The sequence below is a fragment of the Artemia sp. Qi Xiang Cuo genome, chromosome 4 (assembly GCF_049724085.1).
Source record: "Artemia sp. Qi Xiang Cuo chromosome 4, ASM4972408v1, whole genome shotgun sequence".
NCBI classification, from domain to species: domain Eukaryota; kingdom Metazoa; phylum Arthropoda; class Branchiopoda; order Anostraca; family Artemiidae; genus Artemia; species Artemia sp. Qi Xiang Cuo.
In genome coordinates, this window is record NC_142797.1 from 24,966,549 (window position 1) to 25,099,926 (window position 133,378).

Genomic DNA, 133,378 nt, shown 5'->3' on the forward strand with positions numbered 1-133,378 from the left:
CACATTACCTACTGGTACATCCTATCGTCAGCTTTTGGGTATTAGCATTCAACGGAAGGTCAAAAGAAGAAAGGCCTACTCTTCTACTAATATCATAAATCATATCTTGTCTACGTTCCGGAACTGTTACCTGTGTAAAAATAATGTAGTAATAGACAGTGAAATTGCCGGGAAAATAAAAAGAGTATTGGTAGAAAATATCACTAAGGAATATAAAGATGAATTGATGGAAAGTGAAATACAAGTGAACGTTACTACCATCATTGATCAAATAGTCAATGAACCAGTAATATCAAAGACGAAGCTCATATTGAACTTGTCGGTGACACACCAGTAAAATTTGTATATGACTCAAAATGGATTAATGATTATTCTACTGATTACGAACTAAGAGAAGAGAGTAAGTATAGTATAAAGAGAGAACATGATGAATTATTCTATGGAAAAGATTTAAAATGTCCAAAGTTGTCCAATGATATTAATAATGTATAATAATATATTTTTGTACTAATATACTACATGACATTATTTCATTAAAAATATATTATGCATTAAAGTGCTATGTTTTCTTTACTTTTAGAGTGTACTAGCAAACCAAACGTTTAGAATGTCTATTAAACAATCGGGGGTGTAAGAAAAGGAATTTGCATACATCAAATTTTGAATAGATAGGTTAACATGGAGAAAATCGAAGCATCAGAATGAATAAATTCTTTATCAACACCTTTTGTTGGATAGGTTAGGATAAAATTGATAAAATCTAAGAATCAGAATGAATAAATTCTATATCAACATCCTTTGTCGGATATGTCGGTTAACATTATCAAAACCAAAGGTTCAGAGTGATGAAGTTCTGTGTCAACATCAATTATCAGATACATGGGATAACATTGAGAAAATCTAAGTATCTGAGTGAATAAATTTTTTCTATCAGCATCTTTATCTGATACAACGAATAAAATTGAGAAAATCTAAGCGTCAGAGTGAATAAGTTCTTTATCAATGTATTTTGACAGATACGTTTGATAACACTGACCAAATCTAAGTATCATAGTGAATAAATTCTTTTTCAACTTCCTTTGTCGGATACATCAGATAACATTCACAAAATCTAAGTATCAGAGCCAATAAATTCCTTAATTTTTTTTTTATCAACATCATTTGTCGGATACGTCAGAAAACATTGACAAAATCTATGCATCGGAATGAATAAATTCTTTATCATTATCCATTGTCGGATATGTCATTATGAACAAATTGTAAGTAAGTAGCAAACTCTTATTGAATCCACCTCTTGCATACACAATACGGAAATTTCATTCAAGAAATTATGAAAAAATTGTAAGTAAGTAACAAACTCTTTCTTGAATTCACCTCTTGGATATACAATACGGAAATTTCATTCAAAAAATTATGAAAAAATTGTAAGTAAGTGACAAACTCTTTCTTGAATTCATCTCCTGAATACACAATGCAGAAATTTCATTCAATAAATTATGAAAAAATTGTAAGTAAGTAACAAACTCATTCTTGAATTCACCTCTTGGATACACAATATGGAAATTTCATTCAAGAAATTATGAAAAATTGTAAGTAAGTAATAAACTCTTTCTTGAATTCACCTCTTGAATACACAATACAGATATTTCATTCAAGAAATTATTAAAAAATTGTAAGTAAGTAACAAGCTCGTTCTTGAATTCTCCTCTTGGATACACAATACGGAAATTTCACTCAAGAAATTATGAAAATGTTGTAAATAGGTAACAAACTCTTTCTTGAATTCACCTCTTGGATACACAATGCAGAAATTTTCATTCAAGAAATTATGAAAAAATAGTAAGTAAGTAACAAGCTCGTTCTTGATTTCACCTCTTGGATACACAATATGGAAATTTCATTCAAGAAATTATGATAAAATCGTAAGTAAGTACCAAAATGCAGAAATTTTCTTCAAGAAATTATGAAAAGATTGTAAGTAGGTAACAAACTCTTTCTTGAATTCACTTCTTGGAGACACAATATAGAAATTTCATTCATGAAATTATGAAAAAATTGTAAGTAAGTTACAAGCTCTTTCTTGAATTCACCTCTTGGATACGCAATACAGAAATTTCATTCATGATATTATGTAAAAATTGTAAGTAAGTAACAAACTCTTTCTTGAATTCGCCTCCTGGCTACACAATACAGATATTTCATTCAAGAAATTATGAAAAAATTGTAAGTAAGTAACAAGCTCGTTCTTGAATTCTCCTCTTGGATACACAATACGGAAATCTCATTCAAGAAATTATGAAAATATTGTAAATAAGTACCAAACTCTTTCTTGAATTCACCTCTTGAATACATAATACAGAAATTTCCATCATGAAATTATGAAAAAGTTGAAAGTAAGTAACAAACTCATTCTTGAATTTAGCTCTTGAACGCACAATACAGACATTTCATTCAAGAAATTATGAGAAAATTGTAAGTAAGTACCAAACTCTGTTTTGAATTCACCTCTTGAATACACAATACAGAAATTTCATTCATGAAATTATGAAAAAATTGTAAGTAAGAACCAAAATGCAGAAATTTCATTCAAGAAATTACAAAAAAATTGTAAGTAAGTAACAAACTCTTTCTTGAACTCACCTCTTGGATACACAATACAGACATTTTATTCATGAAATTATGAAAAAATTGTAATTGGCTTCCAATCTCTTTCTTGAGTTCAACTCTTGAAGGCACAATACATACGTGTCATTAAATAATTTATGAAAAATTTTAAGTAAGTACCTAGCTTCTTTCTTGAACTCATCTCTTGAATGCGCAATACAGAAATTTCATTCGTGAAATTATGAAAAAATTGTAAGTAAGAACCAAATGCAGAAATTTCATTCAAGAAATTATGAAAAAATTGTAAGTAAGGAACAAACTCTTTCTTGAATTCCACTCTTGGATACACAATACAGAAATTTCATTCAAGAAACTATGAAAAAAAAAATTGTAAGTAAGTAAGTAACAAACTCTTTCTTAAATTCGCCTCTTGGATACACAATACAGAAATTTCATTCAAGAAATTATGAAAAAATTGTCTGTTGAATTTAGTTTAGAGTGGTTATAGATGGTAGCACACCCACTCAGACACACAGTGATAGTGAGAGAGACATGCAAAAAGTTAGGTTAATTTAGGTTCAGTTAGAGTTGCCTTAATAAAATCCAAGTTCTATTAATTTTGACTTTATGCATCGTTACGTTGAATTTAGGTTAGACCGGTTATGGTTGGCAGCACACCCGCTCAGACACACAGTCATAGTGAGAGAGACATGCAAAAGTTGCGTTAATTTAGGTTGGGTTAATCTTTAACCGGTCTAACCTAAATTCAACGTAACGATGCATAAAGTAAAAATGAATAGAACTTGGATTTTATGAAGGCCACTCTAAGTGAACATAAATTAACCCAACTTTTTGCATGTCTCTCTCTCACTATGACTGTGTGTCTGAGCGGGTGTGCTGTCATTTATAACCGGTCTAACCTAAATTCAACGTAACGATGCATAAAGTCAAAATGAATAGAACTTGGATTTTATAAAGGCCACTCTAAGTGAACTTAAATTAACCTAACTTTTAGCATGTCTCCCTCACTATGACTGTGTGTCTGAGCGGGTGTGCTACCATCTATAATTACTCTAAACTACATTCAAAAGACAATTTTCTCATAATTTCTTGAATGAAATTTCTGTATTGTGTATCCAAGAGGCGAATTCAAGAAAGAGTTTGTTACTTACTTACTTACATTTCTTTTTTCATAGTTTCTTGAATGAAATTTCTGTATTATGTATTCAAGAGGTGAATTAAAAAAGAGTTCGTTACTTACAATTTTTTCATAATTTCTTGAATAAAATTTCCATATTGTGTATCCATGAGGTGAATTCAAGAACGTGCTTGTTACTTACTTCAATTTTTTCATAATTTTCTTGAATGAAATTTCTGCATCGTGTATTCAGGAGGTGGATTCAAGAAAAAGTTTGTTACCTACTTACAATTATTTCATAACTTCTTGAATGAAATTTTGTATTGTGTATCCAAGAGGAGCCGTTAAACCTCTATACCCACTAGTTTTCTGATGTCTTCCCTATTTCTTGGCTTAGGCGTTCTCATGGGGTTCCGGGTTTAACGGCTGAGATGCATAGGTGTTCTTTTTTGTTTCCCCGTGTTCTTCTCTTGGATTTTCTGTAATTACGAGTCAACATTGGTGCCTCTTATTCGCCTTTCGAATAAGGTAATTAGATGCAGGATTCCAAGCTTGCCCGCGTAGATTCCAGTTGATGCTTGGCAAAGAATATAAGCGTAATGAAGAACTGACATCAATATCTTTTTAGAAGGCTATTGTTTGAGCAAATCCTTCAGAACTAAATGAATAAATTGATATTAAAGTCTTATTAGAATCCGTTAAGCGAGAAACACCTTCCATTAAAAGGGAATTCCTTGTGGGTTTTACTTAGTCGCCATTGGACATACACAGGGTTTCAATCTATGTATCTTAACCGATCAAATGGTTTTGAAATTTTACGTATTATTATTGAGATATAATTTCACATCCACCGTGAAGTTCTACATATAAACGTACCAATAGGTTGTTTGGTTATAGTTACCAATAGTTGGCTATTTGTACATATTACTCGAGTAAGAAACATTATATTTCTCGAGTAAGAAACACATGAATAAGCAAACTTGCGGCACATAATTACACTGGTAGGCCTAAAATAATTATAATCTGCACTAACACAAAATATTTCATATAATTAGACGCTTCTGTACTGATAATTTCTTGTTTTGGATACTATCCATCTTGGTTAGGACATTGGTCGATTTTTCATAGAAAATCTGAGGGAAACTTGAATTAGTATAGGTAAGATATAACGTGAATGACTTGCAAAAATATTTCACAAAAATTAGAGCACAAGATATTTCAGGGTTAAACAGATAAAATTAAATGACGTTTTTGTCACCGAACTATAGAACGGTGATCTCTCTGTTATTGTATAAGCCATAGATATAAACTAATGAAATTAAATTTTTTTCGCCAAGGAGCTGAAGACGTTAATGACTTTGTTTCTCTTTGAAAGTAATGTTTAACACAGCTGTAGGACAGCATACGTCATAGATATAATATAATGAAATTAAAAAGCTTTTCTCTCATTTTTTTGCCTCGGAGCTATAAGAAAGTAAACTCTCTGTTTCTCTTTCAAAGCATTCAGATCAAAAAAAAAAACGAAAACTTAACTAGTTCACAGAAGTTTCCATTCAACCTTTAAGTATTGTTTTGATTGGCCCTGATTGGCATAAAAATACTAATTTCTTACACTTGAAGGAATGATAAATATCCCTTCCTACGATCGTTTACACAAAAAAAACTACAAAAAAACAATCATGGACCTTGAGGTCCTCCCCGGGCTTCCCACAAGACGTGGTCCAGCACCACTTGTCGTTCTCAGTCGACCCCAAGCTTCCTACCTTTGGTTATTTTCTGTTCCCATTTTTCTCTCTGATCACCAATGTTTTGAGATATCTTGTATTATTATTATATTTTTTTTTCATTAATATTGACTTGGTTAACTTTACTTGCACACTGTTAAATTTATTATGGTGTTAAATTTGTTATCTTTGAAATTTGTCTTTACATTAGTTAGGGATATTTCCATCTGTCAGGTTTTTTAACCGTTCTACCTGACTGTGTCGTTATTTTCTACTCTGTTTGTTTCGGTTTTTTCTTTTTCGGTTTGTGTAGCGAAATAAGGTCAAACTTTTTGTGCTGTTTTTTCAAAAATTCTTGCCCTTTTAATTTCGTTTGTTTCCCGTGTGCGGCTGCTGAGGTCGGTCTTGATTTTCCTATTTCTTTAGCTACTATTTGGTCTGATTCGACTTCAGACTCTTCAGAACTTGTTTCCGACGAATCCGGATTGGAACTTGTAGAGGTGGCACTTTTTGTGGTATCACCTGCCATTCCTTCGTAAATTTCTACTCCCCTGGAAGTAGAAGGTTTATTCCCTAATTCCTCGTTTTGAGTCCTCAACCCGGAGGATTTGAAAGATTCTTGAGAGCTTTGGGAGGAATCAAAAGTTTTTTCGGGGTTCCTCCATTGTTTGAAGGCCATGTCTTTAGGGGGATGGGGCATTCTTTGCACGAAGGCGTCCCTCCATGAAGTCCAATTTTTAGGATTGACCTGGGAATCAGTTATATCTTGATGTTGACCTTGCTGGTCATCCTAGGGAGTTTTATTCTCGAGCAATGTAGTTTGACTCTTTGTCATGGGGATATTAATTAAATCATTAGTTTCTCGCAGGTTTGTTTTCATTAACTCTTTGAGAGGAGTTTTACAGCAATGCCGAGGGTTTTTACAGCTCTGTTTAATTCTTCCTGTAAAGACAGGGGCCTTTCTATTGGTGTTGCAGGGGAAACCACTTCGTCTGGAATTCTTTTGGGTGGCATGTGGTCGAAAGTCCATCGGGGAAAAATTGGGTATTTGGAGATATTGTATAATCTAAACCTCCTGCACACGCTGATAAATAACTTTTTGGGCTTTTTGGTGTTATTATTCTTACTGGTGTTAGGGATTTTTTCTTAGGTACAACTAGATTTTCCATTGTTAAAAATTCTTCAAAATTTTGTTCATAACTTTCATTTTCAAAATAATCTGGTTTAAAACTGAAAGGTTTTAGCTCTGCTAATCTGGACCTAGGTGGCTCATTTTCCGAATCTGACGAATCAGCCGAAGAGGGATGGGGTGCCCATCTCTCTGGAAATTTGGCTCTTTTTATTTGGCTAACATGCGCCTTGTAAGTTCTTCCACTATCAGGATTTTCCAATTTATAAGTACCTTCGTTATAGTAATTTTTGACTAGTTTGTACGGTCCAAAATATTTACTTGAAAGTTTTTTTCCTTCTGTTTTCGCCTAGTTCCTTAGGTAAACAGAGTCTCATATTTTGAAATTTGTATTACTCTTAATTTTGGGTTGGTTTCTTAGTTCTTGGTTTATTTTACATTTTTCCAAGTCTTGGCTAACTATTTTCTAATTTTTCCTCATCCTATTTATGAATTCTTATTTGTAATCTTCCGAGTCGTTATAATAATTCTGAGACTCAATAATATCATAATTCGGGATTCTAAAATCGAGACCAAAAAGTAAATAAAATGGATTGTCTCTGGTTGTTTAAGAATAAGCCGTGCTGATTACGTTTGTTAAATAGTGTAAGAATTTATCCCAGTCGCTCCTATTGTCTTTCGCATAAAGACTTATTACGTTCGAAAATATTTTATGCCTGTTTTCTATTTTGCCATTAGCTTGTGGATGGTACGGCGCTGTCACCATTTTCTCTATATTAAGAAAACTCATTAAATCTTTTGTTACTTTTGCAACAAAATTGCTCCCGTTGTCACTCAAAATTTTATTAGGAATGCCAAATTGTAAAAATAATTTTGCTAACGCCTTACTTGTGGCATAAGCACCTTGATTTTTCAAAGCTTTTGCGTAAGTAAATCCGGAAAAATGATCTATAACCGAAAGAATACAAGTATTACCTCTGCTAGAAACAGATAAGCCTCCACTTGTCCTTGTTATGTCTTGTTCCCTCATTGTAGTACTGTTTGCGTAAAACCGTATGGTTATGACGCTGCAACATGCGTTTCTTATACAGCACAGACTTGCGTGAACAATGCAGGCATGAAAAATATTGTAAAAGTAGACCTCAAACTTAATAATGTAGGGTAGATTATATTTATTTAATATCGATATTTCCGTTCTCAAAACAAATTTGAAGACATCTCTATTTTAAATTTTTAGATTTTCTTTGTGAGTGCTAATATTAGTGTATTTATTTAACTCTGTCTCATAACTTAGAAATTAATATACCCAATTAATACGTGACTTATTTGTACTATGAGTGCTTACATTAAAGAAATTTTGATTCTGCTTGGCTATTTTTGTTACAGGAAGTAAATGGCAAATTGGTTATTGAGCATTACAATGAGCTTCCCAGTACAGATACGACCCAGTAGCATCTATTTTCATCATATCTCAACCAACGAAGAGTAGTCACCATAACTCCAGGCAGTTTTCATCCCAGCTTCGTCTACGAAAACCACAGTTACCTTCGATCGTCATTTCTTCGACTATGAACCATATTATGTATCAGGTAACACTATATTTGAACCTCAGTATCAAGTGCTTTAACGAACTATATAATCGCATAAACGCTGAGAAACCCATAGGTCAGTAAAAGATATAAATACGTAAATATCGCTGTTGATACTCACTATGGACCCCAGAATAATTTGACAGTATAGTGATGATATTTGAAGCTAAACGATATTAAACGATGTTTGAAGTTAAATGACACTTAAAGACATTTGAAGATATTTGAAGCAGAAATTAAAGACAATTTGAACTTTAACTCCGAGAACACCATCGAGAAGTACAAGATAAACGATATTTAACGATATTTGAAGTTAAAAGATACTTAAAGACATTTGAAGATATTTGAAGCAGAAATTAAAGACAATTTGAACTTTAACTCTGAGAACCCCATTGATCAACACACGATATTTAACGATGGTTAAATTTAAATGATATTTGAAGATGTTTGAAGTTGAATTTAAAGACAATATATTAAAAGAGTCACCATAGTATGACGACAACCCGTTTCAAAAGGCACAAATGAACAATTTTACGCGAGAATACATTCTCTATGTGCCTCAAAAATCCTAAAAATTATATGCTGAGAAGAAAAACACCAACACCTGTAGTGGGAAGAATCATTTCCCAGTTGACTATTAGAACGATATTTAACGGTCATTTCCCAGTTGACCGTTGGGGAAAACTTGTCGTGTAAAGACAACTAGACTCGAACTGTTCCACGAAGAAACCATATCGTAAATGCTTCAAAATTTTTGCCAAGACAAAAAGAGTGAAGGACAATTATTTACAAAAGGAGGGTGTAGTACACTAAGGACACGAAAGGTGATGAATAGATGTGAATCTACATGTGTTACTTCCTAATAACTTAGAAAATTCAAAAATCCCAATAGTGAAAGTGTTTTAAGGTCATCAATGAATATGATGAACCCAATACTGTATGTTATAAATCATTCATGTATGTACAACAAGTAGGATTAGGTGTAATATTATCATGTTATTCATTTAACGTTGTGTAGATAGTATGTAGTATGTAATATAGACAGCAAAATCAAAAAAAAACTAATGTAAAAGTATAATAGTCTCAACCTTATTGGAAATGTATAAGTAATCAGTGTTAGATATAGAAAAATAAAATCTTTAATATAGTAGCTATCCTAGAACCATAAATAATCTTAGTCCGGTAGATGAATCTTAGATAGGGATGTAGAATAAAATAAGAAAAATAATTGAAAAATTTTAAGCACTCCTAATGGGCAGTTACTAATGACGGGACGTCATTATTTCATGGGAAGGGTGATGTGCACCATCAGTAGAATACCATATAGTTAAAATACAAGATTCTTTCCTTCTAAAGATGATTCGGGCAGAAATTAAACGTTCCCTAATTGAGTTCAAATACCGCTTACAAAAATCTAAATTTTTAATGAGCAAAAAGATAAACTACGTTATATCTTCAGTAAGACAATGGCGCTAGTCGTTCGAATTTCGCTAATATAATGGTAGCAAAAAAAAATGCAATGCACAACATTTCTAAGGAATTTTAAAAGGCAAAAAAATAGTGTGAACGCCTGAGTCATCAGAAAAATTTTAAAGAATTCATTGTACGAAATATTTACATCCTTGGTCCTCTTGGGCCAATGGCGCGCAGTCCTTACAGCGCAGGACAAAAGAATTGTGTTTGGGAGTGGGGTAAATGTGTTTTTTAATTTTAATATGAAGTGAGATCTGAAACGATTGGTAGGAAATTATTTTGGTCACCGTTATTGTCATAGAAGTGACCTGTTCCTGTGCAACTAAGCATGTAAGTTCAACAAATCTATTGTCTTTTTTATCTGTGTTTATTTCATTTATGTGTCTGCGTCTAGTCCAATAATAGGTAACTAGTTCGTAAGCCTCCAAGGTAAATGCTCCCAAAGGAATCTGATCTCCAGATAGCCTGAGAAGAAGAGGCCACGCTTTTGCATCCCTACAAGCACCAAAAGTCGTCATCGCCACAGCTTAGAAAGAGTTTTTAACCCCTGCTAGCCTATAAGAATTCGTATCTCTTAAGCAAGATCTAATTGCGCCGCGGAAACAAAGCTATGAGACGTCAGTATTTCTAGTTCAGTAATTCTTAATTCCTTGTAACTTTTAATGGATTAAATTAAATTAAATAATTCAAAGATATTCAAAATTAGCACTGAAATACAATTTTATTATTGTGTATATTAGAGAAATTACGTCGTCTGGCTCGAATGCAAGAAATAAGAAATAGGGAAGTAAACCCTTGCCCTTTATATCTAACTTATTGAGAAAGGCAGGTTTTGTTTTTTATTCACAAGGATATGTTTGATTCAAATATTAATTTTTCTATCACAACCCATAACAAATATTATCTTCAATATTGCTTCTATTGCTACAAATTCAAGAACGAGCTTGCTACTTACTTACAATTTTTTCTAATTTCTCGAATGAAATTTCTGTATTGTGTATTCAAGAGGTGAATTCAAGAAAGAGTTTGTTACCTACTTACAGTTTTTTCATAATTTCATGAACGAAATTTCCGCATTATTTATCAAGTAGATGATTTCAAGAAAGAGTTTTCTAATAACTTACAATTTTTTCATGGTTTCTGGAAGGGAATCTCCGTACTGTGTATAACGGGTTTGAAGCTAAAAACAAGTTTATCAACAATTTACACTTGTTTCATGGTTTCATGAATGAAATTTCTGCATTGTGTATTCTGGAGGTGAATTCAAGAAAGAGTTTGTTAGTTACTTGCAATTTTTTCATAATTTCTTGAATGAAATTTCCGTATTGTGTATCCAAGAGGTGAATTCAAGAAATAGTTTGTTACTTACTTATAATTTTTTCATAATTTCTTGAATGAAATTTCTCTATTGTGTATGCAAGAGGTGGATTCAATAAGAGTTCGCTACTTACTTACAATTTTTTCATAATGAAATATCCGACAATGGATAATGATAAAGAATTTATTCATTCTAATACATAGATTTTGTCAATGTTATCCGACGTATCTGACAAAAGATGTTGATAAAAAAAATGTTAATGAAAACAAATGCTAATGCATTTATTGGCTCTGATACTTAGATTTTGTGAATGTTATCTGATGTATCCGAGAAAGGAAATTGATAAAGAATTTATTCACTATGATACTTAGATTTGGTCAGTGTTATCAAACGTATCTGTCAAAATATATTGATAAAGAATTTATTCACTCTGTCGCTTAGATTTTCTCAATTTTATTCGTTGTATCCGATAAAGATGCTGATAGAAAACATTTATTCACTCTGATACTTAGATTTTGTCGATGTTATCCCATGTATCTGACAATTGATGTTGATACAGAACTTCATCACTCCAACACTTAGGTTTTGATAATGTTAAACGACATATCCGACAAAGGATGTTGATATAGAATTTATTCACTCTGATACATAGATTTTATCTATTTTATCCTGACCTATCCAACAAAAGCTGTTGATAATGAATTTATTCATTCTGATACTTAGATTTTCTCCATGTTAACCTATCTATCCAACATATGATGTATGTAAATTCCTTTTCTTACATCTCCGATGTTTTAATAGACATTCTAAACGTTTGATTTGCTAGCATACTCTAAAAATAATGAACACATAACAATTTAATGCATAATATATTTTTAATGAAATAATATCATGTAGGATATTAATACAAAAATATATTATTATACATTATTAATATCATTGAACAATTTTGGACATTTTGAATCTGTTCCATAAAATAATTCATCATATTGTCTCTTGATACTATAGTTACTCTCTTCTCTTAGTTCTTAATCAGTAGAATAATCATTAAACCATTTTGAGTCATACACAATTTTACTCGTGTGTCACCAACAGGTTCAATATGCGCTTCGTCTTTGATATTATTTGGTTCATTGACTGTTTGATCAATGATGGTAGTAACGTTTACTTGCGCATCATTTTCCATCAATTCATCTTTATATTCCTTGGTGATATTTTCTACCAATGCTCTTTTTATTTTCCCGGCAATTTCACTGTCTATTACTACATTATTTTTACACAGATAACCATTCCTGCACGTGGACAAGATATGGTTTATGATATTAGTAGAAGAGTAAGCCTGTCATCTTTTGACCTTCAGTAGAATGCTAAAACCCGAAAGCTGACAATAGGATGTAGTAAGGAGTTGTCCTATATCATCGACAACTATTTTTATGTTGGCATTCTCTTTGAGTGCAATCATTTCTGGAAATGGTACTTTCATAAATAATTTCTGAGACCACACTGGCTAATCATGATAAAACAAAAAATCGCGAAGAAAGGAAGAAAACGAGGACAATTAACAGCCAGTCAAAAAATTGAAAAATTATGCACGGTCAAGTGCATACACTGAGGACGGTCAAGCGGAGGTCTTAACCGAAATATTTGCATAATTTTTCAATTTTTTCACTGGCTGTTAATTGTCCTCGTTTTCTTCCTTTCTTCGCGATTTTTTGTTTTATAATGGTACTTTCGCATTTCCACCAACATAAGAGTTGAATTTTTTTGGTACTCCAAAGGAATTTAATTCCTTACTGTCATGACAATGCACGCATACATTCCCAATAAGATCTCCACTTATACTGGTTTCAGAGTTCAAATACTTCTCCTTGTCAGCATTCAATGCTGCAATAACAGTATCATGTGAACACATTTTTACTGGGGGGTCATCCACATGTACAATATGAATTTCATCTTTGCTATTATTTGGTTCATTGACTGTTTGATCAATGTTAGTAACGTTTGCTGGCACTGTGTTTTTCATCGATTCATCTTTATATTCCTTAGTGATATTTTCTAGCAATGCCCTTTTCATTTTTCCGGCAATTTCGCTGTGTATCATCACCTTATTTTTACATAGGTATCAGTTCCGCTCCGTTGACAAGATATGGTTTATGATATTAGTAGAAGAGTACGCCTGTCTTCTTTTGACCTTCCGTTGAATACTAATACCCGAAAGCTGACGATAGTGTTTAACACTGGGTAACATGTTACCACATGCACTAGCAAGAAGATACCCCTCTTCATCAACTATTATTTTTATGTTGGCATTCTTTTCGAGTGCGATCATCTCCTGAGATCAAAATCTCGCATATATACCTTGATATGAGTTGAATCTTTTTGGTACTCCAAAGAAATTTAATTCCTCACTGTCATGACAATGCATGCATACGTTTCCGATAGTGCTACCACTTGTACTTCTTTCATAGTTCAAATATTTCTCCTTGTCAGCATTCAATGCTACGGTAACACTATCATGTGAACACGCTTTCTTAAAATGCTTCATCATCACTTTTTTAATCAGGACAAGGGCTGTAAGTTAGACAATTCGTTCATTGTTTACATATAGTAAATGTTATTGAGAAAGGTATGCATGTTTGACCTTTACTTTCCAAAACTACGAAGAGTATTCACGTGAAGTAAAAGAATGTTGAGGGGAATGTTGAACTAGATCAAAACATGTTGTGTGTATACGGGTTGTCAAAAGGTTCTAACTCAGGAATGGCTGAGTATATTAATATGAAAATTTCAAGAAATGATAAGAGAGATGATCGATTGATTGAAAATCTTAAATAAATAGTCAGATCTCGCCCAAAATTTTATTTAGAATCCAATATTTGAATTTTGAAGTAGAATAATGAAAATGCGGGAAGCTACCAACCAATTTATAAAAAGCTACCACTTAAATTTAATTATATTTTCTCGGTAAATCTGTCAATCAAGACGGATGACAGCACAGGAATTCCCAAAGCGGCCAGATCAACTAAATGATAAATCCTTTGAACTGATTTTCAGTATTTTTGAGCAGGTAGACTAAAGTATTTTTATGGACTGACCTTTCCTGAACTTAAAGTAGAAAATTCTGCTCAGATTAATAGAAAAAACTAAATTCGCACTTCCCGATGATGTAAGTCTCATCTAAACTGAATATCTCTATATCAGGCCAAAAATTGAAAGAAATTAAATGGTTTTCCTAAGATATCTGGGAAATTTGAAGTTGGCTTTTAGTTTTCTCTCATTTATTATCGTATTAAATTTATTATCGTTTATTTAAATTTTGCCACCAGAGCAAAAAATTTCCTAGCGTCCAAACTCTTACAAACGTAACTTTTGACAGGAAAGTCTCTTTTCAAGGCAGGATTCCTTCTATTTGCAATTAATAGCGGCATTTAGAGGGGGGTAGAGGGGGTGCAAGCCCCGCTGGCCGAATGACGTTGCCTTATATTTTTTTCTAGATTTCAATTATACAAATAGACCCAGCACCATGCTAATAAGAGAAGCATGGTGCTTTACCAGCAAGCTTTACCAGATCCTGAAAGAGTCCGTTGGTAAGAAAGCTGCTGTCTCAGAAATAGTCAAAGACAGATCAGGAAAAATCATCAGCTGTCAGAAGGAGCGTTTAGCAAGATGGAAGGATCACTTTCAGATCCTCTTAAACCCATCCCCATCATCCGCCCCTGATGCTTTCCCACCTGCCGTTTCTAGAGAACCCTACGACGTCGAGCTGGACACACCGACCAGAGCCGAAATACTAAAAGCGATCAAGACCCTGAAGAACCACAAAGCCCCAGGTGAAGACGGCCTCCCCCCCGAAGTGTACAAACAATGCCCTGAGGTCACTTGCTGAACAGCTCCATGGCATTCTCGAAGAAGTGTGGAGGACAAATTCTTTCCCAAAAGATTGGAAGACATCAGTCATTCTCCCTTTCTATAAGAAAGGAGATAAAACCCAATGCAAAAATTACCGCGGAATAAGTCTTATAGACATTGCCGTCAAAATATTCCGTATCATACTCTTGAACCGCTTCAAAGGGGCAAGGGAGGAAAGAACCCGAGGAAATCAAGCCGGTTTTCGGCCAGGTAGAGGCTGTAATGATAATATCTTCGTTTTTCGCCTCATTTTCCAGCAGTTTGAAAGGTACAATCTACCCCTGATCTTGATGTTCCTGGACTTCATTGCCGCCTTCGACTCTGTCACTCGCCAGAAACTTTGGAAGATCCTAGAGAATGACGGAATGCCGCTGAAGTTTGTTGAACTGATGAAGGCATACTATGACGCGTCAGTGAGCCGAGTTCGAGTCTATGGTGAAGAAACTGAAGAATTCCTGGTTGATTTCGGAGTAAAACAAGGGTGTGTCCTCTATCCGACTCTGTTCAATTATTGCGTCGATTGGGTGCTTGAAAATGCACTGTCGTCCTATCCAGGAGTTCAGATCGGACAGAATATTTCACTGACTGACCTCGATTATGCGGATGATGTTGACCTCCTGTCAGAACCCGTAGAAGCTCAAAACATGCTTGACAACGTGGTGGCCTGGGCAGACCTGATCGGCTTGAAAGTCAGCACAGAGAAAACGAAATTCATGGCTAATAACCACGACACAGGACCATTCACACTAACTGTCAATCACGTTCAGCTTGAAAAAGTCAACCGTTTTACATACTTAGGCTCCCAAATATGTATTGACGGATCCTCCGACGCTGATATCCAACAGAGAATACAGAAAGCGCAGACAGTCTTTGCCTCCCTTCAGAAACCTTTATGGAATTGCCGCAAAGTTAGTGTCCGAACAAAAGTGCGAATTTTCATGGCACTAGTCCGCACCGTTCTCCTTTACGGATGCGAAACATGGTCGGTAAAACTACAGCATGAGAATACGCAGAAGGTGCTTGAGCATACCTGTCTGCGAAGAATTCTCAGAATACAGCTGCGTGACCGTATCTCCAGCGCGAATCTACGTCGAATGTGCAATATTCAGAGAGATGTTGCGCTCACTATTAAAGAACGCCGTTTGAAATGGTTGGGCCATGTTTTACGGAAGCCGCCAGAATACTTGCCTCTCCAAATACTTCTAGTCGAGCCTATTAGCTCCTGGAAGAGACGCCAAGGAGGACAGAGGAAAAACTGGTGGAACCTGGCCAAATCAGACCTTGAACCTATCGGGGGATTCAGAAAGTTCGGACACAGATGGTCAACTCAGTGGCTTACTTTTGCAGAGCAGCTGGCAGAAGATCGCTCAACATGGTCCAAGAAGGTCTCCAAGATCATCGATGCCGGGCGAGGTGGAAACGCCTGATTCCCGCCACAAGTACAAGTAAGTACCGTGGCATGATCATTGTTGACCACACAAATTTTTGTTTTGATAAGTATTTCTCAAATCTCAGCTTGAATTTACATCTGATTTCGGCCTATTCACGAGTTAGAAACTTTGCGAGTCGCTGTCTGGACGCTGGTCTTCTTTGTTGTTCATCAAGAGAAGTAGATTTCTGGTAGAAACCAAATGGCTGTGGCATTTCAGAAATCTTGTATAATAGTTGAAATATCTAACAGTTATGTATTCCTAACAAAGTTAATTATCAAAATTAGTAATATTTTTTCATCGAGTAGCCGTCACCATCGAGAAAAACTGTCACCATTTACATAACAGCTGGTTTGGTAGGAAAATCTTTCCCCTTAGCTTTCATACTATCAAACATCCAGAAGGGATTTGTAAAGTATATGTATATCCCCTTTCAATCTAGGTGGTTTTGATAATGAAGATCTGTGCCCTTAAATACAGACCAACCAAATGTTTTTTAGCCCATGAGGCTGGTGGCAAATTGCTAAGGTCACTAGAGGTTCTAACCCAAGCCCCATCTTTACCTGCACTTGCATCCTTTCACCCAATGCTTTCAGTAAGCCCTTTGTTTTTGTAGCCACTGTGAAGTAGGATAGTCACACCTGAGCAGGTACAACCACATCCCAGCACCCCCAAGAAAACAAAATACTTCAAGGAAGAAAGGAGGGCAGAACACTATATACATCAGTGTTAGTTTCACTAATACATCAGTGAAAGAGAAGATTGAAGCTGACTTTGCTACAAGAAAGGCAAGGAAGAGGTGGAAAAGAAGCAACAAAAGCAAGGAATTGAATCAACAAAATCAAGAAAGACAAAGAAACCGGCTGTGAAGAGATTTGGTGAGAAGACAGCACTGAGGGAGAAAATGAAACTGGAAAGGTTCAGACAGTGACTGTTGATTAAAAAAAAATACAACAAGCACTAATATAAATGAATAAAAAAATCTTAAAATGAGTAAAGCTTAAGTTGAATATGCGAGTCACGCTTAGAACGAACAGAAATTAAATAAACAATCATAGCAAACAAACAAACAATAGTTACTAATATAAATGAGTAAAAACGAGTAAAACATAAATTGAATATACAAATCCAGCTTGAACCAAACAAAAATCTCTGCAAAGATGAATTTGGGTTTTGCCTCCTTCTTTCACTGTAAAAGTCTAAAACGTACTGCGTCATTGGCACTTTACAGAAAATGAATTTTTTTGCAAATTTTTTTTTTTGTGCTTATTACAACATTGAAAATAAACATAAAAATTACTATAAAATTCAGTCATGATCTAATGAGCTTTCAGCAATTAATACCATTATATGCCAAATATTCAGTTTAATTTTATGAGTTCTTTCCAAGACTGTTCAAGACAAATATAGCTTCACAACAAACAAGAGTTTGGATACTGCCCCTCCCCTAGCTATAAAAGCCTAAAGCCTACTACGACATTGGTGCTTCACTGAAAACGAATTATATTCCAAATATTTTCTTTTCCAGTTATTGCAGCATTGAAAATGAAAATAAAATTACAGTGAAATAAAATATTGAACTGATGATATTTCAACAATTAATAGCATTATATATCAAACATTCTGTTTAATTTTATTTGTACTTTTAAAGGCTGTTCAAGACACACATAGTTTTCAGTAAAGCGCCAATGACGCAGTAGGTTTTAGTCTTTTACAGTGAAAAAAGGAGACAAAACCCACACTCTTCTTTGTAGAGATTTTTGTTCGTTTCAAGCTGGATTTGCATATTCAATTTAACTTTCACTCGTTTTAAGATTTATTTATTCATTTATATTAGTAACTATTGATTGTTTATTTAATTTCTGTTCATTTTGGGTTTCATTTATGCCTTAATAGCAAAATATTTTTATTCGTTTTAAGCTTGATTCGCATAGTCAGCTTAAGCTTTACGCATTTTGAGATTTATTTATTTATTTATATTAGGACCTGTTGTATTTTTTTTGCTATGATTTGTTTATTTAATTTCTGTTCGTTTTGAGATTTCATTTATTCGTTAATAGTAATTTGTGGTTGTTTTGAGTTTGAGTTATTGTAGGTTTCAATTTCTTCTGATCTTGAGTTTAATATGTTCTTTTTCGGAAAGTTGTTTTTTTTAATTAATTAATAAAAATAAAGAAAGCCAGTTGAAACAAATAAATCACATGACTATTTATTAAGAAAAAAGGCAACAAAAACAAACGGTGTCAATGCTCAGGCTCAGCTACCATGGACTATTCTTCATATATTACAAATCATAATTCATATAGAATACAATGGACTCCAAGGCCTGGGTATGAGCCCATGTGTTAAGACGGGTCTGAGTGCTTTCGAGTTTGGAATATTGTTCAAACGGCAAGGACTGTATTTCCTGGTTACTGTTGTATCAATGTACGTATTTGAATGTTCAACTCGTAAGCCTCACACTAAAACAAAATGAGAAAAGGCTAGACCTAACTAACATTCCATTCTCAATGGCTATCTTGCAACACTATCAACTTTTAAAGAGAAAGTATGAAACCACTAAAAAACTAAGCACATTTTTATGATTTGGTGTTAATTTACTTTCCTTTATTTCTGAAATTAAATACTAAAATAATATTTACTTCATCTATTTATGAACTGCACTTTCTGAAGATATCAACTATGAACAGACCAACTTTGTAGGAGCACAAGACGTTTATTACTTCTACATAATTATACAACACAGGAAGGAGTTGAAATTTAAAACGCACAAATATCCAACAGACTTTTTTCAATAAATGAACATGTCATTTTTTCAAAAGCCAACTTCGTGAACCATAGAAACTCCTCCACCTATATCTGACAAGTTTTCAAACATGATGATCTGTAAATCTCATAAGAAATATTTAAACCCCTGGAGTAATCTGTGGTTTTGACGGATGTGTAATCGCTCTAGGGATTTTCCTTTTTGCCCAAATCCAAGTAAAAACTAAAAAAAGAAATTCAATCTTAGGTAAAAAGAGACTCAATAATGCAAAAAGCTGATAATAGCATTATAGGTTTTCTAAATTTTACAGTAACCTTGACATAAATGTTATTTGAATGGATCGAAATAGTCATTATCGTATTTTTTCATTTACAATATCTCACCCCACAAATTACCAGAGTTGCAGAACAACTTTTTTTTCTACATCTGTCATCTCCAAAAATATTGACTCACAGATTAATACCTGGGGTAGCATCCTTAATACGAAATGTATTCCATTACAATAACAACCAGTGCTTATTAAACTTGCATTTTATTAAAATAGACAGGAAAATAATTATTGTCCTGTAGAGACAAACACATTTGCTTTTTAATGCTACCATTAGAAGCTTAAGTCATGGGTTCGCATAGCCTAATTTGCAACTAAAAGTAGCAAAAAAATACAGCAAATATCCTGCATGTATACAACAAGCAATTAGAACTCATACTATTTCAAGAATAAGTGCAGTAAGGACTTTGGGAAAGCGAAGTTGGAGTAAAAGAATGACGTATGAAATACATAAGGAACATTTCATGGCGCTGAGTTTAATGGATACTTAATTGCTATTTTTCCGCCAGTCATAGCTAGTTTGGAAATATTTGAAATATATGTAAGAAAGGTATGATCAATTTAAGAGATTGTAAGCCAACAAAAATTCAGCTAGAAAAAAACTACAAACCTGTCCTTGAAAGTCAGTGAACCAATTAAAATTCAATCCGATTCACTACTTGGATCGTTATTCCAGCTTAGGCATTTATCCAAGATAACAATTTCCAGAAACAAACGCCGAATGTCAACCATTTAACAGCTTTTGTCTTTTTTTAAATAGGAAAGTGTTACAAAGGTTAAAATAATTAACTATAAATAATTTCTTATTCTCATCAGAATAAGAAGTTGTAATCGCAGTGCAATTTTCGCACTAAAAAAACACACAATCTTTGCGAAACTTTATTGGGCGCACTGCGAATTTTACACATGTGATTATAATTAGATTTTCAACTTTAATCAAAGTCGATTTGCAAAATACAGAATCCCTTTTTCGCATACAAGCATCTCACTCTGAGAACGAAAATCAAAATAATAGCCTAGCGTCATTCGAAGGCAAATTTACCTCAAATATGGAGTGAACTTGAAAATTGAGTTATAGCAACATAAAGGGAAGACCATCTGAGGTTCAAATTTCCCCCTTCTACTTACCCCCCCAGATAAAATGTTATTGGGGCGTAGACCAATCCGAATTTCCCTCATTATTCCTCCCCTCCCTATCCAAGAAATTTGCTCTCTCCCCCTTCCAAGAATATAAAATTCCCCCCCCCCCCTAACAAAAAAAAGAACTCAACAACTTGTCCAGCAATTAAAGAAGGAAATACAGATATTACCAAAGATTCGACATTCAAACACCTCACTATACTGGATTATATATACCATACTGGATATCAAGATCCCGTACTTCAAATAATGAAGGTTAAGAGAGAAAAGTAACATCCAAGCATTTTCACTATAATCTAAGGATCTTTTTTGCAAAACAAAAAAGTAATATATTAATAATTTACAAACTAAATGTATTACAAACTCAGCTTACTGAAAGTGAATGTTACTTACTCTTCTTCTACAGAGGTACTCACAAGTACTTGGATCAGGACACGAGCTATGTAGTTCTCTACAGAGGTAGAGAAAATATGAGGTAGCCTACATGAAATTTGCAGTGTTTGAGATTTTTTTTTTTTTTGAAGCAAAATATATTGTTGAAAATAAAGAAAATTAAAAACTACTTTTCCTCTACTAGGGCATCCACTTTGGGTCGGTGCAAAGGTCTTTCTTATTATAATAAGAATTTATAATTTAATAATAATTAATAATATAATTTAATAATAAGAATTTATTATAATAAGAATTTATTATAATAATTTGGGTCGGTGCAATAGGTCTGTCTTTCTTATAAAGGTCTTTCTTATTCTGGGTCTTCTTATTGGTTTGGGACTAGACGAATGTGGCTGATGTGAACGCTCAAGGCAATTGTAGGATTCAGTCTCCATCAGTTCTGCTTCCATTTCATCTTTCCTGCAAGAAAAACAAATTTCTTTTAATTCATTATAAGTGGCGTATACGATGCAATTTTTAAAGTCATTTTTGTATTTAAGTTCATTGTGTATAAATTGCGTAGCCTTGTAGTATAAATGTAGTAAAGTAGTATAATGCATTAATCTATTAAAAGGGTCCTTCGACAGCGATACCATGCCACTCCCCTCGGGCTCCTACTGACCTACAGTTCCGTACATTGCACTGATTCCACCTCAATACACTCTGACAGTGCCCACCGGGATAGGTATTAGAGAGCTTTCTGAAATACCCTTTTACGCAATTGCAATCACCTTATTCTTTTACGGTAACCTTAAATGATGATAGTGATGAAAATAAGGTAATAATCTTCCGTTTAGATTTTTGGTCTCTGATCTTTTACGGTATTCTGTGTACTCACGTTATATTGCTCTGGTGTATGTTAATATTTAAAAAGCTCTGCGTTTTTGCGTAATTTATAAAACTGCAAGAATTTTAGGATTCTAAAGATAATTTTTATTTCCAAATAAAGCTATTAAGTCGATTAAATAAAACTATTTAATGGATTAGTAAGACTTGCAAGGTTTGGACTGCATGTTCAGGATTTACGTGTGCAATGGAACATATTTCAAATAACCATGGGAATTATTTCAAGGTGGGGCTTAAATCAGTTTCTAAGTTGATGAGGTTCAATATTCTGTTTAGCTACATATAGTAAAGCCTATCATGCAGAATTTGTTCGTGAATAATTTTGCTCTTTCAGACTTAACCTAATTCTGACAGTAGAGATTTTGTTAATATTCTTTGACTTTCTGGGGATGTTTCCCTTCTTTTTCAAAAATCAAAAAAAAATTTCTCTGGCTCGTAGTATTTGATGGGTAACGTTAACTTTAATAAATCTTATATATTTGGAATGACAATACAAAGCTAAATTATTTGATAAATTTACTACTACTACTACTAACAACAAACCGCAGCACCAAGCCGCCTGAGGCCAACACAGCTACGCATGCTCCTCCTCAATCCCAATCCATTCTGAGCCTCGCTCTTTACAATCTCCCAGGAAGTTCCCATTTCCTTTAAATCTTTCTTTTTGACGTCTTTCCTCCCCAGACGAGGACTACCTCCTTTCTGTTTAGCCCTAGACGGTTGGCCGAACAGGATAATCTTCGGCAATCTGTCATCGTTCATCCGCACAAAGTGCCCCAGCCACCTCAACCTTTCTTTCATTTTAGCCCTAGAAAGCGGTATTGAGCCACATTTTCCGTACAGCCTACTGTTTGAAATACGGTCAGTCAGCCGGCTACCCAGAACAATCCTTAAACCATTTCCCTGGAAAACATCTAGCCAATCTTCATCCGCTTTTCGGAGCGCCCGTGCTTCATAGCCATATTTGACCATTGTCATCACTGTAGCTTCTAATATTCTAATCTTGTTTAGACTTATCTTCCAATTCTTCCAAACTTCATTTAACTGTGAAAAAACGCACTGAGCCTTGGCTATTCTACTTTTAACATCTTCACTGCTCCCAACGTCTTTACTAATAATGCTACCAAGGTAAGTGAAGCTGCCCACCTGATCAATCTTTTCGTTACCCAACGTCACCTTTTATCTTCACTTGTTCCTAGCCATAGTGACTTAGTCTTCTTAACATCAATTTTCAAACATATTCTTGGACCCTGAACTCGCAAAACCTCTAAACGTTCATTCATTTTGCTCACATTTCCATCTAGGATGCTTAAATCTTCAGCATAATCTAAGTCCAGAAGTCCAGGAGATCTTCACCATAATCTAAGTCCAGGAGACTGATATAAAATTTGTATTAAACTTGATTTAATACAAAACCAGCTGCTAACCTCATTTCCTATCACCGCAGCAGTGTTAATCTCGTACATAGCCCTAATAACTTTAATGTATTTGTCTGGTATACCATACAAGGATAAGACGTTTGCTAAAGCTCTTCTATCAACAGAATCGAACGCTTTCTCATAATCTATAAAACTGAGAACCAAAGGTGTTTGACAACTCAGGCACTTCTCAATTATTAACCTAAGTGATTTGATGAATTTATTGTTATCTAAATTCCGTTTTTTAGAGTTGATTGGGCCGAGTCACTCCTTATCTAAAGTTCGTTATTACAAACTGTTTGATAAATAGTCAAACAGTTTGACCAAAAATATCGGTATGTTTCCCAATAACAATTACGCTATAACAATAACTTTAACTTTTGCATGTTTTTAGAAGCCGTTTTTTTGCCTGATTTTAGAAGCCGGAAGTGACACAAAAAGGGTGTCTGGTTTTTATGCTTATTAATCATTGCTATTGGGACAGTGTCTAGTCAACATACTTTTTTTTTCAAGCGGAGATATGGGGTGGGGTACACACAAATGAGAAATGAGAAGGGGGTACCCACAGTCCCAGACACATTATAATTATATTTTGGTCCAAGACTCGAAAGAAGGTAAATGACCAAACAGATAAAACAGGATACTTTTCTCATTCGAAAGAAATTCAAGCCCAAAAGTTGCGAGATTTGAATAATCATAGCCCAAAAAACCGCCCCGCGAGTTTTGTCACTTGTCCCGCAGAACTGAAAATTTAATAGACCAGTTGGCGGGAAATAGCTCAACCTGGCAACACAGATTACAGAGGGGAGTAAGGCTTCCCCTCCTTCTCCCTAGGGGCCTTACTCATTATTATAAACCATACTTGTATTTAAAAAAGAACTAGTTTAATTCTCTTAAATTACCACTGAAAAAACAGTTCACTACTCTGTCAGTTTAATGCTTATATAATACACTTTGCCCTTAAATATTTTAATAAAATATAACTTTCCTTAAAAAACTTGACACATTTCTATTCATATTCTGATCAAAGCCAGTGTAACTCAACATTTAGCATAATGGAAGCGCAAAAAGACCTTTTGTATAATCAGCGGATGACAGATCAAGTATGAAAATAGATTGCATCTGTAATCTCACAGTAGACAGAATATATGCAGTATCGACAAAGGCTATACTCTCCATTAAAAACATGTGACATAGATTTAAAGCAACACAAGATTCATATTCCGCCTTTACGCACGCGCACTGACAATAGTTTCCGATCTACACATCACGATGAGCTAAGGGCAACTAAACTAAGATTCTGACGTATATGTCCAGGGTCGATACGCGCGGTATCAAATATGTGTCATATTTAGAAAAAGAAGTCACTACAGTCTACAGTACTATAATCCATTAATAAGGATTCTACAAAGACTGGTTTCCTTCTGTCGATCTATTATGGATATATTACCATGGCATGCTCTGACGAGTATGTTTTTGTCTGATAGTTAGATGCCAGTAACACTTTTACTAGGAACTAACTATTATTTTAAAAAGTACATAAATAAGTATCTTAAATCATTTGTCAAAGGTTCTATATATATATATATATATATATATATATATATATATATATATATATATATATATATATATATATATATATATATATATATATATATATATATATATATATATATATATATATATATATATGAGAGAGAGAGAGAGAGAGAGAGAATGAGGGAGGGAGGAGGATGGTGATATATGAAAGAATATTAATTTGAATGGACATGAATAATTGAAAAGGGAAAATTGTATAGATTTCACCGAACCACCGTTCCTCATATAAGTTTAATTAATAATATTAAATACTTAGCTGATCAAAGCGACTAGTCATATTTGACTTTAACATGGTAAAGTGTTTACTCAGCTCTATTTGAAACCGTACAGAGGATAAATAAATTCCACTCAAGGATTTTATACTTAAAAGAGAAATCACTCGTTAGTTATTATGCCCCTAGGCCGGGCACCATCGTAGTTAGAGAGGCACTAGACAGAACACCATAGTACCTGTAATAGCTTCAGATATGAGCGACCATCAGGACGTATTATGACTATAGATAAGATCAATGTAGGTATGGGTAGGTTCGTAGCATCAATGCCTAGCCCGGTGGGCACTGTCACAGCGCATTGAGGTGCAATGTACGGAACTGTAGAAGCCCGAAGGGAGTGGCGCGGTATCGCTGTCGGAGGGCCTCCTAATAGATTGATGGATTATACTACCCACTTACCAACAGGTAGATATGACTACATGAAGGTTTGGAAACGACTGGCTCAACTTAACTTTAAAAAACGGTATTTTTAGAAACCAGCTGCTATAATGATTGAATATTTCAGGGTCTATTAAAAAATTGGCTATTAGTAGTGATGTCAATCACTTTCTATCACTGTTAATCAGGGCCGAGCCTAGCTTATCACTTGGCTTGTTTAAAAATCATATCTTAGCTGAAGGAACTGAGAACCACCTGTTATTGCACATAACTTCAATACGATTTATCAATCAAGAATCATGGCAATACATAATTTAACTCACATTAAAAAGCCGCAATATCCCTTTTTCCTTTTTCAAGGTAATCACAAAAAAGTATTTTCGATTCCTTATTATGAAACAACCCTCTATTTTCAACTTCTAAATAACTTGATCAAGTTCAGATTTGTCGATGAGTTCAGATTTTGATCATCTCTTCGCCATTTTGCAGCCTAGTTGAAAGGGCAGCATATTCGATATTTGATCAGTTCTCTATAAACTGGAGATTACAGCTATTAATCTCAATCGATCCAAACAATAAAATATTGCCAAATGGAAATACTGTAAATAGTAAACACCTTCCAAAGTCAGACTACTCGGGAAAGGTCAAGGATCGGTGGAATTGCCAAACACAACGAGCGAAGAACATTACACAAGTTAAGATTAATCGGAAATGATATCCCCTTTAACATCAACAGTAAAGATAAAAATTTCACATAAAAATCTAAAATTTGGCAGTGGTTTTAACAGATATTTTATTCTTTCCAGCAGAGAAAAACCCCCCTTGTTGTTCTCATTTATGGGATGTCTGTAGATGGTGCTATTTTCTAATTTCAGAGGTACGATTCATGAAATATGGCAGGCAGGTGTTCGAAGAAAGGAGCACTCTGAATATTTTACATTCTACCCAGTAATTTTCACAATATGCCTTTTTTGCTATTTTGATGAATATGCCTAGCCCCTTCTACCACTGACAGCACTTTCTTTAATACTTTATCAACTTCATGTAGCAAACCAAAGATAACAAAAAGGGAAATTTTTGACATACCATTTAGAAATATTGCCTGTAATATTCGCTATATTAACGCAATGTTCAACTCCAAGACTTTATGCCAATTAAACCACCCTTGAAATTATCAACACTTGGCAAATGCTTTAGCGGCTCCTATCGACTAAATAGAATGCAACCAAAAGTCGATACAATCATAGTGCAATAGCGCGGCTTAAGTAAAGAGTGATGGGGGCACAATGTATTATTTATTTATTTGTTTCGAGGGCACTTAGTATAGAAGTTGTCGTATAAACTTCGAAAGGGGCTCATTCAGTTGGGAAATGAGTGCACTTTTTAATATTCGAATGTGATTGGGGGGCAACCAGCCGCCCCCACGCCTATCATTTCTCCAAACAAATCCAATCAAAATTTTGAGATATCCATTTTTTTCAGCGTAGTTGAAAGGTCCGGAAATTATGTCTTTCAGGATGACAACCACCCCCCCCCCCCAAAGCCTTCAAGACTAGGGTTGTAAGTTGTGCCCTAGGGAGATTTAAGGTTTTTATGAAAAATGGTGGTCGTTTCGAAAGGCACTTATTCGATTAGATATTGAAAGTTCTAGAGCCCTTTTTCGAAAGGACTTTAAATCCTATTTTTGAGGATGACCTCCCCACCAACAGCCCTCAGGGCAAGGGTTGAAAGTTATACCCCGGGAGCACATAAGGAATTTACGAAAAGTGTGGATGTATAGACTTCAAAGGGAGATAACTGGATTGTAAATCAGAAGTATTAAAAGGCGTTATAAGAGCCAAAGTGATCAGAGGCCAACTAGGCCCCCCCCCTCCCGCACGTCCTCTTTTCCCCAAATACACCCGTTATATATTTTGAGATAGCCATTTTATTCAAAATAGTCTCAAGATCATATAACAAGACCTTCAGGGTCGAAACAATCCCTCAGAACCTGTGGTAAAGGGTTGTCAGTTATACCCCTGGGGCATAATTTTTTTTTTTTGGAAGGGTGGTTGTATACAGTTTAGAGGAAGCTCTTTTACTTGGAAATTGAAACTTCTACCTCCCTCTTAAGGCAAAATTATGGGAGAGGGCGATTAGCCCCCCCCCAGAAACCCTCTTTTCCACAAAAACATCTGATCAAAATTTTGACAAAACCATCTCGTTCAAAATAGTCCAAAAGACATACTATTGATATACTGTCATACTGGTTAATGCATTTAAAATTTTTTAACCTTTTTTACTTTGATAAATATAACATTATTAGAACTTCAAGGAATAAAATATCAGTTAATGAATATCAGACTGACAATCCATGGTCATTTGATTTTTTCAGTAAATTTCATATCATGTTCTGGTCCTGAGATGGCGTGGGGGTTGTCATCCCTACTCATTGTAATTTTTACTCATTTTGAGTTTGACGTAGTGAATATTGTAATTTTTGTTCGTGCTTCAGTTTGACTTATTCAATGATGGGGAATTCTTGGTAGTTTTACACTTAGAACGCTATTTGAGTTTATTTTTGCTCATTTTTGGCTTAGTGAAGCTCTTTACTTTCCTTTGAGAAACTTGTCTTGAGGTTTTTTTTTTTTAATTAATCCTAAAAATATCGATGCTCAACAGTATTATATCAGTGGAAGGATACTCTTGAAGTGAATCGATACTTCTTATATATAAATTTTCTCCTTTGTCTGCTATTGCATGAACTGCGATCACATCAATAAGCAAAGCCATCTAAATTCAAGTTTATGATCATACCAGCTTTTGGAATGACGCCACGTCCAAAATGCAAATATTTACTCTAAGAGGCAGAAGTCTAAGGAAGCTTGGATAGAAAAGACATTAAGAACATTATAGTCGAGAAATATCAGTAAATGCGTGCAGATCAAATTATAAGAACATATTTGTAACCCACTGTCAAGGCCGAAACCAAAATTTTTTTCGGGAAGGGGGGGGGGACACAAAAAGAACTCAAAAACGCATAAAGAATTTGTTTATATCCATTTTTATTACGTTTTTACATGTCAGAAAAACCTCTGGGTACAGCCTTGCCCACTGTACAATGTACATAAACAGTGGAGTGAAATAATGTGTTACAAAATCTTGAGAATGGTTGTAGATAGCCGTTGTTTTTTTTTTTTTTCTCTCTTTTGTTTTACTAAGTAATATACCATTATATACTACTATTATTATTACATACTATTTTTTTTAGTAAGGCATAATATACTATGTACTATACCTTTGCTTTTCTTTTGGCTCTAATAAAGTACTATGTAGGACTTTGTCACCATGCCTTTCTTGTGCAGATTCTACAAGCGATTTTTTAGAAGCCCCATCATTCTGTATATTTAATGTTTTACTTGGTCCAGGAATATTTTTTTGACTCGAGAGATTTTTAATAGGTATATTTTCATCAATTATCTGGATATCGTCACTCTTCACTGTGGTTTGGTTCATCGATTTGGGACTCAGTTCATCCATTGAAAGTGGTGGTAGATGTGACTCAACTGCAGCTGTTTCATGAGGTAATTCTTGATTATCTAAAGTTGCTTTTATAATATAGGGTTTAAAGTGTTCATCAAGACCAAGAACATATTTTATTCGTTTCTGGGAATAGATTGACTGTACCAGAAAAAAATTTGAACATGCTTTCTTTCCAATAGTCAGCATTTCAGCTTTCAGTTCAAGCCAAACAGGTTGGTTGTCAATAATAAAATGAGCTTTTGCAATTTTGTCACTCACAAGTACAAAACCAAGTGAATAAAAGGAATTTTTTGCATAAACGGAATTTGCAAAAAAAGGAATTTTTTGCAATCTGGTAGATGTCAGCGTCTGGGGTTTTTTACCAATCCAAGCAAACTGAACGGTTTCTATGACTTCGTTTCCATTTTTACATGAAAGCAACATGCAATGAATATTCCCAATTGCTTGCGTTGGGAATGACAACCATTGCATGCAATAGACTTTATCAACTGGTAACAGCAACGTTTTTCTGCATTGGCCAATCTTGCCAAATATTTGGAATTCTGTATTGGATAGGATCTTGTATTTAAAATTTTGTAATAAAACTATTGTCTGCTGATTTCTTGTTGCTGCATTGCGTTCTACCTGGAATTGACGCCGGTCATGCTTATTCCACCTAAACTTCTTTCCTCTTCTTTCCGCTTCTTCAACTGAAAGGTCATTTGCTTTCCTTTTCATTGTTTTGACGAAATTATCCGCATTTTCACCTGCAGGCGGATTTCCATTAGTTTTTACCATTTTGACAGCCTTCTCTGATTCCTTAGTGGTAGTCTCATTTGCTTTGTTTTCTACAATTTTGAGAACAATCTCCGGTTTCGCAGCTGTGAGTTCATTGACTTTTCTATCAAGCAGTTTGCCAATCCTTTCGGATGGCGCCTCTGCAGTTCTCTCAGGCAGCTCCTCTTGTGCTCCCATGCTTTCTTTAGAAAAGTTGTTTGCATCGTTGACTAACGGTTTTTCTCTCCACCGCTTGCTCTCATCAAAGTAGCTTTCAATACGTGCAATTTTTTTTGAAAAAGTTTCCTCAATTTCCTTCAAGTAAATTGAAAACCTTTCAGGAGAAGTTGAACTTTTTGTACAGTGGTCAACTGTAGAGAGCTTAGTCATTCTTTTCTCCAATTCGTAAAATGCTTCAAGCTTTTTATCGAGAGATTCCCGAAACGAATAGACGTCACATGAAGCAAGATCCACGTCCGCCTTAAGCTTTGACATTGTTTCAAACTTCGACACCATTCTAGCTTCCATAGCCTTGTATGATTCAAACTTTTTCTCAAGCCCAATAAAGTCCTCATGTACAGCATTCATAGATTTTGTATCCGCCCACAAAGCTTTGAAATCCTTACCAAGGCCCTTCAGGCTTTCTTTCATACTTTCGAATTCCTTATCTAGAAATCTGATTTCTCTTTTTAGCTGATCATGTTTTTCAGAATATTTTTCAAGTATTTTTTCAAAACGATCTTCTTTCCCCGATATTTCACTCATCCCAGCAATAAGCATCTGCATTTCACCTTGCAAGGTCGAAACATCTTTTCTCAAACTATTCACTGCCTCTTGACTTTCATTTTGTTGCTTTACAGCCTATAAAAACAAAAATGTATGTCTTTAAACAGTTTGAACTATTCATGCAAAATACAAGAACAACAATTAAAACAATAATTAATTCTGCAGTTATTTGCAAATTTTCTTGATTTTTCGTCTTAGCATATTGTAAAAACGCATCACTAATGATACACTTGTCATCCATAAGTAACATGAAGAACTTTTACACAACGCAAATTTTTACACAACTTTTTTGCGACATTTTTTAGCCATTACCAAGCAAACTAAGAAGAAAAATAAAACAAACAATATATCCTTAAATATTGCATAAGATCTTGACCAATTAACAAAGAAATATGTTCGTTACGATTGCCAGTCTTTTCTTTCAGTTTTATGAGCCTCAATAGTATCAATATAAAAATATCACATCACTTATAATGAATCGCATCCTTTCACGAGGAAATATAAACTATATAATTATGCAACATGTTAAGCTGATCGGTATTGTGTTTTGTCAAGGAGAGGTAAGAATACAGAAGAAAATTAAGTAATAGAAGTCAAACAATAAGAGACACACTACGGAAATATCGTAAGTTACTTTTAGTTTTGGTACTTCCTATCATACAGTTCCAAAAAAAAAATTTTAAAGGAAAACAAGCATATGAAAAAAAAAAAAAAAAAAAAGCTCACCAGCAGTTCAACAGAAACTCGACTCATTTCCTTTTTGAGCAGAAAAATTTCCTGCAATATTCGGTCTTCATTTATTCTTTCTTCTGTCTGACCTATACTTATTCTTTTTTCTCGCTGATACGGTCTTTCTTCTTGTTGATCTGAATTTCTTTGGACAGGAGACACCATTTCCTTACTTCTATTCTTATAGAAGTCCTCTGCGTCGGCTCTGTAAGGTGCGTTTTGCCTTCCAGTTGCACTTAGAGATGGAGGAGGTGGTGGTACAAGGTCATCAGGATTTATGTAAATTTCTCTATGAGAAGCAGTAGTATATTGAGAACTTCCAGGTGTTTCTAAACGAGAATTTTTTTTTTTAGGAGCTTCGAAATTAGAATATATTTCAAAACAAGATATCAAGAAGGTTTGAGGTAAAAATATATTGAATAATATGATGGATCACAACTTCCGCCTAATTACCAATTCCGAGACAGAGAGTGAGCAGTCATTGTGACAAAAAAACAATAATAGAGGCAAAGCAAGGTTAGCAAGTCTTAGTCTATTATATTCAGGGTTATTCAAGACACGAGGCAGCTGCCTTTACACTCAACTCACTCTTCAAACTAAAGTTTAACTTTTGAACAATGATACTTAGAAAATGATAATTAGCCTGAAAAAATTACACATCTAAACATTTAATGAGACAAAAATAGAGTTTCTGTAAAAATATAGGTCTGCATTTGTTTTTTACATTTAGCCCCTCATCCCTCCCCAAAAATAGAAAGAAAAAAATTCCATCGTAATGCTCAAAATTTTGGGTACCCCACTCAGGCTTCTTTCAAAACTATAAAGAAGTGATTGTTGCTTGACAGTTGTCTGGCCTTTTTTTTTTTTGGTATCGATTAAAAAAAGTTGCAAAGAGAAGTTGGTTGAATGTCTATATACAAACAAGCTGTTTTTCGCGTGCAAATATTCCAAGTTCTCTTAGAACTTGTTTTTATGTCCCCAATATTTGACTGAGTATCGTCATTTATGTTGTCAAAAAAATCATAGGTTGCATATCATGTCGTCTCGACCTTAAATGTAGGTCATATCGCATTACTACTACTACTACTAACAATTCAACGCAGCACCAAGCAGCCTGGGGCCATCACAGCTAGGCACACTCCTCCTCCCACCAAACTCTTTACACCCTCCCACCCCACCCGTGGACGACGTGCTTTCCGTTTAGCCCTAGACGGTTGGCCAAAAAGGGCAATTTTCGGCCATCTCTAATCTTTCATCCACACAACATGCCCTAGCCATCTCAACCTTTCTCTCATTATAGCCGTAGAAAGCGGGATTGAACCACACTTTTCGTAGACTTTAGTTTTTGAAATACGGTCAGTTAGGCGGGTACCCACAATAATCCGTAGGCAATTTCTCTGGAAAACATCTAACAAATCTCCATCCGCTTTTCGGAGCACCCATGCTTCGGAACCATATTTGACCGCCGTCGTCTTTGTAGCTTCCAATATTCTAATCTTGGTTTGGAGACTTATTTTCACTTTTTTTTAACTGTGACCAAACGCCCTGAGCCTTGGCTGTTCTACTTTTAGAATCTACACTTTTGCGACCGTCTTTACTAATAATACCATCAAGGTAAGTGAAGCTGTCCACCTGATCAATCTTTTCGTTAGCCTACCCAACGTCACTTTATCATCTTCACTTATTCCTAGCCTTAGTGACTTAGTCTTCTTAATATTAATGTTCAAATCTATTCTAGCCCCCTGAACTCACACAAGCTCTAAAAGTTCATTCATTTCGCTCACACTTCCATCTAGGATGCTTAAATCATCAGAATAATCTAAGTTCAAGAAAGTTTTCCTTCCCTATTTGATCTTCCGTGTTCTCCCATTACCTTTCCTGTGCTCCTTACCGTCAACATGATCCATATAAATGGAGATAGAGCACAGCCGTGCTTAACTCATAATTTAATACGAAAGAAGGTACTAGCCTCATTTCATACCTTAAACACAGCACCGTTATTCTCGTACATAGCACTAATCACTTTAATAGATTTGTATGGTATACCATACAAGGATTAGACCTTCGCTAAAGCTCTTCTATCAACAGAATCGAAAGCTTGCTCATAATCTATAAAACTGAGGATCAAAGGTGTTTGATAACTCGGGCACTACTCAATTATAAACCTAAGAGTACTCGTTTGGCATTTGACCTGTGAATCAGTGTATGATTATAAGCCGGATTAACTTTGGACTACATTACAGTGGAATACAGTGACCGTCAGTGATTATAAAAGTCTCTAAGCAATAAGTAAAATAGTGGATCCTTGTTTATGGACTATATTACTATTGGATATTTTTGCTCACTCACGTAATGTGTTGTATTATCTTTTTAGTTAATCTATCGAAATTGTTTGGTGGCGTGCTGGTTTTTAATCTTCCCCTCCAAGAATTGCAGTGGTGCTTCTACTTATTTATTCACTAACACTATCTAAAATTATAATTCTACAACGCCATCTATATTCCAAATTCTTAAGGTGCGTAAGTAATGAGAAAGTAAATAAGATGCATTTGCAGTGGTCTGCAGGCGTCTCAGGCAACAAGCAGAAGAGGGGAGGAACCCACCGCAAGGGCCGTACGTACCTGCCGGTTTTAGTTAGCTTTAAATTGGTGAATGGGTCCCTACTCGTCCCTTGTTCCTGGATGGACTTGATCTACCACTTGCCTGTGTGGTTACTGACGGATTGGCGTGCTGTATTGACTATGATTATTGATTGCGCATCGTGTTCTTTTCGGAGTAGATGTTATAGTATATACATGGCTAGTTTTATTCATGTCTGTCCGGTGCTGAACTTTTTACAACAGTCAATAGCCAATAGCCAAGGATAAAGATACTGTGGTAAGGTTTGGGCTCAATTTATTGCAAAAGATCCAATTAAGGAGGCAACTGATACCTGCAACGTTGTATTAAAGGTTGACATACTTGAGAGGAGAAGAGGATAGCATCCAGCGTCATCGTTTTTGTCAGACATTTTTGAACTGCTATGCGGCCTCAAAGAAAAGGAAGATTTGATCCATCGGACGTGCCTTCTTTTCCAACAGACCCCCCTACAATAGTGGCCTCGCGCTTCAGCGAATGCGTCTGGATGCTTTATTTCCTAGTCGAAAAACAGGAAACATGTTTGCAGAGTTCAAGCCCAAATATCTGGCCATTGACATCAGCTCGCCAATCCGCCTTTGTTCCTGTGGTGCTTTCAAATATTCTTAACAATATTAATATGCAAAACCCAACGAATCAGCGTGATTTTGTGAAGAAGTTTGGCTGTGCTGACGAGGTGAAACATATTGTTAGTCGCCGAAATGGACTGGTAGTCCAAAATGTTGATGAAGATTCTGCAGTGGCACAATACCTAATAGTATGAAAGTTTGGGCAAAGATTATAAGAACCGAGTACGCAGGTATTACTAAAATGCATACTGATTTTAATGTTTCTCAAGTCTCCGTGCTTGTTGAAAAGGTAATTTCTGCGACACGCTTCTGAAATTCAAGAGTTGGCAGCTGAAGTTTAAGACAAATGATGACCTTGATCATGCATTGAAGTTTTGAGTGAAGATCGAAAACTGTTCATTTCGTGTCACTCGACCGATCGAAAAACCCAAGCAGTGTCTCAACTGCCAAGGATTCGGAAATTTCACTCGGGAGTGTTCAAACCCAACCAAGTGTAGTAGATGTTCGGATGATCATAGTAACAAGGATCATGCGTGCCAAGCAAACATAAAATGTGCAAACTGTGGGAAAATCCACAGAAACAATTGCTTGATTTGTGTAGAAAAGAAAAAGCACCTTCCCGCTCAAGGCCAAAGAAACAATGTTAAAGCCCTAGGGCGTTAAGAATTTATGTTAGTATTTTATCAGAATATGGTAGTTTTACAGAATATCAGAACTTTTATCAGAATGGCACCCGTGAAAAACTAGAAATTATTGAAACCTGTAAAATATTTTTGATATTGTGTCGTGCTGAGCACCGTTTAAGTGAAAATAATGTGTCATTATTAGAGCGTTCGTATAATTTTCAGTTTTTTTCTCAGACCAGCAAATTAAACAACTGGCAGACCTTCGGGTGGTTTAGCTATTGCGATAAATAAAAAGTTCGCCACTTCTTTGTTAGATTCGATGGACATTTATACAGCTGTTGAGCTAGGATGTTTTGTATTGTTGTGTATTTAAATGCCGACTAATCACCGTACCCATACTTCTGATAAGAAGTTTGCATCAGCTTGAGCGTCACTATCAAAGATTCTCCATAAAACTCAAGCTACTAACAGGTGGCTTGTCATCTGTGGTGATTTCAACACGAACCTTAATGACCCTTCTCTGCCGCTTACAATAATGTTTCAATCGTCACTTCCGCTTGACATTTCTGTCCTACCTAAATATAACCTTTCTCTTATGTTCGCAACTCTGGGTCAACCCGCAACCTCGATTTTGTCCGGTCTGATGATCCAGAACTTCAATCTACCACTATTACCGTTTCAGATGACATCCTATCAAGCGACCATCTACACCTCCAGTTAAACATTTACATGCCCCCTTCAAAAAATAAACAAGACCCTGTTGGTTTACAAAAGTATTATGGGATCACATAGATATATCGTCCTTTCAGTACAAGCTTGATTCTTTTCTGATGAAAATTTAAATCCAGTTCCACCTTCCGTCTACTTCACTAAAAGGGAACCCACTAGATTTTGATTGCTTTCTAGCTCAATCGACGCTCGCTCTTAGGGTCACCTCTTCTGTATCTGTACCTTCGACAAAGGTTAAAACAGGGACACAGAAACATGGTTGCAAAGAAGAGGATGAATTGCAAGATACCAAGCACCGTCATAAGTTTTGTTTCAGATTTGGACTGACTGTGATCATCCTCACTTGGGTGTTATTTTTTCAATTGTTAAGTCAACCAAACGTGAGTTCCGAAAAGCTCTCCGCCGTTGGGAAAAAAGACAGTTCAAACGGCAACAAGTAAGTTAAAAAATAATCCCCAGCAACTTTGGAGGAGTGTTTCAAAGCTGACATCCAGTTCCTCCTCGCAATCTAACCCTATCGATGTCGCTTCGTGGGAAAAACATTTTTCTTCGCTTTTCTCCGATGATCCTCCTCCGATTGAAGCTACACACAAACATGCGCTCTTCCACCATATGTCAAATCTTGACCACCGGAGGAACTTTATCATTGTTACAGCTTTAGCTGTCCAGACCCAAATTCGTATAATGAGACTTAGTGAAAATTCCGGGTTACGATGGGGTGCAAACTGAGCACCTGCTATACGCTACCCGATTTCTCATAGAGTGTTTGTCACTATTATTTCAGGCTTGTATTTCTCAGCAATATATTCCAACTGCTCTTTCGGAAGGTCTTGTTACCTTTGTCTTAAAGAAAGGCAAAAACCCGAAGGATTGTGAATCGTACAGACCAATTACTATGTGTTCCACAATTGGTAAGCTTTTTGAAAAGCTGAACTTCCAAGAAATAAATACGAAGTCCGACCATGGGGACAACCAGTTTGGATTTCGCGAAGGCTTGGGTGTGCAAAACGCACATGCTACTTTTTTATCTACTTTAGATCGCTATAGGATGCTGAAAAAGAACCGGTATGTGCTTGCAATCGACATTTCAAAGGCGTTCAATTCCATTATCCATTCACATGCTATTTTTTTCTCTAATGAGAAGTAGAATAAACAGCTTTTTCTGCCGTTTCTTATGGAATTGGTATGGTAATGTGAACATACGGGTGTTGCTAGGTAGCCAGCAGAGCAGCACTATCAATGTTCGGAAAGGTTTGAAGCGAAGCTCTGTTCTTAACCCAGATCTTTTAATTAGTACCAAACGAACCGTTACTAAAAAGTTTTCTCCATTTCCAATTGAGCCCCAAATTGATGTCAGACACCCCTGTTACGCAGACAATATACTTCCATTAGCAGATGATCTTCACGTAATTCAAAATACAGTTCATACAGTTTTCTCTTGTCTTAATGAGATTGGGCGTCGAGTCGTCTCCTCTAAAACTGAGCATCTTCTCTACGGTTCGTCTCAACAACCTTCCGTTACTATCAATGTTGGCCCAGAAACTATTTCTGCATCGTCTTCTCTGAATTATTTAGGTCTCCCGTTCGGATCAAATGTTAAAACTACTAAAACACTTATAGTCTCGGGGTTGGAATAAAAGCTAAGAAAATCATACGGACTACTTGCTCGAGTTAAAGGCCAGTCTCACAAAATAACCAGACTTTACAACGGGGACTTTACATGGGCAGACTTTACAACGCTTATTTCGCACCACATGTCTTCTTCTTGGTCCCTTTGTGGAGTTTTTTTCACAATATCTGAGCAGAAGAAAATTATATCTCTATTCTTCCGTTTTTGCAAATATCTTCTAAAACTGCCGCTTTGGACTCGCGACCGGGTCATTTCGAGTAGATATGGCATTTTCGGAATTTTTTTAAAAATGGACCAGCTTGTGGACAGGTTCCGTAAGCGTCGAGAAAATATTGTCGACTTTCCACTTGATTGCATAGGTTAATTGTGTTGCTTAAGTAGCTGAGATTTTATTTGTTTTTAGTGAGTTTTTTTCTTGTTTATTGTTTCCATTTTTATTCTATTTTTTTGTACTCCTCTAAGTGCATTTCATGTCTGTAAAGAGGGCTGAAATAAATTATTATTATTATTAGAACGAAAATTTGGTCGACATATCCTCTACCCATTCTAAAACCGCAATGTTCTTCTTTTATAACATTGTCTAAAACATCTCACAGTCTAAAAAGTATCGTATTACTAAGTAATTTACTCTCTACAGAGACCAGGCTAATAACTCGACAATTATCAAACTCACTCTTATCACCTTTCATATACAGTGGTTTAATTAGGGTTTTCCTAAAATCGCTAGGTGGTGTGCGTGTAACTGAACCACAAGCAACTGAACCCCTGTAACTGAACCACCGTGCAACTGAACCCCCGTATAACCGAACCCCCGTGCAACTGAACCCTTGTGTAACTAAACACCCGTGCAACTCAACCCCCATGTAACTAAACCACCATGTAACTGAACCCCGTACAACTGAACCACCATGCAACTGAACCACCATGCAACTGAACCACCGTGTAACTGAACCATCGTGCAACTGAACCACCGTGCAACTGAACCCTCGTGTAACTGAACCATCGTGCAACTGAACCACTACACCGAAGCAGGTAATTAACCTTTTTCAAACCAAATGATAAACAACTACGAGCGTAGAAAATACCACAAAATGAAAGCAACAAAATAAGCAAAGTGGTAAAAAAAAATTACAGTATGTAGACGGTGAGAGCCACCGTTTACCCCCCCCCCCCCCCGCAAAAACATCCCTTAAGGAAAATACCCCGCAGAAAATAATACCTCACGGAAAATCCCCCCCTCCCAGAAAATACTTACCCGTGGAAAATCTCCCTCCCCCAAACAAAAAAACACCTCTTGCGGTTGGCTAGTCTCCCATCACTTTCGGCTTATAAAAAAGACTAGAAATGCCTGGGGATTATCAAACAATTTCTGCCTCCATCCTCCTGTCGTCTCCCCTTTACAGCTAGTTCCGTATTTATTTGAAGGCGCAATGAGAGCTGAGATGTTTTGGCATCAAAATGCACCCTTTAAGGTATCTCCCTCTCTTCCAAGCTACAAAACAATCAGATAACCCCATTAGAGAAGTTTTAGTTCCTTTTTAAGTTTTTTTGATTGGTCTATTGCTTACAGATAGTATTTGTCATTGGGAAATATATAAAATTTTTTTGTGTGGGGGTTTTCTGGAGGATCTTTCATGAGAGGACAGTATTTGCATGGTGGGGGGGGGGGCAAGATTTACACATAAATTTCTCTTTTCCACTTTCCTTAGAACTTCTCAATTAAACTAAAAAATAACAAGACCAAAAGAAGATGATGGGGTTTCCATGGGTGGAGAAGGGGAAATTTTCCGCGGGGGAGGGGGTAAACGCTTAGACCCGTAGAAAGTGACAGGGTGAAGGTAACCCCCATTAACAGACATAAAAAAGAGAAATAAATCTGGATTTAAGAGTTTATGACGTCCGATTTTCTTTGTTTTTGCGAAAACAAAACAGAGCATTTTTATAAATCATCTTGGCAGTTATTTATATAAAGACTTAAAAAAGCAAACAATTTCAACAAGGTTGAACATGAAAAGATTCTAACTTATGTTTGACCCAATGTAAGTATTGTGGTTGAGTTGAACGAGGGTTCAGTTGCACGGTGGTTCAGTTGTACGGTGGTTCACTCGCACGGGGGTTCAGTTGCATGGTGGTTCAGTTACACGGGGGTTTAGTTAAATGGGGCTGAGTTGCACGAGGGTTGAGTTGCATGGGGGTTCAGTTGCATGGGGGTTCAGTAGCACGAGGGTTCAGTTGCACAGGGGTTCAGTTGCACGGTGGTTCAACTACACGGTGGATCAGTTGTGCAGTGGTTCAGTTGCACGGTGGTTCAGTTTCAGGGGTTCAGTTGCTTGGGGTTCAGTTACACGGTGGTTCAGTTACAATGCAACCCGCTAGGTACTTCCCCTTTTTCACAAATCATATTCACAATTTTCAGTAACTTATTTCTAACCTCAGAGTCACCATATTTAAGAAACTCATTTACCATAGTATCAGCACCTGGGGCCTTATTATTTTTTACTCCTTTTACTGCTGTCACAAATAAATTCTTTTACAAAAAAAATCTTCCTTCAGATCCAAGGTATCACAAACTTTTTCATTTTAGTCTATATCTTTTCCTGCAACTCTATCTCGGTTTAGCACATTCTCAAAATTTTTTGCCAATCTCTCTGTTACTCTTTCCTTATCACTAATTGTGGCCCCGGTCCTATCTTTAACTGGGACAAGTCCGGATTGACTACCCCGTCTAAATTTATTAACATGCCAGTACAATATTTTACTATTACGCCTTCTAGCTGCATCCTCCAGATCCTGGGCAATTTTATCCATTGCCTCCAGTTCACTCCCCCTTAGTTCATATTTTAATGTTTTCTCCACTTTCTTTACATTCCTTTTGTTTTCATATGATCTATCACTCAGATAATTATTGTACAAGTCCCTTATCCTTTCTATCAAACATAAAGCTTTTTCACTAATATTCTTAGTTGCAGTCCTAGCTTTCTTCCCTAAGACATCTTCAGCAACTTCACAAATTCTTTTTTTTAAATTATTCCAACCATCTTCCACATTGTAAAATTTTATACTCCCTTGTTTAGTATTCAACTATTCCTGTAAATTTTCCCTCAAATTCTCATCCCAAAAGTCTACCAACATCATAAATTCCTGGAAAGTAGCTACCCTTCCCAAATATCAGCTTTAAATTAACCTTAGGCACCACTAGATGGTGATCTTTATTTTTAGCATCAATAACAGCACTTCTATGTACCCCAGTATCTTGTATTGATCCTACCAGTCTTCGGTTTACAATAGCATAATCAACAAGGTTTGCTGTCTTATCATCACGTTAACTTATAGGCCATTTTATAACCAAACACTGTATTGGTCATAACTAGATTATTATACCTAGAAAATTGCAGCAGTCTGTAGCCATTACTTTTTTTTCTTTTCCTACACCAAATTTATCTAGGCTAGGATGACATCTACCCCTATTTCTACCGACCTGTGCGTTAAAATCTCCTCATAAAAACACCCTTTTTCTACCTGGGACCCTGTCTATTGGTTCCTGTAACTGTAAGTAAAATCCATCTGAGTTACTATGTCATAAAATGAGACATTAATATTATATTATTAATACCTTCCTAGCCTATACAAGACTTAGCAGCTTCCTTATTCATCATGAGCCCTACTCCCTGTCTATGTACCCTATCCTTCTTCCCTGAGTAAACAAATTCCTATATCACCTAATTGTTTCCTACCCCTGGGAAATGAGTTTTCTAGTTCTTGCAGAACAAAATCCTCCTCAGTTAGCTCGTCACTGGAAAATCATAGAGAGCTGTTTAATGGCTCATTTTAAAGAAAATTGCTACATCTACTGGCTTTTGTAATTAAAAATAAAATAGTTTTTAAAATAGAATCACTTTCTTTCGAAAACTCCATTTTTCTATGGCACTGTAGTAGCTAACGCTATTAACATCTTATTGCATTGTAAAAACAAATATTTTTTTTAACTTTTAATTGTAAATAACGACTCTAGCCATAGTAAATGAAAACTAAAATTAATTACAGTAAAGAATGAACTCAAGCCTATAGTAATTGAAATATTAAAGTAAAACACAGTTATCTTTTGACAATGTAATATACCACAATTTATATAAAGTCTTAAAGGAAATAGAACTTAAAACATTTCTTGTATGAGCCTTCCCCTTATTTCCACCGATTTTTTAAAAATTGGCTGCCCTGTGACATCCCTTTGGTACGTATAATCATTCCTAAGGCATTCTCAGATATTTTCATGATAAAAATATGCTTTAAATCCATTGATTCTTGTGTTCGCAAGCCACCCACAACGTGATGCCTCCCATGGTAGTCCAAGCCACCGTTGCACACTATGGCTGACAAATGACGCCCTCTGGCACAAACTTTCTTGTGCCAGAAAGTTTTCTTGTTAAAAATCATGCTTTAAATCCATTGGTTCGTGTTTCCGCAAGCCACCTTCAACGTGATGCCCCCAAGGCCATTCCCGACCTGTGCAACTCCATGACTGGCCTGTGGCACCCCTCATCATTCCTAAAGCATTCTCATGAATTTTCTTGTTAAAAATCCTACTTTAAATCCATCGGTTCGTGTTTTCTCAAGCGATACCCCAACGTGATGCCCCCCACGGCAATTTCCGCCACCATGGCACACTATGGCTGGCGCATGGCACTCCCGGACCCCTCATCATTCCTAAAGCATTTTCAGATTTTTCTTATGAAAACTAAGCTTTAAATCCATTGGCTTGTGTTTTCACAAACCACCCCTAACGTGATGCCCCCCACGGCAATTCCTTACCTGTGCCACTCTATAATTGGCTTGTATCACCCCTCATCATTTCTAAAACATTCTCAGATATTTTGACGATAAAAATAAAAAGCGGAATTGCTTTGTTTTCTTTTCTCGTTCTTATAATTCAACCAGGGATATAGATAATTTCGGAGACCACACTGCCTTTCCATGACGATAAATAAAAGTTCAAATAGGGATAAAATCCTTTTAATAGACAGTGATGATGATAACAGTGATAGAAATTCACAAAAATACCAGATATTTCGATCACATATACAGTGACCGTCATCAGTAGTAAAACTAAAATAAAACAATTTCAAACAAAAGTTTATATACTAAATCAAATAACACTACATATTGTTTGAATCTCTAATTCTTTTCCAAGCAAAGGCGGAAGCTATTCTCTTTGACCTTCTTGGATTCGGTTCATTAGCGTTCAATGATATAACATTTGGACAAAGGTCAACTACATTGGATAAATTGAACTTTACTCTGTCAGATTTTAATAAATTATCATAGATAGAGTCCAGCCCATATTCACCTGTATCCCGATTCAAAGCAATATTCTTGAATAAGATTTTCTTTATTTTAAGAGTTTCACGAAAATTTTGCTTTAAACCCCGATCCCTAGAAATCAAAGAGACATTCTCGAACAAAATAAAATGGTCTAGAAAATTAAAAATATGTTCCGAAAGGGCTGAAGTCCCTTTCGGAACATTTCAGCCCTTTCGGAACATATTTCAGAAAGCCCTTTCGGAAAGGGCTTCAGCCCTTTCGGAACATATTTTTAATTTTCTAGACCATTTTATTTTGTTCGAGAATGTCTCTTTGATTTCTAGGGATCGGTGTTTAAAGCAAAATTTTCGTGAAATTCTTGAAATAAAGAAAATCTTATTCAAGAATATTGCTTTGAATCGGGATACAGGTGAATATGGGCTGGACTCTATCTATGATAATTTATTAAAATCTGACAGAGTAAAGTTCAATTTATCCAATGTAGTTGACCTTTGTCCAAATGTTATATCATTGAACGCTAATGAACCGAATCCAAGAAGGTCAAAGAGAATAGCTTCCGCCTTTGCTTTGAAAAGAATTAGAGATTCAAACAATATGTAGTGTTATTTGATTTAGTATATAAACTTTTGTTTTAAATTGTTTTATTTTAGTTTTACTACTGATGACTTTCACTGTATATGTGACCGAAATATCTGGTATTTTTGTGAATTTCTATCATCACTGTCTATTAAAAGGATTTTATCCCTATTTGAACTTTTATTTATCAACCAGGGATGTTCCCAATTTTTCCGAAAATAGCAATACCAAAGCGGAATCGCTTTGTTTCTTTTCTTATTCCTTTGTTTTAACCAGAGTTATACGACTTTTCCCCCCAAATTAAACAATACCAAAATGGAATTGTTCTGTTTTTTCCCGTTTCTTTGTTTCAAGCGGGTTGTTTGACTTTTTTTTTCTTCTGAAAATAGCAATACTAAAGCAGAATTGCTTTGTTTCTTTCCTCATTCTTTTGTTTCAACCAGAATTGTTTGACTTTTTTTTAAAAATAGCAATACTAAAGCGGAATGACTTAGTTCCTTTTCCCATCCCTGTGTTTCATCCTGGATTATTCGACTTTTTCCAAAAATAGCAATACCAAAGGAGAATGGCTTTGTTTCTTTTCTCATTCTTATGTTTCAACCTGGGTTGTTCGACTTTCTTCCGAAAATAGAAATACCAAAGCGGAATTATTTTTTCCCATTTCGTAAGAGAGTTTAAATCGCAATAATGTATTCTTAGATTAGTTTCTTCCTTAGGTTAAGGGGTCATGTGAATTTCAGACTCCTATGGTGAGTTATTTTTGTGGCTTACGTTGGGGGTGGCTTGCGAAAACACGAATCAATGGATTTTAAGCCCTATTTTTATAATAAAAATATCTAAGAATACCTTAGGAATGATAATATGTATCACAGTAATGTCATGGGGCAGCCGGCTTTTACAAAATCGGTGGAAATAAGGGGAAGGTTCATTCAAGAAATGTTTTAAATTCTATGTCCTTTTTAAACAATAAGAAAATATATAATTAAAAACGAAACATTTTGCAATAGATCAAATGTTTTGCTAAAGGTAAGGAGCGAGGTTGAAACTTAGGAGCCATATTTAAAATACAAGGAGGGGGTTGCCCTGTTTTTAGAAGGTAACTTCTGCATGTTTTAGAAGGTAACTTCTGCATGTTTTAGAAGTTTATAATTTTACAGGGGAAAATGTATGGAACCAATGGTTGAAAGGAATAAAGAAAAGGTTTATTCAAAAAAATGTCGAATACATTGTTTAATTTATACTCGTTCTCGGAGGATTACGAAGGTTCCCAGACCAAATTGAAAAGCGAGTACAAGATCTATTTATTTAAACTAGGCCTAATGGTTTTCGTGTAGCATTTATATTTTTGATGTTGTGGATATACTTGTGAAGAATTTCGCAGCATTTATGTTGATAATCCCCGATTGAATGACTTTATAATGGAAAATAACCCTTTCCTGCCTGTATAATATAAGTGTTTCAATAGTGTTTTTGATTTGTTTATTAAAAAAAACTCGTATATTACAGTAAAAAGTCCTTGTTTTACAAAGCCATTTGAGAATCAAAACAGAGTCTTGTCTAGCTCACATTAGAAAGTTTATAACATTATAGCAAGCAGGTGCGCGTCAAATGTAACCAATTTCAAGTAATCGATTTTCTCCCTGTATGTGAATTATTCCAGAGATAGAAAACACGCAATCCATAGCTTTATTGAACCATTTCCACTAGAAAGTATTTTCCGAAACATAACAACATCAATTGCATATTGGTCCAGGTGCATAAGTCAACCGTTCCATTGGAGATATACCTGGTCTTACATTCGATTTCTAAAGGGGATAAAAATCTTTGATGACGAATTATATTGGTCCCCTGAGGAAAAAATCTTAAAGAAAAGAAAATCTTGAAGAAGAAAAACAGAAAAAATCTTGAAGAAAAATAAATCTCGAAAAAAGAAAAAAAGCATTAAAAGATCTTGAAGAAAATATCTCAACAAAAAAAACGCCTTGAAGAGAATGAAATCTTGAAGAAAAAAACTCTTATAGTATTACGTAACATCCCACGTGTGCACAATCATTACGCAACACATACGTGTGCGCCGTCATTACGTAACACCCACATGTGCGCAATCATTACGTAACATCCATGTATGTGCCGTCATTACGTGACACTCACGTGTGCACCATCCTCAGCTACAAGCGGGGGTTCCCCACTTGACTAGCGAGCCCTGAGCTCTAGCAAGTCACGCGAGACTACGCTACCCTCAATAAGTATAACAAGTCACGCGAGAATGCGTCATCCTCAACGTAGGCAAACAATCTGATATTACGTAACAATCAAAGAAAACAATCTCCTATTACGTAACAAACACCAGCATCTTGAGGAAAACATTTGCATAAGTAAACAAACAATTTCTATTACATAACATACAGGTGTACTGAAGTATTGCGCAAGACCCTGGTGTGCGTAACAGCGTCTTGAGGGACTAGCAACTCTAACAGTATACCCCCTATGGGCCAGGTCGGACCTGAAGATAGGTCACTACTGCCAATAGTACCAGGAAATAGCCTACAATATATCCTGCTCCTACTGGACAGTTTGGTGGTAAATAATCTACACCTTTACCCTTTTCATTAAGCTATAATCTGGCTAGAATAAGGTGCAGATTAGTTGGCCCTTTAATGTATGGTGCAGTGCAGAGGCCCTCTCAATGGAACCAGGATATACAGTAAACTGATTTGTTTAAATGCTGTTTCGACTAGTTTTATGTTGCTTCCGCTGAACAGTATACGCACAATTTTACAGCAAAAATTGACTGAATAATTTGAAGTAAGAGATCAATTGTTTTTATGAGGGAGAACAAATCTGTACCTTTGCCCGGGTTGACCAAGTTGGATCAGGGTAGGATCAGGACTATGCATCTGTGTATGAATGGACAATCATACCTCCCTAATGAAAGTATGAATTTACAGTCTAATATAATTATAAAGGCATCCCCATCCTGAATTCCACTATCTTTTCTTATCACTTTATATTTTGGCTTATCATTACACTACATTTATAATTATGATATTCACACTATTTCCAAATTTGTCACTATGACTCTTTATAATTCAAATTTTCTTTTAAACTTTTATTGAATATTTTTATTTTCCTTTGATGGTTGAATTCACTGATTGTATGTTCTCTTTTTATTTTTTTCTCTGTCTGTGTTGTATAGCTTAACAGTTTTTCAATATATTAATTCATTCCCTTCAGTGAAGTTGATCATTCTTCCAATTCCCTTAAATCTTTCTTTAAGACATCCTCCCATTCCAACCAAAGAGCACAACTTGTATTTTACTGAAAAAAAAAACGAAAACAAATGTGGATTGACAGTTTAATATAGATGTACTGATATTTTTTCATTAAACTCCAAATAATTTTTCATTTGTTTAAGTTTAATAAGTGAAAATATTTAATCTACTCCTACCTTTCAGTAAATTACAAATTATGTTCTAGTCTGTAGGTTATTTAATGATAATAATCACATTTGTTTTTTTTTCAGTAACCTGTACGAATTACCTCAGTATAAATAATTACAGTAATATTTTGTTACAGCGGTTCAAGTTCTTCAGTATATAAAGAACCAAAGAAACCCAGTTCAAAAAGAAAAAAAATTGGAGGTTTTAGAAGATTCGTTAGAAAAACTGCTCTTGGAGCAAACAAAGGATAGCCAAAATCCTGACTATGCATTTGGCATGTATGTATGTAATGACCTGAAGCAACTGGACAGGGGAAAAACGCCATGGCAAAATGAAAGATAAAACAGGTGCTGTATGACCTGGCTACAACCGACGAGGTGCAGATCTGATTTTTTTTCCCTCCTTTATTTAGTCAAAAACATTTTTTGCCACGCTTTAAAAAAGCGACAAGCCTTTACTGTCATTTTCTTGTTTGACGAAAGGTAGAGTCAGTAGAAGATTCACTGGAAAACTGTTCTCAGAGAAAATCAAAGACAGTGAAAATCTGTTTATTTTTTAATAAATTGATGAAAATATGGTTATAAGTACTGTTTAATGATACAACGAAAAAACAAAAGAATCTTGAATTTCAACTCCCTTGATAGTTTTGCGTCAGTTTTGCATAAAATGTATTTTATATTTCTCTTGTGGTTTGGTTATCTGGAACTTCCAAAGAGATGATCACTTTGCCAAGATAGCTGTCCATCATGGGAATTGAAATATTCTTGAAAGTTCATTTGAGTCTCATTGGCCAGGAGTGTGTGATTATTGGACCCTTGCTGGCTCACATGGCTGCTCCAAAAAGGGAGGCTCTGATAGTCTCCATTGAAAGGCATAATTTCTCCGTTTCTTTGAATAGTGTTTCCTTGAAAAAGCGCAATATAAAAGGCTTGAATTGCAGTACTCAGAGCTTCGACTACCAGATAGTTATGAAGGCATACACATGTCATGGTTATGTTCTTGACTGTCTCTAGCTTATTACCTATTGGCCTGTAAAATATTCTCCAGCAAGCAGCTAAGACTCCAAATGCATTCTCAACGCTCAATGTAGCCCTTGATAATCTGCAGTTAAAAATTCTCTTAGAGCGTGATAACTCATGTTCATTTTCTGGGAAAGGTCTCATTATATTGTTTCGTAATGGAAAAGCCTGATCCCCAACAAATGCAGGGGTTAAACTATGGGTTCCAATGACTCTTTGTGGGAGTAATTCTATTGTGCTTTCTAGAATACCTTTTCCAAAAGAACTTTTTGAAAACACCCCAGATTCACTGGAGCTTCCTTCTACACCGATATGCACAACTATAAACTTATATGTTGCATCAGCAACAGCTAGAAGCACAATACTGAAGAAACTTTTATATTGTAAAACACTGAGCCTGAGTTTGTAGAACATTAGTAGAGATGCCTTATTGAGTCGTGTCAGGGCTCCTTATATGGGCATAGAATACTGACAGGGCTCCAAATATGGGCATAAAGTCATTAGGGAGAACACGTGGTTAATGGGGTCAATGACCTAAATTTCCAAGGTCGATGTTGTTGTTGTTTGGCCACGTGTAATGGCATGAGGGATGATTTACATAATCGGTGGGGAAATTATTGATTCACGAATGGGGGAATTAAGAAACAAACATGGCTTCATTGTTGTTTGGTTAGCTTAACCTGAGAAATTGATTTACATAATCGCTAGGGGAAATTATTGATTCACGAAGGGGAGAATTAAGAAAAATTAAGGCTTCTTTAATCTTAGGTCTGTGGGATAAACGTTCTTTAGGTCAGAGAGAAAAATTAATATTCTATTTTTAAATAGGGCTTCATTGATCTTTAGTGTCAGGAATTATAATTGACGAAGGGGAGAATTAAGAAACATTAAGGCTTCTTTAATCTTAGGTCTGAGGGATATACGTTCTTTAGGTCAGAGAGAAAAATTAATATACTATTTTTAAATAGGGCTTCACGAAGGGGGAATTAAGAAACATTAAGGCTTCTTTAATCTTAGGTCTGAGGGATAAACGTTCTTTAGGTCAGAGAGAAAAATTAATATTCTATTTTTAAATAGGGCTTCATTGATCTTTAGTGTCATGAATTATAAATGAAATCACTTGTTATCTTGGAATTATGTGGGAGTCTAAAGAGATAGAAATTCTATTTTTAAATACGGCTTCACGGAGCTTTAAGTCGGAGAGATAAATTGATATTCTAACGAAACCATAATAGTTTAGCTAGGAAAATTTATGAGATGAAGAGATTAACGTAGGAAAGGGTTTCCTAGAAATTTGAAATGTGAAAGCACTGAGATGCCAAACAAAAGGAACACGAAGAAATTACTTTTAGGGATTATTTGGGCGAAACGGTTTTAGACAGCTTATGGAATTATTTCGGCGAAACCGTTAGAGACGTTGATTTAAAAGATGATTTAAAAGATGATTTTTGAGTGTGGTCGTTATAATACACAAGTTCCATTGAACAGTGTTGTGAGGTCCCCTACCCCAACCCCAAAGGGTTCCAATCCCCCACCCCAACCCCGAAGGAAGTCCCCGGTACTCAAAGGTTCCCAGGGCTCCCACCCGGCCCCCAGACCCTCAAAGGCCCACCCCAGGCCCCCCAAAGGCACATCGAGCTCCCAAAAGACCACCGGGGTCCCAAAGGCCTTCACCCGGTCACCAAATGTCCCCCAGGCTCTCAACCGGCCTCCAGGACCCCCAAAGGCCCTCCACCGGCCCCCAAAGGTCCCCCAGGCTCCCAAAGGGCCCCCCACCCTCCCCTCCCCCTCTCCTCCCCACTCCTCACCGTCACCTCCCTCCCCCTCCCCTCCCCTCCCCCTACCCATTTTTTTAATATTTTTTGTGCATTGAGACACAGAAGGGACACCCTCCCCCAAGGGTCCCCCAAACACCCTCCCCGGGCCCCCAAAGAGTCCCCTCTCCATTTTTTTAATACTTTTTTATGGCTTTATTATATCTTTTCTGAACAAGTTCCATTCATAATGTCATTCCTAAACCCATTTTCCAACCTCAAAGAGTCCCCACCCCAATTTGTAAATACTTTCTTGAATTTTCTAACATGGTATTTTTTAACTTTTTACGTTCCGACCTTTCTCAAAGAGTCAAATTTAAAGTTCTATTCCACATATTTTCCCGGAACAAGAAAAGTCCCAAGACATAAAAAATTTAAAGTTCACTTCTAAATTTTTCCGTAGAAGATAGGAAAAGTTATACTATGATTGTGATAATTTTCTATGAAGATAAAAAATTTCACTTTAATTCTAAATTTTCTTAAATTCAGTTCTGACCATTCTCAAAGAGATAAAAAAATTTAAAGTTCTGTTCCAAATATTTCCCCGGAAGAAGAAAAGTTCAACTTCGATTCTGAATTTTCTCAATGAAAATTAAATAAGTTATTGATCATTTCTATTTTCCCAAAATAATATAAAATTTTCCACTTCAATTCAGATTTTTCTCAAACAGATGGAAAAATTTAAAATACTGTTCTAAATTTTTCATAGAAGATAGAAAAGTTCATGTTCTCTTCTGAATTTTATCAAAGAACATAATTCATTTCTAATTTCTCCAGAGAAAATCAAAAGCTTCCACTTCAGTTTTAAGTTCACCAAGACATAAAAAATTTAAAGTTCTGTTCTAAATTTTTCTGTAGAAGATAGGAAAAGTTATACTATGATAGTGATTATTTTCGAAGAAGATAAAAAGTTTCACTTTAATTCTAAATTTTCTTAAATTCAGTTCCGACTTTTCACATAGAGATGAAAAAAATTTAAAGTTCTGTTCCAAATTTTTCATAGAATATTGGAAAAGTTATACTTTGATCGTGAATATTCAAGTTATCTTATGAATTTTACCAAAGAACACAATTCAATTCTAATTTCTCCAGAGAAAATAAAAAGCTGCCACTTCAGTTTTAAGTTCGCCATGACATAAAAAATTTAAAGCTCAGTTCTAAATTTCTACATAGAAGATAGGAAAAGTTATACTATGATTGTGATTATTTTCTATGAAGATAAAAAATTTCACTTTAATTCTAAATTTTCTTAAATTCAGTTCTGACCATTCTCAAAGAGATAAAAAAATTTAAAGTTCTGTTCCAAATATTTCCCCGGAAGAAGAAAAGTTCAACTTAGATTATGAATTTTCTCAATTAAAATGAAATAAGTTATTGATCATTTCTATTTTCACAAAATAATATAAAATTTTCCACTTCGATTCAGATTTTTCTCAAACAGATGAAAAAATTTAAAATACTGTTCTAAATTTTTCATAGAATATAGAAAAGTTATTGTTCTCTTCTGAATTTTATCAAAGAACATAATTCATTTCTAATTTCTCCAGAGAAAATAAAAAGCTTCCACTTCAGTTTTAAGTTCACCAAGACATAAAAAATTTAAAGTTCTGTTCTAAATTGTTCTGTAGAAGATAGGAATAGTTATACTTTGATTGTGATTATTTTCTATGAAGATAAAAAGTTTCACTTTAATTCTAAATTTTCTTAAATGCAGTTCTGATTTTTCTCAAAGAGATGAAAAATTTAAAGTTCATTTCTAAATTTTTCTCTAGAAGATAGGAAAAGTTATACTACGATTGTGATTATTTTTCTGTGAAGATAAAAAGTTTCACTTTAATTCTAATTTTCTTAAGTTCACTTTCCTATTTTCTGCAAAGAGATGAAAAATTTAAAGTTCTGTTCTATGATGATAAAAAGTTTCACTTTAATTCTAAATTTTTTTAAATTCAGTTCCGACCTTTCTCAAATAGATGAAAAAATTTAAAGTTCTGTTCAATATATTTTCTCGGAAGAAGAAAAGTTCAACTTCGATTCTGAATTTTCTCATTGAAAATGAAATAAGTTATTGATCAATTCTATATTCCCAAAATAATATAAAAATTTTCCACTTCACTTCAGATTTTTCTCAAAGAAATGAAAAATTTAAATTACTAGTACAAATTTTTCATAGAAAATACAAAAGTTCAAGTTCTCTTCTGAACTTTACCAACAAACCCACGTCAATTCTAATTTCTCAATAAAAAATAAAAAGATTCCACTTCAGTTTTATGTACATCAAGACAAAAAAACTTTAAAGTTGTGCTATAAATTTTTCTGTAGAAAATAGGAAAAGCTATACTATTTTAGTGATTATTTTCCATGAAGATAAAAAGTTTCACTTTAATTCTAAATTTTCTTAAATTCAGTTCCGACTTTTCACATAGAGATGAAAAAAATTTAAAGTTCTGTTCCAAATTTTTCATAGAATATTGGAAAAGTTATACTTTGATCGTGAATATTCAAGTTCTCTTCTGAATTTTATCAAAGAACACACTTCAATTCTAATTTCTCCAGAGAAAAAAAAATCTTCTACTTCACTTCATTATTTCACAAAGACATAAAGAAATTTAAAGTTCAATTCTAATTTTTCGGTGGAAGATGGAAAAAGTAATACCATACTTGTGAATATTTTCACGGAAGATAAAAAGTTCTATTTCAATTTTAAATTTTCACAACGAAGTCAAGGAAAGTTCAAGTTCTCTTCTGAATTTTATCAATTAAAAAGAAATTAGTCATTTATAATTTATATTTTTTTCCAAATAATATAAAAATTTGCCACTTTAGTTCAGATCTGTCTCGAAGAGATTAAAAATTTATATACTGTTCCAAATTTTTAACAGAAGATAACAAAGTTCAAGTTCTCTTCTGAATTTTATCAAAGAACACAATTCAATTCTAAATTCTCCAGATAAAATAAAAATCTTCCACTTCAGTTCTTTATTTCACAAAGACATAAAGAAATTTAAAGTTCAATTCTAATTTTTCGGGGGAAGATAGAAAAAGTAATACCATACTTGTGAATATTTTCCTGGAAGATAAAAAGTTCTAGTTCAAGTTTAAATTTTCTCAACGAAGTGAAGAAAAGTTCAAGTTCACTTCTGAAATTTACCAAAGAACAAACTTCAATTCTAATTTCTCCAGAGAAAACAAAAATCTTCCACTTAAGTTCTTTATTTCACAAAGACATAAAGAAATTTAAATTTCAATTCTAATTTTTCGGTGGAAGATAGAAAAAGTAATATCATACTTGTGAATATTTTCACAGAAGATAAAAAGTTTCACTTTATTTATAATTTTTCTTAAATTTGGTTCTGATTTTTCTCAAAGAAATAAGAAATTTAAAGTTCTGTTTCAAATTTTTCATAGAAGATAGAAAAAGTTATACATTGAATGTGAATATTCAACATGAACATATGGAACTCTAATTTAGTTCAGAGTTTTCTCGAAGTAGTACAATCTGTTCAAGTTCTCCTATCTATGGCTAAGTTGGCTAAATACAAGATATTTTTATATGAAAAAACAAAAAATCAGAAAAATTATAAATGTTCATTTAGTACCTACATACTTAGACTAAAAATTAAGATATTTATGAAGAGTTTCAACTAGCTATGGCTAAGTTTGCTAAAGACAAGCTATTTTCTTACAAAAACACACAAAATCAGAAGTAAAATGATCAATGTTCCTCTAGTACCTACGCAATTAGACTAAAAATGAAGATATTTATGCAGAGTTTCAGCTAGCTATGGCTAAGTTTGCTAAAGACAAGCTATTTTCTTGCGAAAACACACAAAATCAGAAAAAATGTTCAAAAAAGTTAGGTTAGGTTAAGTTAGGTTAGATTAAGTTAGGTTAACTTAGGTTAGGCTAGGTTAGCCTACGTACGCGCGCGTACGTAGGCTAACCTAGCCTAACCTAACCTAACTTAATCTAACTTAACCTAACCTAACTTAATCCAACCTAACCTAACCTATATGCACGCGTACGTAGGCTAACCTAACCTAATCTAACTTAACCTAACCTAACAATATTTTTTCTGATTTTCTGTGTTTTCGCAATAAAATAGCTTGTCTTTAGCAAACTTAGCCATAGCTAGTTGAAACAGTGCATAAATATCTTAATTTTTATCCTAATTGCGTAGGTACTAAAGGAACATTGAACATTTTTGCTGATTGTGTGTGTTTTCTCAAGAAAATATCAAGTCTTTATCAAACTTAGCCATAGCTAGTTGAAACTCTGCATAAATATCTTCATTTTTATCCTAATTGCTTAGTTACTAAAGGAACATTGAACATTTTTTCTGATTTTTTTTGTGTTTTCGCAAGAAAATAGATTGTCTTTAGCAAACTTAGCCATAGTTAGTTGAAACTCTGCATAAATATCTTCATTTAAGCCTAATTGCGTAGGTACAAAAGGAACATTGAACATTTTTTCTGATTTTGTGTGTTTTCGTGAGAAAATAGCTTGTCTTTAGCAAACTTAGCCATAGATAGTTGAAACTCTGCATAAATATCTTCATTTCAGCCTAATTGCGTAGGTAATAAAGGAACATTGAACATTTTTTATGATTTTGTGTGTTTTCACAAGAAAATAGCTTGTCTTTAGCAAACTTAGCCATAGCTAGTTGAAACTGTGCATAAATATCTTCATTTTTAGCCTAATTGTGTATGTACTAAAGGAACATTGAAAATTTTTTCTGATTTTGTGTTTTTTCGCAAGAAAATAGCTTGTCTTTAGAAAAATTAGCCAAAGATAGTTGAAACTCTGCATAAATATCTACATTTAAAGAATATTTGATAATTTAATAATGGACAATTTAACATTTTTTCTGATTTTGTTTTTGTTTTCGCAAGAAAATAGCTTGTCTTTAGCAAACTTAGCCATAGTTAGTTTAAACTCTGCATAAATATCTTCATTTTATACTAATTTCGTAGTTACTATATGTACATTTAAATAATTTTCTTTTTGTTTTTTTTTTATCAATTAAATTTATTTTATTTATAAAAATTAGCAATATATATTTTAAACTATGATTAAATATCTTCATTTAATCTTAATTGCGTAGTTACTAGAGGAACATTGAACATTTTTTCTGATTTTGTGTTTTTTCGCAAGAAAATAGCTTGTCTTTAGCAAACTTAGCCATAGATAGTTGAAACTCTGCATATATATCTTCATTTCAGCCTAATTGCGTAGGTACTAGAGGAACATTGTACATTTTTTTCTGATTTTGTGTGTTTTCGCAAGAAAATAGCTTGTCTTTAGCAAACTTAGCCATAGCTAGTTGAAACTCTGCATAAATATCTTCATTTCAGTCTAAATGCGTAGGTACTAAAGGAACATTGAACATTTTTCCTGATTTTGTTTGTGTTTTCGCAAGAAAATAGCTTGTCTTTAGCAAACTTAGCCATAGCTAGTTGAAACTCTGCATAAATACCTTCATTTTTAGTCTAATTGCGTAGGTACTAAAGGAACATTGAACATTTTTTCTGATTTTGTGTGTTTTCGCAAGAAAATAGCTTGTCTTTAATAAACTTAGCCATTGCTAGTTGAAACTCTGCATAAATATCTTCATTTTTAGTCTAATTGTGTAGGTACTAGAGGAACATTGAACATTTTACTTCTGATTTTGTTTGTGTTTTTGTAAGAAAATAGCTTGTCTTTAGCAAACTTAGCCATAGCTAGTTGAAACTCTGCATAAATATCTTCATTTAAGCCTAATTGTATAGGTATCAAAGGAACATTGAACATTTTTTCTGATTTTGTGTGTTTTCGCAAGAAAATGGCTTGTCTTTAGCAAACTTAGCCATAGATAGTTGAAACTCTGCATAAATATCTTCATTTAATCCTAATTGCGTAGGTACTAAAGGAACATTGAACATTTTACTTCTGATTTTGTGTGTTTTTGCAAGAAAATGGCTTGTCTTTAGCAAACTCAGCCATAGATAGTTGAAACTCTGCATAAATATCTTCATTTCAGCCTAATTGCGTAGGTACTAAAGGAATATTGAACATTTTTTATGATTTTGTTTGTTTTATAAAGAAAATAGATTTTATTAATAAAACTATTAATAATATATAATTAACACAGCATATATTTAATCATTTATGCCTAATTTAGTACGTACTATAGGAACATTTCAAATTTTTTTCTGATTTTGTGTGTTTTCGTGAGAAAATAGCTTGTCTTTAGCAAACTTAGCCATAGCTAGTTGAAACTCTGCATAAATAAATTCATTTTTAGTCTAATTGAGTAGGTACTAAATGAACATTGAACATTTTTTCTGATTTTGTTTGTGTTTTCGCAAGAAAATAGCTTGTCTTTAGCAAACTTAGTCATAGCTAGTTGAAACTGTGCATAAATATCTTCATTTTTAGCATAATTGTGTAGTTAGTAGATCAATATTTAAAATTTTTTCTGATTTTGTGTGTTTTCTCAAGAAAATAGCTTGTCTTTAGTAAACATAGCCATAGCTAGTTGAAACTGTTCATAAATATCTTCATTTTTAGCCTAATTGTTTAGGTACTAAATGAACATTTAAAATTTTTTCTGATTTTGTGTGTTTTCGCAAGAAAATAGCTTGTCTTTAGTAAACATAGCCATAGCTAGTTGAAACTCTGCATAAATATCTTCATTTTTAGTCTAATTGTGTAGGTACTAAAGGAATGTTGAACATTTTTTCTGATTTTGCGTGTTTTCGCAAGAAAATAGCTTGTCTTTATCCAACTTAGCCATAGATAGGAGAACTTGAACATTTTTCACTTCTTCGAGAAAACTCTGAATTAAAGTAGAGTTCCTTATCTTCATGTTGAATATTCACAATCAATGTATAACTTTTTCTATCTTCTATTAAAAATTTGGAACAGAACTTTAAATTTTTTATTTCTTTGAGAAAAATCAGAACCAAATTTAAGAAAAATTATAAATAAAGTGAAACTTTTTATCTTCTGTGAAAATATTCACAAGTATGATATTACTTTTTCTATCTTCCACCGAAAAATTAGAATTGAACTTTAAATTTCTTTATGTCTTTGTGAAATAAAGAACTGAAGTGGAAGATTTGTATTTTATCTGGAGAAATTTGAATTGAAGTGTGTTCTTTGGTAAAGTTCAGAAGGGAACTTGAGCTTTTCTTCACTTCGTTGAGAGAATTTAAAATTGAACTAGAACTTTTTATCTTCAAGGAAAATATTCACAAGTATGCTATTACTTTTTATATCTTCCACCTAAAAATTAGAATTTAACTTTAAATTTCTTTGTGTCTTTGTGAAATAAAGAACTGAAGTGGAAGATTTTTATTTTCTCTGGAGAAATTCGAATTGAAGTGTGTTCTTTGGTAAAATTCCGAAGAGAACTTGAACTTTTTTATCTTCTGTGAAAAATTTGGAACAGTATTTAAATTTTTAATCTCTTCGATACAGATATGAACTAAAGTGGAAAATTTTTATATTATTTGGAAAAAAATATAAATGATAAATGAATAATTTCTTTTTCATTGAGAAAATTCAGAAGAGAACTTGAACTTTCCTTGACTTCGTTGAGAAAATTTAAAATAGAACTAGAACTTTTTATCTTCCGTGAAAATATTCACAAGTATGGTATTACTTTTTCTATCTTCCACCGAAAAATTGGAATTGAACTTTAAATTTCTTTATGTCTTTGTGAAATAATGAAGTGAAGTGGAAGATTTTTGTTTTCTCTGGAGAAATTAGAATTGAAGTTTGTTCTTTGGTAAAATTCGGAAGAGAACTTGAATATTCACGATCAATGTATAACTTTTCCAATATTCTATGAAAAATTTGGAAAAGAACTTTAAATTTTTTTCATCTCTATGTGAAAAGTCGGAACTGAATTTAAGAAAATTTAGAATTAAAGTGAAACTTTTTATCTTAATGGAAAATAATAACTAAAATAGTATAACTTTTCATATTTTCTACAGAAAAATTTAGAACAGAACTTTAAATTTTTTATGTCTTGGTGTACATAAAACTGAAGTGGAAGCTTTTTATTTTGTCTGGAGAAATTAGAATTGAATTGTGTTTGTTGGTAAAATTCAGAAGAGAACTTGAACTTTTCTATCTTCTATGAAAAATTTGGAATAGTATTTTAAATTTTTCATCTCTTCGAGAAAAATCTGAAGTGAAGTGGAAAATTTTTATATTATTTTGGGAATATAGAATTGATCAATAACTTATTTCATTTTCAATGAGAAAATTCAGAATCGAAGTTGAACTTTTCTTCTTCCGAGAAAATATATTGAACAGAACTTTAAATTTTTCATCTCTTTGCAAAAAATCAGAAAGTGAACTTAAGAAAATTAGAATTAAAGTGAAACTTTTTATCTTCACAGAAAAATAATCACAATCGTAGTATAACTTTTCCTATCTTCTAGAGAAAAATTTAGAAATGAACTTAAAATTTTTCATCTCTTTGAGAAAAATCAGAACTGAATTTAAGAAAAATTAGAATTAAAGTGAAACTTTTGATCTTCATGGAAAATAATCACTATCAAAGTATAAAGAAACTGAAGTGGAAGCTTTTTATTTTCTCTGGAGAAATTAGAAATGAATTATGTTCTTTGATAAAATTCAGAAGAGAACAAGAACTTTTCTATCTTCTATGAAAAATTTAGAACAGTATTTTAAATTTTTTCATCTGTTTGAGAAAAATCTGAATTGAAGTGGAAAATTTTATATTATTTTGGGAAAATAGAAATGATCAATAACTTATTTCATTTTCATTGAGAAAATTCATAATCGAAGTTGAACTTTTCTTCTTCCGGGGAAATATTTGGAACAGAAATTTAAATTTTTTTATCTCTTTGAGAATGGTCAGAACTGAATTTAAGAAAATTTAGAATTAAAGTGAAATTTTTTATCTTCATGGAAAATAATCACAATCATAGTATAACTTTTCCTATCTTCCATGTAGAAATTTAGAACTGAACTTAAAATTTTTTATGTCATGGCGAACTTAAAACTTAAGTGTCAGCTTTTTTATTTTCTCTGGAGAAATTAGAATTGAATTGTGTTCTTTGGTAAAATTCGGAAGAGAACTTGAATATTCACGATCAAAGTATAACTTTTCCAATATTCTATGAAAAATTTGGAACAGAAATTAAAATTTTTTTCTTCTCTATGTGAAAAGTCGGAACTGAATTTAAGAAAATTTAGAATTAAAGTGAAACTTTTTATCTTCAAGGAAAATAATCACTATCATAGTATAACTTTTCCTATCTTCTACAGAAAAATTTAGAATTGAACTTTAAATTTTTATGTCTTGGTTAACTTAAAACTGAAGTGGAAGCTTTTTATTTTATCTGGAGAAATTAGAAATGAATTATGTTCTTTGATAAAATTCAGAAGAGAACATGAACTTTTCTATCTTCTATGAAAAATTTAGAACAGTATTTTAAATTTTTTCATCTGTTTAAGAAAAATCTGAATTGAAGTGGAAAATTTTATATTATTTTGGGAAAATAGAAATGATCAATAACTTATTTCATTTTCATTGAGAAAATTCAGAATCGAAGTTGAACTTTTCTTCTTCCGGGGAAATATTTGGAACAGAACTTTAAATTTTTTCATCTCTTTGAGAATGGTCAGAACTGAATTTAAGAAAATTTAGAATTAAAGTGAAATTTTTTATCTTCATAGAAAATAATCACAATCATAGTATAACTTTTCCTATCTTCTACGGAAAAATTTAGAAGTGAACTTTAAATTTGTTATGTCTTGGGACTTTTCTTGTTCCGGGAAAATATTTGGAATAGAACTTTAAATTTGACTCTTTGAGTAAGGTCGGAACGTAAAAAGTTAAAAAATACCATGTTAAAAAATTCAAGAAAGTATTTACAAATTGGGGTGGGGACTCTTTGAGGTTGGAAAATGGGTTTAGGAATGACATTATGAATGGAACTTGTTCAGAAAATATATAATAAAGCAATAAAAAATTTTTAAAAAAAGGGAGAGGGGTCTGTTTGGGGGGCCCGGGGTGGGTGTTTGGGGGACCGTTGGGGGTGGGTGTCCCTTCTGTGTCTCAATGCACAAAAAATATTAAAAAAATGGGTAGGGGGAGGGGAGGGGAGGAGGGGGAGGGGAGAATGGGAGGGGGGAGGGAGGTGACGGTGAGGAGTGGGGAGGAGAGGGAGAGGGAGGGGAGGGTGGGGGGCACTTTGGGAGCCTGGGGGACCTTTGGGGGCCGGTGGAGGGCCTTTGGGGGTCCTGGAGGCCGGTTGAGAGCCTGGGGGACATTTGGTGACCGGGTGAAGGCCTTTGGGACCCCGGTGGTCTTTTGGGAGCTTGATGTGCCTTTGGGGGGCCTGGGGTGGGCCTTTGAGGGTCTGGGGGCCGGGTGGGAGCACTGGGAACCTTTGAGTACCGGGGACTTCCTTCGGGGTTGGGGTGGGGTATTGGAACCCTTTGGGGTTGGGGTAGGGGACCTCACAACACTGTTCAATGGAACTTGTGTATTATAACGACCACACTCAAAAATCATCTTTTAGATCATCTTTTAAATCAACGTCTCTAACGGTTTCGCCGAAATAATTCCATAAGCTGTCTAAAACCGTTTCGCCCAAATAATCCCTAAAAGTAATTTCTTCGTGTTCCTTTTGTTTGGCATCTCCGTGCTTTCACATTTCAAATTTCTAGGAAACCCTTTCCTACGTTAATCTCTTCATCTCATAAATTTTCCTAGCTAAACTATTATGGTTTCGTTAGAATATCAATTTATCTCTCCGACTTAAAGCTCCGTGAAGCCGTATTTAAAAATAGAATTTCTATCTCTTTAGACTCCCACATAATTCCAAGATAACAAGTGATGTCATTTATAATTCATGACACTAAAGATCAATGAAGCCCTATTTAAAAATAGAATATTAATTTTTCTCTCTGACCTAAAGAATGTTTATCCCTCAGACCTAAGATTAAAGAAGCCTTAATGTTTCTTAATTCCCCCTTCGTGAAGCCCTATTTAAAAATAGTATATTAATTTTTCTCTCTGACCTAAAGAACGTTTATCCCTCAGACCTAAGATTAAAGAAGCCTTAATGTTTCTTAATTCTCCCCTTCGTCAATTATAATTCATGACACTAAAGATCAATGAAGCCCTATTTAAAAATAGAATATTAATTTTTCTCTCTGACCTAATGAACGTTTATCCCACAGACCTAAGATTAAAGAAGCCTTAATGTTTCTTAATTCTCCCCTTCGTGAATCAATAATTTCCCCTAGCGATTATGTAAATCAATTTCTCAGGTTAAGCTAACCAAACAACAATGAAGCCATTTTTGTTTCTTAATTCCCCCATTCGTGAATCAATAATTCCCCCACCGATTATGTAAATCATCCCTCATGCCATTACACGTGGCCAAACAACAACAACATCGACCTTGGAAATTTAGGTCATTGACCCCATTAACCACGTGTTCTCCCTAATGACTTTATGCCCATATTTGGAGCCCTGTCAGTATTCTATGCCCATATAAGGAGCCCTGACACGACTCAATAAGGCATCTCTACTAACATTTATTTCTTATATGTTTGCCATCTATTGAGCCCATGCGGTTCGGAAAGCCATCTTTCTTCAAAAGCTTTTGAAATTTGTTCAAAGTCTTCAATAGTAGGGGCCTTCATCATAATGGGTTGCAAGGTTTCCCATATAGCTTTAACAGTCTCAGCTATTATTTTAGTAACAATGGACCTTCCAATAGAATAATGAAAAGATAGCAAAAGTTTACGATTTTCAGTGGCTAAATATCTAAATGTAAGAGCCAATCTTTCCTCTCTACTAATGCTTCTTCTCCATCTTGTGTCCTTTTTTTTATCTTATCTCTAACAAGCTGGAATATATACTTAAACTGATTTGGCACCATTCGCGTGTAATCAAAATACCACTGAGAATTCTGTTGCCTTAGATTTTCAACAAGAATTACATACGCCCCAATATTCTATCTTTTCTGAAGGACAAGTCTCACCCACCATTGACGTTCTGGCTTTGACTCTCTTAGCTAAAAAAAGGGGGGTTTGAATTAAATCTTTGAAATTGAATAGTACAAACGTTTATTGGTCATTCAATTGGGGCTTAAGTGCTGCTCATCCCATCTTATTAAACAGAAATAATCACCTGATCTCAAAATTTTTTCTTTTCTTTGTTTTTTTTTTGCTCCACTAAAATTGCAATTACTGCATCTATTGTGAAGGGGACTATTCTTTCCCACATTTTTGATGGATATTTATTTTATGAAACAATTCGTACGAACAAATTGTAAGGAAGGAGCAATGCGGTTCAATATTAACCGGAACTTTAAGAAACAGAGTTTTGATAACATTGGATTATCAAAAGAATAGAAATTTGATGCTCATTCAAAATGTAGGAAATTCACCAAGTTAAATGTTACCTACCAAAAGTTACGAGCGACAGAAAACTTGCCATATTTTTAAAAAAGAGGGTTAAATACCAAAACATCATGTAACCTTATTGCAAATCATACCACCAGATTCAGCATATCCGAGAGCTTTCTTTTGCATTTTTGGCCAGAGGCAAGATCATGGATGCGTGTCTTTTTTCTCTCAGGGGTGATTGTGTCGAATCTGATTGGAAAAAAATCAATCAAAATAGTGAAAAATATTACCCTTCTGCGAAACACATGGACAATAGCAGCTGTGGTTGGGGATAGAATCATTCTAAGACAAAACAACTTGTTTAGCTTGCACTTATTCCGCATGCGATTTTTCCACGTTCAAAATGCGTTTTTACGGAAAATATTCTGCGATGTTTTTGCAAAGAGAATGCAGATATCGTATTTCGTTTTTTCGCAATTCGCAGCATGTGGGAACGATGGGTCAAGCTGGCTTTTCAGTCTGTCCTAGTTAGTTGGTTTAGTTACTCAGCCCGTAAAAGATGACCACAAAAAAGGAAAAGAGAAGAAACAAGCTTAGAGAGACTCATAAAAGAAGAAAAGGATATTTAGCTGATAATTTGGGTCAGGGGCCCAACAATGGAGTTTAGAGAGGAAATAAAAGGTTAGGAGAAAAACATTCATCTGATGCTTCAGGTTAGGGGTCTAATACCTTCCTCCTAACATAAATGGCCAGCACAACATCCCACTGATCAGAATCTCAAAGGGTAATCAAACAGCGACAAAACATATACACAAATAACACCCGTCCAACTCCGACATCTCAAATAGACCTTCCAATCGTACATCATTCATAATCGTTCAAAATTCAAACTATAGTGTACAGAGCGAGGTGTTGAGGAGGAGACAACCCCCCTCATATAAGTAATAATTTCGTTCGTTTTAATAAATTCATTTTTAAATCTTAATGTTGCTTGTTTAAAACTTGTTTTTCTTATTTAATCAAGTTGAAAGCCACCTAGAAACAGACAGTTTTCAATGGCCTATTCCCTCCCATTCTGGAATTGGTTCTTCAGCCCTTGGGACATCTCCATGATCCCCATTTATTGTTAAAATATATTTTCTTACGAATATTCGCAGTAGGAGGGATCCACCGTCTGAGAAAGGGCAGCTATGCGGAGCGAGTTGGTGCAGGAGCACCCGTTTGCCTTGCAGCTAATAAAATCTAACATAAAATATATTCGTTTTAATCATCCAGCAATGTAACATTTTACTAATATCTTTCACCATAAATCGGATTATATTATATACGATTCTTAAGTTCATATTGTACTCCCCTTCGTTGTTGTGGCATTACTATCCCTCTCGTAGATTCTCTTCGATGGCTCGGTATTTCTATTACTTCTTCCGAGCTTGCGCCACCGCAGTCTCAGATATTAGTATGAAAATTCAATTAGGATATGCTAAGATTGTTGCCAATAGAGGTAAATATAATAAACTCGCGTTGGCCAAGCTCTACTCAACTTTTTGTGACCATTCATTTCTTTTTCCTTCTGGAGTTTTTCTCTTCTTAAGAAAAATGAGTTTTAAAAAATCCAGATTAATTATTTTAGATTTTGTAAATTTGTGTTGTTTCTTCCACTTTGGATTAAATAAAGGGTAATTATTAATAAATTTCTTGTTCCTTATATCAATGTAAAACTTGAAGCTCTACACAGAAAACTTTCAAATACCCCTTGTATCCGTTTTTCTCCGCACCATCACCTTATCAGGATTTTTCAGTAGTGAGTTATTTTTCATTAATTTGTTTGTTTGTTTTCCTCTCTTTGGTCACTCTACATTTTTTAGTAATGTAAAGAGTGAGCAAAAATCAACTAATGATAACAATAATGACAGCTTGTGTTCATATTTCTGTACGTTACTGCTTATTAGATTCTGCAAGCTGGGAGTTTTTTTTTTCTCTTCTTCTTTTCCCCCTCCTTTTATGTTATTTCTCTTTTCTTTTAGTTTCTTTTAAATTTAAGTGTTACTCTGTAACTGGTATTCTTTGATTTCTATATTGATTTGCGTTGTATTTTATGTGTTTTTCTTCGTGATACTCCACGTATTGTACCTCCGTATAGTGTGGGTTAGAAATAAATAATAATTATAATAATAATAATTGGTAAAAAAAATCCCTCCTAAATCCAATCCTTATAAAAAATTTGATACGGCCTTACCCTCTTAATATCCATGATCTGAAACCATCAATTGATCAATACCAATGGTTTCAACAGGGGAGTGGGCATTTTCGCTGCAAAATTGGTTTACCTGCAACCCCTTAATTAAAAAAAAAAAATCTTTTTGTGGTATTTTGGTTGAAAAGGGGCGTTTCCCCCTTATATCAATGACAGGTGATCTAAAACAAACTAGGAGGGTTGGTCAACCCCTTTTCCATCAATCAAGGTCCAACAACCCTCTCATCAAGCCCTGAAAGTTTCAACTTTATGCCCTAAGCTGTTGGTGATTAAGTCAATTTATGATTAAAATCATTTTTTACGAAAAAGAATTGGGTTCAAAGCTGTTCCGGGAGGAGAGGGGTGTCGGGGGTTTAACATAACATGTGAGGTATTAAGGAGACCTAGACCTACGAAGCAACAAGTGTGGTTTCTATTAAATTTAAACGCGCATTGTTTACCAAATAAACAAATCCTAATATAAGTCTAACTGTGGCTATAAAACAGCTTTGTTACAGAGTCCACTGCCATCTGACGTGTCTCCAATATAAAATAATCGGAGTAATGAGCTGTAAAACCATTATAACCAGGTTTTGGATTTTAAAGAAGAAAACTTCAAGATTAGCAGAAAATAATCGTGCTAATTTAGTGATGAAATCGTCAAGAGTGGTCTGAGGGGGAATTCATATAGCCGACAATCAACCAGCAAAATATAAAAACTAAAAAGGGACAAATATCTTGCGGGTTCTGGATCATCACTTATCACGGCCTTGAATCACGATTAAAGAATAATTTTTCTCCCTTTCAAATATACAATTCAGAGAATCAAAGAATAGAGTACTGGCATATGAGACGATACCAGTCGTCGTGAGGGACTGGCTCCACTAGCCTTTTAACTTTCATCAGTGGAGACAAATCCCCAACTGAATTAAAACAGAACCCCTTTGCATAGTTTAAATTACTCGTGGCAAAAGATACAGAGTATCTTATAAACGATTGGGGTACAGGGGAATGGGTGCAAATCTGAGGAAAACAAGAATAAGTTTTTTTGGATCTCTCCCCATGGGATTTCGAATGAAGGACAAATGTCGATGCCAACTGAGAGTAAGAATGGAGTATGGCCCTACTGGGTACATGTTTGAGGGGAATAAGTAATGACTGGTAATGCGAGAAAGTAATTTCCCAGGGACAATAATTTGGTCAAGTTAAGCTTTTGTAGGGTAAACAAAACTGGGTAAACAGTTGTGGGTTTAGGGAACTGACTAGATTTCTGACCCCCGAAGATACTCTCCCCCCATCAATAGGGACCAAATGCCACAGAAAGGTGATTCGACAGACATCAAATTCTTTCCCATGCTCACAAAATCCAGCCACATCAATAGTGATAGTCCTATTGATGGTGATTACACATGCAATTACACAAGCCTGAGGCACGAATATACGGTGTAGTTTGACGTGCACATTCCAAAAAGCGACCAATCATTTTATATTATATACCTATAAATTGAACAAATACGTTTTGAAAGTATAATTGAGATTGTATAATGCAAGCAGACGGGTTTTTGCAGCACTTTTATCATGATATGTTTTTTTTTCTTTTTTCTTTTTTTAAACCAAAAACTAGAAATTGTCAAATTGTGTAATCAAAGAATGGTCTCATTCTAGAAATACCGGTTTACAGCTACTTATAATCATGTTTTTTTTGCTATATATATCGAACAAATTGATCATTCAGTGTCAGTTGATTAGTAGCAGTTGTAATAAGCATATAAGAATCAATTCGCTCATTCTAATGGACAATAAAAGAATTATATTGGTAAGTAAATATACATTATTCGTAGACTAATATAAGCTTTTTTTATTCCTATCTATAATTTGAGTTTCACACAGAAAGGAAACTTCTGTAACTATGCAAGCTTTCAAAGTATACATCTATGATAAAATTCACATGTTCATAACAGCTGTTTTGATTAGAAAGGCTACGTGCTTTCTCGTGAGATTAAATTTTACTGCGCTTTAAGCAAACTTAATGAGAGGATCATTTTCCAACTCAGTCAATAATCAAGGCTAATTATTGTAGAGAAAAAAAGAGGAGTTGGGGGAAGGGGTGCCCACCATTAATATTCTGAATAAATTTCTAATGTAGCTGATAGTTGAAATTGTATTTTTTTTTCATACATCGTACTTAGAAAAAAGTGTTGTATGACATTCCGGTGGCTCATTGTTGTAGCATTGTTGGGGGAGGGTGTGTGACTGATGCGTCAACAAAAACTGCACTTTTATGCCTATATGCATTCATAGCTTAACCGAACTTAATAATTGGAGTTAAAAATAATGCTAGGAGGGGGAATTCAGTTTTGAAGGAAGTGTAAAAATGGTACTTATTTAATATCCAGTAAACATCTGACTTGAAATGCTTCAGATCGTATATTTTTCACTAACTTCAAAGCAGATGGCCAGGTATAAAGATATCTGGGTAAAATAGCGTTCGCAACAATTTCTATTTTTAACTCAACAGATAGCAATTATCTTCCGTGTCATATATAATTGAGACGATCATTGTATGTACGCGTGTGTATTTACTTAAGGGGGTAATTATTGAAGAAAAAAAAGAAGAGTTTATGGGAGGGGGTTGCCCACCATTAATATACAGAATAAATTTCAAATGTAGCTAATAGTTGAAATTGTATTTTTTTTCATACATCGTATCTAAAAAAAAGTGTTGTATGACATTCCGGTGACTCATTGTTGTGGGGGAGGGTGTGTGACTGATGCGTCAAAAAAATGCACTTTTATGCCTATATGCATTCATAGCTTAACCGAACTTAATAATTGGAGTGCAAAATAGATCTAGGAGGGGGAATTCAGTTTTGAAGGAAGTGTAAAAGTAGCACTTATTTAATTCCCACTAACAATCTGACTTGAAATGCTTTAGACTGTACATTTTTCATAAGTTTCAAAGAAGATAGCCAGGTATAGGGATATCTTAGTAAAATAGCGTTCGTAACAATGTCTATTTTCAACTCAACGGCTGGCAAATATCTTCCATGTCATATATAATTGAGACGATCCTTATATGTACGCGTATATATTTACTTAAGGGGGTAAATTATTGACAAAAAAAGCGGAGTTGGGGGAAGGGGTGCCCACCATTATCATTCTGAATAAATTTCAAATGTAGCTAATAGTTGAAATTGTATTTTTTTTTTTCATACATCGTACTTAAATACCTAGTGAATAACTAAAAAATTAATTTTTATTTCCAGGACTCAGATATTCAGGCGTCAAGTCAAAAACGACCAAAGCTCAAACATGAGACTGGCAGCACTGACATGAATTTGAGGAGAGAAAGCGTGATTCACTATGCCCCACGAACACTTTGTAGCCAGCTAGCTGTAACTTCTATGGTAAGCACCATTTATCAGATAGCTTAGGGGGTTCAGTTGTATGGGGGTTCGGTTATACGAGGGTTCGATTATACGGAGAGTTCACTTGCACGGAGGTTCACTTGCACGGGGGTTTAGTTGCATGAGGGTTCAGTTAAAGAGGGCTCAGTTGCATGAGGGTTCAGATGCACGGGGGGGGGGGGGGGTCAGTTGCAGTCCTAGCTGCAAAAATGTACCAAAATTTCTGCATTTAAAATATTTATGTAATATTTGTGTAATAGTACTACCGTATGTGACTGCTTCAATTCTATGACTCAATTGACAGTTTTAATTCTTATTTTAAATGCAAATCAATCACAATTCTTCAAGTTATTCATCCTGCATGTCCTTCATGTGATAACATCCTCTCGGTGGATACACAAGGTGAAAAACGCATTGTCCTAAGGTGTTGCAACACGCTTTCGCATGACAAACTGGGAATTGTGAATTCTAAAAAGTTAAGGGGGAACGGAATAGAAACAATCCCGGCTATCTCTTCCATGTTATATATTTTAGCTTGTATGGCGAAAACAGACGCATTAAGGCATCGATTTTGGTTTCTATCTGTCCCCCTGATCTAGCAATATACTCTGAGTTTGCTATTTTTTTTATATTTTTTACTTGGCTTTCTAAATTTGACTTTTTCGTGCAAATTCCATTTCAACTTGTATGAGGAGACGGTAAATACAAGTTTAATAAATTAAACACGGACTTGTAGAGGATTTTGAAAGGAACAACTTGACTTTTAATTTTTTTCCTAATTAGTTCAAAAAGACATTTTCATCAGTTTATTTAAAAGTTGTTACCATCAGTTTTATATTAGTAACTCCTGAACTGTTGCATATTTAATTTCAACAGGCGGGCACAATTACCGGTTCTCAGGTGATAAACGCCTTAGACTTATTATAGGTTTGTGTGCTTTTAGGGGCTTAGATCCGAATTCTCATACTTCTCTTAGGAAGTTGTTCGGATGAATTAATAAATTCAGACTGATAAAAGAACCAACACGGGCAACGGAGGAGAGGAGTAGTAACCTATCTATTGAACTGAAAAATACATGGAATTGCATATGAATATACACTTCAGTTTCACGCGCACATTGTAAAAAGCGACCAATCCTTATATGCCTATAAAGTGGCCAAACACGTTTTGAAACTATAGTCAAGGTTGTAGAAGACAATTAGACTGGCTTTTTGCTATTGATACCAATTTCACAAGAATATGCACTACAGTTTCACTTGGACATTTTAAAAAGCTGGGATACCTATAAAGTGATCAAACATGTTTTGAGAGTATACTCGAGATTTTATAACACAACCAGAGTAGTTTTTGAGGTAACATCCGTTTTTAGGGCCAATCAGAGACATCGAAGGTTACTCCATATACAATAACTTGATTGGTGATTGGATTCAAATAAAAAGGAGTGATTTTCATTCGTCCTTGAGATTTTGTATTTAATGGGCATGCATTACGATTAAATTTGCATAATGTTTTAACATACCATGGATAATACATTTAATACTATTGACTTTGAAGCTATGGCTACTTCGATTTATAATGTGAGTACAGTTTAGTAATTTTTCTTAATTTATCTCCAGTAAATTCAAATTTCAGGGGGCATAGCCCTCCCCCCCACAATACAAACTCTACAATATGATGTTTATAGTCGCTAGAAAACGTAAAATACGCTCTTTTTTCCATTATGTAGATCCCCATCTCCCCCCCTCCTCACGGTTTACGAGTTTAATTCATTAGAATTAGTTATTTCGTTCAAAAAAGTCATTTTCCCATTCATGCATTGAGAGTGTACATTCCTTATCGACTTAAATAAAACCACCTGTGTTTATAACCCATGTTACAAAAAGGGTCGGTTTTGGAAACAGACTTCACACGGTTCTCTTATTGCATAGATTAATGACACATGTGTTTGTGTAAGACACTTTGAAAAAGAGATTGTATTTTTGGTTAAATTAGACGAGAGTAAATCCTTTGAAATGCAAAGCAAAAGTGATGTTTGAACAATGTTGTCAATTTAAAATAGGGTCTAACGTTATAGCATACTAAAAAGTTGATATTAAAATCATTAATTAAAGAATAGTACACTAAACTCAGAATTGATGTACAGCCAAATCGTATTCAAAATATTTTCTTAGGAAGAAATTTAAGTTTTGTATTAATTTTGGATTTTAGCTCGCCTTTAACAAACTTACTCGTAGCTAGTTGCAACTGTGCATAAAAAAACCATAGAGCGCTACAAATATCCTAATCAACTTTAGAGGACAAATTATATTATGGGAAGATGTTTTTGAAATCCCCCTTCCCCCCAAACTCAAATTTTCCAAAATTTTACTTTAGAAACTTTTTAAAATATTTCTAAAGCACTTATAGATAGAGCGCTACAAATATCAGAATCGACTTTAGAGGACAAATTTTATTATGGGAAGATGTTTTTGAAATCCCCCTTCCCCCCAAACTCAAATTTTCCAAAATTTTACTTTAGAAGCTTTTTTAAATATTTGTAAAGCGCTAAGACATAGAGCAATACAAACATCAGAATCGACTTTAGAGAACAAATTATTTCATTGGAAGATGTTTTTGAAATCTCCCTCCCCGCAAAACTTAAAATTCTCCCAAATTCTATTTTAGAAGCTTTTTTATATTTTTCTAAAGCGCTAAGACACAGAGTGCTACAAACATCAGAATCTAATTTAGGGTACAATTTATATTATAGGAGGATTTTTTTAAAATCCCCCTTCCCCCCAAACTCAAAAATTTCCAAAATTTTACTTTAGAAGCTTTTTTAAATATTTGTAAAGCGCTAACACATAGAGTGCTACAAACATCAGAATCGATTTTAGAGGATAATTTATGTCATGGGAAGATTTTTGTGAAATCCCTTTCCCCCCCAAACCCAAAATTTTCCAAAATTTTACTTTAGAAGATTTTTTAAATAATTCTAAAGTGCTAAGACATAGAGTGCTACATACATCAGAATCGACTTTAGATGACAATTTATGTCACGGGAAGATGTTTTTGAAATCCCCCTTCCCCCCAAACTCAAAATTTTTCAAAATTTTACTTTAGAAGCTTTTTTAAATATTTGCGAAGCGCTAAGACATAGAGCGATACAAACATCAGAATCTACTTTAGAGGACAATTTATGTCATTGGAAGATGTTTTTGAAATCCCCCTTCCCCCCAAACTCAAAATTTTCCAAAATTTTATTTTAGAAGCTTTTTTAAATATTTGTAAATCGCTAAGACATAGAGTGCTGCAAACATCAGAATCGACTTTAGAGGACAATTTATATCATGGGAAGATGTTTTCGAAATCCCCCTTCCCCCCAAACTCAAAATTTTCCAACATTTTACTTTAGAAGCTTTTTTAAATATTTCTAAAGCGCTAAGACATGGAGCGTTACAAACATCAGAATCAACTTCAGAGGGCAATTTATCTGTAAAAGAGGAGTGATTATTTCAATCTAAATTTTTCTTCTTTTTTTAAGGAGGATTCCTACAATTACTCTCCCCCTGAAAAGAGAGCAAGATGGAACGATACCGCATCGATGGAAGCTGCAAGGCCTTCCATCATACGATATGCTGGTTCCATTACACATGCTCTGGACCAGCCAATGACCGCACAACTTTTAATGCCAGGAGCCTCTCACGCCAGGGTCAGCTCTGCACAAACCTCTATGCAACCTGGCAGAAAATTGAAAAGCGAGTGGATGGCTTCTCATAATGCATCAGCCCCGTCTACTCAAGAAACGGATGTCACCGTCCCATCTACCCCCCCATCATGCTTTGCCAGGACCATCTGGCACTCAACTGCAGTCTGAATTTGGAAATGTGAGCATTTTACCTCTACCTTCTACCTGGTTTTAGAAATATCTACCTATTTCTTTTCAACTTTGTTTTTTAGTCTTTTCTTTTCGCCATTTTTTTCAACACTTTAAGAGTGAGTGTGTGTCAGAGATATTAAAATATTAACCCCCGCCCCAACCATTGTTTTAAATTTATCTGCTCCCCTCAGAGATAGCTGAATATAATGTAATTTTTTTTAATTGTCAAAGAAAGCACTTTTGCTTCTTTCTTAACTTTCTGGGGGAGGGGGGGGGCCAAGTATTTACTTAAATAATGCTAGGAGGGGGGAAATTAAGTTCTGAGGGAGGTGTGAAAAATGGCACTTATTTAATATCAGGGTATTCATACGACTTGAAATGCTTCAGCATAAATTGGGTATTGCGTCATTCTGAACTTTCTGGGGAGGGGGTGGGGGCAAGTAATTAGTTTAAATAATGCTAGGAGGTAGGAACTTAAGTTTTGTGGAGGGGGTGAAAAATTGAAATGTTTTTTTAACTTTATAAAATTATGATTTTTTCACATAGAAAACAAACCTTTCTTTCTATAAAGTAATAAATTAGCATCGGCCTTCTCATCGAATTATGACGCATCCATTTTTGGTGGACCTGAACCATCCCTCGCACCAATGGAGTTTAGAGATTAACCTGCATTAGTTCTAGACACTATGGAGTGGCATAGGGGTTTTCTAAATGATTGTTTTGGAGACATGGCCAGCCTAGACGATTTAACATGTGACATTGAAATGGTGGAAGACCCGGAATGGAAAGATAGCTTTATGCGAGAGCATTTAGGTGTTGTTAGTACTAGTGCATCTGAACCGGATCCTCATAAGGAAATTCCGTCACAGGACAATACAGGCTGGATTGATCAGCTATCCCCAAACACCTTGGAATACATACTAACTGACTTAGAAGACTTCATGTTATCTCCATACATTGCAATTGAACAGACAGGGGGTGGTGCTATTGACAATTCTATGTCACCCCCCAACATTCCGCTTAATGATACAGGTAATAGTAGTAGTAGTGGTAACGATACAGCAACAACACAAGTACCACCTCTTCTAGATTTTTTTCTGTCCAACTCTGCCTTACACCACATAAAAGTCTAGAGCGCCAAATTCAGTGACCCCTTTAACTCTCTAGTGTCGAGGGATATAATAACAGATCTCTCGGGCATTACACATTCATATAATAGTAAGATTTGAGCAATTCTTGAACAACAGATGGGGGCGTGGGGGGGGGGTCAGTTTAAAAGCATCAATAGCACTAAAAATATTTTTTTAAATGAAAATGCGAGCGAGCTGTATTCGAAATACTTGCAAACAGAGATGTTGGCAATTCGCCCGAATTTATCAAATTATGAGGAGGTTTTTCTAAATTGGGTTAATAGCATTCAAACTAAGTGGGAAAATTATAACGAGGGGGGTAGTGGCTCGGTGGTTTTATTTATTGAAAGTTTTAATGTTAATATTTGTAGATTTAAAAAGGATTTTATTTTAAGTGGTGGACATGGGGGAGGGAGGGCAATTGAATTAAAATACCATTCAGATTTAGAGGGATGCCAGGGGGTACAACGAATCTGTTTCGATACGAGGCTACAGTGTTTCAAGTATGCATTTTTAATTGCCGCCTACAGACCACTTCGAAAAGATGCCAGTAAAAAAAAGTTGGATAAAATGGCAGTTAATGGTAGGGTGAGTTCAAAGTTCCCAATAGTAGATTTTAATTGTTTGAATTGTCAATTTTCCGTGACACTAAAATGAATATATATTTTTGAGTGGGTTAACGCATATATAAAGACTAGTATCACGGTGTTACAATATGAAACAGAATTTGAGGAGGGTCACCGTTCCGATAAGAAGGCTGTATTATTTCCAGTGCGGGCTCCTTCAATAGAAGCAGTGGAACATTGGGTGTGGCTTCTATACACCCCACCCACAGACCCCAATTCAATTGGTCATTTTAATCCAATTACCGATATTAGTAGGGTTCTATATCAGGGTAAACATCGGGAGGCTGTGTGTTATTACTGTCCAACACGCCTCTCAAGATGTCGATTCTGGGTTAAAGTTAAACAATCACATTAAACACTGTAAACGTCATGGATACCAGGCTGTGGAGACGGTAAGCAGAGATAGAGTGATCTTACGTTTTAAGAATTTCCAAAACACGCTCCTGCAGAGCAATAAGATAACTTTAGACGGCGAAGAGAAAGTCAAAGACGTGTACAATTCGTCAAATCCAACTCGTGTTAAAATACATGAAGCCAAAGGGTTCTCTTACGCTCAAGCGCAACGAAATTCCAATAATACCATGCAAGTGCTGGATGTAGTTGAGATGTTGGATAACGGTGAAGACTGCATGCGCTCAGCATTGGTTAGTCTAATCAAAACAGCGAACGGTGCAATTTTGAGCCTTCGTTACACAAACTATCCTATGCTCCTACCACCAGATGACAGATCGGCCATTAAAAATCGTAAAATGTGTTGGGTTTGCAAGGGAGAATTTGATGATGGTGTTGGGAATGGGGGGAGGAGGAAGATGATCGACCATGATCATTTGTGGCAGGAAATTACATCGGGGGGGGGGAGTAACTTTAGTGGGGTTTCACATCAGTCGTGCAATTTAAACGTCAGACGACAACATTTCTTGCCTGTTTTATAAACAATTCCAATTACGACTTTAAGTTGGTTTTACCAGCATTGGCCCACATTACCAAGAGTGGAGTTGTAGATGACGCATGGATATGTGGTTTTTTTTCATATATTACCATTCCCAAATCGTTGGAGAAGCTACTGCTGCTAGTATTCATGTGGAAAACAGTTGACAAGGGTAACACGTGCCTGAATAAAATCCGTTTTTAAGACTCTTTCAGCTTCTTCCCAAAATTTTTAAGTCAATTGATTCAGGTGCAGAAAAGTGACAATTTTGATTGCTTCCCCCTCCTCAAACAGAGCTTCCCCGATGATGAAATGAATGATTTATTAACGTGTAAGGGTATATATCCATATGATTATTACAACTCTGGCTCGAGGCTAGACGAGGTGTCATTACCGCCCATTGAAGCTTTTTACAATTCTCTTACTGGGAGTGAGTGCACCACTAGCGACTACGAATTTGCTAAGAGGGTTTGGGCAAAGGGTGGATGTAAAAATGAATGGGACTATTGTAAACTACTTGGCCAGTGACGTACTCACTCTTCTGGACATTGTGTGCAAAAATACGGATAAAATCTACGGGGAATTTGGGTCGTATTTAGGTTATTATTTTTGCACTCCTCATCTGGAGATAGACTTGATACTTAAAATCAGCAAAGAAGAAATAGGTCTGATCGCCGATGTGGATCAGCATCTGTTTGTAGAGAGATCAATGAGGGGTGGGTATGTTTTTTATGGAGACCGTATCATTAAAACTGATCCGACCGGACAACACACCGATGAAAAGTCGGACGCAGTTTTTTTGGATGTGAATTCTCTTTACCCGTCGGCAATGTCTCACTACTGTTTGCCGTGTGGCAATTATAAATGCCTTGACAATCCGTGTGCTTCGAATTTCCCCGACAGTGCTAGTGTTGAGGAGAATGAGGCACAGGGATGGTTTTTTTAAATTGACGGTGAAATATCCATGAAAATCTATGACTCGGTAAAAGACTTTGTTTTTCGTGCATAAATAGACCGGTGGGTAGGGACTCTGAGCCCCTACAATTTATCTTTAGTAGAGGACGGGAGTATGCACTGGGTACCTTCAAAACAAAAACTAATTGCCGACCTCAAACCGAAACAGAATATCGTTGTTCATCACGTGCTATTGAAATGGATGGTGTCCAATGGTTTCAAGTTCAAAAAGATTCATAGAGCCCTCCAATTTGATCAAAAGCCTTACATGAAAACGTTTATTGACACCTTTGTCAGTAAGCGATCACAAGCGAAAATGAAAGTTGAAAAAGAAGGCTATAAACTTATTTTGAATTAAGCTTTAGGTATAATGTGCAAATGCGTACGACACAGAAGTTGCTTTGACTTTGTACCCATTTCAAAGATTTTGTTCAAATCATTAGAGATTCTAATGTCACACCGTTCAGAATAATAGAATCTTATATGTTGCTCCTAGACTGCAAACAAAGAAACATTGTTTTAAATAAAAATATTGCAGGTGGGAGTGCAATAACTGAAATATCTAAGAAACCCATGTTGTCATTTTATTATAATGTATGCAAGGTACAATGGCCGATTGAGGGACAAGTTCAAGTGTATTACGAGGACACTGATTCACTCCTGTTAAAAGTCAAAACCGAAAATCAATTGAATGATTTGGAAAATGGCGAGTACATTAGCTCACGAATGGACTACACAAATTGGGATGAATCCCGCTACCCAGAGCTAGTGAAGTGCCAGGCCCCAAATCAATTGTTAATATTAAAATCTGAAACGGGTAGCGATCTGATATCCAGTGGTTTGTTTCCTGGGCCGAAGGTATACTGTGTGGAAATGCACAACAAGGATATCAAACAATTTTGCAAGGGGGTACCTACACACTTTGTAAAAAATAATTTCAATATGAGTGTGTATAGAAACTGTGTGGAACGTAGTTTAGTCCCAAGAGCGAAAGTCATGGCGATTCGCTCTTTACAATTTAAAAACTAAACAGTTAGAGTTGAAAAAAACGCCATATCGGACAAAGTCTATGTACTTGAGGTTGGTGTGATGGTACTACCACACGGTCATTATTTGATTTCAGACCGAGTTGAATGTATAGAGTACAGAAAACAACTCGGTCTAGAAAAATTAACTTAAATTCATTTAAAAAAAAGTACAAATTGGGTGAGTGGGGGGGGGGGTTGGGTAATGAGTGTTTTTTAAAGTCTTTTTTTCTATATCACAAACAATTTTCAATGTGTGTGTATGCAAGGCAGATCAAATTCCACTATTTAATGCCCCCTGCCCCCGGCCCGCCGCAGCAGGCCCCGCTTCCCGGCCCGCGGCGCTTCCTTGCCCGCCACAGCGGGCCCCCGCTTCCCGGCCCCGGCAGCGGCCGCCCCCCGGGGGGGGACTCCATTTAAAATGCTGTAAATAAAAGGGATATTATTATTTTAGGTGCATTATTCCAATAAATGTTGTATGTTTTTATAAATAAAAAGTGTATTTATTAAAGGGTTTCTTCTAGTGCCTATGTAAATGTTGTATTTTTTATTATAAATAAATTTAAAAAAGTATATTTTTTCATGTTAAATGTGCTTTTTTCAATGTAGTATTTTTTAAGTGTTGTTACTTTTTTATGTATAATACAAGAAAATATGATTCTTTATTCGTCGTCTTCTCACTATTAATATTCTTGAACGGAGTTGTAGCAGGGAAATTATTTAGTCATTAGACAGCTATAGTCTTCAGTTAGTTGTCTAGGTGAACTGTTGAAGGGAACATATATCAATTTAAGACACCTTTCAGATCGTTTCTGTGTGGACCTAAAATAATTAAAAATTGCGATAAAATGTTTGTGGAAAAGCCGAAAAAATCTACTATTGTTACAGCATTTGGCAGGACTCATACGATAAAATAAAAGCAATTGGCACGACGGGGTTGGTGCAGATACAATTCATACAGGGACTTGATGTTTTCAGTATTATTGAACCAAACTCTTGGCTGATTATTGACGATCTGGCTGAATCTATTGAACAATTTCCCAGGAAATGCTACAACTGTTCACTGTTCACTGCCATCTCCATCCAATGCAATTGAACAGACTCGGGGTGGTGCTATTGACAATTCGATGTCACCCCCACCATACTGGTTAATGATACAATTACTATTAGTAATAATAATGATACAACAACATCACAAGTATCCCCACTTCCAGATTTTTTTCTTTCCAACTCTGCCTTCCACCATACAAAGGTCTACAGCGCTAAATTCGGTGACCCCTTTAACTCTCTAGTGTCAGGGGATATAATAACAGATCCCCTGGCCATTACACATTTATATACTAATAAGATTCAAGCCATTCTTGAACAACAGATGGGGGTGTGGGGTCAGTTTAAAAGCATCAATATCACTAAAAATATTTTTTTTAAAATGAAAATGCGAGCGAGCTGTATTCGAAATACTTGAACAGAGATGTTGGCAATTCGTCCGCATTTATCAAATTATGAGGTTTTTCTAAATTGGGTTAATAGCATTCAAACTAAGTGGGAAAATTATAACGAGGGGGGTAGTGGGTCGATGGTTTTATTTATTTATAGTTTAAATGTTAATATTTTTAGATTTAAAAAGGATTTTATTTTATGCGGTGGGGCGGGGGGGAGGGCTATAGTTTTAAAATATCATTCTGATTTAGAGGGATGTCAGGGGGTACAACGAATCTGTTTCGATACGACGTTACAGTGTTTCAAGTATGCATTTTTAATTAATGCATACAGACCTCTTCAAATAGATGCCTCTAAGAAAAAGTTGGATGAACTGGCAGTTAATGGTAGGGAGGGTTCAAAGTTCCCCATAGTAGATTTTAATTGTTTAAATGGTCAATTTCCCGTGACACTAAAAGGAATAGATATTTTCGAGCGGGCTAATGTACATTTAAAGATTGGTGTCAGGGTGTTACAGTATGTCTCACTACTGTTTGCCATGTGGCAATTATAAATGGCTTGACAATCCGTGTGCTCCGAATTTCCCCGACATTGCTAGTGTTGAGGAGAATGGGGCACAGGGATGGTTGTTTGAAATTGACGGTGAAATACCCATGGCAATCCATGACTCGGTAAAATACTTTGTTTTTCCGTGCATAAATAGACCGGTGGATAGGGACTCTCTGAGCCCTTACAATTTACCTTTAGTAGAGGATGGGAGTATGCACTGGGTACCTTCAAAACAAAATCTAATTGTCAACCTCAACCCGAAGCAGAATATCGTTGTTCATCACGTGCTATTGAAATGAATGGTGTCCAATGGTTTCAAGGTCACGAAGATTCATAGAGCCCTCCAATTTGATCAAAAGCCTTACATGAAAACGTTTATTGACACCTTTGTCAGTAACCGTTCAAAAGCAAAAAAGAAAGTTGAAAAATAAGTCTATAAACTCATTTTGAATTCAGCCTTCGGAAAAATTTGCAAGAGTGTACGAAACCGAAGTCGATGTGAGATTATAACCAATCCCAAAGATTGTACTCAAATCATTGTGGATCCAAACCACATCGTTCACAATCATAGACTCTGATATGGTGCTTCTACACCGCAAGAAAAGAAACTTTGTTTTAAATAAAAATATTGCAGGCGGGAGTGCAATAACTGAAATATCTAAAATACTCATGTTGTCATTTTATTATAATATATGCAAGGTACAGTGGCCGATTGAGGGACAAGTTCAAGTGTATTACGGGGACACTGATTCACTCCTGTTAAAAGTCAAAACTGAAAACCTATTGAATGATTTGGAAAATGTGTGTGGTGTGTGTAGTGTGTGTGTGTGTGGTGTGTGTGGTGTGTGGTGTGTGTGTGTGTGTGTGTGTGTGTGTGTGTGTGTGTGTGTGTGTGGTGTGTGTGTTTGTGTGTGTGTGCGCGTGTGTGCGCGTGTGTGTGTGTGTGTGTGTGCGTGTGTGTGTGTGTGTGTGCGTGTGCGCGTGTTGTGCGTGTGTGTGTGTGGTGTGTCTTGTGTGTGTGTGTGTGCAAGGCAGAGCAATTTCCACTATTTAATGCCCCCCACCCGCCCCGCCCCCGGCCCACCGCGGCGGGCCCCGTGGGGCTTCCCGGCCCGCGGCACTTGCCGACCGCCGCACCGGCCGCCCCCCTCCCCCGAGGGGACTCCATTTCAAATTTAAAATGCTGTAAATAAAAAGTGTGTGATATCATTTTAAGTGTGTGTGTGCATATTCTAATAAATGTTGTATTTTTTTTTAATAAATTAAAAAAAAGTGTATTTATTAAAGTGTTTTTTCTAGTCCCTATGTAAATGTTGTATTTTTTATTATAAATAAATTAAAAAAAGTGTATTTTTTCATGTTTAATGTGCTTTCATGTGTTCAATGTAGTATTTGTAAAGTGCTATTACTTTTTTATATGTATAATAAAAGAAAATATGATTCTTTATTCGTCTTCTTCTTCTTCTCATTATTCTTGAACGGACTAGTTGTAGGGAAATTATTTACTCATTAGACAGCTATAGTCTACAGTTAGTTCTCTAGGTGAACTGTTGAAGGGAACATGTATCAATTTACACCATTCAGATCGTTTCTGTGTGGGCCATCAATATCAGGAAAAACAACACTCTTAACTAAAATAATTAAAAATTGCGATAAAATGTTTGTGGAAAAGCCGAAAAAAATCTACTATTGTTACAGTATTTGGCAGGAGTCATACGATAAAATAAAAGCAATTGGCACGGCGGGATTGGTGCAAATACAATTCATACAGGGACTTGATGTTTTCAGCATTATTGAACCAAACTCTTGGCTGATTATTGACGATCTGGCTGAATCTATTGAACAGTGGTCCCAGGAAATGCTACAACTGTTCACTGTTCGCTCTCATCATGAACAGATTTCCGTTACTCTGGTTCTACACAATCTCTTTCATCAGAGCAAATGTATGCGAACACTTGCATTGAACTGCACCTACTACATCATCTACAGAGTTGTTCGTGATTCTAGCTCGCTAATAACTCTCAATAAACAAATATACATCGGCGCCCCCAAATTTCTGCTCTCAGCATACAATCAGGCAACTAATAAACCCTACGGCTATATCTTATTGGATCTTAATCAAAATACACCCAACGATCTACGCGTAGTCACAGATATTTTTGACAATGTAATTACAGTATATCTTCCTGTGAACACTAAAAAAGGCTATTAGTTGCCATCAAGACACTGAAAAAACTACATGAAAATAGACATTTATTTTCAGTTCTAAGCACTTCAAAACCCTCGCTTAGGAGAGCCATAGTCAAACATGGTATTGACAATTTCATTAATCTAATATCTGAACTTTGTTTAAATTTGACCGAGGGCAATGTTCAACTGCCAGAAGTAGTTAAGCAACCGGCAAAGTAACATCGTTCCATTGTACGTACATTGGACTCTAAAAAGAAAGGAAATAATTTTAAAAAGAAACGACTTCTTCAGGCGGGCGGTAGCTTTTTCAAACTTTTACTGATAATAATTGCAGGACTTGTAAACAGTTTTCTCTAGAGAGAATGGCAAAACCCTATAAATTGACTCCAATAGAACTCTCTCTCTCACCCGTGGAAGAGTTTGAGAACAATCTGAGTAAATTCCTTGACAACGAGAATATTGAGGATGATAAAAAACTGCTTTTACTTCAAGATGCACTTCGCCGAGTGGACAAACATAAGCCCTATCGTGCGAAGGCCAGTGGTATTGACCACAAAAAAGAATCATCTCATGATTCTGCTGCTGTAAAAAAATTAAAGATGTAGTATTGGTTTTAAATTGTTTCTAAATTTAGAAATATATGCCCCAACTCTTTTGTTTAAAAATGTACACGACTCATAACTTATTTCATAGAAAGTGGTCAAGATCATATTCAAGTTGATAGCAATGGGAAAGGGATTATAATTCAGGGCAAGAGCTATAATCTACTTGATTTAATCTATGATATGGTTACAAATCGTAAAGGACTATTATCGTTTGACGCTCATCTATACTACTTTCTAAATACATTAAATTTCCCCAAAAGCCTTATTAGCAATAGACAAATTCTAAAAAAAATAAATGAACATGCACCCTCGTCATCAACAACAAAACAATTAAAATATGAACAAGAAGAGGAAGAAGAAGAAGATTTTAATTCAATCTTGGAAAATACTAGCACACCTAGTGGAAACATGACAATGGTGGCAAGGAGCACACCATTGATAGCTAGACAAAAGCGAAAACGTATCAAGTCACCTGCATCCCCATCGCCAGCCAAGACTAGCATATAAATGGGTAGCAGACGTTACATTATGTGTTTAGTTCCAGAATCTCTGAAGCTCTAAAAGGTGTTTATAAAAATACAGGCGGGACGCGAAGGTTAAGCACCCCAGACAATTTTTTTAAAGTTCTTCGTGCTCACACTACAAGTGTACAAGACTACGTGCAAAATGAATCCAGTTACACTCTGCATAGAAATCATAGACTTCGTGCTAATCATTATCGAAAAACTAAAGCCTTTTTCCCATTGCATATAATGCAAGCAGATCTCCTAACTCTAGATGAGATTCAACGACATCACAATAGACCGTACAAGTACACTCTACTTGCAATCAGTGTTTATAGTCGTTATGCATATGCAATTCCATTGGGGTCAAAGAGATGCGTTGAAGTTGCTCAGGCTATAGAAAGTATTCTCGAACAGGATTCGTATAAAAAAATTCAAACGGAACACAGTAGTAAATGTTTAAATCCCCACGTTAAAAAATTACTAGTAAAATATAATATACTGCCCAATCTCCCTCATAGTCCTATAAAGGCGGCACTGGCCAAACTATTTATGAGAAATATTCGAATTTTAATATCTAGATTTTGTAAATTGAAAAATACACCTGCTGTTATTGATGATTAAGATAAAATCATGTTGATTTATAATCAACGACCTCATCGATCATTGTCCAACTCAACCCCAACGGAAGTTCATCGTTCTGATCATGATACAATTGACACCTTTCTTAAACAATATTTCAATGAAACGATTGTCAAGAAGAAACAAAAATTCAACGTTGGTGATACTGTTCAAATTAATAGAACAACTAATGTTATTGAAAAGGGGAATTACTTGTGGTCCACAGAACTTTTTAAAGTGGCAAAAATCCTAGACACTAAACCCATAACTTATCGTTTGCACGAAACCAAAGCTGAAGAAATCCTCGGTGGTTTTTATGACTATGAACTACAAAAAGTTAAATATAATAGTGAAATCTATCAAATTGAAAAGATATTAAAAACACGTACTCGCAGGGGTGAGAAACAGTTACTTGTTCGATGGCTAGGATACAACCCGGATTTTGATTCTTGGATCGGTGTTGAATATTTTGACAATGCCCAATGATTTCTATGTAACATTTATGTCCAACGTTTCCGATCCTCTCTACAACGACTTGAATAAGACAAGTGATTTTTGGACAAAACTCTCCCCCGCCATCAAATTTGACGGTGCATATGAAGTGGCTCTTGTCGACTGTATTCTCAAAAATACCTATGACATCATGAGAAAGGATCTTGTGTCTGATATAAAAGTTATACCCTTCGATTGGTCACTCTTTGTCGACGATGAATGGGTTGAAGCACTTAAATCTAGCGAATATCCACATGTTAAATTGAAATATATTGAATATGATAATATGAAAGATTTTTGTCGTACAATCAATAGAAAAATCTCAAATCGTAGGAATGGTACATTCCATTTTAAATATTCATTGGAGCACGATAGGATTTACATTATCTCACCCGTTGACATTGAAATAATTATTCTCAATGATAATCTGAGAGACGTTCTTGGCTTTAAACAGAATACGATCAATGGGGAAAATGATGGCACCGTTTACGGGATGGATTAAGTTATTTTTGCTGATTATCCACCTGGTTTCACTTCGGACTCTTGCATATTTCTCTATGCATCCTTTGTGGAAACATCGAGAGTCGGTAATTCAAATGTCCCCCTCCTACGTGTTCTTGAACGAAAAACAACTCATGAACTTGTTCATCACTGTAATATAAAGCATCTTCAGTATGTTCCTGTAAACACTTCGTATTTGGAACTCTGTCAGTTAACACTAAGAAGTGAATTGGGTGATCCTCTAGCAATAACAAAAGGCTTAGCAGTGATTACATGTCGTTTTCGACCCATAGTCGACCACACCAGCATCATCACCTAAAAAGAACAATAGAAGAAGTCCATTTGTCTGCCCCGATATCGATTGGCATGTTGGTGCTCTGAGTCCAAATAGGCCATGGATTGGACTACCACAAGAGTCGCACTACAATGTTTAGCTATGGTCTCGGTAGCTGGTTTGCTAGGCTATTTCGTTCTTCACTTCCCCTTGCCAGAAAATATCTAGTACCTGCTGCATCAAATTTTGCTGCCTCAACACTAAAGGACTGGGGGTCGGGAAAGAATTTCAAGGAGAGTGTTAAGGAAAATATTAGATCTTCAGCCAGAACCGTTGGTGAGCAATTAAAATCTCAGCAAAATGGGACGGGATTGAAAAGGATGCGTGCGCGTCCTTCGCTCATCAGTCTCCACTCAGGCGGGAAGCGAAGGACATCAACAAGGACTTTGAGGAATAAAACAAGGAAGACCAATAAGCAGAAGAAGAAAAAGAAAAAGACTGTTAGATCAAAGAAGGATTTTTTCTCTTAAGATGACTTATCTCCCCCACAAGGAATCATATCCATCAATCAGTTCCTCATTGAATCTGTTCAATGCTGAAAATGTTGATGTCAGTGTCAAGTATGGCTACTATGAACAATTTCATTACCAGCAACCCCTCTCAGAAAACATACACTTTCAAATATTTTCCAATGAAGACTATTTCATTGATTTGTCATCAACATTTATTGATTTAAATGTTGAGGTGAAGAAAAAGTCATATAATACAACTCCAACTGCTGCCGATGGTTTCCTACGAAAACTGTATTCTGCACAACCTATTCAAACTAATTAATGTATTTATTAATGGAACATTAGTGAGCAATAGCAATAATTTATCCAACTATGCAAGCTACATACAATTTATGATGATGACACCAAACGCATACACGGAGTTGAGAGGACAGTCATTGGGCTATGAATATCGATCAGGTGTTGATACTGACGGCGAGTTGACCACTGCAGTGAGCCAGGAGTATCATCTGGTTGGAAAATTAAATCATGAGATATTCAATATATCCCAATGGCTACCCCCCAATGTCAAGATTGACATAAAGTTGCAACTGGCCCCATCGAATTTTATTTTGAGAAAAACACTTCCTGCAGCACCCGATGCAAATGTCATTATCACATCGGCAATTCTCCACGTCCAAAAACAACAGGCTATGAGCTCTGTTGCAATGGCAGTGGAAAAGCTAAGAGCCGATGGCAATAACATTAAACTTCTTGTTCCCCATACGATCACCAATCAACGTCACATTGCCATCGGCTCTCGTAGCTATAGCGATTTATCATTTATGAATGGAGAAATCCCATCAAAATTGGCTTTGGCCTTTGTAAAGAATGGCAGTGCCGTTGGATCCTGGACTGCATCCACCCATGATTTTAATTTTTTTGGTCTATCTAGCCTTGTGTGCAAAGTGAATGGTATTCCACTGTATACTCTATCATTTGATAAAAAAAAATCCTATAGAACTCTGTATGAGTTGACCATACAATCCCTAGATCATGATTCCCAACTATTTGAAAATGCAATAACCGATTCACTGTTCTCAAAAAATCATGGGGTAATTGTTTTGGACTTGTCAGGGACTCAGTATACGAGCATAGTACGAACAGGGAATATGCGTTTAGAGTGTACATTTGCCAATGCTCTGACTGAGAGTATCTTGCTAATATCATTGAGTCAATTTGAAACCTATTGGGAAATCACACCCGACGGCAGTGTTCTACTAGACTTAGCACCATGAACACAAACCAAATAATAAACGTATTTAGTATTGATCCATAGATGTCCCAGTGCAAGTCCTATTGCATACCATCGGACTTCTATGAAAAATTCCAAGTGTTAACAATACCCTAATCATTGTTAATAGCAGTCAATTGACTTTGAAGGCAGATCATTGGCTATGCATCTTTCAAACAGCGAAGAATATTGAATTTCTTTATCCTCTTGGCTTATCATATAAATTCTACACTCCGTACATCAACAACTTTATTGAACGCAGTGGGAAACCTATTCTGCAAATTCAACGAAGAGTACAGGATTTAACGACTAAGACATGTGGCTTGCATGCACTACTCTTTTTCATGTTCAGATGTCGTGGCTATACCTACAAGCAGTTTCTTGACATCTACGCTGACTTACCTCGATTGAACGACTTTCTAGTCGAAAATATACTTACAAGCTTGTTTAATATTTATTTTTGTGCCCAACTAATAAATTGTTATAAAAATTTATTTGAATTTGTTTATTACTAAATGAAAAAAATGTATATAAATTATAAACACAACTGTTTCTACTCTTTAGATTTTATCTTATACTACGTACCGGTATTTATCAAGAACAACTAATGTAGGTAGATTATCTGAAAACACAGTATACTGATCCTGAAGTGCTGCAATGTCAGGGTAGCATTTTCTACAGTAGCATGTTACTTTACTCTTACCATATCTCTTTGCATTGTCAATGTTACTATTCTCATTCATTCTGTAGAATTCACATGTTTCACTCTGCTTATTTGAAGTAATGTCACAAACAATGTCCTCAAGTGGCGAATCGCATTCCGTCACAGCCAAATAAAAATCAGTGGGCTTATAATCATAACACCCATTGTCTTCACAACAATGACGTAGAAACCATATTCTTTTGTTGTTCCAGCAGTTGAATCGCTGACCCGGCTCCTCCTCCCAGAACAATCTAAAACCACTACGATACCAATCTCGTAGCAATAAACAAAAATCACGCTTAGGATTCTTTCCAATCATACCGGGGTATGTATTCTCCCACTGAGTGCATTTATCATAGTGGCAATGGGAGCATAGGAGCCCTCTAGGATGAGAGTCACACACCTCTTCAAGACCGGAATTACAACCTTACAGCATATCCTCTGTGCAATTTACACGGGTTGCATAATCTAAACTTTTCATCATACTCATCAATCATTGTGCAATTCTCACATGATGACCAGCTGCCAATATAGTGGGCATATATGGAACATTTTTTTTCATGCGTTGACACTCTCAATGCCACAATGAAAATGAGCTACCAACAACAACAAATTGAGTGGGATAGAGAGAGAGAGAGAGAGGAGTAAATCATCCTTGAACACCATCTTTCTCATAAAAAAAGTCCTAAATTTTTAAACTAGTGTTTAAAATCCTATCCACAAAATCATTTTGCCGTGTTGTGATTAATATATCAATAAATTGTGTAAATGCATTTTGACCACGACGTAAAAACTTCATGCAATAGTCTAATGATGGAGAAGCAGTTTTCATTATATCGACAAGCATTTCCCGAGAAAATATCTTCCTTTGAATAGACAGTTCTAGAAAATCATCATCTAGAATCAAACTTTTTTTCATAAGCACTAGATTCCCCATGATTCACTCTTTCTCAAATCTATCCATTTTTTAGAGTCCTAACACTCTCACAACCAACTTTAGACAAACCAGAATTTTTTCTACTCTAAAAAATATACGCTAGTCTACTATAGAAAGAAAAATACCTTTGATTTAGAAACAATTTTATTGAGCATAATTAAAACAATAATATTCACTGATGCATTTTGTTGTCATCAATATATTTCACTAGCACATCTAATGCTGCCCGAAGTCTATTTATATGCACAATATTCAGTTTCACAGCAAAACATAATTGCTCCTCCAGCTGAAATTTGCTTAATGATATCACATATCTAACATACATATCGTCCCATTCAAGGCATAGTCTACAGCCTCCGGTTATTTCCACAGCCACATTTGGTATTCGTATATCTTTGTTGCTGCTGCCCGCTCCACCATCAATCTCCAATAATATAAATGCACCACTCATTTTCTCTACTAATATCCTCTCAAATAAACTATTCTCTCTGAATTCAATTCTCTTACTAATATGAATTGCAATGAAAATCACTCCTTTTATTCAAATCCAATCACCAATCAAGTTATCATATATAGAATAACCTCCACTCTCTCTCGCTGATTGGCCCTAAAAGAGGGTGTTGCCTCAATAACCACTCTGGTTGTGTTATACAATCTCGAGTATACTCTCAAGACATGTTTGACCACTTTATAGGTTTGCCAGCTTTTTAAAATGTGCACGTGAAACTATAGTGCATATTCAAGTGCAATTCCATGTATTTTTTCATGTATTTTTCATTTCAATAGATAGGTTACTGCTGAGAGGGCAAATACACATTTTGTATTTAAGTTTATTTAATGGTTTTCTTTCTTTTTTAAGTCTATTCACCTAGAGACTTTTAAATTAAAACACACTGAATGTGCCTAATGAAAAAGCATGTGACTTGTGACCCTTCAATTTTTATCGCACTTTGTCCCTAGTAGAAAAAATGTTAGAAATGTAGGATAAATCAAGGAAGATACAGATTTTTTGTCGCAAGGAGAAAGGCAGGGGATTGTAGCCCCCTAACAAATAGCGCAATTTCTAGGCATATGGACCTTAAAAATACTTTGGCTAGTTAGGGATGGAGGGACATGCCTCAAAGGATGTTTTCTGATGCCAAAAGATCCCAACTCTCATTGAGCCTTCAGATAAATACAGAATTAGTTCTAAGAACGAGACAAGGCGAGGGTGGGGGTAGAGATTGATATATAATCCCTTGGGCCGTATTCAGGACTTTTGTTTGGGTATTATTTTTTTTTGGGGGGGGGGGTAGCCCCCCTCCCCCAAAAAAACTCACATCAAAAATGTGAAACTGATATTTAATCTCTCTTGATTTCTGGGGATACCTCCGTCTACGCTGTTATTATGAAAGTAAAGAGTAATATCAAACCCCAAAATGAGCAGAATTTCTTCCTTATAGGAAGGGGACTGCCCCTTCATCATCCCCACTTCCGCCTCATGGTCGTAGAAACTTTGGATGATGCTCATTTGATCAAAAATTGAGATTTCTAGTCTTTTTTTTAAAAGTCGAAATTAATTGGAAACCAACCAGCAGCGGGAGGGAAGGGGGATATTTTCCTAGATTTTTTTCCGGGGGATCTTCCTCGCCCTTAGTATAAAAGTGGGAGAACAAAATAGCATTGGCACCACTCAAATACGGGTACGGAAATTTACCGCAGGACAGGGTAATATATCGGGGGAGACAGAGACTCCGATAACAACAGAAAAAGGGGAATGATAGGTGCTTGTGGAGGGAAACGATGATTCTCAATCATAATCATTCGTAAAACGTATTTTCCCTTGAATGCAAATATTTACACAAACTTTGCCCATAGCTTACTTGGTTGGGATGATTATCAGCTGTAGTATGCTTGGGTACTTCTAATTTACAGGAGCTTGTACCAATGATTTGTTTTTTTATTGTAGGTGCCAAAACTTCAATCTTATTTCAAACATGATGTTCGACAGAGAGTACATTGTTGGTTTGCGCTCCCGCTTTATCTTCAAATGTGAAAGTTGCCAAGAAGAAGCTACGCTTAACAATGATATTCCAGTGAAATTACAAAAGGATACGAAAGCAAGCAGCAGTAACAAAACAAAATAGTAAAAAAAATAAATTTAAAATACACGCCCGCTCAGCCTGAAACGGAAAAAAATCGACTGGTCAATTAGAGGTATGGACAAAAAGAGGCAACAAAAAGAAACGGGGTCTAGAAATATCAACAAAGAAGTTGTAGTTGCTGCTATAAACGCCAGCATGCCTCATGCCCAGATTCAAGAACTTTTTTCTTCAATTGGAATTAACTGCCCATCGCAAAAAACATTTACCAAGTACGAAAGCATTATCGGGGAGTTCACAGAGAAATTCCTTCACGATTATTTGTTAGAAAACGGTAAAATAGAGCGCCGAATGGCATTAGTAGTAACCACATATGGAATTTGCGTGAAGCTTTAGCAATTTCTAAGTTATTCTGGACCTTGTATACGCCTTTTCAAAGAGATTCAGAGCTCCCTCACATGGCCTTCTAGATTTGCCTAGACATATAGCAATTTCAATTAGTCCCCGAAGCCGCGCCACGCCGAATGTGTGATTCAGTACCGGCGGCGGGGCGCCGCCCGGCGTGCCTAAATTTTGTGGGCGGCATGCCGCCGATATTAGACCGGTGGCGCGCCACGGCGCGCCGATTTTTCTAATTAAAAATAATAATAAAATTCCACTTCACCAAGCACGTTCAACCTCGATTTTAGTAAGGATCTTTAAATGGTTGGCGAAAAACATACAAGAACAATGTGACAAAACAGGAATTTTTTGGGCCGTACGGAAAGTGTTTATGTTGACCGTCGATAAGACCAAGTAGAATTCTCATTTTTAGCCACTAGACCCAGGGAAACCTATGTTGTGTTTATGTTTAACATCGCATTGTTCCTATAAAATCCCGTGTTTAGTCATTTCCTTCTTGTTAATGATTTGGGCTAATGTGTGTATAACTTTCAAAGTTTGAGGTTCAAACATCTCCTCTTCATCAAATACATACGAAAAGGAAGTGAAAAAAACAAAACAAATAACAACATCGAAAAAACACTGTATTCAAATTAGATACCATGGCTTAACAACACCAACAATTTTAAATCAGCGGTTACATCACATCAGTTACAATTGATGTAACAAAAGTCAGTTTGTTCACTCTGCCTGGAGCCAATGTAGTCACTATCAGTCCTGTCGTGCTAAAAAGCCGTTTAGCTGGGGCACATGTGGCCGGTACAGCCAGAACTTGACGAGCGTAAGCTGCCACTCGCGAGATCTGATAGTAGTACAGTATCTTGTGGTCCAACAGAATGCCGCAAATGGGCTTCTTCTTTGTATCTGCTGAAATAAGTTGTTTTATAAGGGAGAACAAGCCTCAACCTTCACAATAGGGCTCCTGCGCCCTACACTACAGGAGGAACTAAACTGCAACTTTACCCTCTTTTCCTATCAACACGGAATAACCCTCCGTAATTCTTTTCTGAAAGAAGTGGTCAAGATATAACGTTTTAAGTCAAAGTTTAAGGCTACTTCAATTTCAGTGTGCTCTGCTAACTATGCAAAAAAATGTAATTCAATTCTATAGATATATTTCTGTACTAGCTCTAGATAATCTACCAAACGGGAAACTACCACAAATCAGCATTGATAAATAAATGAAACCTAAAACGAACAAAAATTACAATAAATAACTGATTCAAACTTAAAACGAGCAGAAATTAACTTGAGAAGGCCTCTAAATCCCCATGACTTCCCAAGCCCATAACATTATATGCAACTCACTGAAAAAATATAAATGTTCTTACTTTTTATAACTTTAATAAATCAAATAATACTAAGATTCTGATTACCAAGTATCAGTTTATGTATATTATACTGACAATGAATATTAATTTGTTTTTTTTTCAGTAAAGTGCAAATTAAGTTCTGGCCTTGGGAAGGCATAGGGGTTTTGAGCCCACCTTATGTTAATTTCTGCTCGTTTTGAGTTTGACTCTGTTATTTATTGCAATTTCTGTTCGTTTTGGGTTTCATTTATTTTTCGATTCTGATTTGTGGTAGTTTCACGCTTAGTAGATTGTTTGACTTTAATTTTACTCATTTTTGGTTTAATGGAGTTCTTAACTTTTCTTTGAAAAAATTTATTTTGTGGAAAAAGTTTTTTTTAATAAATTTCTGTTCGTTTTATATTGACATAGTCTTTTCAGGGAAAAAGAAAATAAAACTTAAAATCTTTTCGTTTTTTTAAGAATTTATAGTTTGGCTTGCTATTTGTATGCTGGAAAACAATTTTCAGCAAAATTTAACAACATAGACCCTTATAAAAATCTGGACACAAATAATAGTGTTTAATTTAGTTTCATACCTCCTCTAGTTGACCTGAAATGGAAAACTTGATAACATCCGCAAAAAAATTTGTTTACTTTCTTTGATAGCTTGGATAAACTTACGCTATTTTGATTTGGTCAAATTTTAAGAGCAGAAGAAGCCCCGAAAGTTTGAATATAATACCCTCAGTCGTTCTTGGGATACTGCTGAGATGCCTTATTGGGAATTTGCATTAACACAGTGGATTTTGATTTAATCTTAAGGCAACACTTACTTTTTAAACATAAAGGCAAATGAGAGAGTGGGCGTGGGAGGGGGATTAGTTTCCCTCCAATCACTTTCGACTATTAAAAAGGACATCAGCCCTTTCTATTTTCAATCGAATGAGCCCTTTTCGAAGTTCCTATGACAAATCCTTCGATACAAAGCGCCCTTGTCTAAACAACAACAACAATGAAAAAATGATACATTATATCCACATCGATCTTTACTATAAAAATGTCAAGCCTTCCAATCACTTTCGATTATTAAAAAGGGCACTAGGCTTTTCGATTTCCAAACTAATGATCCCTTTTTGAGTTTCTACGACAACACTTTCTATAAACACCGTATATGCTCCCAGGGCATAAATTTCAACCCTTACCCTAAGGGCTGTGAGGGTGGTTGTCATCCTCTAAAACCTAATTTCCCGAACTTTCAACTACGTTAAACACTCTGGATATCTCAAGAGTTTGATTTTATGTGTTTCGGGAAATGGGGGCCGTGTAAGGGGTTTTAGCTGCCTTCCAATCTTTTTCGACTATTAAAAAGGGCACAAGCCACTCCAATCTCTCATTGAATGAGCCCTTTTCGAAGTTTCTACGACAACTTCATCGATATGAAGTGCCCTGGTCTAAAGGAAAAAATGATAAATAGTACATTGTGCCAACATCGTTCTTATATACCTCCAGGGCATAACTACAAAACCCTTGCCCTAATGGTTGTGGGGGAGTAACCTCCTCAAAAAACATAATTTTTCTCTGGAAATCAGTTACTCTGAACAAAATGGCTATATTAAAATTTTGATTGGGTGTGTTTGGGGAAATGATGGGCGTGGAAGGGGTGTTAGCTGCGTTCAATCATTTTCGACTATTAAAAAGGGCACTAGTTATTCTAATTTCCAATCAAATGAGCCCTTTTTGAAGTTTCTACGACAACTCCTTCGATACGAATTGTCCTGGTATGGAAAACAAAAAAAAAAAAAAAAAAATAATAATAAATTGTGCCAACATTGTTCTTTACTTAGACATCTCGATTGCGCTGCCTATGACAACATCCTGAATTGCCTAATGCTCTTTTACCTACCTCTTTTCATCCGTAAAATCAGAAAGAAAAATGAAAAGAATTTTAAAGTGGAAGGTAGAATTTTTGTTTCAAAAAAAAATTTTTCTTCTCCTTCATATGAACCGATATACATGGCGAGCCCAAGATGACAGTATTTATTTTTAAGAAACAGATTCGCCGGGATGACGGTTGAAGCCCAGAGGTCGATATCGATAACCAAAAAAGAAAAAAAAAGGGCGGCGTATTAGTGACGTCGCCGCCGTTCGACTCAGCGGCGGCGTCAGCGCGCTGATTCCAGCTCGGCGGCGCGCCGCCGATTTTCGGCGCGGCTTCGGGGTCTAATTTCAATGCTATTTGCTTGCCTGTCTAGCAATTTCAACATTATTCTGGACCTTGCATAACGTGTTATGAAGGACAAGTTTTTCTGACACAATTTACACAAGTTTTTCGTAACTTGATTAAGTATTGTCAATTTAAACAGGTTTTTCTGACACAATTTACAGACCAGATTTCTACTTCATATATTTTTTTGATAACATGATAGGTGATTTGAATAAAAGGAATTCAACTATTTTGTCTATGAAATAGAAGCTAAGTCAATTTGCAAAAAGGTATTCCATTTTGTATAACTCTGATCCGATTGAATTGTCATCCACACTGAGATTTAATCATTACTAAGCCTATTTTTACTGTGATAGAGTTACCCGATTTACAGCTCAATGCTAACTGACAGACTTCCAAATACGAACATTTTGAAAAGCAGACAAAAAATCGGGCATTATAATCAGAATTATTTGATTAACATTTAAAAAGGGGTAATGAGATATATGATCTGTATAATACAAAAGTGATGTTTGATAAGTATTGTCAATTTAAAATAGGATCTAACGTTCCCCCTTGGTCCCCCCCCCATTTTCTGAGGACAGAGAGGGGAGGAGTCAATTTCGGAGGCCCGAAGGAGTTGTTAGCTCGGGTAATTTGTTATAAATTTGAAAAATGCCTAACGACGAATAGGAAATGAATTTTTTCTTTACATGGTGTTCGTTCAATTGAAAGCGAGGATTTCTGTTAAATAAATAATTATTATATTTTTTCCGTTCAATTGAAAGCGATGATTTCTGTTAAATAAATAATTGTTATTGTCTATTCATTTGTGTTAAATAAAAATCATGAATCTGGAAAATGAAAAAAATAAGTATTTAAACAAAATGTACGATGCTGCTAATTAAGGAATAGTAGACTACACTCAGAATTGTTTGCATGAGGGGCCTGTCTGTGTCTCTTTGAGCTGTTTGTGTCTCTTGAGGCTGTGTGTGTCTCTTGAGGCTGTGTGTGTCTCTTTGGGCTGTATGTCTCTTTGAGCTGTTTGAGTCTTTTTGGTCTGTTTGTGTGTCTCTTTGGGCTGTTTGACTCTTTTTGGTCTGTGTTTGTCTCTTTGAGCTGTTTGTGTCTCTTTGGTCTGTGTGTCTCTTTGGGCTGTGTGTCTCGTTGGACTGTTTGAGTCTTTTTGATCTGTTTGTGTCTCTTTGGGCTGTTTGAGTCTTTTTGGGCTGTGTTTGTCTCTTTGGGCTTCTGTCTGTTTTGGCTGTTTGTGTTTCTTTGGGTTATGTGTGTCTCTTTGGACTGTTTGAGTCATTTCGGTCTGTGTGTCTTTCTTTTGGCTGTTTGTGTCTCTTAGGGGTCGTGTGTGTCACTTTGGGCTATGTGTCTCTTTGGGGCGTTTGAATCTTTTTGGTCTGTATGTGTCTGTATGGGCTGTTTGTGTCTCTTTGGGCTGTGTGTGTTTCTTTGTGCTTTGTGCGTCTCTTTGGGCTGTGTGTCTCGTTGAAATTTTTGAGTCTTTTTGATCTGTTTGTGTCTCTTTGGGCTGTTTGAGTCTTTTTTGGGCTGTGTTTGTCTCTTTGGGCTTGTGTCTCTTTGGGCTGTTTGTGTTTCTTTGGGTTATGTGTGTCTCTTTGGACTGTTTTAGTCATTTCGGTCTGTCTCTTTGTTTGGGCTTTGGGTGTCTCTGAGGTGTCATTGGTTTATCTTTTGAATCTGTGTAGCTCTTTTGAGTGGTTTCTTCTTTTGGTCTTTCTGTGTATGTTTGGGTGTGTTTTTTCTATTCTGGCTGTGTGTGTGTCTCGTTTGGAGGTTTGTGTCTCTTAATCCTGTGTGTGTGTCTCTTTGGGCTGTGTGTGTCTCTTTAGGCTGTGTGTCTCTTTGGGCAGTTTGAATCTTTTTTGGCATGTGTGTGTCTCTTTTGGTTTTTTGTGTCGTTTTGGGCTTTGTGTGTCTCTGTTGGATGTGTGCGTCTCTTTGGGCCGAGTGCATCTCTTTGAGCAGTATGTGTCTCTTGGGATGTTTGAGTCATTTTGGTCTGTGTGTGTTTCTTTTGGCTGTTTGTGTCTCTTAGAAGCCATGTGTGCCTCTTTGGGCAATGTGTGTCTCTTTGGGGTGTTTGAATCTTTTTGGTATGTATGTGTCTGTATGGGCGTTTTTTGTCTGTTTGGGCGGTGTGTGTGTGTCTGTTTTGAGGTTTTGTTTATATTCGGACTGTGTGTATGTATCTTTAGACAGTGTGTGTCTCTTTGGGCTGAAAAACCTTCGAAAACCTGAAAACTAAGCTAGGAGACACATATAGGCAGAGTTAACTGTAAAATCTAATTATCTCTACTAGATGTGCAAAAGTGAACTATATTTATAAGCTCATTTGAAAAAGAAGAAGCACAAGCAACAAACGATACTGTATTTTCTTTCTTGTGTCATTTGCAACCCCCATTTTTTATATGAACACTAAGCAATCTCGGAAACAAGTATGAGCTGCCTTGAATGCTACTGCCCTGGAAGAGGGGTACCCCACATATACAATCAATTGGGTAACTTTTATCTATGCTCCATAAACCAGCTTAGTCGTTAAGTTGTATCCAAGACATCTTCCCTTGAGAAATTTCCTTATCACAATACAGGGTAAGTAGCCCCTAAGGCAAATATCATTTTAAAACCTTTGAAAACCTGAAAACTAAGCTAGGAGAAACATATATGAGCTGCCTTGAATGCTACTGCCTTTTATAGCTTACATTTGTAAAAGTGTATGTAAGAAGGAGAAGGGCTTGCTTCTGGTATTCATTACTACTCACTTCTTGTATATCAACTACCTTCATAAAGGTATATGTAAGAAGGTGCCAGGCTTGCTTCTTTAATGAACAACTTCTGTCCTCCTCTCACCCCACCTCTGCCTGTAAACTGATCATTTTAGGTGACTTGACAGCCATTTTAATCTGTGTTCCAATTGGCTCAGGAAACATACTATCCGTAGAATTTGTGCAGTGCAAGGTCCCGTTTGGGGGTCTAAAAAGGACCCTGAAACTTTTTAGGGCGTTATACTTGTCACTACTGGTGTTTGAGATAAGGAAGAGCTGTAACTTTCATCATGTGACTCTGCTAAAGACATTGAATCTGTTCTAGTGAGCCGTTTAGGTTATTTGTTGTGTGAGTAAGCTTACCTGGCTATGCATTACAAATCATTTTGGCTGTATTGTGAACAACATATAATGTAATTTCTGTTCCTTCTATTCACTGATTTTCTTCTCTTTCCACACTATATGATCTGAACTGGCCTGAACAAGCAACAACTGTTGCTGAATTCCAAGCACCTATGGAGAACTAAAAACGCATATATAATTCCCTACTTTGAGAGGAGGTAAGGCTTTGGCTGATTTATAGTAATGATACTCTGCTGGTGTTAAAATCTCCTGCAACTTCTAAGAAACACACCAACAAGTAATGCTTTCTTTTGTTGATGATTGGCGAAGCATGGTAGTGTTGATTGCAACTGGTGAGTCATAAGGAGTTGTGCTGGACTGTAACAGTCCTTACCATAATTCTAAAGACATGTTGAAGCCTGGAGATTCGAACATATCTACTACTACTACTACTACTACTCACTACTACAACTCACCGCAGCACCAAGCCGCCTGAGGCCAACACAGCAACGCGCGCTCCTCTTCCACCCCAATCTATTCAAAGCCTCCTTTTTTACATCCGCCCACGAAGTTCCCATTTCCTTTAAATCTTTGTTTATGACGTCCTCCCACCCCAGACGGGGACTACCTGCTTTCCGTTTAGCCCTGGATGGTTGGCCGAAAAGAACAATTTTCGGCAATCGTCATCCTTCATCTGCACAACGTGCCCTATCCACCTCAACCTTTCTTTCATCACAGCCCTAGAGAGCGGTATGATCCACATATTTCGTATAGTCTATTGTTTGAAATACGGTCAGGCAGTCGGGTACCCAGAACAATCCTTAAGCAATTCCTCTGGAAAACATCTAGCAAATCTTCATCCGCTTTTCGGAGCGTCCATGCTTCAAAGCAATATTTGACCACTTTCATCACTGTAGATTCTAATATTATAATCTTGGTTTGTAGATTTATCTTTCTATTCTTTGAAAATTTTTTTAACTGTGAAAAAATACCCTGAGCCTCTAATATTCTACTTTTTTGACCTTCACTGATCCCATTGTCTTTACAAATAACACGGCCAAGGTAAGTGACGCTACCCTCCTGGTCAATATTTTCATTACCAAACATCACCTTTTCATCTTCACTTATTCCTAGCCTTAGTGACTTAGTCTTCCTAACATTAATTTTCAAACCAATTCTTGCACCCTGAACTCGCAAAATCTCTAAAACTTCATTCATTTTGCTCACACTTTCATCTAGGATGCTTAAATCATCAGCATAATCCAAGTTCAGGAGATTTTTTCCTACCCGTTTGATTCCGTGGTCTCCCATTGCCTTTCCTGTGCTCCTTAAAACAAAGTCCATCAAAATAATCCATATAAAGGGGGATAAAACACAACCTTGCTTAACTCCTGATTTAATACAAAACCAGCTGCTAACCTCATTTCCTACCTTAACCGCAGCATTGTTATTCTCGCATATAGAACTAACCACTTTAATGTATTTTTCTGGTATACCATACAAGGATAAAACCTTTACTAAAGCTATTCTATCACAGAATCGAACGCTTGCTCATAATCTATAAAACTGAGGACCAAAGGTGTTTGAAAAATCAGGCACTTCTCAGTTATTAGCCTAAGAGTGAAAATTTGATTGACACATCCTCTACCTTTTCTAAAACCGCACTGCTCTTCTCTTAAAACTTTGTCTACGGCATCTCTCAGTCTAAAAAGTATCATATTACTAAGTAATTTTCTACCTACAGTGACCAGACTAATGCCCCGATAATTACCACACTCACTTTTATCACCTTTCTTATAAAGTGGCTTAATTAAGGTTTTCCTAAAATCGTTAGGTCACATCCATATCGAACATATCACATCCAGTTTAATTTACTCATAGTTGAAAAAAATTTGAGAAATCATTGCAGACTGCTGGGACCCTAATGACAAAGACATCAAAAATGGTGAGGATTCCTACGTGGGATCACTGCAGTGCAGGGATGTATTTGTAGACAGTTTTGGTCAGCCAGCACAACTCCTGATGACTCACCAGTTGCAATCAACACTACCGTGCCTGGCCAATTATTTACTACACATGAAAAACCAGACTTACTACACATGAAAAACCAGACATAGATCATTGAATTACTGACCTTTCTTCCTATGCTAGTAAAAGCATAATGTTTATAAGCATTATACCATTCCTATGCTAGTAAAAGCAAAATGTTTATAAGAATTATACCATTTCATCAAAGATTCTCTTGTGACCCCTGGTAAAGAATTTCATTTGAACACGTTTACTTTCTGTGTAATTTTGAACATTAATGCAAAGAGGTTATTTTAGACAGCTGGACTGTGAGTTTAAATTTTGTTTTCTTTTGCTATTCTGTTTATTTCTCAAAGATTTGAAAACATAAGAGTTAGATAGAAAATTATTCTAAAATTAAAAAGGGAAAGTATGGTACCTATGCAGAGATGGGGGGGGGGATTTCGTAACAAATTTGTCAGTATTTTCATTATTGAGTGATAACTAGATGAACATACGGAAATTTCTAGTTTAGCAACTTTTTGCTGTTTTGGAAACGGGTGAGGTTAAGAAAATGAAACTTTCAGGGATGGGTCTACAGTCTAAAGTATGTCCTGTAAAGGTATTTTTAAGTATCTACCTCCCCTCCTTCTCCCTCTAGATGGTCCTGACCTTTGATGACCTTTACAAATCCTTGTGTTATAAAAGTGAAACCTTGCAAATTAGATCTTCTTAAATGAAGCACAACAAAATAGTTTTCAGCTTCACCCCAATTTATGAGGTTATATTGATCTGCAAATACATTTTCTAAGTTTAGTAAAGACCCTTGTTATGGCTTGAAATTCTACTCAAATAACAGGAATTTCATTTTCAGAAATAAAACCAGAGAAAACATAATTGATAACTGAAAATTTAGGTAAAATATTGTTTTGTTAAAATTTCAATATGTATAGACCTGTCAAGTAGGAACACTTCTAAGACTCAGAAACCAGAAGAGGGTTAACATGGAAGCTTGGCAATACCTTCCCAGAGTATGTTTTTAGCCTTCTAATGGTGATGATTGCAAAATAGATCTTCTTAAATGAAGTACAACAAAACAGTTTTCAGCTTCACCCCAATTTATGAGGTTATAAAGATCTGCAAATATATTTCCTAAGTTTAGAAAAGACCCTTTATATGGCTTAAAATTTTACTCAAAATTTCACTTTCAGAACTAAAACCAGAGAAAACATAACTGATAACTGAAAATTTAGGTAATATATTATTTTGTTAAAATTTCAATATATATAGACCTGTCAAGTAGGCAAATTTCTACGACTTAGAAATCAGAAGAGTTAACATCGAAGCTTGGAAATACTTTCCCAGAGTATGTTTTAACCCTGGATTCATTGCTGAAAGTTTCATTTTCCTAACTTTACCCCTTTCAAAGACAGCAAAATGTAGCTAAACTGGAATTTTACCGAAACCTTTTTTTATGCTCTTTCAAATTATAACCGTCGTTTTACTCAGAAATTAAATTAATCCTTTAAGATGATACCTTTTTCTCTTATTTTCTGCAATGTAGTTTGAGCCTTGTTTTCACTTACTCTAGGTTTTGGGAATAATATATTAATCTTAAATACATAATAATTGAATGAGTGATAGATTAAAGGGTACTTATGTAATATACCGCCAACACTCAAGTTTACGATGTGTAAAACTCAAGAACAAACCGGTTTTATCTGTCGGCATTAAGAAACAATTAGCTTACGCTCACTGGAAAACAAGTGGCGGCTAACAGAATACACTGAAATTATATAATGCACATGGGCGTACGTAGCTTCTTGTCTGGGGGGGGGGGCAGCCAATTCTGTGATGAAGGGTGAAGGGGGAGAGCTGAAGTTATACTAGCAGTTCACAAAACCTTACGTTGCCAGCAAGTTCTATCATACCTAAGAAATCTTTATTAATAAGTAATCACCAAAAATCATAAAGCATTAATAAGCCTCTGCATTAATCTTTTTGCATTAGAGCTAAAAAATGCCAAGACCTTTAGATAATTGCTTCTTGTTTGACTTTTATTCTGTCATTCCAGCTTTTTCAACCATCCACCTTTTATCAACTGCTTTTTTAGCCAGCTACCTTTTTTCAACTGCTCTTTCAACATTCTACTTTTTCAGCCATATCAAATTAAGGCGTTGGAAATTTTCTAAATACCCCCGCAACTTTTCATGCTTGAGAAATTATTAACCATGTATGAAGGCTAAGCCTTACTACTTAACTTTGTACTTGTGTCGGGAATCAGGCGTTTCCACCTTGACTGGTATCAAGGATCTTCAAGACCTGTTTGAGCCACGTAATGCGGTCTTCTGCCAGCTGTTTTGCCAATGGGAGCCATTGAGTTGTCCATCTGTGACCGAACTTTTTGAACCCACCAGTAGGTCCAAGGTCTGATATAACTTAGTTCCACCAGCTATTCCGCTGTTCTCCTTGGCGTCTCTTCCATGAGCTAAGTGGCTCAGCTAGATGGATTCGGCGAGGCGAGTACTCTGTTGGCCTCTGTAAGACATGGCCCAACCAATCCGTTGATACTCCTTGATCGTGATGGCAACGCATCTCTCGATGCTACAGATTTGTTTTATATCCACGTTTAATATGCGATCATTCAGATTTAACCTGAGGATGCTACGCAGACAGGTATGCTCAAACACCTTCAGTGCATTTTCATGTAGTCGCTTTACTGACCAAGTTTTGCATCCATAAAGAAGGATTGTTCAAACCAAAGCCAGATAGACTCGAACTTTAGTTCTTACACGAATTTCACGCCGGTATCCATTACGGTGTTCTAAGAGAAGCAAAGACTGTCTGTGCTTTCTGCAATCGCTGTTGAATGTTGGTGTCAGAAGATCCATCAGTAAAAAGGTGGGATCCGAGGTATGTGAAGCTGTTGACCTGATCCAACTGTTCTTGATTTACAGTTAACGAAATGGGATCAGTGTGATTTATTGCCATAAATTTTGTCTTCCCTGTACTGACAAGCCAATACAATCTGCCCAAGTAACTAGCTTGTTGAGCATAGTTTTCTCTGGGTCCGAGAGGATTGTGACATCATCAGCATATTCAAGGTCTCCAAGTGAAAGATTGTGTCCAATCTGGACTCCCAGATCAGAAGATGGTGCATTTTCAAGCACCCAATCAATACAGTAGTTAAACAGAGTCGAAGACAGGATGCAGTCCTGTTTTACTCCAAACTCAACCAGATATTCTTCAGTCTCTTCTCTGTAAACTCGAACTCGGCTCACAGAACCCTTGTATAATTGTTTTTATCCTCAGATAAAATCATTAGAATTAAAAAATGAGGTAGAATTGGATTTGTTTGTCATTCAAAACTTTTCCCAAATATAATCTTCTTACCATAAAAATTGCAGCCCCTCCCTTCTGTCCTTCTAATAAGACAAAAGTAAGATATGTATTATATTAAAATTCGGGGAATAGTTGATTAAAACAGATGCGACCCCAAAACGTGAGTCACAAAAAATTGTATATTATAGCCAAAAATAAAATTTGTTTATTACTTCCAGATTGTTTTCTTGTGAAGTTTTATATTATATTGAGACTTGTTTTTTCACAAACAGTTGCTTTATTTCTTACTCTGCTACCTGATATCTGTGTTTGAAGATTGATCAAACAATTTGTGGTAAAGAACAGTAAGTAACTCAAATGTAAGTAACAGGAACTAAAAGTCTAAAAAAGAGTAACTAAAAAACAAAAAAGAGCTGTTTTCGTTTTTGATATTTTTTTTTTAACCAGGTGATACCTCTCCTCTGAAATATATTTTCTCAGGAGAATGTATGTATCTCTTCTCTTTTGCAAGAAGAGATGTATCTCTTCAACAAAAAGTGAGTTTTTGTCCAAATCTTGCACAAATAGCCAAATTCTCTCAAAACTGTTTATTTGTCAGTTGAAAGGATCTTAAAAGGGCTGATGGATATCAAGGTGTATATACAGTTAAAGCCGGTAACGGGAAAGCTGGGCCATGGAAGATTAGTAGCTTAAAACAGCCAAACTGCAATGTAGCAGCAAATCTCTGTTTGTTTTGGGGATTAGATTAGGGCAAAACTAATATTACAGCTTCATAATGCATGCAACTGCCAGGCTGCTAATCAATATTGTTCTCCCAGAAAATCAAATGGTGTTTTTATAGTTGTAGTATAGTGATCAATGAGATATCAAGCATGCAGTTGGGTATGCATTATTTATATGATACCAATAGCATTGGAGTGTACAACTCTATCCATAAAGTAACAGCAGTAAGCTATATAAAGTATACTTCACACTTTGAGTACTATACTCCACTAGCAGTATTAGAGTAAATATGATACAACACTTTAGATAAAATGGTACATATAAAATCATGGAGAATGATATTTAGGGCTAGTATATGGCTTGCCACTGAATTAGATTACATTGTTAATTGTCATTCAGAAAATTATTAAAATTTCTAACTTCAAGCTATACTAAGTTACATTTGTTGCTTTTCTACAAATTTTACGTATAAAAATACTTTTTGTTCAAAGCAAAGCTACCAAAACACAAGTTGTGGTGCTAAAGTATTGGCAGCTATTGGAATACTACTACTAGCAGCTTTGGAACTTTTTGCACACCTGCCTCCTGGTTTGATACCCCCCCCCCCAAGAGTAGTGCAAGGACAAGGACTGCAAGTTATGCCCTGAGGGCATATAAGGATTTTATGGATTGGGGGGCCAGATAAGCTTCAGATGGGACTCATTTTATTAGAAATTAGAACTTATAGTACCCTTAAGAGTCAAAAGTGATTTGAGAGCAACAAGCCCCCTCCAAGTCCATCACGGCACACTGACATCAGCTACTGAAGTGAACAATTTTTTCTCCGGCATATGCACCACATACCCGTCAATCACAAACTCAGAAATTGAGAGTATCATTGCTGACACCAGGACTGATGAGATATGTGAAGTATCTGAATATGCCGTCTTTAAGGAACTTCAGAAACTGAAAGTAAACTGTGCGTCTTACCCTGGTGAACTCCCTGTCAAGTTGTTACGCGAGTTCTCCATCTTTCTCGCAAAGCCACTCAGCTCTATTATTGACCAGTGTTTTCGCGAACAAGTGTTCCCCAGTGTTTGGAAGAGAGCTTATGTGCGTGTCATTCCAAAAGTGAAAAACCCGAAATCGTGCGACCAACTCCGCCCAATTTCGATAATTCCAAACCTCTCTAAGGTAGCGGAATCATTTATATATCGTGAACTTTTGTCACAAGTCCAGGGCTCTCTTGATCCATACCAATACGGGTGCTTGAAAGGTAATAGTACAACTGTTTATCTTGTGCGTCTGTATCACCTTATTGTTGAATGGCTTGACCAAGGAGGCACAATTGTTGATCTCCTCCTAGCCGACTATAGAAAAGCCTTCGACTTGATACGCCATTATACTGCAGTGAACAATCTGAAGGTTATGGGAGCTTGCAGACAAATTCTCTTATTAGTAATAGATTTCTTACACGACCGACTATAGAGCGTATATGGTCTCTACCCGGGGGATACTGATTCGGAATGGTCTGAGCTTACGTGTGGTGCCCCACAAGGCACTAAACTCGCTGCCTTGTTGTTCTTGGTAGTGATCAACTTTGTCCTTGCCGATTTTGACGAACGGTTCAAATTCGTAGATAACCTTTCCGCCCTCTTAAAATACCTCATTGAGAAGTCTCAAACCGTTCCCCAGTTCAGTGAATCATTTATTGACAACTTAGAGACCAGTGTTCTGAAAACAGCCTCCAAATCAACAAAACGAAAACCAAAATTCTTCAATTTAACCCTCTCAAAAGGGACTTTCAGTGCCCCCCTCCACCATACCAAAGCGTATCGTCGGCAGTTATTCTCGGTGCTACGTTCAGCATTGACTGTTTGTTTAGCCTCCACGTCCAAGGGGTAGTGAAAAAGGCGAACTGCGCCATGCGTACCCTTTTACTGATGCGAAGATTTGATTTTTCAGTGCTGCAATTGAAAACAGCCTACCTGACATATATTCGCCCGATATTAGAGTATGCGTGCCCTGTATGGGATCCACAGGTTCAGAACACTGCCTATATGAGCGAAGTACTCGAATCAGTCCAGAAAAGAGCAGTGAAGGCCATACTGTCTGATCAGTACACCGATTACGAATCAGCACTGTCTCAACTAAATTTGCCGTCACTCCACGATCGCCGTTTTCAACTTATCTGTAAATTTGGCCAGTTTCTTCTGACAAGTGATGAACACAGAAATATATTACCCCCAATGCTGACAAAAAAAAGTAACTACAAGATCAAAAGCAACAAAGCTAGCCCAACCCAAGTGTCGCACTAATCGCTTCAGCAATTCGTTTGTGCCTTTTTATGTTTCTGTCTACAATAAGTGACATGTGTATTAATTTTTTTGTGTCTTTGTTTACTTTGTAAAAAATAGCGCGATTTAGTCGGGATTTAAACCCTGACAACGAAAGCTTTTATGTTAATAAATGATTCTGATTCTGATCATATCCCAAAAAAAAAAAACTAAATAACTAAACAAAGCTTTGAGACATCTTTATTTTTTTGGCATCATTGAAATGTTTAGTAATTATGCATTGGAAGATGCCCCCCTAGGCCTCAGGGCAAGGGCTGTAGGTTAGGAAATTTTTTCATTGTTTACATATAGCACATGTTATTAAGAAAGGTATGTATGTAATGTTATTACAGTAAATTTTATTGAGAAAAGGTGGTGATATTTATTCCTTAAAATCTTAATAATTTTTTATTTATTTAAGTTATAAAAGTGAAAACATTAAAAAAAAAACTCAGTAAAATGTAAATTATGTTCTAACCTTGAGAAGGCATAGGGGTTGTGAGCCCTACTTATGTTAATTTCTGTTTGTCTTGAACTTGACTTGGTTATTTATTGTAATTTCTGTTGGTTTTGGGTTTCATTTATTTACTAATGCATACATGTAGTTTAAGCTTGGTAGATCTTTTATTGTATTTTTGCTCATTTTTTGGTTTAATGGAATTCTTTACTTTTCCTTCAAAAACTTATTTTGTGAGAAAAGTTTTTTTCAATTAATCTTCTAAAAGGCTCACTGGAATAGATTCAACATCTTCAGCAGTCACATCATAAAAGCAACAGGACTCCTTTATCTCAAACCTCAGTAACACCAAAAAAAACTTTCATTGTGTTTCTTAGACCACCAGAGACAGGATCTAGCACAATACCCATACTATGGATCGCAGGTTTCCTGAACCAACAAGAGCACACACTGACACTGTCGCTAGCACACTAATAATACAATCAAATCTGGTCTTGGACTGCAGAAAACTGTTAATATGGATGCTGCTTTTTATCATAAAGACTTTTTGCCTATCAGCATTGGGATTCCACAAAAAGTCCATGTTAAGTCTTGCTGCAAGATGAAAATACATAAAGTCTTGGCATCACAGAGAAAAACTCCAAAAGTTTGCTCATCTTTGTCAGACAGTCAGTAAAACCATGGGCGCCCATATGGGGGGGGGGGGGGCAGGGGGGGTGGAGCCCCCCTGGCTGAATGATGCTGCCTTATATATTTATATTTTTGTTTTGAGATTTTTATTATACAGCATTGGAAGTGCCAATTAGACCAGGTAAGCCTCCACTTTAAAATTCAGCTTATGGGCACCCATGGTCAAAACCAAGTTTAATCTGCAGATATGACAGCGTATATATATACTGCACAAGGCGTCTTCTCCCTAAGTTTTGGTTGAACCCCATACTACACAAGCACCTTCTCCATAAGCTTTGATTGAACCCTATTAAATCCCCCATAAGTAACAAAAATCATCACCATAACTTTGTGCACTGCATAACATAACATCATAACATTGGGCAAAAAACAACATCTAATCCATGGCAACATTTTTATAGTTCCACAAATCAAGGTAGATAAGATTTTAGAATTTAATTTTGCATGTGATAGCAGTCATTTGGTTGCTTGATCGTTTTTCTATTTGATGCAGGCATGATTGCTGATTGTTCTTTTTCAAGAATCACCTTTGGTCTTGTTGAAAAGAATAGCGAAATTGTCTTCAAATATTTTCTCCACTAGTTCAGGAAAATTATCTAAGTTAATGGATGTTTCTGATTTGTAAGTAGCCCCTCAAAGCATAGTGGCCAAGAAGGCAAACAGTGCAAAATTGTACCTGATGTAATCTATATTTCCTCAAACATCTTGAGATAAGGATTTAGATAAGACTATCCTACAGATCTAAAAGCATTACTTCTCATTATCCTAAATTCTGCTTATGCAGGCATAATACTTTCTTCTCTTAGCAGTTTAATAGAACAGAAGTGGCTTTCCACTTGCACTTGAAAAGCCGAACAAGGAAAAGAACATAGAATCCAATTTATTTTTTAGTATTCAATCCATTCAAAGTCTTAATGCAATGTGCTTTAAGACTTAAAGTATATGGTTCAATTTTCTTCTACAAAAAGTGAAGGCCAGATACCTCTAAAAAATATGCCGAGCTGGTTTGTTTTCTGAAACTGTCATGGCAAGTGGGGAAATATGTGTCCACTAACCTGAGTGCTAGCATTGTTATCAGTTTTTACCCTAAAATTTCTGGATTATCACCACAAAAGAGTCCAACGTTTGCTATTACTTTTCACTCATAGTTTGATTACAAACTCACAAGAATAATGAAGATAAAATGACCAGTCAATTTCTAGTTTTTGACTGAACCTTAGGCACAGATCATGGTTCTAGTTGAGGATTGGATAACAAGCCAGTGATTAAAAGCCGTTTTAAACATTTCCAAACAATATTGGCTCCCCATTTATTCAATTCAGATACAACAAAAAGAAAATTTTGAAACAAGGTCCTTAAAAAGTAATAGGGAAATTCAATTGCTGTCAGAACAAATCACAGGGGTAACCAATACAAATGACTGGTTCAATATAGCACATAGCAAATTAGTAATAAAACACTTCTTTAAAAAATAATTGGGGATTTGCACAATCACCAGTTTGAAAAGCCAAATAGTTTAAAGCCCTTTTCAGGGTTCAGAATGAATTTTGCCATATTAGCAATAAAAATGTTTAGAAAGAGTATTGGATGGTATATTTATCTTTTAGATAACTGAGTGATTAAAAAACCCTCATATTTACCCCTTATTTTAAGTTAGTTGCCTGACATCAACATAGCTACCTAACCAGGATATACCCAAAAAAGATGTTGGTGGTCTCAGCCAATCAAAATGTGCATTCATTGCTAATTGGTTTGGATATTACCTGGGCAACCTTATCTGAAGAGCTAACTGAAGACAGATCAAATCTTAAATATTTTTACCATTCCTGTTCTTTGGCCTGCTTTATAAACTTAATTAAATATAAAGCAGGTATAGTTTGAAAAGAAACAACCAGCCCAGCGCAAAACTTTGAAGCACAGGAAAAAAGTTTTCAGGATTCCTTCTTAAAGTGCTAAGCAAATACAAATGGTTATCAATACTCTATCCAATATTTGTTAGGCTGTGTATATAACTTTATGGTATGGTAACAGTCTTGTGTATGGCTTCTTCTGAATAAGCACTATAAAGATCAATGATAGTAATGCTCCATTTCATATTCAATATTTCATTTTAACAGTTGCATCCCAACATCCCTAATGGGGCCAGTTATAGCCCTTGACTATAACCATAACTTAACAGATTTTGTTACTTTTTTAAGCTTGTTATAAACAGTTTGTTTTATAACAAACTGTTTATAAGGAATGAGGGCAACCTTAATCATAGATTTTACAAATTTGCATTGTAAAAGATGAACATAACACTTAGTCCACTTTTTAAAGCTCTTTTTCAGTATACTAATTGCTACCATTCCAAATTCCATATTGAGCCCTAAAAATGGGTCTTAAATTGATAGGTGATATATGCTTCCTTATGGTTTTTTGAGGCATAACTTAGACATGAAAAAAAAAACCAAATCTACGATTTAACCTGAAACCAGTAAATACAATTCCCAATTCAATACTTATTAAAAATATGATAATTACTGTTTTTGCAGTTTCACCCTAGCCTCCTCTCCTTAATCGTGCAAATATTTATTGCAAGGCTATGCAGAAACATGCTTAACAAATAAAGTTAGTACTATTGAATTCCTTATTTTATGTTATTTCCAAATATTCTGGTCATTTTTATGAAAATGAGCCCCTAGGCCCTCCCCCGCCCCCCAGTTATCCCAGATAGAGCCCTAGGAATACATAAAAAAATACTGTTGTAATGGAATTCTTGCTTTATAATATACAGCATGTTTCTATTAATCAGATATTCATGTTTACTCTCATTATTATTCACTTTTTAAAATCATTCTAAATGACTTTTGTATCACATACAGCAATCAATCACAGGTAAAACTAGACTTCATTGAGTTGAAACTACAGAAACTTGTTTTAACAGTACTAGTGTACAATTACTCGTCCTCAGAAGAAAACACCATAAAATTCTGAAAACAACTTAATTTTTTTAGGCTTTCTATATACTGAGAAAAGCTTTCATATGCTTTTTGCAATATGTAGGAAGCCAACACATAGCAAGAGGTATATAAATTTTCACTCTTGCCTCCCCAGTTTCAGTGAAAAGAGGGGTTGTAATTTCATTAGTGGATAGAGCTTTCAGAATTTATTTCCAGGAACTTCTGGATTCAGAATTATTGCATTTAAAAGACATTTTATTTTGTAGGAGTTAGCCAATTAAATTCATAAACAAAATAATAGACAATAGACATATTAAACATAATAATAAAACAAATGCAGTTTCAAAGTCTTCTGAATTGAACCTGTCAAGTTTTTCAGTCAAGAAGACCATTAAGCAGTTTTTTTAATTCTGGGAGGGATTTGATTCATGGCAATTTGGGTAGTAGGGCTTATAATATTCCTTGTTCATGTGGGAAATTTTACAATGGTCATACTCATCAAAAACTTTTTGAATAATTTATTGAGCTCTCAATAGAAGAACTCTTCAATAGAAAGAACTCTGAATGAAGGAACCCAAAAACTTTGTTTTGGCAGAACATATTTTCTACCACCCTGATCATTATGTATAATTCTATGATGCAACAGCCATTTCTAGTAATAGAAAGATTTCATTGTGGGCTGGAGAGGCTATTGAAATAAAAAAATATATTCTTGTTAATTTATCAACAAATAGAAGTACAGGTAATTTGAATATCGACCCAATTTATAACATTCTTTTTCAAAGTGAACCAGTAGTTAGTGGGATTAATAAGGTTTTACAAAATCACCAAGGAAAAATACCAAATACAAGACCTAGGAGAATCTCAGCAATAGTAGCAAACAATAGGATTATTTTGCAACAGAATAATCAACTTCTTGTTCATTTTATTCATTTTTATCCAGTTGCTTTGGTGTTCTTGTCAAAGCAACCCTATTAGCTTCTGCCACCTATTGCAATAATTGAAGATCCTGATTTGGCTTGTTTTATTCCTTGGGTTTTGGGTTTTATTTGTTTTTATGTTATTTTAGTTTTCTATCTTTATTTCATTAGTGTTGAAGATGCCTTGTTTTCATAAAGGCAAAATACCCATTTTTTTTTTTTATCTATTCCTTCTACTGGCTGTATTTCAATTCGTTTGTTTTTTGTTGAAATTTCTCTCTTTGTGGTTCTTTGTCATGGCTGGCCAGTTTGGCTTAAGATTTTTCATTTGCTGAGCTAACTGTCTGGCAAGTCAAATGGAGATCTAAAGGTGAATTTCACCAACCCAATAGAGTTTCTGAAACTTTTGCTGCATGTGACTGCTGGTTTCCAACTCTATATTTCACTCTTTATTGTATTCCCCTGTTACCATGACATCTGCAAGGAATTCATTTAGCATGCTAAAGCAGCTTAAAACATGCGTCCAAGATCAGACAGGAGAGGGCAGATTGAAGGGTCATGCACATGTACAATGTCAAGGTGGATATTAACAATGTTTTAAGCAGCTTCAGGATGAATTCAAAACAGATTAAAATATAGGACGTATTTACAGTGCTTATATTGTTTTGTATCTGGTTCAAGGATTAGCAAGATTAGAGCTCTTCAATTTGGTTAGATGAACTTGTTATCTAATCTTTTTAAACAGCATAGTAATAAATATGCTCAAAAAGGGGACTATGACAGTAACATAATTGGTAACTTTTAAATAGTGTCCCCTCCCCCTCAATGAGAATCCTAAATATACCACTGATTGCATGTGGTGGCTTAATTATATCATTCACAAAAGCACTTCAATATACTTTACCCCCCCCCCCCCATTGTGCAAATATATAAAGTGAATACATCACTTAATGTCTTTTTCTATGGTCTTTCACAATTCAATAAATGCTCGAGGGAAAATTACATTCTGAGATTTTAATGGGACCCTAAAAGATAAAACAGCCCATAGTGGCCATCAGCATAAATACATATTATTAAAGAAATGTCTAGTGATAAATGGACATTTGTAGCTGATTTGGGAATTGTAATTGTTATTTTCATTAGTCTTAATTGTTATTTGGAAACAAATTTGTAAGAAATTTTAAAATGAGCCTGAAATTTGCTAAGAAATGACATAACAGCAAAGCTAACATAATTTTTGAGGGATTTAGGGCTCTCTTTAAAAATACCTGCAACTTTGTTTTCAAATTTACATTTTACTATCAAGACTAATGAATATAAGAATAACTTTCCCTGAATCAGCTACAAACGACAATTTTTTCTTAATATCCATTTTTTAAACAATTTAAAACTTTTGTTTAATAAGGGATGTTTTGAGCCCTTTAAGGGCTCAAAAGGCAATTTTCTGCAAAATCAACTATTGAATTAGGCCATGAAAGAATATTTAAAAAAGGCATCAAGTGTTGTATTCACTTTCATCCTAGCTATATTAGATTGTCAACCAGGGTTGCCACCGTCAGTAGGATTTTACTAGATCTAGTAAAAAATAAATCTAGTATATTTAGAGGATCTAGTAAATTTTCTGAAATCTAGTAAAAAGTCATGATTTGTAGTAAACAAAACTTTTGTTATTTTCCATAAATTCAGGAAAAAAATTAGGGTCCATTCATTACAAAATCTGATTTCAATTACATTAGATATTATGGCTACTATTGCTCTCATTTTTTGCAATTTCCCGTCAACCCTAGCACTTAAAATCTCTACTTTGCTCTCGGCTTCTTCTTGATACTTGCTTTGAAAGGCAAACTATTTAAAATCAGGACTGGCATGCAGGCTTAATTTGTTTTCGGAAAATTTTCCAAGACCCTCATAACAGCTGCTATGTTTGTTACTTAGCCTTGTCTCTTTTTAAAGATGCTGCTGGAAACAAACTTTTTCCATACTTGCCCAAATTCTTTCTGACTCTCTGCAGCTTGCCCCATTCAAGTGTTGGAGCCAGAGAGACAGTTCTTGATTTTGTCAGTCATCAAAACTAAAAACCAAAATAGGCTAAATGTCTCAAGTGTTTTGTCCCTGATTAAAACAAAGCAACTTGTTCTCAGGTTATCAAGTGGAGTATATGACTGGGTGATCCCCAGCAATTTGACTCAGGCTATCAAGAAATAGAAACAAATAGACCCCTTCAGTCAGAATTCAAAACTAGTGGATACTTTAAATTTGGATGAGGCTGAGGCCTTTTAAGTGTAACTTTTTTTAATTATGACTACATATTTTTGTTCTTACTTTTCAATTTGTATGATTTGCCTGACCTGAAGAATATTGACACAATGTTATTTTGTTTAACTAATTATTGTAGGTTATATAAGTTTTCTTTTTCTTGGCAGTCCTAGTCCAATTTGAGGTGCATTTTTTAATCTACATGTGTATTGGTGTTTGATTTTCTTGAATACAAACAAGAGAGAATCCAAAAGAAATCAGTTCACAAAAAATCCTAAATTAATTGCTTTAAAACTTGTCAGAAATCTTTGTAAGCAGCTGATCCCTTATTTAAAGACCATCCCAATTAGTGTTTTAAAAGTGGCAAATTTCCTCTTAAAAATGTAAAATTGAAGGGTTTAGATTTTAAACCTAAAAACAGAAACTGGGGGACAAACTTCAAAAGCCGTCACTTTCAAACACCTCAGATTCTAAGCCCTCCATTGCCTGAATTGCTTTGTGAATATGAGCTGTAGCTGTTTTTCTTTGTTGATTGTTTTTTAATTTTTCAATATATCTGAATTTTTTGACCTGAAGACCATTGATAAATTTAAATCCAAGCTTCACTAGCAGGATTTCCAGAATCTAAGATTCCAGACTATTGTTTGATGTCTTGGATACACTGCATCTGGAATATGAAGCCTATCCAGTAGTACATCCAAATAATAAAATAAAAGGATTTTTGAACTTATAGGTTTCCAGAATTTTCAATCATACTACAAAAACGAAAGAAAAGAGGAAAAGAGAAAAAAAGAAGAAAAAAGGAAAATAGACTGTGGAAATCCTATTGATTATCCTCCTGAAGTAAAAATCAATGCTTGATGGTGAAAAATTTTTTTAAAGCATTTAGTAAAAAGAGAAGCAATTTAGTAAATTTTTCCTCTCAGATTTAGTAAATTCTTCCAGGCCAGGGTGGCAACCCTGTTGTCAACCACAAATTTACCAATATTTGGATTGAGCATCAAATAAAAAATAAAAAAGGTAGTCTACAATTTTCAGTTTACTAGCAAGTTTCCTTCAGAGGCAATCAATCACTAAATATTTACCAAATGTAAAGGAGAAACACATCATGAAAAAGGTCTCTTTAAGGGCTTAAGATGGACTTTGTTATGATAGCAATTAGTAAATTTGGAAAGTGTTAAATGCATACTGAACAAAATTCTAGAAAAACTACTTTTTGCTTAGGGACTCCCCCTCCCCTCAGACATACTTTAGTCCATAGATCCATCCCTGAAAGTTTCATTTTCCTAACCTAACTACATTCCAAGATAGAAAAAATAGCTTGTCTAAAATTCTACTGCTTATTGTGATAGCCTATATTGATCCTTTGAGTGGCAAATGATCACACAAACAAGCTTGTAAATATTTTAATCAACAAAGTATTTAGATAGCTAAGAAACAAACTTACCCCTAGAATTATAATTTTGTACTGAATCCAAATATGACATTTGTTTCTATTGAAAATCCAAATTTTAAACCTTTTATAGATCTGAAGATGATACCTTTTTGTCTTGTCTTAGAATACCTGTGTTAGTGTCACTCTTGTTAAAACCAGTTTACCCATAAATTGAATCAATGGTGATCAAATCAAGAATCAATAAATGTGTAGGAAATATGAAATATGGCCTATACATTTGGGTAAGGTAAGAAAAGGAGATTATGCTAAAATCTAATTTGTGACAGAAACAAGTCCTATACTTGGATCCAAGATGAAGGTAAGATTGTTTCTAAGCTTTCTGAATACTCTGTTAATCAAGATATTTAGGTAAATTTCTAGGTGGCACTATAACTTAGCTAGGATGAAAGTGAAAATGTTATTTGATGCCTTTTTTATGTTCTTTCATAATTCAATAATTGCTTCTGGTGCTAATTGCATCTTAAGCCCTTAAAGGGGCCCCAAAGGTATTTCATTTTTGTAACCACACAAAGAATTTATCAACACTAGTTAAGTTATTGAAAAGTGGTTAAAACCATATCACTAGTTTATAAATAAGTTGTTCAAGAGTAACATATTCCAAAAATACTTAGCCTATTTATAACAATTCAAACCTCATTTATTAGGCGACTCAAATATAAACTGTTTTCTGGTAAATATTTACCAGATCCTATTATTGACTTATGAATAAAATGAATATACCAATCAACGCCTTTTTTCTGCTCTTTTAAAACATAATAATCATTTTTGCTGGAAATGAATTTTAGCCCCCACCCCTATATATACCAATTCAAGGTATATATTTGCACATTAGGGGGGGGGGGGAATTTAGGTAAATTTTTACCAAATCATATGATTGAGTTTCAAATAAAGTTAATCTACCATTTGATACCTTTTTTATGCTGATTATATATATAAAAATCAATTCTGTTGGAAATGAATTTAAGCCCCCCCCCCCGATATATGTCAATTCAGGATATATATTTGCAAATATGGGGTGGGGGTTAGGTTAGGTTAGGGGGGGCTGAAATTCATTTTGGTAAAATTATACTTTAGCTACTTTTGGCAATCTTGGGAAAGGGGTTAGGTTAGGAAAATGAAACTTTCAGGGATGGGTCTACAGGCTAAAGTATGTCCCAGGAAGGTATTTCAAAGTAAATACCTCCACTCCTTCCCCCTCTGGAGGGTCCTGAAATTTGCCTATATGACCAACCCATTGAAATTTTGTCAAAACAACTTTTTACCTTAATTTTTAGTTATCAGTTTCTTTTTCTGTGGCTTTAGCTCTGAAAATGCAATTTCAGTTATTTGAGCAGAATTTTAAGCCATGTTAATGTTTTATTTCCAAAATTTAGGAAATGTATTTGCATATCTTTAAAACCTTATAAATTGGGATTAAGCAAAGTTGTGAAGCTGAAAACAGTTTTGTTGTACTTCATTTAAGCAGAAGATCTATTTTGCAAGGTTTCACTTTTATAACACACAGATTTTTAAAGGTCATGACCCTCTAGAGGAGAAGGAGTGGAGGTAGGTACTTCAAAATATCTTCCCAGACATAATTTAGCCTGTAGAACCAGCCCTGAAAGTTTCATTTTCCTAACCTAACCTCATTACAAAATATTCAAAAATAGCTAAAGCAGAATTTTACCTTCATTTCTGATAGAAATGATTATTATATTTGTGATCAACATAAAAAAAGGCATTTAATGGTGTATTCACTTTATTCCCAACTCAATAATATGATTTGGTAAAAATTTACCAAAGTTTAATCTTACCTCTCATTTACATCAGAAATAAAATTTACCCCCACCCTCCTAATGTGCAAATATATACCCTGAATTGGTATAAATAGGGGTGGGGATAAAATTCATTTCTGACAATGATTATTAGCCTATCTTTGGAAATAGCATAAAAAGGCATCAAGTGGTATGTTTACTGTATTCATAAGTCAATAATATGATTTGGTTAAAATTTACCAATTCATCTACATTTACCATTAAGCTAGGCTAGACAGAATCAGTAAATTTTACAAAGTTAGTCAAGCCTCAATCTTCACTAGCCTATTAAAAGGAAGAAAAGATGAAGGAGGCAATTATCACAGCAGCAACCATTATATTTGGAAACAGTCTGGAGGTGAATCATATCATATGGTAGCCTACAAGGAATCTTTGGATATCATAAAGTGTAGTTCAGAAGAACCTGGCACAAAAACGTCACCATATTTATAAAATTACATACTACCCGATTGTGTAGATCTCAACCCTTGAAAAGGTGGACACGGATTCATTTCCAGGTAAGTTTTGCCCAGGCAATAATATTAATCCTCCAAATTTTTATTTTTTAAGGAACAACGCTCTAATAATTAGGGTTGCCAAATTTTTGGTCAATGAATATGTCGATTGAGCATCCAAAAATGTGTCCTTTTCAGCCAAATTATGTCCATATTTTGTCTATAATATGTCTATCTTGAAATCTCAGAAACTAGTTATTTCTACGACTTGTAAACTTCTTTCTAAGTGGCCAGTTAACATCAAATATAATGAAAAATGAAAAAGATTCATTTACTTCAACCAAAAGAAATGAACTAGTGTGAAAGCACAAAAGTCATAAAAACATTTAAATAATAAAAACTAATTGTCGGAGCTATAGACTCATCTTTCTGCAAGAGTTCCGCTTGACAGGTATGGTCGGTATGAGGGTGAGAATTTTCACTTCTTTTGGTAGCTTTTTGCAAATCAGAGTATTTCTTGCGCATGTCATAAGGTACAATCCAGGAGTCAAGCAACGTTGCAGAGCGCTAGGTAAGCTGGATTGCCCTTCAATCAGAGGGGTGACATCCCCAAAGGCATAATTACTAAACCTTTGAAGAATGCCGAACAGAATAGATGTCTACAAATTCTGATTGGATGGTGTTTTTCGGAACTGATAGGCACGGGGAGGGGGAGGGTTGCCCTCAAATCACTTTTGACTCTTATAAAGCGAACTAAACTTCAATCAAATGAGCCCCATCTGAAGTTTATATGACTACCCATTCCATAAAACCTTATATGCCCCTGGGACATAACTTACAACCCTTGTCCCAGGGCTCTTATGGGTTGTGTAAACGCTGAGGGCATTGTTATATGTTCTTTGGACCATTTTTAACAAAATTTCAATCTCAAAATTTATTTTGGATGCATCTAGGGAAAAGAATATGTGTGTGTGTGGGGGGGGGGGGTGGCTCCACCCTTCTCCACCAAGGGTGGAGGTGGGGGCGTACTCCAAGGGTGGCACGGCCCTTTTGTTTCAAGAATCGTTCTTTAAAAATTAGATAAAAGGTCAAACATTAACGTAGAAAGGGGGATATTAAGGAGGGAATAGCCCCCGTCATATACGGAATAATTTCTGTACACTTTGAGTTTTAATGTCACCCCTTATTTTTGGTAGAAAAAAACAAGTTTTTGCATTTATTTGTGATCTTTTTTCAGATAATCCTAAGAAATCCACCCCCTCTGTGGAAAATGTCCCCACGAAACATTTCTCTGTATAAAGTTACTCCCGTGTAAAATTCTTCCGCCAGGAAATTACACCCGGACAATTCCATCCTTACTGCAAATCCTTCCCGGCAATTTTGTTGCTTACGATTCTACCTGAGAAATACTGCTTACCATACTTTTATTTGAAGAAAGACTTGTATTCATTTAGTTTCTGATCCTTTTTAAGGTCATTGGGGAATATTTCTGTTTAGAAAATCCCCCCTGGAAAGTTTATTCCCCAGAAATTTTCCATGTAGATTTTCTCCTGGTGATAATTCCCCTATGGAAATTTCTACTGTGGAAAATCTCTCCCCCCCCCCAAAAAAAAAAACAAGATCCCACGAGAATTCCAAATCCGCTCAAAACTTCCCCCCGAAAGTTCCTTTGGAGTGTTTTTACATGTACAATGGTATCAACAACGAGAAAACGGACAAATAACAAACATTTTGTAAACAAATTCTGGTAAATTCCCCCCGTGTAAAATTTCCCCTGAAAACTTCACCCCCAGAAATTTCCATCCCAATGGGAAATTCTCTCCATAGAAAATCCATCCCTGGAAGATCTCCTTCCTCCCTTGGAAAATGTCGGTATACTTCCTTATAACAAATACCATATGTAAACAATGGGAAAACTTTAGAACTTGCGGCCCTTCCTCTGGTGGTTCTGAGGGGTCATGTCATCTCCTAAGACACATCTATTGTGCCTTTCAACAATACTGAACAAAATGGCTTATCTCAAAATTTTGATCAGACGACTTTCAAAAAAAAGGGCGTAGGACAGGGGCTAGTTGTCCTCCAATTTTTCAGTTATTTAAAAAGGACAATAGATCTTTTATTTTTGTTTGAACTAGCCCTCTTGCGAAATTCTAGTACCATTGGTTCGATATGATCACCCCGGGAGAAAAGCAACAACAACAAATAAACACGAATCCGTGATGCTTATTCTGGCAAACGCTATAAAATTTCATTTTTATAGATAGGAGCTTGGAACCTCTACAGAGGGGGTTCACTGATACGCTGAGTCTGATGGCGTGATTTCCATTGAAATTCTTTGACTTTTATGGGGTATTTTTCACCTTTTTCGAAAATTTCCTCAGGCCTGCTAATGGGTAACACTATACTTAAAAAATATTATATATTTGGAATCAGCACAATAAGCTAATTTTTTGTTACATCTATTGATATCCAAAGTGATTTCAGATCATCAAGAATCTAATTTTTTTTTGCTAACTTTTCACTTTCAGTTAGTAATACTTGATGTCGTCAATATAATACATAATACCCTAATCATTTTCTCCATCATAAGAATAGTCAGGTCGTCTCTACGAACAAAAAAATATAATCTATGTTGCATAATCAAAGTTGCGGCTTCACAAATCGGAATTTTTAGATTCTGGGCTTTTTGGATAGTGAAACCAGTCCAAAAAATAGTCCCCAGATGGTTTTTTCACTCCCACTTTCCAGCACTTCAGAGCTTATACAGTCATTTTGTTTTCAAGATTATTAAACTGAATTTTTATTATTTTGTTTTGTTTCTTCCACCATCAAAGTTTTTTTTTTGCCACAAAAGCTCCTAGAATCCAAAAATCTTGAAGCTCAATTGATCCTTTCTTCAAGATTGATCCGGGGTACTTTGGTCAGGCTTCATTTTCTAGATCGCATGTGAAGAAAACGTAAACACAGAATCTGGAAGCCGAAATTCTAGGAGTTGTAGTCCCAGCTTAACCCTTTTTCTATTGGATTGTGCGGCTCCATTACGGCCATAAAAAAGCCCATTATCTAGGCTTATATATTTTTGATAAGCCCTAGGCTTCGTCCCAGGTCTGCCGAAAAGCATATAAAAAGTAACTACTGTTGCGTTTTAGTTGAACCGACTGAAAGGAACTGCTGAATAAAATAGACGCTTAAGTTTTAAAAAGTGTCTGAAACAAATTTTATATTATAAATATTAAAATTTATGAGGCAAAGGCATTAAAAAAAAACAAACATCGAATTAGTATAGCAGTTGCTTTCAATTTCTCCAGCTAAAAAGTAGCCATAGGTACTTTTTACACACTTGTTGGCCGGTCTAGAACGAACACCTACATAACCAGGAGCTAAAAAGCTGAGCTACTAAATTTGGTTTTATTGGGTAAAAGATCAGGATTCTCTTAGACAAATCAGTTGTTAAGAAATTAAAATTTCAACAAAAGACCTAAGAGCCTTACATTATTAAGGTCTCTAAGCAAATACTCAACCTCTTCCTCTTCAGCATCTTTTATTTCATCAAATCCCCTTTATTCTTCATTTTTGTTCTTCCCGAGGATTCCAGTACCGTGGTCGCACATTTCCTATCTAGCACCAATCAAGGAGTAAACAATTTCACCTGCAAGGCGGTTTGAGACTTCGTTTTGACAATTGACACTGCGTCAAAAATGCGCTCGACACAAGCATATGAGTGTAGAAGGGACATGATAGAGAACATGAATATGTAAAACTCTAAATATCTCGCAGAGCCAAGACCATTTTGAAGCTCATTCAGTTTCCCTCAAAAAAGCTCTGGACTATTAAAGTATTTAGCCCACTTATACTTGGACTTAGCAAAGATTGATCACTACTGAGAGTTTAATTCTTCTAAAGATTGTCTATCGGCAAGGTCAGGGAACATAACTAGTATTATTACCAAGCTTTCTTTTCCAGAAGCAACCACAACTGGATCAATGACATTCATTTTCAGCAAAACCTGAAAGGTTGAATTGCAGTAGTAGCGAACATAAAACTCCTTTGCTAACTTCACGTAAAAGTTAAGGCAAACGATTTTAAAGGCACGCACTGTTTGGACAGGAATGTTTTTTTCTATCCCTTCAGCTTCAAAGTTTGCTCATTCATAGATTCTTTCAATAGGCAAAAAATATTCAGGCTTAGGCGGGTCATACGTACCTAATGGCTTTTTCGACAACCTCTGGACGTAGGAAATTTCTTATGATGGTCACAAATAATATGGAGGTATTTTTGCAAAGGCATTGATGCCTTACCCCCTCCACTTGATATAAACACTTAACTTGTGGCAAAATATAGCCCAGAAACTGCAAGTAAAGTTTGGTATACACATTTTCAGGACTTTTTCCGCAGATGCTAACTTTGTGGCCTTAAATTCTTGTAAAAATAAACTTTAAGGGCTGTCCACTGTTCTAAAACTCGCTGAACTACGCACTCAAGGGATAGCCAATGACCATCACAAATTTTTAGTATTCTGTGATTTTTCGTGTTCGTTATCCCCTGAAATTCTTTGTAAGTTGCAATACGCTTTGGTGGGTGCTATATATAGTTGTATATATTCAGGACAAACTCGTCAAATTCTTAGGGGATTTCCTAGGAGGCGCTAAATGCGCATAAACCAAGGCTATGGCAGACGCAGCCGAAAATAACATGTGGATTGCCAACTTTCACCAGAGCCTTCAACCCTTTTATTTCTCCCATATTCACAGAGACATTATCTTATCATAACCCTATGCAATTCTCTTTTGGAATATTTCTAACTCAAAGCAACTTATCTACTTCTTCTTTCATTGTTTAAGCTGTTGCTCATGGCACCTTGGCAAGTCCTAAAAAGCGATGAAAGACTCATTTCAGCTGAGGACAACAAAAGCTACCTACAACGGCCACAGATTTAACAACAGATGTGTCCGTCGACTCGTCGAGCAAGATTGACAGCTTTTCTCTCTGAAGTTCCTTTGAGAGAGTCTGATCTGCAGCAGGTGCTAATTTTTTCACAACAATATTTTGCGTTTTAGCACGACTGCAGGCAAATTTAGATGCAATCATGGAAATAGGAAACACAGTTTTCAGGAGGCCTGGCTGATGCTTCATGACCCTGAAAGGTAGTTTTTGTTCTGCAGTGAAGCAAAATGTACGTTCACACATAACCTAAAGAGTCCCTTCAAAGTCACAAAGAAGAGAAAGACAAGTTGCAAGACATTAGTATTTTTATAACAATGAACAATGAGAGTCCTAGTTCTGGCTATAAAAAAACGTTGCTAAATTTTATTGCAAATGTACGGAATTTGCACCAGTTTAGAAAAATTATACCGAATTTTATACTTAAAAAAAACGTCGTAAAGATGTACAGGTCAGAAGAAAATGTACTGAATTTGGTACAATTGTACCACCCATACCAACACTGCACTAGTTTTAAAGAAAAATTCTGCGCTCAGCTTTTTCCTGATGAAATAAACAGACTTGAAGATAATTCATTGCGAATGGGGTTTGTGAATGTACAAGGACTCATGAGTTCTATTGATGAAATAACAAATTTATTGCCAGCAAATCAGATTGACATTTTGGGGATTTGTGAAACATTTATTAATAATGAGACAAATTATGATGTGAAAATCCCGGGATATAAATTTATTGATAAGAATCGACTAGTCCATGAAAAATGTGGCCTTGTGTTATTTTTGAAAGATGGAGTACAGTTTGAGCGACTGCCAGAATTGTAAAAATATAATGTTGAAAAAGTGTGTGAAATACTGGCTGTTGAATGTCAGCTTGGGACTAAAAAAATTCAAGTTTGTATTATGTATAAGCCCCCGTCGGCCCCAATACCACTTTTTTTTAGCAATCTCTGGAGTCTTTACTAGCATCTTTGGACGATAAGGATGTTGTGGTTATGGGGGATTTTAATATAAACCTACTGGAATTTAAAGAAAATACCATACAACAGATTTTATTACATTAATGTCATCGAATTCCCTAATTCCTTCGTGTACAATTCCTACGCGTGTTGCATCGACTAGTGCTACTCTCATTGACAACATATTTTTAACAAAACCAGCCACGTCTTCACAAGTTGTTCTGACGGATTTCTCTGATCATTTTTTGTTAATTTCTGATGTGAGATAACAGATTCATAAAATAAAATCACCAGAAACAGCAACCCGGATTATTAATAAAAAAAAATCTAGTATATTTAAAGGATAAACTGAATTTGATTAATTGGTCTCCCGTATTTGATGCTGATGAAATAAACGCTGCGACGGATTATTTTTTAGAAAGATTTAATACTGCACTTGATGAGTCCTGCCCAAGAGTAAAAAAAATAAAGCGGAAATATAATCAACCCATCCAATCATGGATATCGCCCGCCCTTTTGACGCCAATAAAACATAAAAAAATCTCTATAAAACTTTAATATCTTTCCCAAGTGAAGAAAATAGAAGAACTTTCAAAAATTATAAAAACCTACTTTCAAAAATAATACGTAATGCTAGAATGAAATTTTATTTTGATTCTTTTAATGAAGTAAGTGAGTCCCCAAAGAAAACTTGGGAACCAATCAACTCATGTCTAAATCAATCGTGGACGTCTTCTTCACCATCAAACATACGGGATGCCCATGGTAATACAATTGAAAGGGAACTAGAAATGGCAAATTATATAAATTCTCATTTCGTGTCAATCGGGAAGTTAGTAGCTAATAAGCTCCAACGTAATATGTCCCATGGGCAATGTAATTATCGTACGTACATAGGAAATCCTTCTGAAAAATCTATGTTTTTAACTCCGGTAACAGAGGAAGAGGTTGCTAAGGTTGGAAAGCTTTTAAAGAATGAAAATTCCCCGGGGATTGATGGATCGTCGACCAATATTGTTAAAGTCATTTTACCTAATATTAATAAAGTTATGTGTCATTGAATAAATCTGTCATTTAGATTGGGAAATTTTACGCATTCTTTCAAAAAAAGCGAAAGTGTTACCGCTATATAAAAGTGGTGACCGGACTAATTGCTCGAATTACTGACGCATTTCTATTCTTTTGGGTTTTTCTAAACTAATGGAGCGATGTTTTTATAATCGAATGTATAATTTTCTCTGTTCAGAAGATTATTTTTCAAAATCACAACATGGATTTAGAAAAGAGCATAGTGCGCAGGATGCTATATTAACTATGGTACAATTTATTCACGAATGTCTGGACAAAAAATGAATCCCGGTGAGGATATTTTTGGACCTTGAAAAGGTCCAAATATTTTTGGACCTTGACAAATTCAAATCTTAGGTTTGTTTCTCTTGTATTTGCGTTTACTTTTAGAGTTGATTGCATTTATTTCTTCAATTTCATTATCTGAAGGGATATTCTTGTGAAATCTACTCAAGTAATCTCAGGGGGCATTTTGTTTTCTCTTCAAGTATTCAAATTCATAATTTAAATCTTGCATTTTCCTCATCCATCTAGCTATGATACCTTTGGGTTTTTTGAATGAATCTAAGTATTGTAAGCCTTTGTGATCCGAACAAATTATAAATTTATGAACGACCAAATAATGTCTAAATTTGTACAAGTGATGAATTATGGATATTAATTCTAATTGTGTGGCAGAGTAATTGCTCTCACCCTGGGATAGGTTTCTAATTGAGTAGCATAGAAATATCTCTCTGGATCCCCTACTATTGGAGAAAGAATAGCTCCAATACCTTTGCCAGAGGCGTCTGTCGTGACTACAAACTGACTGTCTTCGAAATCGGGCAATGATAATATTGGTTCAGAGGTAAGTACCATTTTGAGGCAATCTATGGAAGTTTGGGCTTCCTGAGACCATGTAATATTTTTGGGGTTGCTTTTGGTTAATTCCGTAAGGGGTTTCGGAATTTGGGCAAAATTGCATATGAATTTTCTGAAGTAACCAGTCAATCCAAGGAGTTCTCGTAATTTTTTTATAGTCCACGGGGACCTAAGATTTTCTACACATTTAATCTTCTCTGGAACTAGGGAAATTTGACCTTTAGTCACTATATTTCAAATATCCTTCTCTGAATTTCTCAAAAACCTTTGCTAATGTTACTAAAGGATCTTCCTCGCTTTCTCCTACGCATATTACATCTTCAACAAAGTGAATGATATTGTTTAAGCCTCGCAACAAGTGCAACAGAGGTCTACGTAACGCGCTTGAACTTGTTTTAAGTCCAAGGGGTACTCTTAAATATTTGTAAGAACCACATTCAGTTGTAAAAAATGCCGTTTTATAAACGTCGTCATCTGCTATCTTTACTTGGTGGTACCCTTGCGTAAGATCTAAGAAGGTAAAAATTTTATTTTTATTCGAGATGGAATCGAGAACTTCGTCGATTCGCAGCAGGGGAAGTTTATCACTGACTAACTGTTTTTTTAGGACTCTATAATCAACTATCAAACAGTTCTTGATAACGAACTGTAAGTAAGGAGCGACCCGGCTCAATGGTAACCGAAGCTCTAGAAAACAGTAATTTGATACCAATAGATGCATCAAAGGAATCAGATTTTAATACTGATTTCAAATATATAAGTTTCATTAAGTTTAATCTAACCCATCAAAAGTTACGTGCCTGAGAAAATTTGGCTGATTTTCGAAAAAAGGGGAAAAGACCCCCTAAAAGTTATAGAGCCTTAATGAAAATCACACCATCATATTCAGCGTATCAGAGAACCCTACTGCAGAGGTTTCAAGCTCCTATCTACAAAAATGTGGAATTTTGCATTTTTTGCCAGAAGAAAGATCATGGATGCGTGTTTATTTGTTTTTTTTTTTCTTTTCCCCAGGGGTGATCGTATCGACCCAATGGTCCTAGAATATCGTGGGGGGGCTCATTTGAACAGAAATTAAAAGTTCTAGTGCCTTTTTTAAGTGACCAAAAATGGAGGGCAGCTAGGCCCCCTCCCACGCTCATTTTTTTCAAAGTCACCCGATCAAAATTTTGAGATAGCCATTTTGTTCAGCATGGTCGAAAATATGATAAAAATGTCTTTTAGGATGACTTGATCCCCCAAAGTCCCCAGGGGGAGGGCTGAAGGTTATGAACTTTACTCAATGTTAACATATAGTATTGGTTATTGGGAAGTATACAGACTTTTTCAGAGGAGATTTTTTCTGGTAGGTTGGGGAAGGAGAGGGTCGGGGGCTATACGGAAGGATCTTTCCATGAAGGAAGTTTTCATAGGGGAAGGGACATTGCTATGAAGGGGGCGCCGGATTTCCCAGCATTATTAAAGAAAAAGATCAGGAATTAAATAAAAAAAAACAAGTTTTTCAGCTGGTCAACTGATTGTGCTTAAGAGGTCATTTTTAAAGAACTGAAAAAAAAATTCGAACTATAGTTTAAAGAGCAGGGTATTGACTAGGGGGCGAACCCCCTAGTATACGTGTTAAAAATTTATGAATATAGAAGTTCGTTACGTAAGTTAATTCTAAGTAACGTATATTTATTACTAATAAAAACGTTCGTAAATAAAATTAAACAAGTTTCGAGAAAGCCATTTAACCAAATATAATATGCAAATTTTGTTTTAAGTATTCATGTACGGTGAGCCAAAATCAAAACCTGCATTAATTCAAAAACGTTCAAAAATTAAATAAAAAAACAAGTTTTTTTAACTGAAAGTAAGGAACGACGTTACAACTCTATTTTTTTAAAATAAAAAAACTTTAGCGTAAAGAGCGAGGCGTTGAGGAGGGGACAGCCCCCTTCATATACGGAATAATTTCTGTTCGTTTTAAGTTTTAACGTCGTTCCTTACTTTCAGTTAAAAAAACTTGTTTTTTTTATTTAATAATCAACTAAGAGTCTAAGATCATTATTCTTTTTTGGAACTAATATCACAGGAGCCGAATACGGACTTATACTTGGGCGTATGATGTTATTTCTTTCTAATTCACGGATTTTATTCTTTAACCGATTTTTGTGCTGGTAGGGAAACCGGTAGGGCTGTTTTTCCATAGCCAATCCTGTAGTTTGGATAGAGTGTTCATAGTATGGTGTCAATCCAATATCTTCTTCAGATGTGGAGAATACATCTTAAAAATTCCACAGTGATTTATATAATTTTGTTTTGACTCTGCGTTGTGAATATGGTCTATATTAAATTTTTCCCAAAATTGGGATCTTGTTAGGGGGTACCTATCACTTGGAGTCTTATTACTGTTAACTAACTTTTGTTCAGAATTTTTCCACCTATCTAAATCACGCTCAGAAATATCTTTTATTTCAACAAGACATGCTCCCTTTTTTATTGTAATCGTATTATATTCGTGGGTATTTGTTAACCAAATAAAACCTTCCCGTTTTTATAGGATATGATCTGTTCTTTACATAACAGGTCCTCAGGGATTTCTTACAACGGAAACGCAAGCCAAATTTCAGATTTATTATTTATTGATTCGATCATTTGTGAGATCTGGACTCTTTGCATTGTTCTGGGAGTAATTTTTGTTTTCCGTATAGTGAACCCTTAATATTTCTCTTCCAACTTACTTTTTATTAAGTTATGATTGGTGCTTTGTTGTGTCGAGTCTTCCGCTAGTAATATTTGTCGGGAGCGAACCGCTTTGAGGTTTATTACCTCAGTATGATTTATTATTTCAGTATGAGTTTAGTCTCTGAACGATAAAGAACAAGTTTTTCGGATTATCTTTGGTACTATGTTATATTACGCAAGTAACTTTTCGTGAAAAAATCCAGCTGATTTAATTACGACGGATTGCTCACTTTATACCACCAATTGTGTTAACATGCTGCGTCCTGAGCGTTGATGTGTCTAAATCAAAACCCACTTGATAACTCTAGTGCCGGAGCATATGGCTGGCACATTCTAAGGTAGGCCTTTGCAATTTCAGTAGCCAAGCTGAAATAGAATTATGAACGATCAATTAGAGGCAACTTAATTAATATTGGCGAAATTGGAAAGTGTGGAAGAAAAGTTAAAATCTCTTAATCCCATGGCTCTCAAAGTTGATAATTTACTGAAAGATTTCCAAAGCCTGGCTACTAGTCTTTCTGGTCAAATTAGTGAAGTGCGTTATGCAGTAGACATTGATGCAAAACAAATCGAGAACACTAACAGGGAACTAGCGTCTAGCTTAGCAAGAATGGAAATAATAAAAAAAGTGCAATGTAGTCCTTTATAATTTTTCTCATAATTGTAAGAGGAAGATATCTAAAAGAAGATCTTATTACGTGTTTTACCCGGGTGGTACCCCATTTGGGTATAACTGAACACGATATTATTGATGCATTTCGTTTACCATCACAAAAAAAACGTCCGATCTCTTGTGATCAGATTCTCATCTATAGATCTTAAATTCGCGATCCTGAAATCATTTCAGAATTTTCAAAGATATGACCTTACTGTAGCTCCCGATTATTCAGCTAGCGAACGGCTAGCCCAAGGGAAGCTTATACCGGTTATGATATAAGCTAAAGAAGAAGACGGCTTGCCCAAGGGAAGCTTATACCTGTTATGATACAAGCTAAAGAAGAAGGTCAGTCAAATGTTAAGTTGAGGGGTGTAAAAATTTTTCTTGGAAATCGTTTATTTGTGTACTATAACATAAACGACAAAGTAAAAGAAAAAAAAAGAGTGAGGAAGCTATAGTCCGTGAGTCAGGGAATTCGGAGGAGAGTAGAAGTGCTGTTAGCATAGTGGACAGAGAAACAAATGAATCAATATCATCCCAGGAATCTGATTCTACTATCACAGCTGAATTCACGATGAAAAGAAGCAAAGAGAAGGTGGTGAGGCCAAATGACCAGGATTATCAACCTAGTGCAGCATATATTCGACAGAATAGTGGAGGAGATAAAAGGAGAGTTGGTATTCGTGTGGGTTATGATGTCAGGGGGCGGAAGAGCGGCCGTCTTGGGATGCGGTTTGGAGACAGGGGTCCTGATCTTAGACGGTGTTCTGTTGATCGAAGTTTCTCTGGTGGACATTTTGAGGGTAATTTCAGTTCAAAAAATAGTCAATAGCGGGAGCTACCCCATGGGCAATGTAACACGTGCATTAAGTTGTTGCAGTGGAATATCCAAGGTCATAATGACGATAAAATGAATGATTTGTTTAGACTAGAAAAAATGAATGATTATGATGTTATCAGCTTAGTTGAGACATGGCAGAATAGGGCAGTATTTAAAAAAGGTTTTATAAGTTTCCATGTTTCTTGAAAGAAAAGTAAGAATAATCGAATTTATCGTGGTGTTACACTGTTGATTAGGAACAACATATTTAGTACATGTGATAGGTTAAAATCGCAATCCGAGAATGTAATATGGTTGAAGATCATTATAGGAATTGTTAAGATTTTGATTGGTGTGGTGTGTATCCCTCCAGAATCAAGTTGTTATAGTTCGCAGAAGGATACGTGGGATATTTTGTATTCAGAGGCGTTTAAGTATAAGAGGCTGTATAAAGATTACAAGTGTATATTTTTAGGTGACTTCAATGCATACACAAGCGAGATTTTGGAGAAGTGGATTTATACTTTGCAGGTTGTAGGAGAAGATAATGGTATGAATGATGACAATATGCAAGGAGATTGGAAGATGCATGGAAAAAGGACAAGTAAGGACCGGTCACGGAGGAAAAATAATTGGGGAAATAAACTTTTTGATTTTTGTGGATTTGAGAACTTAGTAATTTTAAACGGGAGGTTGGGAAAAAATAAAGAAAGGGGGGATTTTACATGTTTTGGGGTTGGTAGTCCCAGTGTTATTTACTATATTTTAGTTGATTTAAGCCTTTGGTCGTTATGTGGGGATTTTGGTGTTCTAGGAGTTGTGGGGTCTGACCATCAGCCTATTGTTGCAGATATATAGGTGGATAGAGCTATAAATAGGAATGACGGGAATATTTCTGTTAGTATTAGATCTAATTTCATTATAAAAAAATTGAGTTGGATAAAATCGGGGAGGATAATCTGGTTAAATGGCTAGGAGAGAGTGTAGTGGAGAGGAATTTGAAGGAAAGCCAAAGATTCATAGAGAATGGCCAAGTGGATAAAGGCCAAGGACAATTATGCCAGATAATAGAGAGTTTAGAGACTTATAATGTAGCAAAAAGAGGAATAACAAAAAACAATAAGAAGGGATTTTTTGATGATGATTGTGCAAAAAAATTGGAAGTGGTGGAAGCTCTAAGAAAGCTGAAAAAGAAAAATGAGGAATCGGCTCTCCTGGTATATCGACAGAAACAGAGGGAATACAAACAGACACCTCGTAGTAAGAAAACGGAACAAGATAAAGTCAGGAACTTAAAAATTGAAAAAATTTTGTAACGAAGGAACAAAAAAAATTGTGGCAACTAGTACGAGGATCTATTAACCCTACAACTACAGAGCAAATACTGGGTGCTGATTCCTGGCCCGCTTACCTTGAATCACTGGATAATACAAAGGATGGCGGACTGGAGGATTTATCACAGAGTTTAAGCCAACAGGCCTGCTACCCTCTCAGAGAGGGGGATTACGAACTTATCTCACCAATTACGCATGAAGAAATCGGTAAAGCTCTGAAGTCTATATAAGCGGGATCTGAGCCAGGGACAGATGGGATCCCAATGAAAATTTGGAAGTGGGGAAAAACCTATTTTGCTGCAATTTTGATTAGTTTTTTTTTCAGTTTTGATAAGTTCGTGTAAGTGGCCTGAAGAGTGGAATTTGTCAGTTATGATACCATTATTTAAGAAGGAGATAGGTCTCATCATAATAATTATCGAGGAATTCATTTAGGGAATAGTTTATCGAAGTTATTTTTTAAGGTATTAGACCATAGACTAAGGAGGTGGATAGAAAATAGGGAGGTTTTGGATAAGGCTCAAGCGGGTTTTAGAGAATGTTTTGGGACGATTTATAATATATTAATTCTGCAGGCTTTAGTCAATAAATATACTAGTGCTAAAAAAAGGAAGGTTATACACGTCATTTATAGATATTAAAGGAGCTTTTGATAACGTTTGTAGGTTTCTATTAATGGAAAGTTTGTTAGAGATAGGTCTCCCAATCCCATTTGTATTAGTTTTAGTTCAAATGTACAGGTTTACTAGAGTGGTTGTGAGAGTTGGTAGGCAAGTTTCAAGTGTAGTTAGAAGATATAAAGGTGTTAAAAAGGGTTGCACATTGTCTCCTAAATTATTCGCCTTGTTTATAGATTCTGTAGTGGCGTTTATGGAAAAAAAGGAGGTGCCAATGGTGAGTTTAGATATTGTTTCCATTTGTATGATGCTGTTCGCAGATGATATTGTTTTAGTTGCCAATTCACAAAAGAACCATCAGAAATTACTTGATATTTTAAGTGATTATTTGGATAGGAAAAAAGTTAGAACTCAATGTGGATAAAACCGTTGTGTTAGTATTCCGTAAATGTGGTAGACTTGAGGAGGATGTTAAATTTAATTTTAAGGGTAGAGGGTTAGATTAGTGGAGGAATGGTCATATTTAGGTGTTAAGTTTAAGGCGAAAGGAAATTTATTTAGTACCCATGTAGAAAGTAGGATCGATAAAGGTAAGGCATGTTGTAAAATGGTATTAAGAAGTCAGCTGAGGGATATTAAAAATATCCAAGTAGTTAAAGAGGTTTTCAGGGCTATAATTTTAGGCATAATTCACTATGGTTCTGAGGTTTGAGGGTATGTAAGGGTTATAGGCTAGAAACAGTGCAATTAGGATATTATAAGAGGTGGCTAGGGATAAGTAAGCACACAAATAGTTTAGTAGTTAGAGGGGATTTAGGTTTGTTTTCTTTAAGGAGTCGTAGGCTAATTAACATGGTTAGGCTTTGGGAAAAAATTAAGTGATGCCTAGGGTGCGGGTGACCAAGGCGGCTTACCTAGAAATGTTAAAGGGCCTCTCAGGTAGGGGGTGGCGGTGCCAAATTCAGAGTGTTTTAGGCCAGTGTGGACTAAGCCATATGTGGGGGGATGGTTTAGGGCTCGAGAATATCGGGGATCAAGTAAGTAGAGTAGTTGAAAGGAAAAGTGTTCCCTGCCTTCAATTTCGAATTCACTGCGACTTTATTGTCGGTCGAAGGAGATTTGGGGTGAAGTTTTATTTTTCAAGGTGGGTTTGATTAAAAATAATATAAAGTTATTACTTGAAATGAAGGCTGATAGTTTGCCACTGGGCCAAAGAAGAAAAATTATCGGGAGGGAAAGGTTAAAGGCTAGTCCTTATTTTTGTCATATGTGTGGAGGTTTATATGACAGTGTGTATCAATTGATGTGTGTATGTGAGGAGCTGAGTGATTGGAGACTGGAAGTGTTTGATAGGGGGGCTTATGATTTTGAGTGGTTGGTGAATGTGTGTGCGGATGAGTGTTTTATGGGTATCAGAAGCCTGGCACGATTCCTTCGTCTCGCGATGAATCATAGAAGTAGATTTCTGTAGCATTATGTTAGGTTATGTGCAATTTCTTTGTAATGGTTCTTTGTTTATATTTTTGCCATGGCCTATGGGCTTTTTGCGCAAATAAATTCTATTCTATTCATAGTTCGGATATTTTCTTAATTTCTTTTTGCCTACATTTCTGCATTTCTCCTATTTTTGTCTTTATAGACTCAATGCATTTGCAATTAAAATTTGCTCTCCTACAAGATGAGAAATTACGTAAAATTTCTTTACCTAATTTTCCAAGACTTTTTTCTTGTTCACTTTTGCGTCCCCTTTCTCCGTGCGACGAGGAGAAGGATCGCATGCATATATGAGTTTGTCATTGACCACAACTAATGGCACGTTACTTGTCGTACTGGTAGGTAGGAAACGTACAGGTGTCTGTCTTGTTGGGGTTTGTGGTCTATTTGGATTCGGTTTTGGGGAATTATCCATTGAAAAAATGCGGGGGAAGCCTCCCGTGATCGTCTTATCGTTGATTCTCCTACGTTATTTATTGCTAATTTTTTGTGTTGTGCCACAATCTCGTCAATTTCTGCCAAATGTTTCACTTCTTGAACTGCCAGGTTCAACGTTTCAATATTTTTAGATACTAACATGCGATACAGTTTTGGGTTCAGCCCTCGTTTGAAGGCATGTAATATAACTTTATCATCTAAACTACTAGACTCTTTTCCAAAGACTCTTTTAATCTCATGAGCAGCATACCCACCAGTGTTTTTAGCTCCGATTTAGTTAATTCTACGAATTGGGCTAATTGTAAATTAAATTCATCTACATCTGAACTTCCGTCATATGGGGGAAGGGATTTGGTGATTTTGACTGATTCAGCAATAAGTTTTTGCGTTAGCAATTGTTCGTCTTGTTCTACCGACATATTCGTAAATTTCGAAAAGTTTTATTTGTTAAGTGATCAAGATAAAATTATTAAATAATTATATAAACTTGACACTTCGTTTTTAATTTATATTAAATTCATAATGGGAGAGCCTATTTCGTATCTCTTATGTGAGATGTTCTTAAGTGTGCCCTATTTTTGTTTAGCTTAATGGTTCTAGGCTTTAAAATATGGCACTTCTTCTATGTATGCTTAGCATTTCTCAGTATATTGTATATATATATTTATATATTTTATTTTTTAATATAATTAGTCTTTGTGCGTTTCTCCGTTAAACAGTGCCACACCAATTCTAACGGAGGGTTTTAATGGGGGGGGGGAAATTTAAACGGTTAAAATTATGATCATTCTTTTCGACTGACCCTCGATTCTACTGTTAAAGAACCTTACCACAAGGCATAGCCAAGATATAGAGGGTCGTCTTACTACTAAGTTTCTTTTAATTACCAATACATCAGGTCCCAAGGCTCAGACTCCTTAGGGAGTGATTTGGAGGCACAAAAGACTACTTTTCTGAAAACTAATAACATAAAGAGACGCAAATAAGAACTTAATGGATTTATTTTTGCTCACATGAGAGAAACTGGACTGCGTAAAAGAACGTCAAATATAAGGGCACTTTTTACACTGGTATGGGCACTATAGTTACAGAGCACAATTATTATTGCATCAAGTCCAAAACTAGTCTTATAATAGGCTCAGAGTTGAGTGCATAAGAACTGACAATAAATTTTCCATACACCGAGAATACACTCCAACTGGACTCTATCTAGACTGAAAATTGACTGCCTCCTTAACTGCAAATCCTAGCTACTATACTTTTCGAATTTACCTAGGGTTACATTACGGCGTCGCTTGAGATATGTCACCCGTATTCTGGTTCAGCAAAGAGAACCCCTAATTCGAAAACCTTAAGTTCTGTGTAATTAATTACCATGCTTCCGACATCTCGGAAATTTCCCTGTCAAACGACGGTTCACTTTTAAATTCATTTCTGACAACCTGTCATCTAGTTTCAAGCTAGCATTTCATTTATTGCGATGAAACTTTGTTTCGACAATACAAATTGAATACATAATGAATACTTTGTTATTCCTGTGGCTATTTTTGTCTCATAAATTCTACCTTTGCTTTACAGTTTGGCAATTAACATTCCTAGAAATAAACTATATAGTTGATCGCCTGTCGCGCAATATTTAGTCACACTGATATTTATCTCATATCTTTGTGACAGTTTGTCTTTTTACTTCAAGACTGATTTATTTTTTGCCCCCAACATTTGTCGTGGGAAAATATTCTACAAAGTTTATTCAATCGAGATACATTTGTTTGCTACTTTTTAATTTGAACGACCGGTTCAAGAGCCCTTCTGTGTCAAACGCGCAAAAAAAACATTAAAAAAATGGGGGGGGGGGGGCAAAAAGTTGTTCTGGTGCAAATTTTGTTCTGGCCTTCGGAGGGCATATGGGTTTTGCACCCAACTTATGTTAATTTCTGATCGTATTGAGTATGTCTCGGTTATTTATTGTAATTTCTGCTCGTTTTGGGTTTCATTTATTTATTGATGCTGATTTGTGGTAGTTTCATGCTTAGTAGATTATTTGATTTTATTTTTGCTCATTTTTTATTTAATGGAGTTCTTTACTTTTCTTTGAAGAACTGATTTTGTGGAAATTTTTTTTAATTAATGACTGGTAAAGAACGTCAAGTTTGT

At 35.4% G+C, this 133,378-nt stretch overlaps 1 protein-coding gene across 2 annotated transcripts; it reads right to left on the reverse strand.

The window, feature by feature from the left end:
• Positions 1-21,201: 21,201 nt before the first annotated feature.
• Positions 21,202-115,416, reverse strand: LOC148952921 (uncharacterized). Of its 2 annotated transcripts, none has more exons than XM_089088176.1 (4): positions 115,320-115,416; positions 31,288-31,619; positions 28,775-30,636; positions 21,202-21,401 (listed from the first exon to the last, which is right to left on the reverse strand). In XM_089088176.1, the coding sequence occupies exons 1-4, from the start codon at positions 115,366-115,368 to the stop codon at positions 21,239-21,241; spliced, it is 2,406 nt and encodes an 801-aa protein (XP_088944302.1). In that variant the 5' UTR covers positions 115,369-115,416; the 3' UTR covers positions 21,202-21,238. The 2 variants fall into 2 exon arrangements, with proteins under 2 accessions (XP_088944302.1, XP_088944303.1); XM_089088177.1 differs by lacking the exon at positions 115,320-115,416 and adding an exon at positions 62,180-62,270.
• Between the last annotated feature and the right edge of the window lie 17,962 nt (positions 115,417-133,378).

What these genes read in the sequence shown, in the direction of transcription:
- LOC148952921 (XM_089088176.1), bottom strand. Translation starts at nt 115,368, where the DNA reads ATGAATCCGTGTCCACCTTTTCAAGGGTTGAGATCTACACAATCGGGT. An exon ending in GAGATCTACACAATCGGGTA is followed by an intron (nt 31,620 to 115,319) that starts GTATGTAATTTT and finishes ATTCTCGTTTAG; the next exon opens with AAACACCTGGAAGTTCTCAA. An exon ending in GAGTTTCTGTTGAACTGCTG is followed by an intron (nt 30,637 to 31,287) that starts GTGAGCTTTTTT and finishes TTGTTTTTATAG; the next exon opens with GCTGTAAAGCAACAAAATGA.